General features: G+C 38.9%; 1 protein-coding gene across 3 annotated transcripts; it reads left to right on the top strand.

Annotated features, from left to right (window-relative positions):
• Positions 1-58856: 58856 nt before the first annotated feature.
• arhgef39 (Rho guanine nucleotide exchange factor (GEF) 39) lies at positions 58857-120652 on the top strand. Of its 3 annotated transcripts, none has more exons than XM_053508698.1 (13): positions 58857-58916; positions 59019-59106; positions 68091-68289; positions 68940-69034; positions 80767-80887; positions 85361-85479; positions 97902-97972; positions 106461-106589; positions 111558-111787; positions 115759-115847; positions 117963-118089; positions 118216-118325; positions 119619-120652. In XM_053508698.1, the coding sequence occupies exons 3-13, from the start codon at positions 68140-68142 to the stop codon at positions 119656-119658; spliced, it is 1281 nt and encodes a 426-aa protein (XP_053364673.1). In that variant the 5' UTR covers positions 58857-58916; positions 59019-59106; positions 68091-68139; the 3' UTR covers positions 119659-120652. The 3 variants fall into 3 exon arrangements, with proteins under 3 accessions (XP_053364673.1, XP_053364671.1, XP_053364672.1); XM_053508696.1 differs by having other exon boundaries at positions 117960-118089; XM_053508697.1 differs by lacking the exon at positions 59019-59106 and having other exon boundaries at positions 58876-58916; positions 117960-118089.
• Positions 120653-122847: the final 2195 nt, after the last annotated feature.

Raw genomic sequence — 122847 nt, 5'->3', positions numbered from 1 at the left:
TTCTTCATACCCTACTCTTTTGATGCACATGTGTATCCTACACACTTTCACTCCCCCTCCTCCATCGCATCTCACTCTGTTATTTGTGATTAGCCGTAAACGAGCAAATATTTTCCCAGTGTTCGCTAGGTTAGATCCCCATTTAATTAAACTGGCTCATTATGTCGCTCTCTGATTAGTGGAGGGGAATCAATTATTCAATTCACAAACATGGGCCACAGGAGCTGGAGGTGCACAACGAGCTGCTCATTTAATTCCAAGGACACTAATTAGCTACAAAGCAAAGCAGGAACTTTCTCTCTCTCCCACCCCACAAAGCTCCCCCATCTGGTTCTCTGAGCAAGCAGGACACTGGGTGCATGAAGAAGGAAGGAGGTCTGAGTCAGAGGAATAAAGGAAGAGGGGAGAGGATGAGGGGGAACCAGAAGAGGAGGAGGAGGAGGAGGAGTGAGAATAGATGTATTAGGCCAATCTTTGCCAAACTTAGCAAGATTCTTGTCATGATGGTACTGGGAGGCTTATTCGCTCATATGTAGATCAGGGATTAATTTAAAAATAATAATATATTAAACACCTTAGCAGGAAACAACCTCAGGGTGTCCTGCAGCTCGGAGCTGTGGGGCCGCTACTTTTTGTTCTTTGCAATCAAACAGCGAGCAATTATCCGAATTATTGACAGCAGATTTCTCATTTCAACTGCAAATTAAGGCTATCAATAGAGCTTTCTGATGCAAAAGTGACTAATTAACGAAAGAAGTGGAGCTCTAAAGCTGCCGTAGGAAAAAAAAAAAACACTCCAGTCGGCAGCACGTTGTGGAAACACAGGGGAACTAATTAGTTTAATTATCAAAACAGCTAATTAAAATTACACAGTTGCCTAATTAGTTTGGTGCTTCTTGCTGTCTCTCTCTCCCCATCTATTTTTTTCCCTCCTCACCTTCCTTGCCCTTTCACTCTTTAATTGACAGGTTGAAGTTAAATATAAAAAAGGAAGATAGAGAGAGAGAGAGGGAGGGAGGGAGGAAGAAAGGAGGGAAAACGTGTAAGGGAGGAGGAGGGGCACTAAATTTCTCTGTTGATGTTATCAGACCATATGGCACCTAGAACTCTGGAACTGGAACAGGAAAACAAATGACTTCCATCTAAGCAATATCGAAATTTCCTCCATTAACGTGTCCTTGGTGTGGCCGAACGCGGAGGTTTGTCCTCTCTTGTTCTTTTGGAGGCGAAAAAAAAAGTGATCATGACGAAGGACCAAAAAAAAAAAAAACAGTATGCAGGGTCATGTCATGCTTTGAAATTACCTTGTCATTCTTCGTTGAAAAACCTGCTTTTGAACAATCCACAACAAATGAGGTAGAAGGAAAGAAAGTGCTTTAAATGAAAGAGGAAAGAAAATGAAAGCCCAGAATCGGTATGGTATTAACCTGCCCTTTAAGAGCATCCCCGTGAAAACACCTAAGGACAATATGATGACCTGAATATTGCACAGTACAGATCCAATAAGCTGACATACAGGATGTGATTTAGATACTCTATAGAGAATAAAAACAAGGATGCCAACTCCAGTCCAGAAGAGCCAGAGACCGGCAGAGTTCCCATACATATATTAAACTTGTTTTAATCTGTTGTGGCAGGATGATGCAGAGGGTAGTAGTCCTGAGCATAGGTTACTGTTGGTGTAGAATTTCATATGTTCTCCTCGATTTTGCCTTTGGTTTCTATCAAAAAACATATCAGCAAGTAGATTGGCTTTGCTAAGTTGCCCTAGGTATGAATGAGGTTGTGATGGTGCCCTACAATGGACTTGCATCCTACTCAGGGTGAATTCCTGCCTCACACACTCCAGTGCTCCAGGGAGAGGCTTAAGATCCACCATGACCCTGACCAGGATAAAGTGGTTACTCAAGATAAATGAATGATGCTTAATCAGCTGTCTTCAAGCAGTGGAACTGATGGGATTTGGCCCTTCGTGACTGTACTAGGGTATGACTGTAACAGAATGTTTAGAAATAGCGTCAGACATGACATTACTTACTCACCGGTCAAATTCAAACCAAACATTAATACAAAGTGCTGAACATTATGCTTTACTATGATTCTGGAATAGTGCAGAATAGTTGTAGAAGGTAAGGTTGGGTGTGAGTGTAAACCCAATACGATGAAGTAAGGGATTAATATATGACTAAACCATGCAATAAAGAAGTGGAGTGAAAGAGTGTAGCCAAATGATGCATGAAAGTAAACTTCAGGATACAGTTAAGACTTTAAGCTTCAAGTTAAACATCGCAAGAGATTCTGCAAGGAGACAAAAGATAGTTAGTTCATTTCACCAACGATTTACCAAAGATGTTGAATGAAGTTGTAGGATGAGGGATCAGCATGCTCAAACTCATCTTTATACTGGTGTGTCATCTACATAGACCCTGACCTGTAGCATCACTGTGTAGTATGGTAACTATTCTATTTCAGAAAGGAAAGCCTTGGTGTAAAGGCTAAGTAGATCTCATACCTGAAATCCTTGTGGGGTACACCCTGGACAGGTGGCAATCTATCACAGAGCACACAATTTGGAAATGCTAAATAATCTAATATCTGCATATCTTTGGACTGTGGAAGGAAACCAGAGTACCCGGAGGAAACGGGAATCAAGCCTGGCCAGGAATCAAACCCGGACCCTGGAGGTGCAAGGCGACAGTGTTAACCACCACCTGCTGCACTACACCCGAGGTAAAAGCTGTTTGATGATAGAAGAGCAGTTGGTAGATTATTTAGTAAATACAAATCCGATAGACAATCAGAATGAGGAACATGTACAGTATATACGGTACAGTATGTGGAAACAATGACAAGAAACTGGCATATACTGTACAGTATTTCAATTCAATTCAATTTTATTTGTATAGCGCTTTTAGCAATTTTCATTGCCGCAAAGCAGCTTTACACAGTCAAAAAAAGTATTTAAGTTTGCATGAAATGTGAATTTGTATAAATCAAAATGGTCAGTTTGTCCCTGGTGAGCAAGCCGAGGGCGACAGTGGCAAGGAAAAACTCCCTGAGATGGTAATATGAAGAAACCTTGAGAGGAACCAGACTCAACAGGGAACCCATCCTCATTTGGGTGAAACAGAAAGCAGTAAATGATCTGCATTTATACAGTACCTCCTATCTATACTACACACAGTCACGTTGACTTGAGACTTGACTCACATTGACTCCTTTGAAATGAAAAATTAATTTTATATGCAATGCAGTGACAGAGCATCCCACCTCAACCACAAAGCTGACATTTTGTGTTGTTGCTCTGATTTGCACATGCACTTTATGTTGCCTTTCTGCTGTCTGTCTTCTGTATAGTTCTTAGATAGTTTTGCTAATTTATGGTGTTGATTTGCTTTGTCTTAGCTGGTCCGTTAATTACTATCCATCCTACAGGCTGTTCATACTCCTCCAATCTAGAGAAGATTACGCAGCCTGATCTAGCAGATTGATGAACAGCAACCTTCCACAGCCCAGGAGACTATTTAGCAGATCTGATTGATCGCTATTTCCTTTTATTTCCTACCAATTCTACTGTACCAACTACACTCAGACACAAACAAACAAATTAACAAAACACCAAGAATTTATGTCTTTACATTTTCATACCGCTAAACAGGATAAATAACATAATGTAGTAAATTAATTCTGCTATGCAGAAATTTGTTTCTGTATAATTTACGATTTTGCACCGTCAATCATTGTGTTATATTTCTGTCTGTCACTGTTTTGGCTACATTCATATTACCAGTCTGATCTTAACTCAATCCTTTTTTTTTTTTTTTTTTTTTTACCCTAATGTAGCACAGATCAGATTTTTTTTAGATTTGTGTCAGTGTGGGGATTTCACAGCATTGCTAGCAATAGCTGCTAAAACAGCTAAAGCAAGAGGTCTGTCTGGCTTTCTTCCCTTTTCTGGACCTCAACAAATACTGTACAGCCGACTTACTTCTTGCCGTCTTTCAAAGGAAAATTCCAAGCATATTATTTGCTGAATTTGCATCCACTGTGTGAAATGAATGAGTGCTGGCACAAACTCATGCCATGCTAATATTGTAGCACAGCAATTCTAGATAAATTTCATTTTGATCCTAAAAATGACTAACAATATAGAGTTAAATATTGTAATTCTAATATTAACTAATTTCCCATAGATTGAAAAATCTATAATATAAGGGTTCCTGTAAAAGTTACCTAGCATTATAAAACTAGCTAGCATTTTCCGCAGAACAATCTCTCCATTACGTATAACCTATTTAGACTAACCTATATACTTTGACTTCACCCATTGATGAAGCTTTGTTTCACACCTTACGTCATGGAAGAATCAAATTATAAAGTATCCGTTCACTGATTAATGTAGCTGTTACATTAACATCAGCATTAAAAGTGATTAGCAATTATATAGCAGTAAACTGGTGACAGAAGGATATGCATCTAAGCCTCCCCCATGCTCACAGGGACCAAAATGCCAGCCAGTGTTTTACAATCCCACGGAAAAGCCAATGCAGCACGAATCACTGAAAAAATTGAAAAGACCCAAGGCTGCCAACTTGGCCTCCAAACTCATCAGATCCCAATCCGATCGAGCACCCATGGGAAGCACCAGACAAACAAGTCCGATCCATGGAGGCTCCACCCTGCAATTCACAGCACGCAAAGGATCCAATGCCAAGCCCTAGTGCCAGACATCACAACACACCCCCAGAGGTCTTAAAAGGCTAGAGTGACCAGTGGCACAAGGGGGACCTACACAATCCTGGGCATAATGTTTGTGTTGTAATGTTATGGCTGATCTGTGTATATATCAAATGTGCTGTTTATTTTAGATATATTCTAAGGGTGCTATTTAAAGTTGAGTTAAGCAGATGTAGTAAGGATTTAATGCTGAAATATGCACACCAGTATTCAGAGTTAAATGTAACTCTGTCCTTGGATATTGCCTTCAGCAGGAAGCCGTATTAAATCCTTTCTCTAGCAGTTTAATGCAAATACACTGAAACTATGGTATGTCTTTTGAAGCCAATATTAAACACATACAATATTAAACACAATATATAGTATATGACACTAAAAAAAAAAATTCAATAGTATCAGCTGTGTTAAGTGTTTCCTGTCTCCTCTATAACAAGTATTCAAATATAGAAACTTTTTTTTTTTTTTTAAGATTCATGATGATAAAGCGATAATGAGTGCTTAGACAACTTGTGCTTCATCAAGATATCACCAACAGTGGCAGTATTTTATGAATTTGACAATTCAAAGTAGCGAATTAAAAGTGAATTAATAGCCGACATTATAATTTCATTACCTTGGTTTAATAGCTAGTGATTTCATTAATTTGTGCACACTACTAAAGGAAGGAAATTAGACAGGTTTAAATGCTGTATGGACAACATCCTTAGCAAACACCACCTCATGTCAATGGAAGAAGATTCAGACAGGTGGAAGTTTTTTTTGCTACATCCACAGTTTTATATTGCCAGTTGACAGAGACTTGATGAAACTACAGTATTGAGTTGTTAGGGAGACAGCGTGTTCTCTAAATCAACATAAACCGTTTCAACATGTGCATGCTTTAGACAGCAGTTCCACCACCTGCCTCATTTGGGCCAGACTGGTATTCTTAGCAGCACTAATCAGGGACCTTATTATTTCTCAGGTTTGCAGGAACTTTGAACTCCAGACTCCCTTTGCCTTAAAGATTCATGAAGGCCAGGGCATTGTGAGAGCTGCTTAAGATTGCAGCGGGGTCAGGGGTCGCCGTTATCCCTTCGGCAAGAGCAAAAAACAAATTGCATGTCTTAAGGGTATGCCTCTCGCATGTATGTCTGGTATCTACTGTATCTCTTAATTTTCTCTCGTCTTATTTCTACCAGAAAATCTCCTTTTTTAGACCAAGGACCAGTGTATGAGGCCTTCCAAAAGTATTTGAATAGTGAAGTTCATGCTTGCTGAGAAACTTATTTTAAAGTCAAAAGAACACTTTAAAGAACATTAGGAAATAAATAAATATTATTTTCTGCTTTGAAAATGGACGACTGATGTGGATATAACTAAATATGAACACTAGGTAGTTCAAAGTATTAAGTTTTATATGTTTGAGCACAAAAGCAGGATGAAAATACGTACTTTAATGGAAGCTCAGGAAATCCAACGTATAAACCTTCAGTAGAAGCATAAATAACAACAAAAATACAGCTGTCCTCTATCCACTCATAGGCCACTTCATTAGGTTCAACTGCTCGTTAACTCAAATACCTAATCAGTCGATCACACGGAAGCATCCCAATACATTTAGGCATGTAGACATGGTCTAGACGATCTACTGAAGTACAAGAGCATCAGAATGGGTAAGATAAAAGCTTTTGAACGTGACAGAGATGTTTGTGCCCAACAGGCTGGTCTGAATATTTCCGAAACAGCTAATCTACTGGGATTTTCACAACCATATGTAGGGTTTACAGAAAATGGTTTAAATAGGTCCAAAAATCCACTGAGTGGCAGTTCTCTGGGCAAAAATGTCTTGTTGATGCCAGAGGTCATAGCCAGAATAGACAGACTGGTTCGTGCTGATAGAAAGGAAACAGTAATTTAAATAAAATCTAGTTACAACCTGAGGTAGGCTGAAGAGCATCTCTGAACGCAGAACTTTGAGGCAGATGGGCTTCAGCAGCAGAAGAAGACACCAGGTGCCATTCTTGTTAAATACGTAAATGCACATGGACTAACCAAAACTGGACAGTAGAAGATTGTTGGAAAAAGATTGCCTGGACTGAACATAAGCATGAGCGACAAGTACTTTGTTGTTGACTGTGAACTTCCTTCCAAATTTGTAATTGTATTCTATAAATGTCAACTAGTTCATTTTATTGTGAACTTTTCTCTTGATAAACAATAGATCTTCTGAAGTTAAATACACACACTGTTTAGTGAACAGATAAAAGTAAAATCACAGGTGAGCAATCGAAAAAGTAGATTGAATTAAGTTTTGACTCCAGTGGGTTAAAATTCACTTATACCACTTTAGTGCTGCTATTTCAGTGGTGAAAATATGGACTTATCCTGGTAAAAATATTCAGTTGAGCTTTTCTCATTAATATCTATTGGTGCAGGTGTTTGTTTATGTTGATTGCAGCAGCTTGTAGGTGCATTACGGTCGTTTCTGCATACTCTGTGTATACACGGTTAACTATTGTGTTGATTGGCTCTGTTGAGTGACACGTATAGCCATGCCCACCTCAAGGGAAAAATGCTGAATGAGTAAAGAAAAGCAAGATGCTGTGACATACTGTAACTAAAAGTTTTATTTAATTCTGATCAGCCACTTTAGCGTGATGTTGTGACAAAATGGCCTGGACAGACATTCAGATATACAGACGTATAGACATACAGACAGACGCACTTCCTGAGACTGGTTTCGGGTCCTCCAATGTATGAAACGTAAAGATATCATTCAAAGAGTTCTGACTAAAGTACAGACAAAACCTTTCTTTTATTTATATAGATGTAGATGTGTATCAAAGCCACTGAGAGATCCTAAAGGGCAGCGAAATAAAGACAGACAACTTCAAATAAAAAACAGAATTTTTAGATTTAAGGATGTAATGAAAAAGAGGTAGCTTTAAATAAATCAGAATGTTCTTTTATAACATTAAATTCAGACTTTATTTGAAGATTTCAATTAGGTTTCATTATGGCACAGGGGTAAAGTGAATAAGGCTCAGTGAAGAAGTCAGACTAGCAGTTTTATTAGAGGTATCAACATGGTGGTGTACACACACACACACACACACACACGCACAAACCTAAATCTAACCCTAATTGTACCCTCATTAACCAAATGGAAATCTTTTCATTTTTTAAACAAAAGCTGCACTTTAGAAGACAGAAAGAAACGAGATGCCATTCCAATGGCGCGATGTCAAAACTATCAGACACACATGTAATTATCTGGGCTTACATTCAGTTTACTTATGTGAAGGCCCTACAGCATTTAGGTAAATAACGTCTCTGTGTAACTGATACTGCGAATCTCTCCTCATATCGAAAGGGCTTATTATTTCGAGGTTTTACAATTTTACAAACATTTAATGATCTAGCCATACTCTTAATCAAGAAAATGATGCTAATCTGACAGAAATCCATTTAAAATTCAATAAATCTTGCACAATACTACCGCAACAATGAAAATAGGTCAATGATATAACAGAAATCCTTTCCATATTATGACAGTTTTTTCAACTAGACAGAAGCAATTAATATTACAGTTATTTCATACAAGTGGAACGAGTTTGACAGATTAAATTAATAAGGAACTTGTTTGCTTGTCTCCAGCTCTGCTGATACTAAAATATAGAGTTTCCAACAAAGTAATGTATTACAAGCAGATATTTTGATTTATTGTAGTAATTACCAGTACGAATTTTGTAAATTTCCCACTTCGTTTGAATTACTGTGCATTGGGCTGATATTGTTTTTTTTTTTTCATTAAATTGCATTATTTATTAGAAATATAAATGGAAATAAGTCCCAGGGTAAAGACTACTAGTGTCCATGCCAGGAAGGCATTATATCATACTTTGTGTTCAACTAAGAAAAAATTTATATATTGGAACACAAAGGAAAACTATAAAATGGCATGTAAAACAGTACAGTGGTACCTCAGTGTACAAATTTAATCCATTCTGGAGGTGACTTCTTAAGGCGGAAATTCGTTTAGCGAAACGGATTTTCCATAGGAAATTATCTAAATGCAGATCATTTGTTGCAGCTACCTAAAAATATCACCAATATGACCAAATTCCAACACTATATTCATATTTCTGCATATCAAACAATCAAAACATTTATAAAAGACTTCATTGTAAATGAAGTAAAATATGAAGTAAGTAGCACTGTCGCCTCACACCTCCATGTTCCGGGTACGATTCCCACCTCAGGTCTGCGTGCATGAAGTTCGCGGGTTCTCCCTGTGCTTGGTGGGTTTCTACAGGTCCCCCCAAAAAATTGCCCTTAGTGTTTGAATGAGCATGTGTGTGTGTGTGTGTGTGTGTGTGTGTGTGTGTGTGTATGCCCTACAATGGATTGGCACCCTGTTCTCATGCCCTAAATCTCCTGGGATAGGCTCCAGCCCCCCTGTGACCCACTATACAGGATAAAGTATAGATGATGAGTGAGTGAGTGATGAAATAAATAGACAAATGTAAAAGAAATAGATAAATGTAAATCTCACTTAACCTTAATTTATGATTCCTCATGGCACTGGCTGCTTTAAAAAGAAACTGATAGTGACTCCCTTTTCCTCTTGCTATAGCCTTTATTAACATTTATAGGACCCATGATGCTATGTCTTCTCTAAAAAATAATTGCACTGAAGCCAAGTTTTGAATGCTTTACAGACCGTTCATATGCCGAGGTACCGCTGCATTTGATCACATATTTGTGATGACATGAGGAAAAACATATTTAAAAAAATAATAATTATAACGAAACAAAAAACAAAAGCAGGTTATGCAAAATGTTTTTTTAACTTACTTTAACATACCTTGACATCTCATTCCAGCGGTGCACTGCGGCCTCACACCTCCAGGGTCGAGCGTTCGAGTCCCGTCTTCAGGTCTGTGTGCGTAGAGTTTCCATATTCTCCCAGTACTTAGTGGGTTTCCTCCGGGTTTCCTTCTCCATAGTCCAAAGACATGCAGATTATGTCATTTATTCAAACAGATGGTTAATCCAATCCATGGTTAACTTTAGTTAGACTGATACGAGGGAGTAATTTCTGAATTCTTTACCCCATTGCCACTATGTTTCACAGAAGTGGTGGTGATTTTTTTTCCTTTTTTCCTTTTTTTTTTTTTAATTGTCTTCCCATGCTCTTTTCCTTCTTACCCATCTCTGTGTTCAGAACGATTTCCCTTCAATTTTGGCACATTTAGCCTCTTTCACAATCTTTGATAATAGAACATTTTCTGTCCTTAGAAAACTGTGTAGCTTTTGTAATTCTGCCAGTAAAGTCTCCTGCTGTTCTTCAAACCTTGAGGCTGCTGATTCTTAACTGCACAAACGTCTTATATCAAAATACCTAAAATTGTTGGTTTTGTTATGCCAACCTACAGTGCTGGTTTGACATCCTCTCTTTCAGCTTCAAAATCGCTCGCTTTTCTTTCACAGATAGCTCTCAAATCTATAGCACTCTGACAACCGGAGTGAAGTCAAGTTAAACTTTATAAAAGTGCAATAATACAAGAGCTGTCTGAATGATTTGGCATACTGTATATGGTTTGAGATATCAGGATGGTTAGGAGTTTGACATGCAGTATCTCTGTAGAAATGATGTGTTCTAAGGGCTATGAATTCTTATGAGCTATAATAGAAAACAGAATAAGAAAGAAAGGCAGTATGCTTTTTACTGCTAAGACTTATGTGTGTTCGTTTTTTTCGGGTGTTTTATTCTTCTTCATAAGAGTAGAAGAAAGTAGGCAAAAAAGTTAAAAAAAACAGTTGAATTATATAGTCGGCAGTGAGTCATAGTGAAGGCTGAACACGACTGCATGAAAATAATACAGAAATGTAAATGGACATACTCAGAACCGTGATGCATATAGTACAAATCCAGCATATACTTCAGTTCTGTTTGTGGTTTTTTTTTTTTCTTTAAAAGAAAAAGTTCTTGTCAGGTTTGGGGAAATTCAATCACAGTCAATATTCAGTTATCATGATATTAAAAATGAAAAGCTTTTAAAGATAATTTTGAGGACAGTGTGTCATAAAAAATGACCTAAAATACAGTCAGAGATGTGACTAATACAAAAACATCAAGAATCAAATATAATGTCTGTTTATATTTGAATTATGTGCAAAATGAAAATGAAAAATTCATTATTTTGGTTTAAGAAAAAAAAATCTGATTTAGCAGCTTAAAAGCACTGTCTACTAATTAAGCAAGATCACAGGAGACACAGAAGTGCTTTTGTATTCAATGTCAGCACGGCTGTGATGAGGTCATAGGCATGAGACGGCACCTGTGCTGATATTCATCATGACAGCACGACCTTGAGTTTGATATTTCTTTTATGCAACAGTTCCAGTAACATTATTTATTATGAACAGATTATGATTAGTTTGTTTCCATAATCACTTTTTTTGCCCCATCAAGACATATACTTCCATGATATGGAATCTAGATCCGTGATCCAGGGTCTAGGGTCCAAGATTTTAGTTTATATTTCCGGGTACTAGAGTTAAATCCCAAATAGTGTTAAATGAAAAGCTAGGGTGTATAATTATTTCCCCCCCCCCCCACACACACCATTAGTGCCCTTGATCATGGGTTAGAGAGAGAATTGGGATTCAACCTTGTGATAGAAGCCAATTAGCTTTGTAGCTTGCAATAGAGGTGAACAAAACAACACAGACAGTTCAGAGGCCATTCGGAATGACTTGCAAGCATTTATTAAGGACACAAAGTGCTGTTTACGATGACATAACGTTATCAGATGATTACCGGACTGCACCGAGCAACTTTTGTCCTTAGTGTAATTAATGGTTATTAGAATACCTGTGACGCGGAGCGATGCATATAGTTGAAGATCCCAGTGCTGTTACTGTCTATTATCACCACACATTGAATGGTGTTCATTCCTCTCTGCTCTGGAAATCCAGCAGTAGTCCCAATCCATACTGTGGTACAAGCACAAGACACAGCCTTAACACTGACCATTTTGCTTTGCAGTTATCAGTTTGATTTGTAAGGTGCTTTTGCATGTCTTCCTGACAAGTTGTGGTTGTTGCTACACTTGTAAGCCGTAAGATTGTGCAGGATTGTGATGGCCTTCCAAAATGTTGCATTGTTTACCAAATGCAATCTCACCTGTCCTGCTGGTGAGGGGACGCACACGGGGCAAATTGCCTGCAAAGCTGTAGTCCGATTTGAATTGTCAATGCGGCCCTTTTCTATCAGACTCATACAGGGAGCACTTTGGCGCTGATAGTGTGAAGACAGATTTCATCAGGTCCTTATCTGTTACAACCTGCATTGCAGGCAATTGGATTCAATACTGCCCAATAATGGCGTTATTTTTTAAACATTAGGTTCTCTGGGTTTTCTGCACTGGTCAGCAGTGGGGTATATGAGAATAAAAAAAGGCATATAAAAAGAGACTGGCTTCTGTCTATGTTTCGCCCCTCCTGCTGTCCATTGTCATGAATAGTGTATTATTCTGATCTTTTCCCTGTCTTCCGTGGGAAAAGTAATTTTATCTTGTAAAAGATGTATGTTTTCTTCACGCTGTCCTGTACTTATGTACGTGGTGTCCTCCCTGAAAGAAGAGAACTAAATTTCCCCACTGCGCTGATACATCATGAAAGCCATCTGCAAGTGCTGTCTAAAGTCTTGTCTAACATTTGCTAAACTTTTAACTAAAAACATGACTGGATTTTGACATCAGGGATTCATTTATGGTTTCGAAACAGACGATTTGAAGTAGTTACGTTTTGTTTGGTATGGTCATGTTACTAGGTTCGGTATCTCATAGACTCTAAACAGATGAGACACATCAGATTTAAATTTGACATGGGGAGAATGAACACATGCTCCTTTGTCCATTTGCTTTAAACGTTGTTTACATTGGCATTTTTAACATGAAAAAAATCTACGAAGGTCTGTCAAAACATTCCTTTTGGACCCAATGTCTTTTGTCCCGAAGCTAGTCTCCGGCCCAATTACCTGTCTTTGTTTAAATAATTTACATACATGCATGATTCAATATATCACAACTTAGGACCTGTAAAAAAAATCTACACTTTGTCGCCTTCAAGATGCAAAAGAAATTTTTACAGTACATGTATATCAATACTGTTATTTTTTCGCAAGTACTAAATCCACAATTTGACAACTCCTGGTTTAGAAGGTGTCTTCTGAAGAAGAGCAACAACATTTATATCATAACTGACTGCTACAGTTGGGTATAATCTACCTCTAAGCAGGAAACCTAATGTTGGATGTCCACTGTAATATAGTTGTAATGACATTTACAGCATTTGGCAGACATCCTTATCTAGAGAATGTTACATTTTTATCTCATTATACAACTGAGCAGTTGAGGGTTAAGGGCCATGCTCAAGGGCCCAACAGTGGCAACTTTGTGGTGGGGTTTGAACCCTCTGATTAGTGTGCTAATGCCTTAACCACCAAGCTACCTCTGCCTAATGATACTCAGATGGTGTCCACCATTGGGACAACGTCAGGATTATGTTGTTTTTAAAAGTTTAATTGGTCCCTTAAGATTTTAATTCCGATCGGAGATTGGGACGGGCACAGCAGGTTTCTGCACACAGCTCATGTATCTTATGTCAAGCATGTATAACTGTTATCTAGTGTTATCTATCTGTTTCACTTACTTTTGGAAATATTACTGTGAGGTGCATTTTAGCTTCCAAATTACTATAATATAATATGATTTCTTAAGCATTGTCGACTTGCACCTCCAGGACCTGGGTTTGATTCCCGCATTGGGTCTGTGTGCATGGAGTTTGCATGTAGTCTACATGCTTGGTGGGTTTCCTCTGGGTTCTCCAGTTTCTTTTAACTGTCTAAAGACATGCAGATTAGGGTAATTGGCATTATGTGTGTGTAAATGACTTAAATACGATGGTCACCTCCAATGCTCACAAATGGCCTCCACAGCCCCTGGTTGGACTACAGTGGTTCCTGGATGGATGGATGGATGGATGGATGGATGAATGAATTAAATATGATTTCTGGAGAGGACCCAATCTGCATCACATTCAGTATCATCTATATCAAACCATTTGGTTTTAATATTTTAGTGTTTTTTACCGTTTTTCGTTGTGTGGATCTGTATACAAATTTTAAAAGCGTGTTCTTCAGAAGTGCAGTGCTTATCATGCGGTTCTCCTGTTGCAGTGTCTTGTTGAGTTTAAAGGCCAAAGTTCCGCTCAGGCCTTTGGTTTGGTATTAACAGTCATTTGAACTCATTTTTGTAGTGTCTTGATGGGGCATTCGTTCAACATTATCCCATCGTTGTGTAGTCAGCATTATTCTAACTTATTTCATCAGTAATTCTAACTTGCAAAAGCAACCTGATACCAACATTGTTCCAACATTGTATAACATTGCCAAATGAACATCCCTACAATGTTTTGACAACCAAATATTTGTTTTGGGCTAAAGCCAATAATTACATCTTTTACATGCCAGCTTTCACTGAAACGCCAGTATCGCTGCAGTATCAGTGTTAGTCCAACAGTTCTGTCATTTCCCCACTGCATGGTAATTAGATTAGGCCTCATCTTGAGGGTAGTGGGAAAGCATTAACTTTAATTAAGATACCCTCATTTGCAATCTTATTAACAAGGATGAAATGAAGTGGTAGAGTTTTTTTTTTTTTTAATAAAAAAGGAAAAACAAGGCAACTGTTTGTGATTAACCACTGAAACTAATTTATTTGAAGAATTATTTATTAAAATAAGCTCCAACATGTGCACAAATTACACCATGGACTTCACCATGGATCCAGGAACCACCACAACGCCAAACCATACTCTAGTCTGGACATTACAACAGTCACAGTCCTCTGATTATTGAGCAGTTATTAGCTGTTACTTGTTTTAATGCCATTATTTCAGAGATCTTATAAGTTTCTTTTGGTTAACTTCCATAAGAACATTTCTTATTTGTCTCAGTTTTAGTTCTTATGGCTCAAATGGTTAAGCTGTTGGTTACTGATTGAAAGGTTGAGGGTCCAAGCACCACCAAGCTGGTTGTTTATTGAACTCTATCTGCTCCAGGAGTGCTGACCCTCTGCTCTTCCTAACTAAGATGAATAAAGAAAAAAAAAAGATCGTACTTTGCTGTAAGGTACATTTGACAAATAATTATATTTGTTAATTTAATTGTTTCTAAAGAACTGACCAAAATCCATCACACTGATTGTGATTATAACATATTGATTTTTTATATAATAAACTAAATAATAATAATAATAAACTCCCACTTCGTGACATTCCAAGATTTGTAAAACTCCTCGAAAATAGCCATTCCATTCCATGCAGCAACTTTTTTTTTTTTTTTTTAACTCTCCAATATTCGATTCTATGCTTCTTGTTTAGAGATAAAAGTCTGTTATGATTTGCAATCATATTAAACATAGCATTTAAGTCAATGTTTTCATCTTTTTGCCTAAACCGTGTTTCTTTTTCTTTTTCTTTTTTTCAAAGTCTGGTTCACGCTGGTATCAATTCGAACAATACGTGCATCTGCTCTGAGTTTGAGTTTGAATAAAAGCGAGTAAAACTCTGACTTTAAGAAACGGCTTTTGACTCTACTTCAGACGTTCGGGGCTTGGAATGGATCAGAGCCGTCGCAAAACTCTATCTTATTTACATTTTTCTTTTTCTCCTCCCCCACCACACACACACACACACACATACACGCATATGCTGTGTTGTTCCAGGAAAGTGAGGGGGAATAAAAACAGAGTGAAAATGAAGGAGTGTGTTTCAATGCCAAGGTGCCGGGGCCCTCTTTTAAGCAGTAAATGTTCTGACAGGGGAGAAGAGAAGGCGATAATGAGAGCTGAGCTTCTTTCCAAGATGGCTGTATTGTTTTAATTGTTCGAGCTGTGAAATGGAGGGAAGGGAAGAAAGAGAGAGAGAGAGAGAGAGAGAGAGAATAAAAAAAAGAATGAGAGAAAGTCTCAGAGCCAGTATTTAAAAAAAGAACAAACTTGGCTTTTTCCAGGCAATGTGTTGGAGCAATTATGTACAAACCCTGTAATTATGCATATCTTTTGGAAACATGTAAAGCTGTATGGAAATGAGACTGGGCCGCTTTCACTCCACACTGAGCACCCCCCACTGGCTGCACATTGTCTGAGATTTTAGGCACTTTTAGAAAAGTAATGGGGAGTTTAAGTTGGCATACAAGAATATGAGTGTGTGTTTGAGGTGTGCGTGTGTGTTTTTGAGCATTGGTAGGGGGCATTAGGTTGTTTACTATAGGCGATACTAAGAAACATCTAGCAGAACACTCTTGGCATGTACACTCCTGTCTTTACACCTCCCCCAACTTCTCTCCTCACTCTTCCTCTCTTCCTTTTCCCACCCCTGCCTCTCTCTCTCTCTCTCTCTCTCTCACTCTCTCTGCATGTACTAAGGCCCACCCTTAATTAAGTCTGTTGGGGTTTCAAAATGTTGAATCTTGTTTAAAGACCATCTCAGCACATTTGGAGGCCCACATGCACGCATGGTAATCAGGCCGTTTGGGCACAGGGTGCAAATCTTATTTTCGAAGCCGATTTTATTTTCATACAACCTCTCGTGCTTGTTGCTTATTGCTTTTTTCTCACGTACATATACAGTACAGTATGTGTGTATATGGGTTTGATAGGGTGTGTGTGTGTGTGTGTGTGTGTGTGTGTGCGTGCGAGATTGTTCCTTACCGTCGCAGAGTACGCCCACTCTTCTCTTTACTGCTTCTCTTCCTCACAATTACCTCTGCTTAATCTTATTAGAGTGAAATTCAATTACTTTTATCAAGGTTATTTCATACATGATAGATGCAACCAGTGCACGGCTTAATTAGGGCCCAGGAAAAGCAGGCGTTTTGCATCATCCCGCTGTTTCTACACATATAATTGAGCTCGGCTCTCTCTTCCAGGAGAATGGCTCAGCCAAAACGGTGACAATGCACCACGTAACAGCTCTATGAGAACAGAATAATGGGGAAATTATTACGGTTCAGCAGGAGCTAAGCACCTGTTACCGCACTTCATTTTGAAGTCCACGCTGACATTTAAATTTTTTTCATTTTCAACATTGATAGCAGGTTACCAGAGGGGACCACAAGGCAGGAACCAAATAAAGGCTATTTAAATGCTTGCAAAGTGGCAAGATTAAAATCGAATAAGTGCAGACTGCTCTCTCTCTCTCTCTCTTTCTCTCTCTCTCCTTTCTATCCCTCTCCTTTCCTGATTTTCTTCCTTCCCTCCCTTTTTCTGCTTCACTTATCAGGATTCGTTTCTCCAGACCATTTTGCGGGCAGGCTCTGGAATACGGGTGACCGCCCCTCCTGTCCTCACCAATTATCCCTGGATGGAAATTTTTTTTTTTTTGATTGAAGCAGGATAATTGTGTAATTATCTGGGTGAAATGGGAAGTCTAATGTGTTAAAGTGTGATTTTTTTTTTTAAAGCTGGAGTGGAAGCGCACTGTGGCTTGTCTCAACTGCCTGTTAGAATATGGCTTGACCAAATAAATAAATAAAAAAATAAGAAAAGGGACACACTACTATAAAGCGGTAAGAGTAGTGATGGGAATTGGGAACTCAATCTAAATGAATGTAAATATTTATTCCCTACTGGGAGTTAATGGAGGGTTTTGCACTTGACCTGCAAGGTCTTAAATGGCCTCTGAAGAAGACATCAGTCGTCCTCTTCCACATACATGAGCTCACGGATGCCAGTGATTGGTTGCCCAGAGACCCCAGATGGCATTAGCATTGTATGGATTTGAATATGTGACCATCTAAAGACTTGAATAAGGATGAATACTTTTATGTTGCAGCATAAGGTCTAATTTGTATCTGCCTGGTGGACAAACAGGTATTACAACCAGAAAAAGCTAAAAAATTAAATTAAATTCTAATCTCTGTTTTGGCAGGGAAAGGCGAATTATTTAGTGTTATTGATCTCTGAAGATGTCATGTCACCTTGTGGTTAATTATATTGAAAGAAAATAGCTATTTGCAGAGTATACAAATACAATGGCGGCACCATGGCTCTTTCCTTGGTTCAGGGTTCGAATACCGACCCTGTGCTCTCTGTGTCTACGTCATGAGTTTTCATGTGCTCACCAGGTCTAATGGGTTTCCTGCGAGATCCCTGTTTTTTTTTCCTACAATCCAAAGACATGCATATTACACTGATTTGGGTATCCAATGTAATTTAACATTTGGAGTGTGTGCTTGTGCCCCACAGTGAGTTAGCACCACATCCAGGGTGTACCCTGCCTTGGCCCCAAGTTTGTTGTAATCAGAACACACACACACAACCCTACACGGTATAGACAAAGGACAAATTTGATAAAGCTAAAACTTTTTTTTAGAAGTACATCATTATTCTGTACTTGTTTGCTTCTAGTTTTCTTGTACTAATGTTACCTATCTAGCTCACTATATGATATAACATTACATTCGCTATAATGTTTCACTCGGGTCAAGACATGGAACTAAACCATAGGTTTTCTAAATAGTGGTTTTGAAGCTATGGGAGCTAATGTTTAGTTATGTTGTATGTAGCACCTTGGTCCTGGAGAAACATTGTTTCGTTTCACTTTGTACTGAACTCTATATGTCTAAAAAAATGACATTAAAGGCCAACTTGACTTGACTATGGTTGTCGCCATCTTGTCAGGAGCTGGCGCCCCTAAACCCCGCTTTATATATAAATGAGCAAACAGGCTTAACAAACGCGTATACTTACCTCAGTTACCAAGAGCTAGCTAGCTTACCTTCAGGTTAGCTAAATTGTTGCGATGACTAACAATAGTTTGTATGATCATTTTGTCATCCGTACCCCTTTTTCAACTGGTACGTTTCCTGTGGTAAGTTAAACTGCAATCATTTCAGTAAGCTGGTTATCTTAAATGATGCATAGCAGACAGATGGTTGTTTAAAACCTGACCAGCAGCCGTCACTCAGACGCCCATACCCATAATTCTGCATACTTTTATGACTTAATATAATTTTAACTGATTACAAAATTCATCACCGTACAGTTGTCAGGAATGGAAGATCTAGCTTTAAATACGTTTATTTCTGTGGCAAAGTTGCGCATTTTAACATGGGAGTCGTTGGGATCGACTCAAGTTTTGAAGCCAGCTCCCAGTGGACATTCAAGGAACTGCATGCTTTGGCATTTCTGCTTTGGCTTCATTTTTCACAAGCCGAGGTTGCCCTTTGGACTACACAAGCGTTGGAGCTTTTACTTGCCCAATGGGACTTGATGCAGGTCTACTGTATGTTATTGTTCCTATGCGGGTGTGGACTTCATGCATCACTGCTGCTCCGAGAAGCCCCCAAAATACAACATATATGACTTTCCTTTTGAGAAAGTCTAGGCCACTTCAAAGTAATGCCATTCAAAGCTTTTCTGACGGAAATCTCTTTATGACAACAATGCTTTTTCTTTAATTGAAGTAAAAAAAAAAACAATCCTGGCCAGGTCTGTTCCTGTTGAAATCATACATTATTACACTGACCTTAATCCAAATCCCTTTACAAACTGAGCAATTTCTCTCTGCCAGTCTTAAGATCCTGGCAGAGAAAAAGAAAAAGGGAATAAACAGCAACTCATGAAATGGAAAGGGGAGAGACTAGCAAAATGAAAATTCGGGGGGAAAAGGAACATAAGATATGTTGTCTGCTTTCAGTGGTTGTTAGGAAATAAATTGCTTTTGAAAGTAGAAATGTTTACCTCAATTGAGAGCCATTTTATGCCCTTGACAGGAAATTATTTCACAGCCTCTCTTGCGGTTGCTCTTTCCATTGGTCATGTTTTCTTAACCTTACAAAAATAACTTGGCCTCCACATTCTCTTCGACTATAAACACTTATTCTGTGTTTTGAGGCATCTCTCGGTGGGTAGCTCAACTAATTTCTTTCTTCACTGGCGAGAGCGTTGAGGTAGAATGGTGAGGGAAAGAAGCATGGTGCCGTTCTGCCCCTTCACATATTTGCCCTTTGTGTCGGGTATGTACCGAGTACAAGAAAGAAAATCGAATGTAGAACTGTACTGATAATGAAAAAAAAAAGACATTATCGACTTAAAATTGCTGCTGCAGAACTAGTTTGGCAAACAAAACAGACATACAGTCATATTTAAAACTTGATTTTTAACACGCCTGCAAACTTTCAGAAGTGTACGAACAAGCTTTCTCCGCTGTTTAACACTTGCAAGTTTATTGAAATCTAGGGCTGGAGTTATAGATTGACAGATCAGTCATGAACTTAGCTTACATTCTCAGGATTGTGATGGATTTTACCTGTAACAATCCTGGTATGAGAGAATACAATAAATATCGGCAGAGGAAGAGCCTCAAGGCCATTTATCTAAAAATAAAGCAAGTGGATGTTAATATCTATGTGTGGTTTATTTTACCATCAACATTTTTGTGTTACTAACATGAGTATACTTGAATGAATGAATGTGTGTGTGTGTGTGTGGTGCTGAGTCCCAGGGGGCCTGCTGACATTGACACTGGGTTTCAGTCCCCCATCTTCAATCCTGTCTTATCAGAAGCTTGCTGATGGCCCTGAGGTCACTCCTATCCCCCCCTCACTAACACGCCTGGCCTCTAATTCAAATCCCACTTAACTGATAGCCGGTGTCCACTGTGTCCTCTGGAGCTCCTTACGGTGGAGACAGAGAGCTTGTGGATGGAGGGAATATACCAGGAAACCTGCTGGACAGACATGTAGTTGCCTTGAGAAATTCTGGGAATTTTTACATCATGCACTTAAAGAGGAAAAAAAAGAAACAGGCGTGTGTTGGCTAACTGTTTTCAGTATGAGCACTTCTACAGTAGTCGTGCTATTTAATCATGTTTCAGTACAAAACATCTTGTACAGAATCCAACATGAATTGCCCACTTATGCTGATTATGTATGCTCTAACTGTAGAAGTGTGTGACCTGCTTAATATCTGCCGCCGCAGACCTTTTACACATAGGATAGACCCAACAGCTACTACTACTGCTCGGTTTTAGACTCTGGTCTGGAGTTTGATTTGATTTGGGTTACTTTCTGTACAGAGTTTTGCTTTTGCCCTGTGTGGACTTTCTTCAGGGTCCTCTTTAGGCTTTCTTTTCACCTTTACGCTGTACTCACATTAGAAACCTGAGATTGTTTCTGAGAACACTTCACCCAAAAAGTCTGGTTCATTTTGATCGACGTGAACTAGTGATGGAAAGTTTGGATCATTTTAGTGACTCTGCTCTTCGAATCTCATTTATCAAAATCTTTCAAGTCATTTAGTTCATTTCGTTCTTTTGTTTAGAAAGAAAATAAAATTTTTAATAAAAAGAACCCCAACACGTCTACATACACACATTCTGGCTGTAGTTCCAGTAATGTAAATATTACAATGCAGCTAAGGACATATTATAATAAACAGAATAAGTAGCTCACCTCTTATATCTTATAGTCCGAATCGTTCGTTCTTTTGTCCCGTGACTCGCATAGATGCTATGCAGTGCATTACACAGAAAACAGAATTAAGCAGTTCTTCTCATGAGTCTTCTAGTCAAAGTCGTTTGGTCCTTTGAATCTATTGCACTGCATAGCAGCTATGGGAGTCACGTGACAAAAGAACGGATGATTCGGACTAGAAAACTCAAAAGTAACTCCTCATTTCTGTGCATGCGCGCCCAGTAGATAATGAACAAATCACTCTCTGAGACTACAAATTCTTCTGAGTCACTTTAAAGATCATTCATGAACGACCCATCACTTGTGTGAACACAAATAATCCAGACTCAGGAACTACACCCCGAGTCCCACTGAAAGGGTCTTGATCAAGGTACAGTGTACTCCAGTAAGCCAGTTGTCCCTAAACACGGAAGTGGATCACTGTTTAGAAAGCTGCATCATTGACGGCTCTCTCCTTCAAAATCTGTGTGTGTGTAGCATGACCCAATCCTATGACCTGCACAGCTAAAGCTGATAAAGTAGGACAGCATGTGAGAGCATTGCTAGTGACATTTCTTTTCCTAGGCATAGCATGAAGATTGACTTCCTTGTCCTTTTCTTCTCTTTGTGTTTAATTGAAGATCGCAATCTAACTGTGTGCATACTGCTACCTGCTGTATTGGAGAGTGAAAATACACAAGTGTATTCGAGAACAGGGAATGATAATAATGTGAATGTTTGTCGGAGAGGGAGTAGGGGAGAGCAATTGTTCCCAAGCATGGTACAAATTAATCGTGCCTAGTGTGAAAGATGTGATGTGAATAACCGTGTGCATGAAGTGTATGTGTGTCCACCTAAGTCCTGCATGTATTTACTGTAGGTGATACTTTTAACTTGCTGTTGTTGCTTTGGACTTTTTTTGTCTTTAGCTGGAAATCAGAACTTTTCAGTCATTACTTGAGAGTTAGATCTTGTCTGTCTTGAGTTGAGTCTCATTAGTTAAGACTTACAACTTGTGCCTTTAGTAAGGACAAGTGACTTGTCTGTTGTCTGTCTCAGCACATGTCTGTGTTTAGTCGGAACCCAGAATTGTCTCTGCTTGGGACTTAGGACTTTATTTGGAACGCTTTGCTTCATAGTGTATACTGACAATAATAATCTTCTTATTACCCCACCTGTACTGAATACGGTAAAAGCACAGCGTGTGTAGTTTGTGTTTCATTTGGTCCAGAACCTTTGAAGTTCAAGCACAAAATTGCAATGTTCTTCCAATTACACAGGGCAGCTGTAAATAGATAAATACAGGATTGCAGACAATATAAAATGTAAAAAAAAAAAAAAGAAGAAAAAAAAGAAGAAGAAGTGTTCCTACCAAATTAACATGGTTCAAAATTCATAACTGAGTCACACCTGGGAATGAGATCTCATAATATTTCACTTACAGGGGAGGCACTTGTTTGCAGCTCGCACTCTCGCACTATAATATGCAGCGCACTCTATTAACAAGTTCACGCTCAGGCACTCGAGTTTTCAGCAGAAGCTCTTGCGAGCACTGCAGAGGAGCGGGGTGTTGTGAGTGGCACTCAATCAAAAACACAGGAAAAACAAAAACACAATGGCACTCCATGTACAGAGTACATGGTAAGATGACCTTTGTCTAATTGGTTTAAACAAAAGTGTGCACAGCCAATTAAGCCAATCTGGCACCAAACGTGGATGATCCTCATTTCCAGAATGGCCTTCTAACCGCTATTCAAACTTCTACATGTTTATTTCAACTTCCTGACTCCGAAAGTCTGATATACTGTAGTGTTGCATAGCACAGAATCTGTAGGTGATCCTAACATGATTGCAAGCCTCTGATCTATTTGAAACAAGGAGCCAGACTTCAAAAAACTTCCAAATTTAGATTAATGCCTCCATGAGGCAAAAGTAACTTCTGCATGACAGCATCACCAATAATCCCGATTGAATAGTGATGATGAGTGTTGCGAAAGCTACGGTTGTCTGATCAAGTTACTGTGCTCAAACTAACGAAGGCAACAGAGGAAAAAAAGGAACTGACGATAGCTAATTAGTAAATCCATAATGTTTTTCCTCCTCTTAAGCATCTCCCTCGAGGGTGTTTTGAATCATTATGCAAATGATGTTGTCAAATGTCAATTAGCACAGGAAGACACTCTCATGATTTATTATTTTCAAGAGTGCTTCTGTAGTTGGAAACCTTCTCCCACTAGTCATCAAAGGAAATAGAAAATGAGGTTGTATGTGTGTCTGTCTGTGTGTGTGTCTGTCTGTCTGTCTGTGAATCCCTCTTGCATGGCAAGAAGAATTAAAACCTTTATTCGAAGGCAAAGGACAAGGGAATGGTTAAAGTGCCTGACTTGACATGGTGTATTAAATCAGTTTACTAGATGCCTGGGTTTGTTCAAACAAGCATGGGATAAAACACAAACACTCAGAATCCTTTCTTAACATGTTTTTTTTTATATACCCCAAGGGTTCATAACAAAATTTCTGGTCACAGGCAACAGTGACTTTTTTTTTAATACACTTGTAATTATAATTCATACCAAAAAAAAAAAACATCAACAAAACTGCTGTCCAAAAGATCAGGGACACTATTGGGGTTTTCATGCTGTTCTATGGGCATGACAAGGGCCTTGTTACCAAAAAGCACTATCTATTTTACAACCAGAGGTGAAGAGCCTTTATTAGTAGCAGTGCAATTACTGCAGGAAAGAAAATCAGACAATAAAAAAACAACAGTGGATGTCAATTAGGTTTTGTAATCGAATAATTACTGGACACAGTGCCATGGCAGAGTGATTACAGGAGCAGTTCTCTAAATGTCAGAAAGCAATTGAAATAAATTACACAACTCTGAAGTGACTGCTCTGATTAGACAGCAAAAGCCTTGCTTCATTTACCCTGTTTAGCAAACCTCCTTGCTTATTCCTTTCACTTCTGCTCTCAGTCAAGGCTCTGTGACTTTCTTTCTGCATCTTTTAATTAACCTGGATGAAATAATAAATCATCCCTGCAACTTGCTCTACCTCTCATGTCATTGTGATGGAGACTCGGTGGTTTACGACTTACCTGTATGATCCTGTTTTGCGTTAGCTTTATTTTGAACATTTTAAAAACTGAATGTAAGAAAGTGTGCATTTTGCTTTTAAAGTAGTAATCATTGAGTTAAAAAATGACCAGATTTAGGATTTTAGTAATCATACAAAACATTCTTAGCTATAACCATTTACAGCATTTGGCAGACATCCTCCTCTCTGAGAAGTTTAGGGGTTAAGGGTCTTGCTGAAGGGCCCAACAGTGGCAACTTGGTGGAAGTTAGGTTTGAACTACAATATGACCTTCTGATTAGGAGATCAATGCCTTAACCACTGATTTGCACCTTCACACCAAGCGGTGTACCAACAACCATTTCTATTCACAATTATAGCAATTGGCAGACACACCTATCCAGAGTGATATACAGATGTGCTTTAAAGTCTCTATTAGTAAATACATCCTGATACTGATGCACAAGGCCATTGATTAAGAATACCATAAGTTTAAAACTCCGTTCGGGAGGTTAATTAGTATGGAAAACACACAGACAATATCTTTTTCACGAAGATGTATGTCTTTGGTTTAAAGACACAGCTGTCCAGACATCTAGGGGAAGTTGATTCTAAAACCCTGGTGCCAAAACAGAAAAGCCTTGATGCTGCCTTCCTTGTACCCTGAGAGATGGTGGGACTAGTCAAGCAGTGCAAGAGGACGGAAAGGAGCGTCAGCCATTGTGGTGCGTGCTAAAAACTTTGAGGTAAGTGGGTGCTTGTCTTGTTTTGGGGTTTGTGTGCAAGCGTCAGTATTTTTAACCTGACAGCAGCTACAGAAAGGCATGGTAGGGAGTGTAGCAATGGGGTGGTGTGGGAGATCTTATAAAGGTTAAAAACAAGTCGTGCAGCTGCATACTGGATTAGCTGCAGAGGTCAAATGGTGGACAGAGGCTAGTGCTGCCTGGGGCAAGTTGTAGTAGTCCAGTCTTAAAATGACAAGAGATTGAACAAGCACCTGAGTGACCTGTGTGGAAGGAAATGGATGAATCCTTCTGCAATCAACAGGAGTGTTTCAGGTTAGCAAAGGTAGCAAAGTGTTTCAGGTTAGTGAAAGGAAAAGGACAGTTGCATGTCCATGGTTTCTTTAAGGCTGCCTGCAGTAACCACATGTGAGATTAGGGACTTGTATAGGGAGATCACAAGATCCTAACATAGGGTGAATCACCTGGGATGAGCAGCAGCTCAGTTTTTTTGTTGGGAATAATTTTCAGCTGATGAGCCATCCATGTTGAGATGGCAGGCAAATATGTGGAGATCTGAGCAGAATTATGATTGTCTGAGGGAGCGAAGTAGAGAATAGCAGTGGTATGAGAACCCATGTGAGGATGTGACCACATCTAAGAGATGGCGTATAGAGAGAAGAACAGAAGAGGACCAAGTACAGAGCCTTGTGGGACACAAGTGAAAAGGCTGTGTGGAACGAAAGGTGAATCCACTCCATCTCACCTCATATGAGTGACCTTTTCATGTTAATAAGACCTTTCAAATGACTTAGTTTTAACTTAGATTTTTTTTTACTTAATATTTTTTAAATGTACTAATTTTACAGTATCCATATTCTAATAAAAATGGTTTCATTACCTTGTTTAAAGCAATATTATGTTATAATCTTTAAAATGTAGACCCACCATAGATCTGAACTCAAGCTCCTGCATATATGTTTGACATTATGTAACTAACTTAGCCCCCCTAATTGAAGAACATTGCAGATTTATTTTAAAAGTGCTGGGCAAGTATTGGAATCTTCCTTTTCATAACCCAATTAAGGACCACATCAGAGTTGTTAGTTAAATGGTTTATTCATTATCCAGAGGTACATTTAATAGGGCAAACTCATTTAGAAGCTCATTATCAAACTTGGCAACAGATCATATTATCCAGCCGTTTTGATCTTTTCCAAAGTGAGCTATGTACTGAAAGAAAGTGGAACTCTGCAAAAAAAAAAAAAAAAAAAAAACCTTAACGACATGCCAGATCGGGCCTTTTGATTAAACATTGAGGCATTTCCCCTTACAAAGACAAGATGTATATTGCTGCCATGGACTCCCTGGAGTGCCTCCCCCATTAAGTGTCCACCATTTCACCTCAGCCCACTGGCCCATTGGTTGCTTCATCCCTTTGATGGTTTAAGGTCAAGTTCAAATTCAAGATGGCTGGCATACAAAACTCACTAATGCTTTAAAACTTTGTCACAGGGAAAAAAAGTAATGTGACAACATGGAAGGTCGGGTAAAGCTGTGAGATGTGGAGGGTGGGGGTGCACTTGACTGGCAGCATCAACTGTAATTTGAATATCAAGGATTTTATTAATAAGTTCATGTTGATTCATGTTTGTCATGGATCCACTGGGTCTGCAGGGATGGTGTCCCTAGGTAGATTGTGCCCCATTTTGAAGAGAAGTATAAGAACAGCATGAATAAAACAATGAGTGTTTTTTTTTTCTGTAACAAGGCACATGTTCATGTGTAATTTTATTTTTTTTCACCCTTTTTATAGGCTTGATATGCATAACAAGGCATAACAATGTCACTTTGATGAGATTACCCATATGGAGACAAAAACTGCAAAAAAAGTTTGACATAAAACACAAGATGCTTAAAAGTAGAATCCTGTCTTATTCTTTTATTTCTATTGAGGCCTCATAGTGAGTAGCAGAATACAAACTAGTGCGAGTGGACTTTTAAATTCTCAACACGCTCAAAGTAGATTTTCTAGATCTAATTATGGACAAGGAAATAGCAATACATGAATTATATAAAAAAGTGGAATTAGTTTTACACTTACAATATCCAGTGTGAATCCCAGCTCTTCCTTCTACATGTAAAAAAAAAAAAAAGTTTTTATTGTTCAAAAATATGAATCATTTCTCCAAATAAGACAAAAATTCTACTCTAAGATACCCAATTAGTCACAGCCCGGATCCTTAGGATAGTATATGCGGTTCTACTTATTCAAATATTTTAAAAGACAGGATTAAAGACAGACCCTGTCTGCTTTTTTTCTATCTGGTGTATGCCATTAGTGAGCTCTATCAAGTGGTATAAATCTTTAATTTTAGAGATCAGCATTAATGGTCGAAACAGCCTAAGATCTCTGCTCCATTCCCGCCTTTCATCCTCTCCTCTGGAAGAATTCCAGAGGGGGCCACACTCAATCGTTTGCTCCCTTAAGTACACAAAATTAGCTGCTTATCTGTTGATCTCCGTACATGATCCCTGTGAAATCCTTTCTGTGTGTCCACAGCTCCCGCCTTCACATGAGCCTAGCTGCAGGAGCCATTCCCTGGCCTCCATCTCTCTCTGAACCCCCCATCCTCCCCTCTCCCCAGATCCTTAGAGGGAATACCAGACCTAATTAAATTGTGTTTAAAGACAATAAGGACTAGGCTTCCACCTCTGCTTGCTTCCTGTCTAACTACCTGCAGCATCCTAACTGACACTTAAGCCCCAGGCTTTTACCTAACAACTGGGCGGGGTTTTCCAGAAGTGCATAAAATGTCATTCATTGCCTCAGCCTGGTATGATATAATCCAGAAAACAAGCTGAAGAGAATACAAAAAGAGCTGAATGATGCACAGACTCAAAACTCACACTGCAGTTTATATAAGAGTGATAGTATGAGAGATTCATAGTAGAGGATGCAGTGGTGAAAGCTAATTTTTAAGTTTGATTTTGTTTTAATATATGCTCCAGATTGTGTACTTAGGTTTCATCTCAAGCCTTACTACTGAAACACCATTTTTATTTTTGCTTCTTAGTATCCCTAGTCTAAGCATCTGACCGCTGCTTAATAGTGCAATCCTGCCATATTTGGCTGTGTTAATGAGCACAAGTTATGGAATTAGGCCTGACTGTTTCTGTTAATGCAGCCTGCTGAAGCCCAAGAGTGACTGCAGCCCTCGTTAGCCGTGCCTACTCACTATTGATTGTGGTGGGTCGCTGGAGGCTCCCTACCTGCAGTTGACTTTGTACTTCTGCTGGAGTTGTAAGGGTCTACGGAACAACAGGGACCATGCACATCTCAAACAAGGTCTATGAAAAGCCTATCAATTAGTCTTTGAAGGTCAAGCAAACTCTTTCTTTTCCCCTCTCACCCACTCTCTCTCTCTCTCTCTCTCTCTCTCTCTCTCAGTCTCCCCTGGACTCGCTCATCTTGAGCAGGCAGTATCTCCCATGCTCTCTCTTGCATCGCTCTTTCCAAAATACATCTGAAGACTCCATTCAATTAAATATCTCTCAGCTCCAGCTGCTCCCTAAGTGAAAGGTCAAGCAAGTCCAGGAGGCTAAAAGAGAAAGGCTTGGCTTCTTCAGAAAACCTTGCCCTCCCTTCTTTTCCCTCCATCACGCAACAAAGCCTCCCCCAAGCCTGGGCTCTCTCCTAATGATCCCCACTGGTCAATCCCTAACTAGCAATGACAGTTCCCCCTAGAAGCACCACTGTGGACGAGAGCCAATCGATCAGGTGTAGCGGGAAAAAACACACATATAATGATAACCCGCAGACATAATGTCAAGCCCTTGTGCCGTCCCAATTGGTTGACATTCAGGTAGATAGAGGGGAAGCCAACTGCCTGCACTTCAAAAGGGAGGTGCAAGCACTGAGTCCTGCTGCACCAAGTGAAAACTGTTAACCCCTCTCATGCATGAATAGTAATTACCCACACTGTGGCCTTGAGAAGACCACAAATACGGTGGCCATCTTATCTGCATGACCCACACTCAATAAACATCAATGCAAAAAGCACATCATTGAGTTTTATGACTGTAAGTGTAACCCAGTCCAGCTCCTCAGACAAGGCATGCTTTGACTTCAGAGTGTTTATGTGCATCAGTGTCGAACCCATCTGGGTAGCCACTTACACACACACTGAGATTATTTATTTTTAATTGCCCCAAAGTATGGTTTAAAATAATAATCGTTTTAACAACATGGGTTCAAGTATGGTTTTACCCTTGTAACAAAGTCTCGCTTTTAATAGCGTGGAAGACAAATGGCTCTAATGGGACCTGGGATCCGCATGGGTTCGTCTTACTTTGCAGTGCTTTGGCAATCTATTTCTCCTCTTTAATTGCAAGCAGACAAGTGGAACCATACGTCTGCTCCATGCTGCTTGACCCAGTACATAAGTGCCATTGATCAGATGAGCTTAATACGTGGTGCCACTTTCCAATCCCTCATAGCAAAGGCGTTATCAGACGAGTTGATATGATACACCAGATCCTGCCTGCCACCCCCACTCCAACTCAGATTAAATTCAGGGTGTCTCTTTTTGGACGGGAGGCGGACAGACGGCCTGACTCCAGTGCTAGATGAGAAAGTGCTGGGCTGGGCCATCCCCCTGTCCCAAAGTCCCATCAATAGCCTGAGGAATGGCAGCCAAGCGTCTGCAACAACAGGACACCTGATTAGAATGGAGCAGAGGGATAAAGAGAAGCAAGGGGACAGGAATGGTCTCTTAAACCCTAGCGTGTCTTATTTTCGTTCTGTTCTTCTTTTTCTTCACTAAACATTGTGGCAGACTGGATGATCATGTTCCATATTATCAATACGATCTCTTCCTTTGTCTCTTCCAGTCACCAGTTTTTTTTATAACCTTCTGTTATTCTACATGCACCATATAAGTGAATCTCCAATTACAGACTTATGAAGAAATGAGCAAACAAATTATTTACGCTAACATTTGCCAAATCTGCTTAATTTTTTTTAAATGTATCTAATCCAATCTAAGTTTATCTGTCCGAAGTAATTCATTAGAAAGGACTTTCATAAAATGTAGTTGGATGCACAAGACTTTATCTAAAAGTAAAACAGTAAATAGTAAAAAAAAATTAACATTTGTTTAATTGTGTATGTAAATGTATTAATTATATGTACCCTCTTATGGTGTAGTGGGTAACACTTATTGTCTGGTGATGTAAATAACAATAAAATTGCTTTTAAAATATTTTCTGACTGTTTGTATAGTTGCAAGTTACAGCCATTTTTTACACATTTTAAATTCTACACATAAATAAAATTCTATACAAAAACAAAAAAAAAAAAAACACAAATTTGTACCAGGTTCTGGCAGGGGTTGGAATGATAAAGTGCATAATGTTTTTGCCCTTTTTTAGTGATCATTTGAGGTTAATGCAATCTTCTTGTATTTAAGGCTATATGCTGGGCAAAACTTTGTTTTAGTATTGAAATTTATCAGAAGGTTGCATGCTCATACTGCATCATGCCAAGCTGGGTTCTTGAGCAAAACTCTAAACGTCTTGCCTTGTAGCAATCCTAGCCAAATAAGCAAATATACTGGATTGTGAGTGATTTTTATTGTAAGTAGGTTTTACAGCTTCCTAGTGAAAATGTCGGCAATTTTGCTACCATGAAAATTAGCATACATTTTACTGTAAATGTTTTAAAATGTAGTTAATCATTGATGTAAATTGTAAAATATTTTCTTTTTTGTTTCATTTACAAACCATGGTGGATACAAGCATTTTCAATTGAATGTACTTAAACTCAAAACTCAAAGTGTACAGGGAAAACAGTTCCAAAACAAGTTTGGGAAAGAAACCTTTCTTAAAATGCATAAAGTTTCCTCTAGCATGTCAGACACAAAATTTACTCAAATTTAATATCAATCAGAAGTTTCAACCAACATATTAAAGTTAAAACTATTGGACATGAGAGGAACATTTATTTCCTTATAAACATTTGATTTTACAAATTACAGAAAAATTATCCTGTTTAGCTCACATCAGTTACCTTAAGCTGAAAGAAGTGCTGTGTAAGTTATGACAAAAAGTTAGATGCTTCGATCAATCTTTTTGCCCCTTATTGATCCAGGGGTCATACTTTCCCTTGCGTCAAAAGGAAAACAAATGTTTCACTGGTCTATGATTTCTCATTATATCCATGTCTCCAATGGTCTCCATTGGTCTGTGGACACACCCACCAATCGATAGTTCTCAGTCTCTATGAATTGCCATTGTGATGATTAGAAATCGACCTGCCTCCTTATGGGAATGCTTTATATGACACAAAGACTGGTCACATATTCAAATACCACAGGAGCTTATAATTTCAGTAAATACCAAATCTATGAGCAGATTTGAATTTCCTGTATCCTTTGGGGAAAGCCTGGATATTTATAACAGCAGGCTGTGGGAGTGTATCAATTAACAGAGCAGGTCTTATATCGTTTCTTTCCAACTGCATGATTTTATGTCAGTGTTGTACAGTGTGTCACCAGAGAAGGCTCAAGCATCAAGCCTTCTATATAGAGAAAAACTTTAGTTGTACAGTTTCAACAGCTCAATCTGGTTTCGCCACAAAGTACACAACAATACTGTTACATGGAGGTACATCGAATTAGATTGAATTATATTATATTACATTATATTACATTATATTACATTATATTACATTAGATTAGATTAGATTAGATTATATTAGATTAGGGTTGCACATAATTTTCTTTAAATAACTAGTGTGTATATGTGTGTGAGTGTGTTGTATTGTTCTCCCTGATTAGTTTATTTCAGTTACTTTTTCAGTTAATCTAGTGATAATTTTCTGGTTGGGTGATTAATCATTTTACTAACTTGACAGTAAATAAGAACCATAACTTTGATGTTAATCTTTAAAAATGTGTCTTTTATAAAAAAAAAAAAATGTCTTTTATAAAGTCACTGTATTTGTACTCCACATTTGTAAAATACATTTTTTCATTACTTAAAAAGCATGCACACAGCTTTGCTTTAGCTTTGGATTGAAATAAAATAAGTAGATAAGATATTTTACTGTATAAATCTATAAATAATAATGCATAACTGCACTATTATCATGCATTTCTCACTTATTTGAACATAAAATCTATAATATATATATATATATATATTTTTAATTGCTATACGTTGCTTAGGTTTAAAAGTCTATACAGGTAAAAACAGACATAAACTGTTTACAACTCGCCAATGCACTGGAAAGTGGTTTAGCCAGACTAGCCGTTAGCATCCGCTGTAGAGACGCTCCCATTGAGTTCTCGCCTGAAACACAACTGAAAAGATTGCAGCGACTCTTAGACACTGATGCTCACCAACACTCAAACTAAACTCACTTAGGCTGCTGTCTCATTGTCTAGAGGTCAGAGAGAACTGGTGTGTTTTTTTTGAGATGGTCATGCTGCATGTGCATATTTATGTACTCGTTGTTATCGATAACGTTGAAGCGTTGGTGCAGCCTTAGATTAGATTAGAATGGATTACATAACATTACATTACATAAGACTCTGTTAGATTTGTTATTTGTATTCAGTACATGATGAGCCACAGTTGGTAGCATGGTGGCTTAGTAGTTAGCACTGTCGCCGTTCACCTCCAGGGTCCGGGGCTGATTCCCAGTCAGATTTGATTCCCACCTCTGTGTGCATGGAGTCCCTGTGCTTTTTGGGTTTCCCCTGGGGACTTTAGTTTCTTCCCACAGTCCTAAAATATACAGATTAGGCTAATTGGCCTTTCTCAATTAGAAACCAGAAATGTCTGTAGTGTGTGAATGAGTGTGTAAGTGTGTGACAGTTCTTGATTAGAGTTGTTAAGCATGCTATAACTATTTGGAGGAACAAACACCTATAACCTATGAACAATATCACCTACTGTATAAATGGTCTCAGTTTGGACCTGTTTTATAGGTAAACATTTCCAGAATAAAAACCCAGAATAAGAACCCATTGTTCACATTTGAATAATATGCCTACTATTTGAACAATCCATAAAATAAATATGAGCTAAGAGGCAGCAACGAATTTTATTGACGAGAAGAATTATTTGAAGCTAAACATAAATGTAGAACACAAAAGAAGAGACGGTTTGAAGATGGAGAGACTAATACAATGATATACTAACATACCGTATATTTAGCATATTGCTACAGGAATATTCCTGGTTGCAAAGATCACATTACTCACTGGATTCATTTACTAATATGGATTCCATACTTCCTTTATTATTTCACGGCAGAAGATGCTGCACTTACTTTAAGGCGTCATTCAGACTGTCACTGTTCTAAACGGTCCTCCTTTTTAAAGCCAATATTACACACAAAGTAAAATACTACAGTTTACTTAAACAATCCAGTGGAAGGATTAAAAAAAAAAAAGCACACACTTACAGAATTCATGAAGCGTAACACATTACTAGAAGTTGCCAGTTGTAGTCGTTTGTTCAAATAAGTGCAAATTTCACACAACAGGAACTATATTTCCGTAACTTTGTTTAATACATTGGAAGTACGAGCTCTTGTTAAGAATATTGTTGCTAGTTAAGTTAATCTCTTTTTACAGCTTCTTTGCCCAGTCATGCGGTCCCTGAGGGACGAAGACAAGTGGCTCCCGCACGACAGGTGCTGCACTCAAAGTCCCTCGCCTCTTTTGCCCGTCACTCTTCGCTTGATTTCTAAATGGTCCCCACTTGCTTCGCTTTGACTGAACTCAATGGGATTACAGCAGAGTTAATCGCTCCTGAGTTTGTCCACTTATTAGCATGTGAACTTCCCCTCGGCGGTCCATTGTTTTCCAACCTTCCATAAAGATTACCTTGGAATTGCTCTATTGTCTCCACCAACGCGTAGGAGCCTAATGAAAGCCTGCACAATGGAGATGGCAGCCGCAGTGGCGAGAGGTGCAGGCGTGTTCATTAACGAAGGCGTAGGGACTGTTTTTAAAAATAGAAATGCTGGCAGGTCTCAGATTGAGCTATTAGGGATGTGTGATTGTGTGCACCGCCTTCCCCTTTCCAAAACTCCCCTTCCACACTTTATACCAGCAGGAGACACAGAAAACTGTACCACAGGCCAAAAGCAACACAGCCCAGACTGCAATAACCAGGGCATTTTTTTTTAATTATTTTCCAGTCTGTTACAGTGCATATTTGATAAGTACCTAATGGTGTCTGCTATTTGCTCTGTAGAAGATGTAGTTAATAAAGGACCACAAATTCATGCTGTGTTGCTAGGTGTCTGTTTCTTATGGACATAATGTGCTTTAAGCATATCAGAAAACTTTAATACTGAAACATAAACAGTTATAAATGTATTATTATTATTTTTTTTAATGAAGCAAGAATTATTACAAACTAATTGAGAATATTTTGCGCCTTTTTTTCCCCCGGTGATAAGAGTGTGAAAAAGCACAAACATCAAAACATTATATCAAATTTCTTAAATTATTATATCAGTAAGGATTTTGTGTAATTTTGCAAAACACTATTCAATTAAATTTTATTTGTATAGCGCTTTTAACAGTTGTCATTGTCGCCAAGCAGCTTTACACAATCAAAAGAATTATTTAAGTTTGTATGGAATGTGAATCTATATAAATCAAAATGGTCAGATAGTCCCTGGTGAGCAAGCCGAGGGCCACAGTGGCAAGGAAAAACTCCCTGAGAAGGCAATATGTGCTTGTGGTAACTTAGGTATGCAATTAAGTATGAGGCACCACGGTGGTGTAGTGGTTAGAACTGTCTCCTTGCCCCTCCAGGGTCCGGGTTTGATTCCAGGCCAGGCTCGATTCCTGTCTCGTGAGTGTGTGTGTAGGTGTGTGCCCTGCGATGAATTGGCACCCTGTCCAGGGTGTACCCTGCCTCGTGCCCCAAGTCTCCTGGGATAGGCTCCAGGCCCCCTGCGACCCTGAATACAGGATAAAAAGGGTATAGATGATGAGTGAGTAAGTGAATTAAGTATTGTATTAGGGTTAATAGAGTTATAAGAGTACGAGAAGACTATTGGACTATGGTTCTGAAGGTCCCAGGTTCAAATCATCATGAGGAACGGTATAAACAATACAGAAACTTCAGTTTACGGCATCATCAATCACCTTCTAAACTGGTTTTATTTTCACGTGAGTAATTGACGACAGCTCCCTGTTAAAGTAAAGGTGTGCAACTAGTCGTAATCGTTTGTTCAAATTTCACACAACAGCAACTATATTTCCGTAACTTTGTTTAATACATTGGAAGTACGAGCTCTTGTTACGAATATTGTTGCTAGATTAAGTTGATCTCTTTTTACAGCTTCTTTGCCCAGTCAGTAAAGCGGCCATTCGTGCATCATTTGACTGCATAAATATCAGCGCTTTCATAAGGTAATTCTCACTTTCTCACAACTCATTATCTAGACAGCTTATCATGTACAGGGTCATGGGAGGCCCGGGACCTATCCCAGGGCATCCTGGCATGTGATGGGGTACACCCTGGATGGGGTGCCAATTCTTCGAGGGCACTACAACACACACAATCACACTCTTGCTCAAAGAAATACAAATTAGCCTGTGGAAGGGATAAATAATATGCTTCAAAGTATGACATTCATAAAAAGAGTTTTTTGCACATTGTAATGAATTTGTAAACATTAAACGTTTAATATTGTAATCATGGAATTTTATGCTTTTGTGCTTGAGACCCTACAAATAACTTATAGAAAATACATTAGTACATTATCATTTACAAGCATTACAACTGTGTAGTAGAACTAAAGGAATATTGATAGTAACGGGTCCACCATTTTGGCGGTTTTAATTAAGAGCGATTCATATGGTAATCCCAGGAACACTCATAGGAATGGTATGCTTGTGTGGCCTCCAAAAGCAAAGGAGGTCTCTCAGTCCAAAGCTTCAGTAATGAGACATTCCAACACGAAAGAACTGATACCCATTAACAGGAGAGCTTTTGTTGCATACCTCAGTCTGTAATGTAGTTGCAAATGGCCTTTTATCCCAGTGAAGGATTTGTTTACGATGGGTGCGTTTTCATTATCAGCATGAAAGGAGGCTTTTGAACAGTTAATCAAGAGCAAAGATTTTGCTTAAGAGTATTTTATGGTAAGAGCACAACTAATTCAAATTATAACTTTTTTTTTTCATAATGGTAGGAATTTTGTTATCTCATGGCCAGCTTACTAACATCTAATGAATCTCTCTTCATCTCCTTCCAGTTTGTTGATTCGAATCCAAATGATCCCTTTTGTGCAGGCTAATTAGCGAACCAGAAATAAAATCTCATCAAAACAGGCGACATAAATTTACAAAATTTAAACCTTTAAACCCTGTATAAGCTTCAAGCCTTTCTCGTGGCTCCAACATCTTTTATGCCTTAAGAGTGAGTCGAATCTGACGAGAAGGTCATGCCGTTGTTTTGCGTAATTAATCATCTAACGTCCTTTCAGCAACAACTGCCAGCTCTGATTCCGCGTTCAACTCAGCTACAGTGAGGGAAAACCAACAACCCAGGGATTTAAGCTTGCAGGCCTACCGAACATCACTTTACACATACGTGAGCTGCTAAGAAAAGGTCAGATGTTCCGCAGGCTAAAAGTTTCAGCTTCGGCCTTCTGTTTTGCCACCACGAAGGGCGCTCACTGAGGGACTGTCAAACCAGCGCAGTTCTGCATGAGGCTCTGTCAAGAGAAGGTGATCAACCTTTCGTGCCCAGGAATTAAGTTGCAGTGCTTGCTTTACCTTAACATCACCTTAAAGGCCATGTATGTTGCTTGCTTGCTTTACCCTTTAGTCTTTTCTCCTTGGGTTTACTGTTATCTGACTTGAATATCTATTATGGTTGGAACTCCGGTCTTCTCCAGGATAACAGATTCTCCAGATTGACCTTGATCATGAATCTTTCAAGAGTTACAGAAATCGAAGTTCAAAGTTTATTAAGAAATCACTGAGTGACACAAAAGTGCAAGAATGAGTATGTTTGGTACAGCCAAAGAGAGACACCTAGGCAGCCTGGAATAAATATAAGTCTAATATGTACAAAATGGGGTCTAAACAAGATAAATTGGAGTAATGAATGGTAATAAATCTTTGCAAGTTCGAGTCACAACACCTTAATATACGCTATAATAAACATCTTAATTATTACTATTTTATTAAATTTACATTTGGCAGACGCCCTCATCCAGAGCGACTTATTTTTTATCGCATTATACATCCAAGCAGTTGAGGGTTTAAGGGTCCTCGCTCAAGGGCCCAACTGGAACAACTTGGACGTGGGATTTGAACCCAGGACCTTCCGAACCGCCTTAACCACTGAGCTAGCCCTAACCCCCAGGTATTGAACTGCATTTGTGAATCTCAGAATTTTTCTCTTGTGTATGTACTTGCTTTACATTTAGACCTAGAACGGCGAGGTTTTCTTTGATTTGTCTTTCTGCATGAATCCTTCAAAGCTTCTCTAAATACATCAGATATTTCTTTTCTATTGGATGATTCGCAGTCACCTCCTGTAAGCTGCCGGAAATATCCTAAGAACCCTGGAGGACAACCCTTTTTTTAAGATTGAAAGTGAATTCTCTGCTCGGAGTAACCTTTAATTTTTGTGGGTCATCAAAATATTCTCAGACATAAAGCCCAAAATCCCCAAAATATTGTGCCAATTTTTGTGCCAACTGTAAAGCTTGGCCTGATTGAAGCTTCTTCATACAGAAACTTCCCCTTAAACAGATTGAGCAGGTAGCCTCACAAATTAGACACGTTTTACTTTTGATAGCCTTATGCTTGTGTATTTATAGTATATAACTTTGTTTAGATGAAGCTAACAACACATAGGCAGACAAACAACTGGTAAATATGAATAATTGGATAAGTGCTGTCACTTCACACCCCTGTCATGACATTTGCAGTCAACAGTGAGAAACTCGGCATCCGGTGGGGGGTTTTTATAATTAGTGAGTGTTTTGCATGATTTAATTGATCGTCAGAAACATAGGATATCCACAAGGTATTAATTACCGCCGTTCTCCATCTCCCAGTGCCACGTACCCACTTCTGTTTGAGAGGGACACATTTAAAGTGATAGTCTCTCCACTATGAAACATGAATGAGCATCCGGGGTGGCCTCAGCTTCTAACAATGCCCTGAGTCAATGCCTTCGGCGAAACGTTTCTTTGGCTTATTTCTGTACAACATCCCCCCAGCCATGAGCCGTTCTCTTTTCAAGTGTGCTACATAAAGTGGAAATGTTGAATAGAGAGAGGAAGGAGTAGTGCACACACACAGATATATGAATCAAAGGCATGTTGGCATCAGGGGAAGGGAATACACACACCTTAATCAAGACAAGTAAGCATCTTTTATTTATCAGTGATTTATTATTGAGTATATATCGGCCATTAAATATTTAGGAAGTATTGCCTACTTCTTTCTTCGCCCTAAGTTTGGTCTCGGTGCACACTACCTACAGGGTATTCTCACATTCCTTTTTCTCTCTTTTTTTTTTTTTTTGCAAGTATCACTGCTAACATTACCTCAAAACTTTCTTTAAGTACCCTGGGAGTTTATGTTTCATAATTCTAACAGAAGTCCAACAAGTATAAAAAGAAAAGTTTTTTTTTTTTGGAATCCTAAAGGTATACATTTGTTAAATAGACCTTGCACTGAGGTTTAGAACGTACAGTAGAATAACATTATGGTTGAGGCATGGAGGATTTCAGGTTAAAATTCTTCTTCTTCTTCAAGATTATTTTCTTTTTCGTTCCTTTTGCATGCGGTAAACTACCTCCTAATGCGACGTGAATCATCAAAACTATGAATCACGAGCTGCAGTCCAGCAAAATCCCAACATGTTAATTAGTGACTACTAAAAGACTGACAGATGGTTAGAGGTTTAACTGGATATAGCTGCATGCCAAAAATATCAGATCAAGGTATGATGGTCTGACGCAAATTATCCACGTTCATATTATGATTTTAATTCCTGTAATCTCAATCGAGTAAATCCGTAGGTTTCAGCCCGAGCACGATAGTGACAGCATGGAAATCGGAGAGAGAGGCCCTTGCAAATGAGAGCAAATGAACAAACAGCCCAGTTGGCCAGCCGCTCTGCCTGAGAGACGTTTTTAATTAAAACTGTGACATTGTATCATAAAAAGCAGGAATCTAATCACGATGGAATAAGTATAATGTAATTATCGTCCAGGTTATAAATAGCTTTAATTTCATGCTTTGCAGGGGAAAAAAAATGAAATGGAAATGGCATAGGGCTGTTTACAGAGATCAGCGCCACCCTCAGCCTGCGCCAAGGGACAGCAACCACGTCCAATTTCGCCTCCACCACATGTCAGTCCACTCATTTGCCCGTCAAATGGTTCCTCACCTATCCGTCATGGAAATCATTATAAGAACTGGGGTTTATTTGCAGATACAAAGACCAGCTACTGTTTCCTTTATAATGGAAAGAAAAACTTACAGTATTCACCTCTGTCTTAAAGCAGACAGAGAGGCAGATGGTTCAACATTCACACCTCCATGTTAGTCACATCAAGTGAGAACATTGGTGGAGCATAAGCGAATACCTATACAGAATAAACAAGTGCGCACGCTCGCTTGGCATGGAACCGCTCTGTGAATGACGCGAAGACAAAACGGAAGTTTTTTCTAAAGGTGTGAGGAGAGGACATATAAATAACTGGGGTGTAACGTACATGTAAGAGGGCGCAAGATATCCGAATTCTTAATGGTACTGCGCTAGAAGAAAGAACAGAATCTGTGTGTTTTGGTAATAATCAGAAGCAGTCCTTGAAGTGGAGTGGTCCTTGTGGAACACGGGAAAGGGGGGACATCAAACTGTGAATGCAGGACATGTCCAGATTGAGTGGTCTGAACTATTTTGCAAAGATAAAGAACATTCCAGGATAGAGCTGGTATGAAGGTTCTACAGAGCATAGGTAGCAGACACATCTCAATATTAACTGTTCAGAGGAGATTCCTTCATATTTTGGACGCCTTCAGCATCGACTATGGTATTGCCCAAACTTTTGATTGGTACAGTAGTATACAGCACACAAAAACACATATACATATACATATCGTTACCATCTTATTAGAAACTCTGACAAAGTCAAGCAGTTCCTGCCGAGACATTTTGTCCAGTCTGTTTCAACACCACTTTTGTAAATGGGATGGGAAAAGAAGTAGGATTAAGTGCAGCTCCTGAGCATCAATATCCGTGTTTAATGAAATTGATTACCATTAAATAGCGAGGACAACAGAATGACAAAAAGCTGCAGCATTGAGTTTTCTCACCTTCTGTCCTTACAATGGACTAATTAGAAAAAAAAGCCTTGATTGTGTCATTACAGAAAGCGGTAAATAAATGACCTGAGACTAGCCATGCACAAATCTGCATCACTTGCTGAGTTATGCACTAAGCAGTCAAGCGGAAATCCCAAATAGCCTTTATAAAGCTGTTTTAATACGAATTCTTCCTACAGCCATAATAATTATGCTGTCTCTGAAGAAGATACTGCTGCGTTTATGTTTATGGCACCACCAAACTGTAAGCCTCATTTATTTTCCTTCATTTTGTGTTACCACCAGCCCTTCGTTTGTTTGCTATCGATGCCGTCGCATTAATTTCGCCTGCAGTGACATTCTGATAGGAGCAGAACAGATGGAAATACAGGATTGTCCCGGCAAAATTCGTCATGAAAAATGCATCCGACACCTGTGTAATTTGCCTAATCATCTTTTCCTAATAAGCTCCCGCCATTAATTATGCACGACTTCCACAATGCAATCAAGATAAAAGTAAATCTGATGACTTAATACCCTTCAAAATAATTGGTTCGCCCCCACCAGCCTGCACCCCATCTCTGGGACAGCTTCTCTTTTGATTCTTTCTTTCCCTTGTTCCTCCTGGACTTTAATTGGGATTAGAGAATATAAAATGCATGCTATGGAGTGCACAGTGTGTCAGCGTACGCCTGACAGGGGTTAGGCCTGCTAGGCGACTGAGGATAGGAAGTTTCCCCATTGCTTTATCGTCGGGAGGGGATCCGAAAGTACAGGCCGACTTAAGGATATCTCTCTCTCTCTCTCTCTGTTTCTCTCTCCTTGCTTTTAAGTTCTGCCTGCTCTGCTCTTGCTGGCTGTCTCACTGCAGTTCACAGATGCAGGTGTGGATGGGCGCGCGTTCAGTGCGGCAGCTGCGAGTGTCAGTCGGAGAGGCTTTTGGAGACCTAATGAGAGTCAACCTTTGCGAGCACGCTGTCTTGCCGTGCGTCCCACCTGTCACTTCGTTACGGCTGGCGTGTGTCTTGAATTAACTGGGCTAAATGGACGGTGAAAGGGGGGCGGGGGACTGCCACCAGCTTGTGCTGAGGCTTAAAGCCGAATGTGGGGCAAAGCTGGCTTCTTTAAAACTGAGCACGGAGCTGCACAATGAGCCTTATATAGCCATGTCCTCCTTTTGTATAGTTTTGTTTAAATGTTTTCATGGGTTGATCGAATTTTCAGCAGGTTGACAAAAAGTCACAATAACATTCATGTTGATCAGCATCTTTATAGCACATCTAATTTACATGAAGTGATAACACTGAAAATGACAAAAAAAAAGATACTTAGTCAACTTAGCGATGTACTTTCGTTCAAATTTAGCCTTCAATTTGGATCAGTCTCCACCTCGTCCTTTCAATAAATTAGTTGGTTAGACTCCTTAATTTAGTATCTTCAAAATTCTTGATGCATTTCCAAGCCTTATTTTCCGTTCACTGACTATTGTCACTATTACTCTTAGTATATTTAGTACATACGAATGGTGCTATCTGCTTGTGCTATGACCACCAGGTCCACTACTAAAACAAAGCCAACAGCGTCCTACCCCACCTCATTTGCCCACACTTTCCATTATGCACTAAACATTCCAGTAATGCAGCTCAGCCAATGCAGTTCACTTTTTGCATCTCACTGACTAACATACAGTACAGGTCCCCATTTTGTCTATACCACTTTATCATGTATTCAGGGTAACAGGGGGCCTGGAGCCTATCCCAGGGGGCTTAGATGGGCAGAGGTGCGGTGTACCCTGGACAGGATGCCAATCCATTGCAGAGCACACACACATACACTGACTCACACACTCATTCACACACTATGGCCAATTTGGGAACGCCAATTAGGGAGGAAACCGAAGAACCCGGAGGAAACTCACCAAGCACAGGGAGAATATGCAAACTCCCTGCACAAGAGACGGGAATCGAGCCTGGCCGGGAATTAAACCTGGATTTCATTTTTTTTAATTTGTTTTGCCTTTTCTTGCTCCAAACTTGTTCCAAGTTTCACAATTCTCATGTGCACCTGAAATAAAAAAAAAAGCAATTTAAACATGTAAATGCAATCTGTAAAAAGATTTCACATACCTCATACCAGTTATACAATTTATAATAGTTATGCCAGTTCGACAATTCATTGTGGCCTGCTCTCACAGCTACAACAATACTCCAGCCCTTGGCTCTGAATCTTTCAAAATCTCTTTGCTTTGTAGCACGTTGCTAATCCTCAGCATAATTAAATCCCTGCTACTTTTCAGATTTCCTAACAAAGCCTGCAATTTCTGATTCCCCCAGCATTACACCTTTGATCAGCTGCCTCACTCCTGGCGAGAGGCTATAGTTAATAGGAGTTAATGTTTCTCTCGGCTGTGTTGCCTGCAGAGTCCTGCGCTAAACCCACATCAATGGTGATTACAAGAGCATGTGTGGAGGCGTGCTTTAAAACACTTCTGCTCTTTGCTTAGCACTGGCCAAAGGCCGAAGGCTTCTGTCTGCCCTCCTTCCCTGGAGTTTAAAAAGCATCGAACAATCCACAATTGCCCATGTAGCCAGGTGGTAATTAGGTTCTGACCATTCAAGGTGACATGGCCATTTCTTTTTCTGCAGCACAAATCTATTCAAGATCAATGGGTTAAAATAAAGGCAGGGAGCTGAAAACACCTGAAATGTTGTTGTGGCTTTGCTGAAGGGGTGCGATGCCAGCGAGATTGGCGATTAACCTCACTCCAAGGGACGAAGATAAGTTAATTGTAAATCTACGATTGAAAATGAAAATGTTTTCGAGCTGGAAGAAGCAGAACAGCCTAACATAATTGAAAGGTATCACACACACACACACACACACACACACACACACACAATCATAGATCAAGATCTACCTGTAAATTCCAATCTAAAATGAACCCCTGCATTTCCAGTATGAACGTTGCTGCTTTAAAAACCTGCACAGATGCACTGATGTGAACTGAGTAGCTGTTTATTGGAGCTTTTACTTCATTAATTTGGAGACCGCTGAAGTGTTAATCAATGTCGTTGCCGGGGCGACGGAACAAACAGCGAGGGTGCTGCTAATTGGGCTTTATTGTTTCAGACAGAACAGGAAGAGCAAAGAGGGCTTCGGGTTGATGTCTGCTCATAAAGACCGACGCTCCTGTTTTTTCGACAGCTGTCTCCCCAGCAGACTTACCCCGGTTGTTGTTTCCATTAACAGATGCGAACACCTTGTGACTGTTTTAATCAATTATTATGGTCAGACTCCTTCTCAGGGCTTACACAAAGCTCCCCAGCAACATTTATGCGCGTACCTTCGTGCTCCCGAGTACAGGCCATGTGGCTGCCATGAACTTCCCATCCTACTGTAGAATCGCTCGACACCAGCTTTAAATTACGGCATTTAACTCGAAAGCTTTGTTACTGTCTCCACTTGTCCTTCTGCGAAGCGTTTTCATCTGGCAGTATAATGAAACTAGCAAACCATCTATGAAAAAGTGCAAGTGTGAGGAAGGATGGAGAAATCAATAGGAAGTTTTAATAGCTTTTATGTGGGTAACGACAGAGGAGGTTTAGAGGCTAGGGCAGGGGTTAATGGTACTATCAAGACATAGACCAACTTAAGTGCAAAGGAAAGGTCTACCACCAGAGGTTAATTAACCTTTTTAAACCCCAAAGTGTCGGAACACACATACATATTGAATGGAAAGTGCCACAAAAAGCCTGTAGGTCACGCTTAATACATTCTGCGAGTTACAATTAAAACATCATCAGACCACTCTAGATCTCGATTTAAGAGCCATTTATGAGGTACAAACTCAGAAGGCAATTTATTACAGTCAAAAGCTATCTGAACAGAGGGCACGAGGGTTACCAGATATATAATTTGAGTCAATGGCAAAGTGGCTAAAGAGATAGTAAGGGCCAATGATGCAGACTTGAAGAAATCCATGACTTTTCTTTCTTTTCTGCATATTTCAGCCACCGCACTTGCCACACACTTGGTCCCTGAGGTCAGGGCAAAGAAGAAGAAATCAATTAACTACCATGTCTGCGTCATTCAAACACCTATACGATAGCTAAATTGCATGAGTCCTAGAACGAACTCAAATGATTGCGAATAAATATTTATTTATTGATTGATTGATTTAATTTACCTTTTACACCGAGAAAAAGATCCGAATTAATGTTCATCTTCCGAGTCAAAAGGGAGATCGGATGAATGGCACATTTCAATGACGTGTTTCTCACCGATGAGCCTCGATCTTAATTGCTTTTATGAGTTTGGATCGAATTGACGTCTTTAATTACAGTACGTACTTACACGGACCTTGACATACTTATTAAAAAGCTTTCATTTTGTGTTTGTTTAGCTTCAAGTGATATCAAATGAATAAATGATGTACTATAGGCTCCATGCTCAAACTACAGGTTTTTACAGGGAATGGTGTATTGCTAACTGACAGACGATCCACGAAAACAACAAGAAGAAAAAAACTCAGCTTAGTGAACTGAGCAAACCAATGATGGATAACTTTGAAAACATGTACACGAGGGGTCGTTCACAGACCACACACACACACACACACACAAAAACAGCGGAAAGGTGCTCAGAATGTTGATGAAATATGAAGCCAAATCTAAAATCTATCATTATTAGCACCCAGTACTTTGAAAAGCAGAAAACAAATGCATACAATGAACAGCACGTGCAATGAATGGCATTTAAAATTTTAATATGGTAGATCTGCTGTACAGTATGTGTACAGTAGGTCTGTGGGTTTTCTCCCACCTCTGATAAACATTCAAGGGGGGGGGGGGGATTGAGGGGTTAGTGGGGAATATTGGTGGGTCTAAATTCTCCCTCCATAAGGGTGACTGATGCTGGACTGGTGTCCCACCCAAGATGTACTTCCAGATCCACTACAACCCAGGTAGGTACTTTCCATGGGACAAAACATGTAAAACGAGGTCTAGAGCTATAGGTAACATTTACATCAAACCAAACATTTCAGTGACTTTTATTAGGTCCTGTTTATTGTATCAACCGGCTACTATTTCCAAAAAATTGCTGATAGGATCTTTACTCAAAAAACAAAAATCATCCACAACGTGCGTCAGGTCAACCAGTAAGTTCACTGGAACCAGGTAGTTAAAGACTGAAAAAAGACAATATGATCTCTTTTTAATCTTTAACTTTTTTTTTTTTTTTTTAAATCTTTAACTTTTTTTACAGTATGAGGGGCGTTCAATACAAACTGGGACTTTTGATTGTGTGGATGACAGAACACAGTTATGAGAGTAAAAACTACCCTTATTTCTCTATGTAATCCTAGGTTACACTACTGCACTTATTCCAGGGTTTTACTAATGCTTGGACACCATCAAGGCAGAAATTTGGCCTTCTAGGAACTCCTTTAATGGCCCAAACATAAATAGAAGTAATGGCGTTAAGCGAGGTCAGGACTGTCAGGGGGATGTGGAAGTAATACTAAGCTTTAAGTCTTCAGTCGGTTTTACGCCAGTCCCGGCTTGACTTGAACATGCCTTATATTATTGGCTGATTGCATCATCGCATGAATAAGCCAGTAAGAAGGTTTTCCAATAGAGTGGACAGGAAGTGTACGTATCCATTATACATGCAATAGTCAATATTTTACTAAATCAATATAAGTGAATAGAGATTATCGCAAATGAATATCACTTGCTTTTTTCGGGAAATTGATGCCCATAATAAAATCTTGACTGATAACCAGTACTGATACCCATATGATATTGTTTTTCTCTAAAACTTCTCATAAAATGTATTTCAACTGGTATTCTCTTTCAACTGTTCGACTTTTCTCCTATTCCCTGACTGCTAGCTTTGCTGTAAAGAGTTTCTCCCCAAGGCCAGACTTTTCCAAAGGAAAACTTCAGCACGAAAAAAAATGTTTCCCCTGTTTTTTATTGTATTTTATTTATTTTTTTATTTTAAAGCATCCATTGCATTGAACAACAGTCAAAGTGGGCTGGGGGGAGTCAAAGTATAAAATTTGATAAAAACTCATGAAGATGTGGTTCAAACCCTTTTCCCGTGTGTCCCGCAATCCCTTCTTTCCTGGTAAGTCCCAGAAGGCTGCACATCTACACCCAAAACCAAGGCAACAAAGAAATCCCCACTGGAAGCTTGCTGTCCTAAGCTGGAATGCTGCTTTCCATGCCCATGATGTAATGAACCTGCAAGGCTCCCCCCTAACAAAAAATATTCTCTTTCTTTTCCACCTTCGCTACACTTTTGGGGATGTGCCAGTTCCTTTTGACTCCAGGAAGAAAGTTTTTTTTTTTCTTCTCCTCTGCATACTGCAACGTGTCTTCCTCGTTCTCTCTCAGTGTAAGCTCAGAGATGGAGCCTGCTCGTGCCGGCTCGGCTCTCGCACCCACACTCCCGCAATGAGCACTATTCCCATGGTGCGCTCTTTCCAAGTAATTGCCCTGTTTTTTTTTTTTTCTTTTCCCCGAATGCACTGGAAACCCGGCGCCACACCGATGCTGTACTTTAATTTGTGGGTAAATAGGCTTTCTGCTGAGTTTAAAAGCGTAGAGCGCACTAGGGGGAATTAGCCGTGGAGAGGTATAGGGAGCCTGGGAGAAATCATTAGAAAGAGGAGGCACCTTGTTTCTGGCTGTGCATCGAAGAAAACAAGCGAGAAGCGTAATGTTGCAAACATGGCTCATGGCAATAAGTAGGCTGACCTGAACACGATGCTGTCATCACATTTCACCCAGTGAACGGCGCTGCCAATCAACAGCCTGGGGTTCAGCAAAACACCTCATGTACAGACAGTACTGCTTTTGCATAAAGTTATGCAGGATAGCATGGAACCTAATTCACAACCGGATTAGTGTAAACATATTAAGTATGCCGGTTCAAACTTTGAACCGACACAAATGCTGAAACGAATTTCGTGCACACACACACACACACCCAGAAAGTCCTAAAGGTATTGCATTAAATATAATCTCGATAAAGTTTAAGAATATCTACTGTATGGGTCTAAAAACCCTGCAGCAAACAAAATATTGTTAAAAATGCACAAATCGTTTTAATATTAAATGTACACGCACATTTATTGTCTCATAAAGAATTATTAAGACAAAGTGTCCCAGAGCGAACCGAAGGTTCAGCTACAACTCCAGGCTGTGTAAACTCTGGCACAGACAAAGTCTTTTGAAACGCGGTAACCATCTGTGACTCAGATCCCCAAGGACGGCCTTTTGAGAGTACTCAGTTAATTAACCAGACTGCAACCTACATGTTATCTTTCATACATACAGGAAACATTAGCGAGTGTGTGTGACCCAAAGTGCACAAATGAGTGCAGGGATAAGAGAGGCTATTTGTCCTAGGGAGAAGAAAAACAAGCTGCTAAAATGCATTTCGGTGAAATTTCTGCCACATTTTCTAGGACGTTTGTTTCACACACACACACACACCAAAAAAAAAAAAAAATGAAAGAAAAAAATTATATATATGTTTGCTATTTAACAGTCAGAAAGAGTCTTTTGTATTCTGTGGATCGTTTGTCTGTACTGTGTTTACGAGGTGAAGTCACATATGAAGTAGTCGAATCGTGATAATTAAAACAGACATATCAGGAACAGCAGAGTGCTAATAATATGTTTGAATGAAACAAGAGCACACCCAGGCCTTCTTTGCATAGAATCGCTTTGAAAAAGACGGAATATCAGGGGAGGATAAATGCATCGTAATGAGGTAAAGGAAAGCTAAAAATAAGGCTGCAGTGAAGTGAACCAACTGCTGCTAACTTCTGTTAATGCTGTTAGAATACTCCAGCCTTTTTTTTTTTTTTTAAACAATCAGCGAAACAGTTTTGGACACCTTTTGTCACTTCTAAATAACATAAATAATACCACTATGAAAAAAAAAATACACTAAATTGCTTTTAGAAATTTCCAGATTTGTCCAAGACCTTAAATGTTAATAATAAATGTTCACGTTTTATTATAAACAACGTCATTTCAATTCATGCAATTTATTTAATTTGAATGAACTATTAGACCACACTGCAAGTAAACATCTCCATATTTTGGTTGCCCAGAACAGAGTCACTGGGGTGGTAGTAAATGTAATGTTCTAATATATGACCAGCTAGTTAAGCAAAAATCATAATCCTTATCCTCCACATGCAGCTTTTTCACAAAGTAATTGGCAAAAGTTTGCACGACAAACAAAAGCCAAGAATGTGCAGTACTGTGCAAAGCACTGACTTTTACATTATTTTTCATTCGTCCTTATGAACTGCCTGGTCTGGATCGCCATGGTTTAAATTAAACTACTAGTTTGTTAATATTTTGAAAAAAAAAATCAAACCAACTAGAAATATTGCTGGCAGGCACGAAGAGAAATGCAGATGAGCAGGAATTAAAATAAAAAATCAATCCCATACACACTTTTAGTGAAAACTAATAACATTTATGACTTTTCTTGCTACAGAGATGAAAGCTGCTAATTATTATGTATTTTAAGAAGCAGAATTAAAACGGGACAATTAAAACTATTGATCGGCTACAGTTTGCAAGTTTTGTTAAAGTTTCATTTTAGTCCTCCTAATATAAATGTACATTTCTTATAAGAGTTTATAAGGAATTTAAGAGGCAAGAATCAATACTTTAAAAGACTTATGTTTATCATTTATTTTTAATATTGTATTATTTATACAACACATGTATACTGTACACCATTCAGCAATAATATTACAACACAAAATGTTACGCATAGTATCGTGTATCCTTGTGCCATCAGGATGGCTCTGACCTCTCAGGACATGCCTGCAAAAGACCTCTGAGGTGTTCGGTGGTGTCATGACGTTGATGGTGGATCCTTTGGGTGTTGTGGGTTGCACGGTGGGGCCTACTTGGATCAGACTTGATTGTCTGGTGCATCCCATGGAACCCCAATCAGACTGGGATCTGGGGAGTTTGGAGGCTGGACGGGTGTCCTTGGGCTCTTTACCTGCTGGGTCCAATGCGTGGCAGGCTGTGGTGCACTTGGTGTTCTAGTGCCTTTCTATCATGTCCAGCATTTTCTTTTTTTGATGATGATGATGATGATGATGATGATTTGTGCTGCATTGGCTTTTATGTAGGCGTGGACTGTATTGGTTGAGATTTGATCTCTTCAGGCATGAATAACCTTGGGTGTCTATGATCCTGTCACCAGTTCACTGGTATAGTTCATAATAAGTGTCGATGTGTTAATGTTATGGCTGATTGGTGTATAGGCCTAAAATTAAAGTATCAAGTATCTTGAAAACTGTAGCCAATCAATCGTTTTTTTACTGTCTTGTTTTAATGCAGCTTTCCTCCCTGAAGCAAATCAAGTCTTAAAAATTGCTGTCCAGTATATTCTTTGAATGGAGCATCTGTTCGTACTGTTCAGCAATAATCTTACAGCTGTAACCATTGATGGACTCCATTTGCCTTGATAAATTACTTTCTTATAGCTTCTATCGTGATGAAATTCCTCACCATACTCATCACTTACTCCTCTGCAGGTTGTTGGGAGAAAATCAGCCAAAAAAAGGCATAAAAATATAGTGAAAGTAGAAAGGTGTACAGTATACTGTATATGATTCTACTTATGTATTTAAGCCGTTTATCTACGCTACAATACTTTGAAACCTGTTGACGTGAACACTCAGGTGATCTCAGGCATTCCCATCAGGCTCGTTAATATTTGCACAGCAGCAACTAGAACATCCTGACAATTATAAGCATTATTTTCATTTTTTAGCAAACCACAGTTAGTGATTTAGAGTTGTTTCTGAAGAATTTTGGCTGTAAACTGGTGTTATGATGATCAGAGCTGGAATAAACAGAAACCTCCAGGAATTTCTACCTCTAGATACAGCGTTGAACTTCTTATCTGACGAACAAACGCGAATAAACAGCTAATAGCTCACGTGTGACGTCTGCTGTCTCAGGTGTCTGGGTTAATCATTTTACATCCATGCCGTCTATTATCATCATCTGTGGTTAGTGGGCAAACTAGTTTGTGTGGTCTTTAATAAAACTAGCTCTAAATTGTCATCATCTTTTATAATAGAAAGTGATTAGAGAATGTAAAAAACGTCTGCTCACACTGCGTACTGATAGGTGGCTACATTTGTTAGTTCTATTTTTTAAGTCTATCATTTTCTAATAGGTTGATGCCATACTCCAATTTTTTCTAGTTTCACCAAAACGCACTCTCTCTTACTCATCGACTATACACTTTAATTCTGTATATAGGGTTGCGGGGGTCTGGAGTCTATCCCAAGATACTTAGCGCATGAGGCAGGGTACACCCTGGACAGTGTGCCAATCCATCGCACGGCACACTGGACATCACCACATACACACACTCACACAGTACGAGCAATTGGGGAACACCAGCTAGCCTAACCTGCATGTCATTGGACCGTGGGAGGAAACTGGATCCCCTGGAGTAAACACACCAAGCACATGAGAACATGCAAACCCCATGCACACGCACGCGAGGCGGGAATCGAACCTGGACCCTGGAGATGCAAAGTGACAGTGCTTACTAGTAAGTCACCGTGCCATCTCCTTCAAACACTTTTGGTAAAAAGGAACAATCCGCCTAGTAAATGTTCATCACATCCTCAACTTTATTCCATATACATCTTCTCAAGAAAAATATTAGCTCAAAAAGGGATTAAATTAAAGAGGGCGTTACTGTACAGTAGCTGTAACACAAGTGTCTCTGTGTGCATGAATATACTGTACAGTCTTGGCTAGAAATATGTCAGCTCCAGCCTTGCTTCTCCATACATTTCTATGTTTCTTAAGCCATTTGCGGTGCAGCTGCATCTGGTGCGTGTTGCATTTTTTTTTTTTGTACATTCAAAATAGTCTTTATTAACAGCAGATGATGAGTCAGAATGAAATATTTGATTAATATCATTTTTTTACATTTGAAAGATACCCTTTAACCTGTTTGTCTTTGCATCCCCTTGTGACCACAATGCTATTCTCTCTCTCATGAGCTGGTCAGAGACACTCAAAGGTCTTCGGGTCATTCCACATTTACATTTGCCTCATTTAGCAGACGTCCTTATCCAAAGTACTTTCTGTGCATCGAAAAATATGCAGATGTTTCTGAAATGTCAACTTCAAGAAGCTTTTTCAGGCAAAGTGGATGACTGCGGTAAAGTTAAATGTCACAGTGTAACTATATCAAAGTCTATAACTGATAGAACCGAATGTATCCACCTACACAAGAAAGGCAAAAAAAAAGTAAATCTTTTCAAAAATGATTAAAAACATGGTGTCTCGCCGTGTCCGAAAGCGAGCAGACAGGCTCAGAAACCCATCATGACCATAGCATCATATGGCTCGATCTGGGTTAAGAATGAATGAGAGCTTAATAGTAAGGTCACAGCATGCAGCGATGCACCAAGCATAACTCTTAAACATTCGCACACATTCGCATGCATTCGCACTCTTCCTCCCACAGTTAACAAGCAGCACCAACACATAATGTCATTTTAAGAGTTTAACTTCAGATTTGTTTTCTAGCGAGAGCGTGACAGGCGGCCTCTCCCTGCATGGAGTGCAGCTTTTTTTTCTTTTTTTTTCTTCCCCAACAAAAAAAAGTTTCCTTTTTCTGATTTCCATTCCCAAAAGTGGCCGACTATGACAAATGCAACCGTGATGGACGTCACCATGTCATAAGCACAACACCGGCGATTCCCAAACGCCATGCACACCGCACACAAATTCAATATCCACTCATTCTAATGCTTGATGGCTGAATGACAGCTTTCAAGAGAGTTAGCGTCCCCCATCGTCAATTAGGAGCAAACCTCATTGACACGCATAAAACCAAGCCATCCTGCAGTTGTGGCAATTGCAGCCATGACAGTTTATCATTATCCATGAAAACCGCCGGGTTTTGCAAGCACTACACTTTTTCAATGGCCCTCCTCAAGTGAAGAGTCACTCAATTTTTGTGTGTCTATTAATTTGCACATGATTATTATTATTTTTTTTCTCAGGGCCAAACACTCATTTCATTTAACTGCCTCGAACCGAAGCATTAATTGTGCTTTTACATTTTTTCCCTCCCATCCTTTTAGTAGGCTTATTTTTTAACTAAACTGTAAAATATGAAATTAACGTTTTTTTTTTATATTTTAAAATGAATAAAATTTTTAAAAATACAGAAAAATCCACTCTTGGTAGATTGTTAAAACAAAACACCACTGTTATGGTTAGACTATTTTGGGGTCAGGCAGAAGAATCCCAAATCTTCAGCTATAGATTTCACCAAAATTGCTGCATTGCAACAACATTAAAGTGTAAAATTCAACCATATACTTCACATCAAATGTGAACACAGAAACGCTGAACCATTTTTCCATTTCCAATCCATTAAATTAATTTATGGCCAATAAAAAGTAAAAAAAAAAAATGTGTGTGTTTATTTTTATGGGCCATAGATTATTATAATGGAATAAAAATGAGAAAATCATAGAAATTCTAGAAATTGGAAACCCATAATTATATGGTGACAACGTCAAAAGGTTTGGAGACATTTTTTAAGTCTATAGTCTTTCCTGATTTGTATTTCTTTCTACAGTGTAAAACAATGCTGATGGCGTCCAAAATATGCAATAATCCCATTTGAACAGTTGATAGTGAGATGTATCTACTACTTACACTCTGTAAAGCCCTCATGATGGCTCTATAGGGTGCTGTTTGTTAATTGGTGATTGTTGAGGCTGGTGACTCCAAATAAACTTCTCCTCTGCAGCAGTGGTAGAGTTAGAGTAGAGTAGGGTAGAGTTTTGGTCTTGCTTTCCTGGGAAGGTCTTCATGAGAGACAGTTTCATCATGGTGCTTGAAGGATTTTGAAAATGCACTTGACACAATACTGTTCTTGCAAGAACTATTCCAGAGCATCTGACCTCCCTGTCTTAAAGTAACAACTTACTGTTGTTACTTAATTACCTAATGCCATATGTGTCGTTTCATACTGTAGCTTAATCCAGTATTGTTGTAGAATGTAGAAAATAAATTCCAACTCCAGTCCAAACTTTTGACTGGTACTGTATATACTGTATCTATCAGAGTGTTGATGAATTTTCAATGCATTATTCAGAGTAAAGCGATAATGTGTTGAATATCCAAATGATATAAATTCAAACTGGAGAAGCAGTGATCATTTTTATTGATTCATTTTTAGAAAGCTTGGCAGAAATGTGTGAAAAGTGTGCATCTTAGGATGCAAGGAAAAAAAATGCAGGAATGGAAGAGTTTTAATTACAAGCAGGTGTTTTGGAAAAAATAGACTAAAAATAAATTGTAAAAAAAAAAAAGTAGGCAAGAACAAACAAAAATAATAATGGGAATAAAGGGAAAAAAACACTGTAACATCTGTACTTCAAGGAACAAAACTTTAAGGTTATGGCCATAACCATATTTAGGTTTTAATCCAAATACAGAATTAAACATTTGAATAAAGATTTAATTAGAGTCCGTCTATAATATTCATGATATATTCCTATAATAGAAATTCTATAATAGTTTTTTCTTTTTTTTTTTTTTTTTTTCTTTTTTTTTGTTTGTTTTAGTTTATGTCTGTCTCACCCACACTTAATCAAAAAGACTGTGTTCATTCCAGGACTCTTATTCACAATATGCATATCCTCAACATCCTTAAAACACATATAGCACTCTTTTTTTTTTTTTACTATACACATAATATTAACAGCCCATTAACATTAACACATTAACATTGATTATCACTCATATACCAGTAAACTGGTGACAGGATCATGGGCACTCACAGCTCATTTATTGCTTTATGTGTGGATCAAAGGCCAGCCCTCCTGGCCCGATCCCCCAGAAATGCCAATGCAACACTAATCATTGAAAAAAGTCAATGCTGGCTAAGATAGATAGGCCCCAGAACCCAGTGCACCACAGGTCACCACACGTGGGAACCAGCAGGCAAAAAAGAGCCAAAGGCCGCCGACCCCGTCCCCAGATCCTAATTCGATCAAGCACACATGGACAAATAAATCTGATCCACGGAGGTGTCACCCCACAACCCACAGCACCCCCAGTCCTGGTGCCAGACACCACAGCCAAACCCCAGATGTCTTGTAAAGTCATGCTCTGAGGGCCCAGAGCTGCACACTGGGAACCTACAGAGTACTGGGCATAATATTATGGCTAATCATTGTGTATAGTCAAAGAAGTGTTTCATAAGGCATAATTGTTTTAATTATTATTTATACTAAGGAAAAAAAACATCAGTTTCGATGTAATTAAGATAGGTTCACCCTGTAGCTTGGAGCATACTAGATAAGAATATTTCTCTGATGGATAGATTTAATTTAATTACAAACTGTAGATGGTTAGATTTCATTTGGCCAAAGACATTTATATAATGAAGGCTTGAATAATGTACTTGAAAATGATACTTGGGTAAAAGTCTGACTAAAGTGGGAAGTTGTAACCTTAGCAGCAGAGCCTTTAGCAGGTGCTTCCGTGATGGTATCAGCCATTGTTGGTTCTACTGTGACAAAATGGGCCTTCTGCGCTTAATAGTGGGCAAAATACATGCAAGATCTCACCAACTCGAACTGGTGCAGTAACGAGGACTGAAGATGCTTAGGAGAAATGTATTGGAGAAAACGTATACATTATATTTAGGAAATGTAGTGGAGTACAAGTGAAAGTTGCTAGAAATATAAATAATTAAGTAAATTACAGTCATTCATTTATTCATTTATCTAGACCACTTACTCAGTACAAGCACGCACGCACATAAAAAAAAACTTACTTAAATATTTCAGATGTCAATGATATCTGATATTATAGTATCATTTTTTGGCATAGTGGTTAGCACTGTGGCCTCGCACATCCAAGGTCAAGGATTTGATATACGTAGAAATTGCATGTTCTCTCCCCGTGCATGCTGGGTTTCCTCCGGGTGCTCCGGTTTCCTCCCACAGTCCCAAAACTTTATTAGATTGAAGATTAGATTAACACGCGCTCCCAAATTGCATGTAGTGTATAAGTATCATGTGTGCTTGTGCCCTAAGTTCCCAGAGATAGGTTCAGGCCCCTTATGACCCTAATAGAGAATGAGTAAGAGAGTGAATAATAATAATAATAATAATAATAAAAATAATAATAATAACTGGAGTTTTCCCACTTCATTTCATTCATTCATGCAGGTAGGTTTATGAAGCCTATACTCCTTTCCTATATAAAGTTCACAGTTTGTGTGTGTGTGTGTGCGTGTGTGTCTGCAGGTTACTTTACTTTGTTATTTTGGATACGTGTCTGCCAGAACAGTGAGACATACAGTATAGAGAGTTACTTTGCGAATGGCTCTAATCAGGGTCACTAAATATACTCATTGGACCACTCTCGCAAATTGCTTTTGAAATCCTTCGACTACCATTCCATTCCTTTTTCATTATAAGCCTCCTACTAAAAGCCGCATTTTGCTATTATTACATTAGCTCGATAAAATTCTTAACACCCACGGTCCTACAGCGGCTCTGACACGGCAAGGCTAGAAGTGAAATGGTGAATAAAAGCTTGGATTTGTTTTTGGTTGCGAGTAATTAAATGTGTTTTTCGGAGCTGCAGCATTGCTGCTCATGACATCTTCAAGCGCAGGGTTACCTTCACTTATTCTTCTGAATGATTCATAAGCTGAAATTCAATATTATTGGACTGGAGTGAGAGGACTCAAAAAAGTTGCACTACAAAACACTGCATTCTTTCATCTCGTGAAGTTTTTGCGTGGAGCAAGGGTCAATTAAGAGTCCTCTGGCAATGGTGAGGATGAATAATGCACCACGGGTCTGAAAAACCTTAGAGAGTTGCTTTACTTGTGTAGATTATCGACTCCAGTAGCAGTTTTTTTCCCCCCCCTCCTCTCCTCTCTCCTCAGGTGAAAAAGGACCCTTTGTCTGTGGTGTGTCTCTCACTGTGTATGCCTCAGTAGCCTGCAGGCAAAATGGGCCTAATTTGCACAGGTCTGTTCTGGGGCCAATTATTATAATACCAAATGTTCTGGAAACATGATTAAATAAATACATAAACAAACAACACAAATAAATAAATAAATAGGGATCTTAACAAGATCATCACATGCTCAAAAAAAGCATGATTTTTTTATTGTCTGCCTGGAAAGTTTAGCTCTTTAGTATCTTAACAGTGGCAAAAAAATCAAATATGACTTTGCTTAAAGGGAAGTAACAGGTCATCGGATTTTGTAAATACTTTTATTTATTACTCAAAAAAAAAACACACAACTGTTTTGTACGTGTTACATCATCATCAGAAGTACAGACTTTAGATTTTAGTCACAATCAAAAAAAATTAATTGTTCCTCACACTGACATTTTAGATATGATTTGGTTTGCACTTAATAAAGACCCTAGAAAGACTGGTCCTCCAGGACATGGCCCATCATTAGATCCTGCATGGGATTTTACAGACAGAACTTGCAGACAGATTATGGGTGATAATCACTGCCAAGGTTATGCATCTTAATCCTCACTCTAATGCACAAATTCAAGAGGAGTATCATTTAAAATGTTTAAAAAAATGACATTATTATTCCGAAATATGGTGTGTCGCCTGGTTACCTTCATACAGACAACACTAGATGTCAGTGTTCCTGCTAATGTGGGTTACTGGGGTTTGTTTGCTGATTTGTGGATTTTTTAGGTGTCTGGGTCAGAAATATGATCATGTGAAAGGATAAACGTTTAATGTTAAAAAGGGGAGGCTGACACACACACACACACACACACACACACACACATCATTGAATGCTGATAAGGCTGAGAGAGCAGGACGGACTAAAGGACTAAAGCACTGCTGCATCGTTCTCCTAATGTAGAGATGAAGCTAAATCCTGATTCCTTACTCAGCATGTTTTCATGCAGAAACTTAATAAAACATCAAGTTAAAATGACCATAATGAAATAAGTTCAAAGAAGAAAAAAGGCAACACTGCATGCCATTATATAATAATTGAAGACATCATGTTAATATTTGGATATTCAGGGTGGATTACTCACTCTCTCACTCACTCACTTAATCCTGTATAAAGGGTCGCAGGGGGCCTGGAGCCTATCCCAGGTAACCTAGGGCACGAGGCGGGGTACACCCTGGATAAAATGCCAATCTATCGCAAGGCACACACACACACACACACACACACACACACACACACACACACCAAGGCTTATCTAGACTTTCCACTCTCATGTAACTTCCTTGATCCATTCTACAGTCCAACACAGTGAATTATTTTTCTCAAAACAAAACAAAAAAGCTACTTATTTAAAACTTAACTTCGTGCAAGAAGGGGGGTCTTCGTGCAAAGGGGGGGGGGGGGGGGTCGGGGTTAAGAAAAACCCTTTGCGAACATATTAACTATTATTATACATTATATACAGTAGGTGGCAGGGTGGCATAGAGGTCAGCACGGTGGCTTTACACCGCCAGGGTCAGGGTTTCAATTTCCTTCTTGGGTGTACAGTATGTGCATGGAGTTTGCATGTTCTCTCCATGCTTGGTGGGTTTTATCTGTTTCCCTCCACTGTCCGAAAACATGCCGATGAGATCGGCATTCCCAAATGCATTCCTTGTATGTGTGTGTGTGTGTGTGTGTGTGTGTGCCCAGCAATGGATTTGCACCCTTTTTAGGGTGTACCCTGCCTCGTGCCCTAGGTCTCCTGCCCCCCCTGACCCTGTACAGGATAAAGTGGTATAGAAGATGAAGTTATACAGTATATAGCTACAAAGCTGACTTAAAGATCAACAATAATAAGAAAAAACAATAATTGCTGGTAAGCATAAAAAACTTAAACTAAATAGACCCTACAAATTACCATTTTCTGTCTTGTATGTCTTTTTTTCTCTCCTCATGGCTGCTATTGGAATGTGTACAGCAGACTACTGTACTGTGGATTAAGATTAAATGCTTCTTATTGTTCATTTTAAATCTATATATTCTTTCTGGTGCAGATTTTAGATCATATGCAAGGTCTGAAGTATAATAATAATAACAATATTATTATTATTATTATTATTATTATTAGTAGTAGTAGTATATATATATATATATATATATATATATATATATATATATATATATAACTATTTATTGTTAAATATATATATAATTAAATTAATATTAATGTATTAAAATAAATAATAATAATAATAATAATAATAATAGTAATAATAATAATAATAATTATTATTATTATTATCCAAGTGGGACAGCTCGATACGCTCCCGCGACGCTGCTCCTGACGTCAAGACGTCGTCACAAGGCAGCCAATAGAAATCGACGCAAACCCGGAAATTCCTGGAGCAGCGAAAAGAGCGCCCTGGTTCAATTTGAACAGAAGACATTCTGTCAGGTCAGTCCGTGTTTATTATATTTACTAGTGAAGTTACTAACGAAAAGGTTTATAGTGCTTTACGTATATTAAAATACTTTGTTTTCTGCTTGGACACTGTAGCATTTTCACGTTATATCGTTAACTCGTGGTTGGAAAGAACCAGGAAGAAGAAGAAACACAGGGCCGGTTTAAAGCAGTCACTTATTATGTAAGTAAAACATCATGGAGATCATTATATCTTTAGGAAAGAGGACAAGATACAAGATTAACTTGTCTGGATATTGTGCCTGTTCAAAGTAAATGCAACAACATTTCTCAAAAATAACTAAAAAGAACATCTACACAGTGTCTTGGCCTGGACTGTACAAGTCTCTGAAACTGATGTAGTTATAAACATTCAGTAAAAGCAAACAGAATCAGGGGAAATCATTTAATACCTTAAATACATTTAAACCATGTTCAGGTGGTGCCATTCCTCAGGGTCAGTTACATATCCAAAGGTATTACAATTCTATACAATGCAATTCAACAAGGTTGATACTAGTAGTAAATAAAAAGGTCATGGTTTGTTTCTGTTAGAAAGATGATGCTGTGGTCTTGGCAGCCTGTTTATTCGTATGTGGTGTACAGTATAAGTAAGTGTAAATGTAAGTCAGGACGTGGGCATAAAAGAAATGCTTACAAACAATTACAATAACTAGCTTTAAAATGCAATTAAGACAAATACAGTAATGGTGATCAGTGACTGGTTGTTGGTAACAAGGGTGTTTAGTAACTGGGTGTTGAGAACAGTGGTGATTGGATGGTGAAACCAATGGGGAACACGATTGCCTTTTGAACACTGTCGATTGAGGACTGGTTGTTGGGAAAAGGGTGGGAACAGCGTGGTGATTGGTGGGAACAGCAGTGTCTGGTGATCTGTGATTATGGGTTATCAGTTGTTGGGATTATTGGTGATTGTTGGGAACACTAGTGATTGTGTAGTGCTGTATGGAGACTGGTTATTGGGAATAATGTCGATCGGTCCTTGTTTTTGGGAACAGTGATGATTGGTTACTGGAACATACAGTGTCTCATAATATATAATTTTTGTTCTTGTTAAAGCCAGTCAGGTTTTAAAGTGGTATAAAAAGTTTTTCATCATAGTCAGAAGATCTTTGACAGCAAAATGCACTTCTTTAAAAAAATCATCACCCGTCTCTTTGCGTGAGGAGTTTTTACGACTTCATTAAGCCTCTGATCCCATTAAGACATTGCTGGCTTACGAAACATGATGTACTGTTGTTTGGAAGTCTTACAGTACATATGGAATATATATTTAAGAAAAGAAAGTGATGCTGTTATCGTTTTAAATTTTATTTGTCACATACAGTGAACAGTATGATATGCAGTAAAATGCTTAAACGACTGCCTGTGACCTTAAAAATAAAAGATTTTTGATAGGAAATAAATATGAATAAAAATAAATAAAATACAGAAAATAAATTTAGCTAAGATAAAAAAAACAAATCTATAGAAGATAAGATAAAATATAAGAAAAACATAAGAAAACCTCGCTGTACAAATATGGAGAAGAGATGATTTCTGTACGAATATAGAAAAATAGAAACTTAAGTAGGGAGATGAAGTGGGATTTAAATAGAAATGTCTTGGGTGGGGGGGGGGGGTGCAAATATGCATGTAAATGTCTTATGTGCAACGAGCAAAGAAATAAAATAGAAATGTGTAAGTGTTCATGAGTGTGCAGTGTCCAAAAGTGTCCACGAATGTCCAGAATGAGTGCAAAAAACAAATTTGATTGACATGTATCAATCTGAGAAGAGTATTCCTGTCTGGTGTTCTGTGTGCCTGAGACTGGCCCAGGATCCACCTCAGCCCTGGCCAGCTTTAAGCACTAACTGGAGATAAATTAATTAATAAATAATAAATTGTGTCTGATAGACTCGGCTGTAACTAATTATGGCACACGGACTCTGTTCCTCATCACTGCCTCAGGAAACATTGCATTGTGTATTAAGTATTTGTTTGCAGTTTTTAATTAATCTCCTTTACAGAAGTAAGCTAAATGAATATAACTGGTGGGAGCACGGGGATGGTTTTCCTGCTTGGTCCATCTGCTCATTATTAAATTGCGAGATTTGTTTACATAAATGAACAGAGGGCTTTGTGGTTTCTGGGTAGCACAAGAAGTTGCTTTATTTGCCTTATTAATTTCACAAGAATGAAAAAAAAAAAACAAGGCTGGTGATGGAGAGCCCGTTTTCAAGCTTTTATAATTTAAGTAATAACAGAGACTACTGTATGTTCCACTGAATTAGATGGATAAAAAGTAGGAATTGACATCACCAGTCATTACCCAATACCATATTATCATGATATTTTCTGACATATTACCTTTTTGTTTTCTAGATTTATTTATTTATTACAATTTTAGAACTTTTTTTTTTAGACCTTAGTTTTATTCAACAGCTTCACAACTGAATTGAACATAAGTAATTAAATGTAGCCCATTATTTATAACAATAGTTTTCTTACTTAAAAACCAAGCGCAACATTTGAACAGTACAAACGACTTGACTAACTTAAAATTGAATTAATGCCCACAAAGCCACGAGTGCATGTTGATCGGGTGGCTCCTGACGCCCATGTTTCGAGCACAATTACCACGATTCATCTCTAATAAAAATTGTCATCTTTTAATCAATATATAAACCTGTGCCTAATCAATGGAAGGTACGGTTGTACAAGAGGAATAAAACACTGTGATGCGCTGTTGTAATCCACATCAGGGCATTCCTGATATCCTATTACATCGTCCAGCTTTAATTAGTGTATTTTGCTTACTTAAATCTTATATCAAATTTTATATATAAAAAGAAGCAAAATTACCTACCAAGAGAATATGGATTCAAACATAAAATAAGGAATACAGTCATGGTTTCAGCGTGTAATTTGAGAGGCCAAGCCCTAACAGAAAGCTTATAAGTCCTAATTACAGCATCAGAAAGTCATCATTGGGAACTTGAGCCAGTTGCATATACGCCTGTTTACCCTTTGAATGCTATTAATTTGCTTACTACGCACCCTTACATCCCCCCACCCCCCAGCCCTCGTCAGTGGGCCCTTAATTGGCTTCACTTGGCCAAAAATGCTGCTGTATCCCCTTCAAAATTGGACGATTGTGCAAGAGAAGTGATGCAATTTAGAGTAAAACATCTCGGCTTTACTTATTGTAGATATAACCAGGGCTACATGGTGTACTTATCACTTCTGACTTTTTAACTCGCTTATTTGTGCTGTTTGGCTGCCGGACAAATGCTGAGCCGAGGCCAGGTGACTGACACTGCTTATGCAAGCACGGCCGCACAAAAGTGGACAAACAGCACATTGTTATGGCACCTTTATAATCCACCTTTGCTAGCAGTCAAGCTACTGGTCCGAGGTGTTAATGAGTGCTCTTCTGGCAGCTATCGAGCGCAGCTCTTAGGAGAAGAGAGAGAGAGCGAGAGAGAGAGAGCTTTCTCCTGCTTTGGTTAGCGCTCATGGAGGTGGCTTGTTTACCATGTTAGAGAGCGGCTGACGCCAGCTTCCCCGGGGACAGCACAAGGGTTAATTGCTGTTAAAGTGGTGGTGTTGTCCCTCTCTCCTGCCCTGATGCTCCATTAGAGCTGACACTAATGAGGCAGTGCAAGGAGGACACCCTAGAGCTGGGGGACTAAGAGAGAGCGAGCCAGTCATGGCGAGAGAGAGAGGGAGAGAGAAACTGTATTTAGCAGAGAACGGGCTAGGTCATAGATCAAGAATGTGCCGTAGTGATGGGGAGTGTGTGTCGGACGTGTGTAACTGCTTTCCTGTAATTGGAGGTTCAGACAGGGCTGATGGCCTACATATGGTTTATCATGAGTTCAATCAGGCCATCTAGTTAGTAATACTTTTAACCTTCACAGGATTAATGGTCGGGCGATCCGTCAGAAGCATCACGGTACAATTCGTAATAAGCTTTCTATAACACTTTGCGTATAACTATTATACAGCCCCCACCAAAAGTACTGGAATGGCAGAGGCAATTCTTTATTTTTTTACTATACACTAAAACATTTGTGTTATGATAAAAATATGAATTTGAGTTTTGACAGTTCATTGCGTGATATTACACATCAACAACTTGGAACATGGAGGCTTTTTAGGTCGGGCTCATTATAGGGACTGATGAGCTTTAAAGTAAATTACACATAATATTTGGTTGCATATAACTTTCTTGCAATAGCTGCTTCAAGCTGTTGACATTACCAACTTCTTTTGTGATGTTTTTCCAGGATTGTACTTCAGTTTCTTTCATTTGTTTTTGTTTGTTTTAGGGCATGATGAATGTTCACTTTTATTCAGGTCTTGCAAGTAACTTAGCCAAAAAAAAAAAAAAAATCTTTTCCACTTTAGCCCCTCCTGTTGAAGTTATTTGTTGTGTTGTCAGGATTATTGTCTCGCTTCGTGATGAAGTTCCTCCAAAATAGATTGGATTAATTTCTCCGTAAATTGGCAGACAGGATGTTTTTGTCGAGTCGAACCATTCTACTGCTGCCACCATCATGAGTTATGTCATGAGTAAAGATAAGTGAACCTGTTCCAGAGGCAGCCATGCAAGCCCGAGCCGTGACACTACCTCTATCGTGCATGACCGATGAGCTTGGATGTTTTCTTTCTCCACACTTTGAAGTTTCCTTCACTTTGGTATAGGTTCATTTTGGTTCCTGAACTTTTGCCTCATTTCTGTTTTTCTTTGTGATTTCCAATCTAGCTGTCTGATACTTACTGCTGTTGAGTGGTGTGCATCTTTTGGTATGGCCTTTATGCTCCTGCTCTTAAACTCTCTTTTAAGTGGTGATGTGTAACCCTGTCCTCTGTGTTGATGTCACTGATTATTTATTTTATATTTTTCTTTTTACTTTCAGAATATCTCCATCTTTTCCTTGACCTACATGTTTGGTTTCTGCTTGTTACCTAAACAGTGATTCCTATCTTTTTCCGAAAGTTCAACATCATTGTGTTGGTTATGCCCAATGCTTGTTAAATGAATGATTCATTTGATTTTTCTATTTTTTAATTTTTTGCTCAGCTTCAAAATGGCTTGCTTGTCTTACAAATGCAGCTCTATGGTATTTAAAAGGTTTTCAGAACAGGAGGTTTAGACTTCACAGACAAAATCTAGCTCACAATCCAAGAATAGATGTTTAGAGATCATCTTCTTTGTCTTTCAGCTGTTCCCTGTCATGGGTCGCCACAGCGATCATCTGCCTCCATCTAACCCTATCCTCTGCATCTTCTTCTCTCACACCAACTAACTTCATGTCCACTCACACTGCATTCACAAATCTTCTCTTTGGTCTTCCTTTAGACCTCGTGCCTGGCAGTTCCAACCTCAGCATTCTTCTACCAATATTTTTACAATCTCTTCTCTGAACATGTCCAAACCACCTCAATCTGGCCTCTTTTACTTGGTCTCCAAAACATCACACATTTATACAAACAAAATTTATAATGTTCAAAGTTGTTCAACACCTCTAGATGTAAATATCAGGAGCTAAAAGCTGAAATTCAGCTTAAACCAAAATGTCTTTATTTGTCCAGCAAAAACAAAAACCTAGTCTTGTTGTTTATAATGCCGTATTAATGAAATACTATGCATTAATGTACTATAGCAATCTACTACAACAAGAATTAAGTATAGTAATGTACTTTTTTTTCACAGCTAGGTTATAACTCCACTGAATTTGACAAAGCAGTATCACATAGGAGGAAGTGCATATTGTATTGAATGTCAGCACAGCTGTGATACGGTTGTAGAGACAAGGCACAATGCTGTTGTGCAGCAAGTCCTAGAGTTATGAACATTTGTAGATGCGGACAAATCACGAAAGTAGTTCATGTGTATTGCTGCGTCACCAGGATACCCCACGTGAATTATAGGCGCAGAACCCGAACACATCAAACCTGTGTTTGTGTATTGTATATTTGCATTAAAGGTGTAAATTTACGTTGTCGGACTTGCGAACATGTCTTACTTACTAACATGCTCCCGCAACGGAACTTTGTAATGTTTGTAAGTACTGTAAGTTACTTTTTGTACCCTATATCTGCAATATGAAATAATTTACAGTCATAAAACAGTCTCTCTTGGAAATGTAAAACATTCATAATATTTTAACCAAACTTTGATTCATAGTTACTTCTTATGTCAAATTGAACGAAAAAAAAAACAAAAAAAAAAACAATATTGTGGCACTGTGCAAAATTTTGGGCACCCAGAGTTCCAGAGTCTCAGATTATATTTACAAGGTTTCAGACCTTAATTAGCTCATTAGATCTGATGCATGGGAACAGCTGTCATTACTAAATGCCAATTTAAAAACTTTACAAATCCTTTCACTCTTCAAACCTTGTGCACACAAATGCGGACACTCAACAACCATGGGTTCCTCTAAGCAGCTGTCTAAGACTCTGAAAATGAAACCCACAATGCAGGAGAAGGCTACAAGAAGATATCAAAGTGTTGTCAGCTTGCAGTTTCCACAGTGAGAAATGTAATTAAGAGATGACAGTTCAGGGCAACTGTGGAGGTCAAGATGAGATCTATAATAATCATAATAATTATATTATTATCTATTACCTATAATAAAATATAAGTAATTATATATTATAAAAAAGATAAATCAAAAACCACATTTGACTGCAAAAAACCTGCAGGAAGATTTAGCAGACTCAGGAGTGGAGGTGCACCGTTCCACAAGATCTTCATGAAAGAGACAGCAGAAGAAAATCTTACCTGCGTCCTCATCATAAAATCCAACGTCAGAAGTATGCAACAGAACATCTATAGAAGCCTCATGTGTTTTAGAGACAAGTGCTGTGGACTGATTAAGTTAAAATAGAACTCTGGCCACAATCAGTAAAGGCATGGCTGTGTGTGTGTGTGTGTGTGTGTGTGTATATATATATATATATATATATATATATATATATATATATATATATAAATCGATTTTCCAATCTATATTGTAACAAAAATATTATATCTATCTATATTTATATCTATTTGTATTTATATAAAAAATATAAAATATTTTATTTTATACATAACATGATTATTATAATAATAATTATTATTATTATTGTTTTAATATAGATAGCCTTGAAATTATTCAACCCCCATTAGAAAATGTTTGGCCAAAATTACTTACTTGTTTGTAGTAAATCAGTGGAACACGAGTGATTTAAATAGCTCAACACAACTAATATAACAAGTGGTTTTTCCAAATTAAAGGCAAATGGCCCCTTTTACTAATTACTGCAGTTTCAGAATTATTCAACCCTCTAAAAAATCCCTCGTTAGACCACAAATTTGTCTTAGGTGTTGTCACGAGCATGGATTAGGTGCCTCAGGTGTAGGATTTTCTAGAGATTTGTTGATGGAGATGTCAGAAATTCAAGCAAAGTCGAGAGTTAGGAGATGAGATTGTTGCCTTGCACAAACAAGGATGTACAAAAAATAGTAAAGGTACTACATGTTCCTAGAAATACAGCAGGAAGTCTATTTCACAAGTTCAAAGGTAAAGGAACAGTGGCTACACTACCTGGATGTGGCAGAAAGGGGAAGCTATCACCTGCTGCTACCAGATTCCTGAGGAGGCGAGTGTTGAAAAACCCTCGATTGACTGCAAAGCACCAACAAAGATTTGTGGGCAGCAGGCGCTGACGTTTGACTCTGCACTTCGCGATGCACGCTGAACACTGAAGGTCAACCCAAGACAAACTCCGCTTTTGACCCTAAAACACATGCAAAGTCTCCTCTATGGACTGATGAAACAAAACTTTAACTTTTTGGGCTTATGAGTCAGCGGTGTGTTTGGAAGAGAAAGAATGAAGCATATGTATAAAAAGTGCACCCTGGCTACAGTGAAGCATGGCAGTGGCTCTGTGATGCTCTGGGGCTACTTTGCTTCCTCTGGCACTGGAAACCGGCCAGATAGATTCAATCAAATATCCTTGAAGAAAACGTCATGCTATCTGTGAGAAAGCTGAAACCTCTGACATTGGACTTTCCAACAGGACAGTGATCCCAAGCATACTTTAGAGTCTACCAAGGCTTGATTTCAGATAAAGTTCTGAGATTGTTCTAGAGTGAATAGCACTGTCGCCTGACTTGAATTCAATGTAAAAAATTGAAGAGAGCAGTTGAAGCGCGCAAACCCAGGAATCTTACTAAACCAGGAGGCTTAGAGCTTTCAGAAACATTGTCAGAAGCTGGCATCTGGCTATACATAACGTTTCCAGTAAGTCATAATAGCTAAAGTCATTGGTTTTTCGGCTGCTCCCGGCAAGGGGTCGCCACAGCGGAATATCCAGTCCGCACAATAACTTGGCACATGTTTTATACCGGATGCCCTTCCTGACGCAACCCTCCAATTTTATCTGGGCTTGGGACTAACACTGCATCCAGTGGCTGAGGGGTTTGATCACTACCTGGGAATTGAATCCGGGCTTTTCGCATGGCAGGTGAAACGCCTACCACTGAGCCACCAATGCCCTCATAATGGCTAAAGTGGGCTTTACTAAGTACTGAAGATGATATTTCTCATCAAGAGGTTGAATAATTAGTCATTAACAGTAGCATTTTGTGTTAACCCTGGAGAAACCACTTGTTATATTAGTTGTGTTGAGCTGTTGAGTTAGAAATAAAATTTTCAATAGGGGTTGAATCACACTGTTTTCATTTGAAACTGGTGCACATGTATGCATTTATAGAAATGTGACGCTTATAAATATAGAAGTATGTAAGTGTGGCCAATCAAGATACTTACTTAAAAAGTCCATAGAAGTCTTTATGTGGGTTGCTGCTATAGAAATGTAAACTTGGTGATTTTTTTTTGGTAAATTAAATTATAGCTACTATCACTGTCAGAGCTGCTCTTATAGAAAAAAAAATTAACCCCAATCAGAACTCTGTGGTATGACAAAATAATAGGAATGGCAAACATATTTAAACAATGAAGTTTTGAGAGTAATTAGACATAACTCAGGACACCTGAACAACCACAAGAAGTCATCTATGTTCTGATGATGTTGTCTTATTTGACTCTTCCTTCTCACTTTACATTAGTGTTTTGTCATTGTGACGAATTTTAAGTGTTATTTCAGAGTAAAAGAAGCCCCCCGGTCTGGAGACGCCACCCTCAGCTGGACAGTCATGAGTTTTTGTCCGAGCCCCTGCGTTCCTGCGGGTGTGAGGAGCGTCCAAGAGCAGCGGGAACGTTGGGACAGGAAGAGGAAACGGACAGGACGAGAACTGGTCCAGAGCGAACAGAGATACTGCGAGAAGGTGGACCTCATCACCACAGTGAGACTTGAGCGCTTCTGTACTTCATTTTAGCAATCGCCTAAAAATTCTTAGAACCTAAAATTGGCTTTTTAAGAATTTACTGATTGTGTGATAAAATATACAAGTTAAACTGACACCTGAAAGTAGTACTCTTAAAGTTTTCTATTTTACTCTTGAGTGAATCTCCACACTATCACACACACTTTTCATTTCGCAGGTTCTAACTCACCAAAGGCCTTGAGCGCATTCAATTTGCACAACTCATTTTATTCCTAAACGACCTGAGAGCACTTGAGCCGTTTCTGTATTTGTCATTGTTTCTGCATGCGTCCTAACGATTAATATTTGAACCTGGAGAGTGAACACGTTGTACCGCATTATACATTATTATTTTGCAGCGTGTTTTGTTAGGTAAGTGGCTGATTATTAAACCCCACGCACATTTTTATGAGAATCCTTATTTTCTCCTTCAGGTTTTCCCCTGCCCTTGGGTCATGTTGAATTAGTTATGCGCCTAACCTTTTAAAAATAATTGAGGTGCCGTTGATGCGAAATGCTTTCCTCTGTGTCTCAAGGGTGTGCTGGGTGTAAGGTGACACTCACAAGATGAAGAGTTATGAACGAGTGGCGTCGGAAACGATTTAATTTTCTCTTCGTCTCTTCTCTAGTACTTTGTGGAGATTCTGAAGGCCAAAGGAACCCTGAGGCAGGACATTAGAGAGAGCATCTTCAGTTCAATTAAATCAATTCATTTAGTAAACCAGTAAGTATCCTTTCAATAATTAACTGCATATTGCTGCTGTGTGTGTGTGTGTGTGTGTGTGTGTGTGTGTGTGTGTGTGTGTGTGTGTGTGTGTGTGTGTGTGTGTGTGTGTGTAAGTAGAGAGAAAGAGAAACAGAAAAATGGAGGGAGGGAGAGACAGATGTAGTGAAAGACAGATCAAGAAAGAAAGACGAATCGAGAGACAAAGAAGGCTAAAATATGAGACACTGAGAGTGAGACAGAAAGCGAGCGTTTAGGAGAAATAGAGCATGAGTGAGAGAATGATGGATGGAGTGAGACAACAGACAAGGTGAGAGAATAATGGAGAAAGAAAGATGGTTTAAGGGAGCAAGGGGTGTAGATAGAGAAACAGACAAATGAAGAGGGAGAAAAAGATAAATGGGGTGAGAGACAAAGAGACAGATGGATAGAGAAAGAGATGGGGAGACACAAGAAGAAGGATGGAGAGACACATTGAAGGAATAAGACAACAAAAAAGGTGATGGAGAGAGAAAGAAAGGAAGAGGGAAAGAGGGAACACACAACACTGAGAGTGAGACAGAGACCGAGAGAGCAGGAGACATAAAGCATTCAACAGGCGCATGGGGGAGACTGATGGAGCAGAGAGACAGTCAAGATATTCTCTCTCTGGAGGACAGGAAGAGAATTAGGGCTGCATGATTTATTATGCCCAGTCACATTTTATTAGATTATTTTAACATGTATTGCGATATAAACTTAATATGCTTAATGATATTGAACTGAAGTGTACCAGTCAAACGCTCGGCTAACTACAAATAAGCACAAATGATTTCATTAAGAGGATGCTTGCCAATATTTATCAACTTAAAAGTATTAAATACCTATTGACAAACTCTACATAAATTTCTGAGCATGCGTATATTATCTAAAGTAAGTCGCAGCCATCTTCAAATAATCGAATAAATAATCACACAGGTCTGTATCATGATTTAGATTTTTATGCAATTAATTGTGCAGAAGGCAGATTAATGGAGAAGAAATAGAGACTGTGCTTAAGAGGGGAAAAAGGGAGTTTGAGATGGCGAAGAGGGCGAGAGCAAGAGACGGGCCAAGAGAAATGGAGCATGCAACTGAGTGACAGACAGGCAGAGAGAGAGAGAGAGAGACGGATACAGACACAGGGAGAGCATAAGAGAGAGAGGGAGGACAGACAGCGTGAGATAGCGCTTAAAGAGAATGAGAAGGTTGTGAGTATTAATTGAGGTCTGGTCTTATCTCTGCGTTGTGGAACGTGGTCTCGGGAATCAATGACGCTCCTGCGTTTAGGCTTACAGCTGCACTTTCTCCTAACTGCACTCCTACTTTAAAACTCTCACTATCACTCCCATTCTTTCTAATAACGACTGCCGCTTATGTCCTCCAAGCAGCACGCATTGATTACAGCATGTTTTAATAAATGCTGATGTTCGAATAGAAGCACATGCATTTTTCAGGGACGTTCCAGCTCTTTTTACCAGCCTTTTTTTTTTTCTTCTTTTTTTTTTTTCTTCACCCTCCTGTAGCAGCTTGAGCTTCAGAAAGCAGCTTGTTTGCTACAAGGCCTGCTGTTTTTAATGGGGGCCGGAGCTCTCAGTACTCATTTATGAAGTCTAGTTGTGACTCGTGCGCGGGCCTTTTTCGGATTCTCCGCTTGAGGGAACCTCGCTTCATGACAGCCGGCCCAAATGAAAAGCCGGGCCTGGGAGAAATGAAAGGACGAAGATGAAATAACACAACGGGAGGAAGAAAAAAAGCTAGCTTGAAGTCCAGCCCGAGCATTGATCTTCCAGGGTGGGTAGAACAAACTACCAAATTAACTAAACAAGTGTCAAGAAGTCGCTCTCGTGAACGCTGAAGTACTCTGTATGGACTAAGGAGCTCTTGTGAAGAACTGCGTTTTGTTTTTGATGTGGTGCAGGTTTAGTATACATGAAAGCAACACAAAAGCAGCTTGTTTAATGTCCGATAATAACCTCCAGCTTGTTTTTTTTTTTTCTTTCTTTCTTTTTCTTGGTATCTGTGCTACACACACACACAATAAACTTACTCCTACGTGAAGCTGAACTGGCGTTTGCCATATTTGATGACACAATCAGTCCAGATGTATGTCTGAGATGATCTTCTGAGTTTGAACATGATTGAACAGAGTTGGACTTCACACCTCCCGTGCCCACACTTACCCTTTCAGACAACCAGCAAGACAAAAACAGTGACAGCAGTAAAGGGGACTCATCCTCTGCTGTGTTGATTGAGAATCATATTTGCGGTGTGAATAATGAATCACTACGAGTCCCCGAGGTTCCCATCATTGCCAGACTGACGGGCTGCGGCGGCTGAATGAAGATGGAGGGCTGAGTTACAGAGGCTGATGTATTGGATAAATTGGTGCTCAGTTACCATAGATCATCATTAGGATCTGTTATTGAATGTCTGCGTGAGCCGTAATGCCAGCCTCTCAATTTACATCCCTTTAGCCGACAGAAGGAGCTGACTAATCTGCACTCATTGGGTCACGTTTTTTAGGTAGGGAAAACCATGCCTTTTCATAAGCTAAAAGGCTTTAACATGATTTTATACTGAAGTCTCACCACACAGGCATGACACTGATTTTTATCTCTATAAATACCAGGAAAGTGATATTCATTTCAACCACCCACGATTCAAGAATCGTCAAGTTAAACACTGGAGGCTTGCAAATAATATAGCGAGTTAGATTAAGTCTGCTGGGGTTTGATTAAACTCGGTCTTGGAACAGATGGCGAGTCTTGAAGAAAGAAATTAAGTCAACGCATGGAGTCTATTTTACCATAATGGCTTGTTATTAGCAGTAATCATGTCTACATGTCATTCTCGACTCTGACCTGTCACTTTAATGGACATCTTGTTGTAACAAATGTTAACCGTCCATACTCTATAAAAGAAGAATAAACTCTCTCTTTCAGTAGATTAGTGTAAAAGTTTCAGCATCTATGTTTGCATAGACAGTACTTCTTCAATCCGATTGAAATCATTCCGAGTACAGGTTCCATCTTAAGGTTTTTACGGTTCACGCAATCTGATGAGGCGTGTTTACGTGATCTTAACATTTAACAAGAATGTATATATTTTTGACATGTCATGTGCACACTGGTTCGACCTGTTGCAAAGAATAAGAAGGTTTTCTGTCTTTTCTGGTAGGGGGGTAAATCCGTTCAGTAGGTAAATATCAGTCATGTAAACACTTGATATGAGCGTTTCTCTTTGGTTAGACTAAATACTTTCTTTCTGCGCATGTTCGATCTACATGGTGATGAGTTTCCATGGAGGTCATTTGCAGAAATGATCGCAAACTCATTTTAATGTTCCTTAACAACCGTCTGATGACATGAAGTGACCTTCAGATACAGGGGTAAACTGAAACATGAAGTGCACAGTGAGAACGATTTGAAACAGGACCCTAGAGTCATGCAAAGCAAAAAAATCCCTTCATTAATGAGACTACAGGAATTGGACTGTAGAAAACTGAAGTAAAGTCTTCATCTCGGAGTTACATTGTTTAGCTTTGGCCAAGACCTGGTCATCTTATGGTTAGAGCTATGTTTTTAAAAAAAAAAAAAAAGAATTCAGTCTCGTCTATGATTAGTTGGATGCTTTACTACATGTGAACATAAACACAGGTGGGACAGAATTGTTCTTAGGAATCTAAGCAAAATTTACCTCAATGGAAACGCATCTTATCACCTAATGTTACGTCCATGTAGAGCGAACATGCTCAGGAAGAAAGTATTTTGTCTAACCAAAGAGAAACGTTTCCAAGCGTTTACCTGGCTGATATTTACCTACTGAACGGATTATTAAAGGTTTACACCCCCTCTCATTCCGATTTAAAAAATAATCCTGATCAGGGTCAGACTGTTCCGATCGAGGTATTTACATGATGCATGCAAGATCATCACATTGTGCTCATGTCTTACCAAATGGTTATGTTTTGTGCACTCGTCTGGACAGAAGTTTTAGAAAATTCGGGCTGTAATCTGATTGGCTTCCTGCAGTGCTCTTTACCCATTTGCAGGAAAAAAAATCTTTTAGACAACAAGTAACAGAGCTGCCAACATCTATGCTTCAGACACAGCATTTATGAACCCTGTTTAGAGCCCGTGCAACATAGCAATGAAGAATCAAAACACTTTGCTTTTATAGCTAACGTAGTGCACAGACCCATCCTCCCGTATACACTAGTGGTTTTGTGGTAAGATGTTCTTAGCAATATGGGAGAATCACAGCATCTCATTTTTAAAGGTTAGTATTATCCCTGCATGTATGTGAATGGTCTCTGGGGGAAAAAGTCTGTGGTAGGTCATCTGTCAGTCAAAACCCCTTCCTGTGTAAGTAGGCAGGTATACACCATGTCCAGTAGCAAAAAAACTAGTTCTTGCAGTTCCGCATTGATTCCAATCAGCCCCTCATGTGGCAGCAGCGCAATGCATAAAATCATACAGATGCAGATACAGCTTCAGTTAAGGTTAATAAATAACCAAAAAAATAACCAAAAAAATTAAGAAATGGCATTAAAGGGGTCATACGGTCCTACATGCACTTTTTCAGGAGAGTGTGTACACAACCACTCTACGATGATAAAGAGCCGCCCAGTGATTTTCTTTTCATTTATTAAAATAAGATGCCCCTTCTGAAATCAGGCCAATCTCAAATGCCTGTCGATGTGATGCCACACCGACAGAGGCCGCTCCTACTATAGTTGATTGACACTGGTGTTTTAGCAAAGACCCGCCCCGAGTGAGAAGAAAGCTGTCGGCCATTGTTTCGACGCTGGAGGAAAATGTCGCCTAAGCGAGTGTGGTGTACAGTTGTTGGGTGTAATAGCGAACACAGCAGTCGTCATTCACTACCGACATCTGAGCCGTTGAGGACGCAGTGGCTGAACTTTGTTTTTGAAGCTAACGTCCCCGCCGATCTACCTAAATGCGTTCATGTTTGCACTAATCATTTTTCACCAGACTGCTTTATAAACGCAGGTCAATATAAAGCAGGTTTTGCTAGGAAGGTGCTCCTGAAAAATGGATCTGTACCAATGCTTTGTGTTCCTGCTTCATCTTCACCAGGCTCGGTGAGTGTAATTTCTTTTTCTATGAATCTTTGCAGATCGCCTTTTTTAAACATCACGATGAATGGGAGTGTAAGTTAACTTACACTCTCATAGGACATGGTTATGTCGTCTTCTCTATGTACATCCGTCTCTATATAATTCCTAATCGCACGTTTATAATAAACAATGCATTAAGGTGATTGTCTAGTTGCAAACTGTGTACGTAGTCGGAAAACTATATTATGCTTACCTTTGTAACGCTAGATGGTTTATAACGGTGTCTGTCAATGATTAAGAAGTCATGTAAAATTATTTTAAATCGTTTTGGCTGAACCGCAGATGTACTTTCAATGTTTTGTTAGTAATTCATATTTAAACAATAATTATTTAATAACATACATTACAACAAATTCTTAGGTGTCCTTCTACCCCTGCTAGACACGTTATTCTTGCCGTGACCTACGGTCAATATTACTGTTTAAGTAGCACTGCATAGTTAACACGCATAACTCACAAGCCAACATTTATTAAGAAAAAAAAAAAGTTGTTCATGACCATTAACTGTAACATAGAGACATAACTGTCAATCAACTATACCTCAGTAAACACATTGCGTTCATATCTCTCTCAGTACGCTACTTACCCTGCTATTATATACAAAGATAAATCAAAGTGACATTAAGTAAACTAACCATTCAGATACGTCCTGTCCAAGCCGCAATTGCCGAACTTCTTCAGGGGCGTCATCTTGTTCCTGGGCCGACTCAGGTTCAAAATCATATGGTTGCACAGATGTGTCTTCAAAGCCTCCCGCTGTCATACTTTCATCAAACGATACCCTTAACTGTTGTCAAAGCTATACCCTACGTGTGTTGTGAAGACACGCCCCACAGAACTGGGGGGCGGGCTCAGCAGAGGTCAAGGCATTTAAAGGAGCATGTACTGAAATAGGTTGCTGAGAACAGAGCTACTTTTTACCAGGTAAAAGTAGTGTTTTTTTACACAACCATTGAGAATTTTTAATTGAAGTATATTACAAACTTTTTATTAGGACCCTAAAGAATCATATTAACTTTTGAAAAATTGGGACTGGATGACCCCTTTAAGGTTCAAGCTTTCCATAAAGAATGGATGTAACGGGTAAACTTTATGAATAAAATGGAAACCTACTATATCTTATCATAATTCATAGAATCATAGTTCCTCAAATAAGCAAAAAAAAAATTTTTCCTGAAATTTAGCAACCATTCTGTTCCACTGAATGTTCAGTCTGCTTCATGAGTTACTGATTAGGTGATCACCTGAATCAAATCTTATTTAAAGAAAAAAAGCTTTAAAAGCACTGCTGTGATCATTACTTTCCTCTTGCTGTGTGATTAGTTGGACTTTAAAAAACCTTGCCTGAAAGATAATTAGAATAAAAAAAATAACCATTGACCATGCAAAAAGAGTTGAAAAGAAAGTTACAGCGAACATCAGTTTGCTTCAATCCTTCAAGTTTCAAAGACAGCAGTACATAAGAACAAGGTCAAGCAGGAGACACTAGGGACAACAAAGCTGCAGACTGGCAGAGGGTGAAAATTAATCGCTACTGACAGGGATGATCGCAAACTCATTCTAATTTCCCTTAACAACCGTAGAATGACATGAAGTGACCTTCAAAAAAAGGGGTAAACTGAAACTGGGGTGAAGTGCACAGTGTGAACAGTTCGAAACAGGATTCTAGAGGTGGCAAAGTCAGAAAAATCCCTTTATTAGTGAGACTACAGGAATTGGAACTGAAGAGAACCTTTGTAAGGACATCTTCTCTGATGAGTTACATTTTCAGCTTTGGTCAAGACCTGGTCGTTTCATGATTAGATGAAGACTTGGTGAGGCCTACAAGCCTCAGGGTCTCACCCTGTGGTTCAGAATCGGTAATGATTTGTTTTTGTGAAGGACAAATTATTCAAACCAGTTAAAAGTTTAAAATGTTGTGTGGAATTGTGTATTTAGTGTTATTTCAAGACATGAAGGTCAGCCTTCTGGAATAATTCAATTTCAATTCAATTTTATTTGTATAGCGCTTTTAGCAATTTTCATTGCCGCAAAGCAGCTTTACACAGTCAAAATAATTATTTAAGTTTGTATGAAATGTGAATTTGTATGAATCAAAATGGTCAGTTTGTCCCTGGTGAGCAAGCCGAGGGCGACAGTGGCAAGGAAAAACTCCCTGAGATGGTAATAGGAAGAAACCTTGAGAGGAACCAGACTCAACAGGGAACCCATCCTCATTTGGGTGAAACAGAAAGCAGTAAATGATCTGCATTTATACAGTGTGTAGGGTGGGAGGCAGTTCAGCTATAATAGCTGATGTTAATTGATGTTAATATGGGGTCCAGGTAGTTATTGAAGACCCAGGTAGACTTGTAAGAAGTTCCAGTCCTGAACTATAGAACTGTCAAGTCCCCAGAGAAACAGTTGCCAACACCAGTCAAGGCCAGAACCATTTTCTAGGTAGAGAGAACCGTCCCCAGACACCAGACGCATCCCAGAGAGACACACGGGGCATCCATGTGACGAGATCTTCAGCCAAAAGCGGGGCACCAGGATGGTTCAGACAGGTCCGGAGGGCAGAGGGAGTCTGGATCACTGGCAGCTCAGGAACGACATGTGTAGCTCGACAGAGAGAGAAAGAGTGAAAGGGGGAGACAGGAGGAGAGAGGAAAGAGAAAGAGGGGGGGAAAGAGAAGAAGAGGAGAGATGGCAGTTAGGTATGGTCACAGTCACACAATGTATAATGTGAATGTATATTAACTGTAGAGTGCAAGCAGAGACTCCGGCAGGACTAACTATGACAGCATAACTAAAAGGGAGAGCCAGAAGGAAGCACAAACATGAGGGCTTCCTGAGATGTAAAGCAAACAATCACCTCACCGTCAGCAAACCTGAGTGATCAATGAATAGATCTTACAAGAACAGTATTGTGTCAAGTGCATTTGCAACGCAATAAAATCACCATGATGAAATCTCTCATAAAGACCACCAGGAAAGCAAGACCAAAACCTACCTCTGCTGCAAAGGAGAAGTTCATTTAGAGTTGACAGTCTCAGGAATCACCTATTAACAAACAGCACCTTAGATTAGAGGCGCTATGAAGGCTTTACAGAGCATAAGTAGCAGATACATTTCAATATTAACTGTTTAAATAAGATTACTGCATATTTTGGATGCCTTAGAATTAGACCACAGAATTAGATGTGTCCAAACTTTTGACTGGTAGTGGACAGAGGACAGTACTCCCCCTCAAGGAAAATCTCTAGATCTGAGACCCAATGAAAATCTGTGAAATATGATCAGGAGAAAGTTGCATGGTCCCAAGCCATCAAACAAATTTGAACTGCTTAAATCTTTACACCAAGAGTGGCATAAAGTTGATGAACAATATTGTGAAAGACTGGTGGAGAGCATGCCAAGACACATTAAGGGGGGGTCTTGGCACGTCTACGCTTTCTTTATAAGGAAGCATAGATGTGTACAAGCTATTTTATTTTCTAATAACAAATTTTTCTCTGAACAGTCAGGAACACCTTTTCCTTGGAAGATTTGTCTCTATTTAAAAAAAAAATTGTACCATATTATTTAAAATAAATATGAACTTTTCTTTTCTTTTGCATTATTTACGATCTGCATGCTTTTAACAATTGACCTAAATAAGTTTTATGAGAGAAATATTTTAAGTAGTTCATTTAATAAAACCAAGCTGAACTGTTCATTTTACCAAAACGCACACCTAATACAAAGTAAAACCTGAGAACCTAAAGAATCTGTTTGCAAAGCTGTACATAAAACAGAGTTTTACATAAAACAGAGAAAACATGTTTTTTTTTTTTTGTTTTGTTTGTTTTTTTGCACGAATATCTTTTAATAGCTCTTATACAAGACCCTGCTTGTGCTGTACTAGAAAGGAAATGTTCTTCAGGTTGAGTGATGCACTTTATTTGGATCATCGTTCTAAATTGTGTTGGTTTAATTTCTTTTTTTTAACGATGATAATTAATATTCAACTGTCCCAGTTCTCCACAAATGAAGCAATTGTTTAGTCAAGTCTGTGCCCACCCCAGATGTCACAACTGCTAGGAATTAATGTGGATTAAGGCGACGCAGAAGGAATGCTAATGTTATCTTTGACGTCTTCCTGGTGGCCAAAAAATTAATTGCCCTGGAAAAAAAAAAGGACATTAAAATATAATTCGTAATATCATATTTACTACAATAGCCTCTGGCTGTGAGAGGAGGGAAATGGGAAGCACAGCTTTTTCCCGGCCTTTGCCCTCGTTACAACTCTCTCAGCTGCTCCAGCATCTACTGATTACGAACAGCGGCTACCTTTGGCTTGCAACTTCATTAAAATCTATTTAAATCAACTTCAACTGTAAAAAAAAGTGTTCCTTCTTCCTGTATGTAAGGATGTTAAGTCTCAGGGAACATCATTAGAAAGAGAGAGAGGAAGTGTGTGTGTGGGGGTGTGTGTGTGTGAGCGAGTGTGTGTGTGTTGTGTGAGCTACCTTTCTGTAAGTTTGGATAATAAGCTCCCTCACAAGCGTCAGCACCCTCTTCCTCACATCCTTGAATTCCGTCTGCGTCGCTGTAATGTGTGTGGCAGCCGAGGCGTCTGTGTGCGTGCTCCACTCGGGTGTGTTTTGTTCCTGGGTTTGTGCTGTTGAAAATGCCACAGTGATGCCCTTAGGCCGTAACCCTCCTGCATTGGTCTTGAACCACTGTCACAGCCAACTGTCAGGCCTTAGTCGATGCCACACAAACACTTTAATTTGCTCACAGCTCTACCTGTGAACTTTGCGTAACCCCCCTCGTTATTTTTCCACTTACAAATGCCTTAATTTTCAAAATAGTGCTACGTTCAGGTTTTTTTTTTTCCCCTTCACCCCGACTGTGCCTGCAGACGCTTAAATGGAAGCTCTAGCTCAGGAGAATCTGCCAGGTGAGGCTGTATTTATTTACCAACAGCGTCGATGCACCCATGTGTTAAATGGTGCAAATATCTCTCGCACGTCTAGCATATGTTTTCAGAGTTAATTAGTGATCTGTTGATGTGCACATCCTTTAGTTGCTTAAAACGGAAGTTAATCAAGTCAGCAAAATGATTTTTATACTGACATGTTTTTCCACGTCCTCCCACGTCACTCCAAACACCGATGTTTTATCTACAAAGCCGAAGACAAACCCAGTACCTGTCTGACAAATCAAAACGCTGTGTACCGCGTTCCCTCGATTGCTCATCCCTCAGGACACAAGGAAGACGTGCGTCAAGAAATTTCTCTGTACTGATCTGTCTCTTGATGTATGAGAAGCTCAGTCACTGTCTGTTTAAATAAAGATCCGCCTCTTTTCTATACTCTGTACATGAGCTAAGACCTAAATCTACTCAGAATATACACCCTTGACCTGTATCTTGTTATTTTAATCTTTTAAACAATTGTCTTTTAACAACTTCTCTTTAACTTTAACGGCAATAGACTTTGACTTAGATCTGCAGGTTTGGGGAAAACACTGGAAGTTGCTCTGACTGATTTCTGGTAAACATCCAAAAATGACAATTCAGGTTTTGGCCAAAAATCTTTTTCTTTTTTTTTCCCCTCTTCTTCCCCTGCCTATAACATGCTTTGACATCTCTGCTTTAAGAAACCATAAATATATTTTACTGACATGACATTTACTTGTTTTTATTTCCTTGTTATTTACATATGTTGCCAAGGCTGTCTTCCTGCAGAGATCATGTTTCTGTAAGGACCCAGTTTAACAAACATGATGGTTAAAAACCGTCATTCTGCCTAAAGATGTCTACAACCTTGCTGCTTAAGTATGATTTTCTCACGCAGTGAATGTCATGCTTTGATCACGTTGCCGGATAGCTGCAGTGCATGCTGAAGTGAAACGGACAGTCTGTAATCAGATCCTGCCTGTCAAAATGTCTGCTGTACTCGGAATCGAAACTTTAAATGCAATTTTTCACTCGTACATGCTGGACTGTACGATTTGCAAAAATGTTAAAGAGGAATAGAATATTAAAGACTAAGGTGATGCAGAAGGAATCGTAATGTTGTCTTCTTGGTGGCCACAAATTAATTGCCCTAAAAACATTAAAATATAATTCGTAATATTATATTTACTACAATAGCCTGTGGCGAGCACGGCTTTTTCCCCGGCCTTCTGCTCCGACGTCTACTGATGAGAAACATTAGATTTTTTTTTTTTTTTGGAGCTTCATGGAGAAATGGAAAATATGTTTTAGTCTGTAGAACTCTCAGGACGTGTTTTAATGAGTGACTTTAAAGCTGTTCACCCTGGATAAGGACTTGATGACGACGATGAGGCAGTGGTAGCTCAATCGATTAAGGTTCTGGGTTGTTGATCGGAAGGTTGGGGGGTTCAAGCATCGTCAAGGTGCCACTGACCAAGGGCATTAACCCTATCTGCTCCAGGGGCACTGTCTCCTGGCTGATCTTTGCTTTGACCCCAGCTTCCTAACTAGGATATGCAAAAAAAAAAAAAGTATTTCAATGTGCTAATTCAAGGTACATGTGACAAATATTTGAATCTTTTTTAATGTTTTTTGTGCTTGAACCAGGACTTTGCTTGGCCATCTGGAGAACGGCAACATCGGGGACGGATTCAATCAGTTCTGCCCTCACCTGCATTTCTACACCGCCTACGTCGACAACTTCCAAACAGCTAAAAAGATCCTAGCAGTAAGTTCAGCCGGACCTATTGTTCTTTTTAGCCGTAATGCATTGCATGCAATTTACAAAGCTTCCATTGTAGTTACAACATCAGTGTCTTTTGAAAGGAGGTCATCTGTTATATTACACATTTATAAATATGTATATGTTATAGATCTGTGGCAATATGTGAGATTGACAGTATATCATTCTTCAGCTCTAATTAGTCTGAACTTATTAAATCTTTGGATCGTAGCTCATCAATGACAAATTCTTTTTTTTTTCCCTTCCATTGTGCAAAAGAGAAAAGAAATCACTATTGGGTCAGTAATTCAAAGATCGCCATTCAAAATGATTGACATTTGGAGCGATTAAAAAAAAAATAACGTCACCACCTACCTGATTAAGGCTGGTGGATGACACCCAGTGCAAACAGATCTCTCTCAGGCAAAGCCCAATGGTACCATTAAGTCCAACACTCCCATCTCATTAGGCTTGACTTAAGTGGGCAGCCTCCGTCAGTCCCCCACATCCCCCCACCCTTCCCAAAAAAGTGCAGTAAGGAATATCTCTCTCTCTCTCTCTCTCTCTCTCTCTCTCTCTCTCTCTCTCTCTCTCTCTCTGCTAATTAGCTCCTCCTTCAGTGTGGCACCTGTACCCCCGTGTACGGATGAGTGATTCCTTGTTAAGCCAAATCAGGTAGCAGTTAAAGAATTATCACCACACTATGCTAATGCTAGCAATAACTACCAGACAGGCGCCTTCTCCAAACTGGACAGAATCAAATTAAAGTGCGATTCTCAAACATGTCTTAGGAAGAGAAATGTTCCAAATGTTTTCCTCACCTATCAGCCCGGAGCTCAGGCATCACTAACATCTGCTCTTATTTATCCATGGGAAGCCTGGAGCCTCGCAGATATTAATGTCTTAATTAAGAGGAGGGATATGTCTGCGCCAAATTGACTGATTCCCATCGATTCAGGACAGAGCCATGTGAGTTAGCATCGATTTCCCCCACCAGGCCTACATGGCAGTAATTGCAGGAACACAGAGCAGCATGTTTGCCCTGACGCGTGACTCACACACCGGCAATCTGTCCCTCCAGATCACCACTGTGTCATTGACGTGGGGTTGAGCTAATAAAGGATCTCTGACAGATACAAGGGGCAGAATTTATTTGTGCTTAATGCAGGGGCTTGTCCTGAGCTTATTGGATCCTGGTGTGTGTTTGTTTAGTTGTTAGTTTGTTTAAATCACATGATCAGTTTTCTTTCTTTTTATTATTTTTTTTTATTTAGCAAATTTTTACTGATGAGAAATAAAGATTAAAATCAATTTCCCACACCACACAGAAGGGTCGAGTGTAGTATATAGTGAAATTACGCATTGACTGAACCAGCTGACTTTGGTCAAAGTCCTGTTTATTATTATGATATAAAATTTATTTAATATTAAACTTTTAAAATTTCACTTTAAGAATTCCTGAATTTTCAGGCATGGTGGCATAAGGATAATGGTTTTGTGTGCACATACTAAAATGTTTATTTAAAAGTAATTTATTTGTCGTGAAACACAGGTGTTATTAAAAATATAAAAAATACAATTAACAATCAAAACCGCCAATTACTTTAATTCAATTTAATTCAATTTTAGTTGAATAGCGCTTTTAACAAATGGCATTGTCCCAAAGCAGCTTTACACAATCAAAAGAATTATTTACGTTTGTATGGAATTTGAATGTGTATGAATCAAAATGGTCAGATAGTCCCTGGTGAGCAAGCCGAGGACGACAGTGGCAAGAAAACACCCTGAGATGGTAGTAGGAAGAGAACCTTAAGAGGAACCAGACTCAACAGGGAACCCCTCCTTATTTGGGTGAAACAGAGAGCAGGAATTGATTTTCATTCATACTGTGTGTTAGTTGGCAGGCAGTTCAGCATAACAGTTGATGTTAATTGATGTTAATATAGAGTCCAGTTAGTTATTGAAAACTCAGGTAGACTTGTATAAAGTTCCAGTCCTAAACTATCGAACAGTCAAGTCCTCAGAGAAACAGCTGCCAACACCAGTCGAGGCCAGAACCGTCTTCTAGGTAGAGAGAACCATCCCCAGACACGAGACGCATCCCCTTACAGTTGGAGTTTCAATTTTTAAATAAAATGTATATATTATATTATATTATATTATATTATATCATATTATATTATATTATATTATATTATATTATATTATAGTATATTATATTATATTATATTATATTTTCTTTGTGTCATTCAACTCATGAGGTTGCTTTTATATTTTATTAAAACTTTTACCCAAGTAAACAGGAAGTCTTAAGATCTACAATCCAGAACAGCAGCTAGATCGCTAGTTCAAATAATGGTAGCTATCCAATGCTAATGAACAAATGACACTGTTAAACATCCTATTAACATGTCTTACACCCCCCATGGGTGATAGACACACGTAGTGAACAAACTGCCATTATTTTTACTGCCTTTATAGACAGGAGTATATTCTACTGTACTCATTGTTAATTGAAGTATGTTTTGGAATATGTATGTTTTTTGACAACTAAGTCACGGTACTGGACGAAAGTGAACTGGAATGATGGGGAGAGAGAGATAAAGAGGTTAAATGTAAAGTGGATTTAAAATAAAGTAAGCATTCAATATTTTTTTTAATGATATGCTTTTTAAATGTAAACAATTTTGTAATTTTGACCATGTTTATCATGTATGAAAATTTTGATTTCATCATGCCCCTTCATCTTTTATGAAAGCATGACACGCTGATGAATTTGATCTAAAATGGACCATAATCTTTAACAGAAGCTTTTTCTTTTTTTTAGCTCAAGTGCACATTATTAAACTAAAAACAAATAGGACCAAATACTAAGAAATTTTAAAGATTACATGGTGCCAGTTATACAATCTGAACTGAGTATTGTAGTATCACGTTAGATAAAAATGCTTTTTGCATTACAAACATTTGCCATGACTTGCACACTGTATATTCTCCACCGTGTAAAGTAGTAAAAGTCCAAATCTGGTCATGTAAAAGGACCCCTTACATATGAACATAAAGGCTACAGTAATGGGTAGAAGTGATCCCATAATGGTAAGAATTCAGTGTTAGTCCTCATTCTTGAGTATTCCATCCACTTTGTGCGAGGCATCAGTTCCATTGGCAGCAAAACAGCCCCAGCGTATGATGCTACCACCACCATGCTTAACAGCTGGTACAGTGATCTTGGGCTTAAATTCCTCAACATTTCTCCTCAAACATACCTCTGTTTAAAACTTTCCTCTAGAAGCCTTTTTCCTTGTCCATGTGGTCAACTGCACACTTGACTAAAGTGTAAAATTGTTGATTTTTGAGCAGTGGCTTCTTTCTTGAAGAGCAGCTTTTCAGTCTATAGTGATTTTGGTGTTCCAGCAGGTTCCAGTTCATGGCAGGCCTGTGCCTTGGTGGATCCCAAGTTGTCCCTGACTATCCAAATTAATTTCCAGTGACACATTTCCAGTTCTTGTCAAAATGGCTTCACCTCCCAATAACTTGTACTTGTGTACAATTGTTTGATCCGATCTTGGAATGTTGGAAGTTATTTAGAAATAACTGCAAGAGTCATTTCTACATGTGTACGTCTACTATACTCTCAAATCTGCATGGAGTTCCTTGTACTTTACTATGTCATTAAGAGGTCATTGAGACAACATTTAAGATAAGAATCAGTTCAACCAAGCCATTAGAAGCCTAATATAAACCTTTGATGCACAAATGTCCATAAATCTATATGAAAACAAAAAATAAAACAACTTTTATCTTTCTTCATGGCCATCCACCAGCCTGTGATTTAGTGTCTCCCTGCTTCACAGAAGAAGACCCCAGCTGCCTCAGCCATAAAATCCAGTCAAGTCCAATCCGCTCAACTCAGTGCTCATTACACCACACTAGACACGTGCCACTAAGAATGAAGACTGATTCAGTAGGCTTTGTTTATTTTACTGTGGTGGAGAAATAAAAGTCCGGTTTAAATCAAGCTCCGATAAGAAACACAGGTTTTAATTTTGGTGTATGGCTGGAGGTCTTTGCTGCTGACTGCGACCTTTGTTTCAATTGAAATGATCTTTCTAAAAAATGTTACATAAACAAATATTACTTGCCAGGAAAAAAATTGTTTACTTCAAGTGTCCATTATGGATGGAACCTGCATCGGACCTGGTGTTATAGGAATAAATCAACACCTTCTGACCAGTGACAATAGAGAAGAATAACAGTCCTTGGTGTATGATGCATTTAAGCTACATCTAGGCATTCGACAGACGTCCTTATCCAGAGCGACCTACAATTTTATCTTATAATACATCTGAGCAGTTGAGGGTTAAGGGCTTTGTTCAAGAGCCCAACAGTGGCAACTTAGTGGTTGGTAGGGTTTGAACCTGGGACCTTACAAAGCGTAGTCCAATGCCTTATTTTTTTCCTATTTTTGATTTCTATTAGGTGCAGCTGAAGAAAAACAAAGCGTTCAGACGATTTAAGAAGCTTCAGGAGGCCAGACCCGAGTTCCACAAGCTGAAACTTGAAGACTTGCTTCCTCTTCCACTAGAGCGCATTCAGCAGTAAGTGCTTACTGAAGATAGGGGGAGATTACATATTGCATTTCTGGAAATTTGTAAACAACACATGGCATTGTTCTCCTGGGCAGTTTTTTAAAAAGGTTTGAGAGATATACTTAAGCGGCTGTAAATATACCTGGGTGGCCCACTAAAGTATACTCTGTGTGTCGGGAAACACTGCTGGTGATTCATATCTCTACTGCTGATCAGCCTTAACATGTAAACCACTGATTAACGACTTAATAACATTGATTATCGCAATAAAGTGGCACATGACATGATTTGGGGTATATTCCACAGCAAGTGAAAAGTCAGTTCTGGATTTTGATGCGTTCGAAGCAGGAAAAATGGTCAAGTGTTTGGATCGAGAGTCTTTGACAAGGACAAGATTGTGGTTTCTAGATTACTTGATCACAGAGCAACTCCAAAACGACAGGTCTTGTGGGATGTTCCTGGTTGGTGCCTACAAAAAATGGTCCAAGCATGGATAACCAGTAAAACAGTTACAGAATCATGGATACCCCAGGCTAATTGGTGCACGTGGGCAGTGATGGCTAGCCTGTCTGATCTAATGCCACAGAAAAGCTACTGTAGCACAAATAACTGAAAAAGTAGATGCTATGATGAAGAGGTGCTAGAATGCATAGTGCGTCACAATTTGCTGTATATGGGGCTGAAAAGCTGCAAACCGGTCAGCGTGCCCATGCTGGACCTGGTACACAGCTAAATGCTCCTACAGGATCCATGCAGCCATTAGAACTGGATCAGGAACAATAGAAGAACGTTTTTCTTTTATTTATGTTTGTTCTTGTTTTACATCATGGATAGCCAGGTGAATGTTCTTTACATGCCTGGAGAAGAGATGGCACCAGGATGAACTTTGGGACAAAGGCATGCTCTCAGAGGCAGTGTAATGCTCTGGGCAATTATCTGCTGGGAAACCTTGAGTCGTGGCATCCTTGTGGATACTATTTTGACATACATCAACAAAACATTGTTGTAGACCAAGTACACCCCTTTATTGCAACCATATCCCCAATGGCAGTGGCCTCCTTCAGCTGGATAATGAGCCCTGCTATACTGGAAGAAAAACATTCAAGAATAGTTTTAAGGAACGTGATAAAGTGTCCAGTGTGTTGATTTGGCCTTTAAATTCTTTAGATCTCGATCTGGTTTAGCGTCTGTGGGATGTACTGGACAAACAAGTCTAATCCCGCAGGATTAATCCCAATTTGTACATGCATGCGATCTCGTACTGAATGATGGTGATCCACTTGCATCTATTTGCCAGCATTCGGATCACGCTGCATTCACATGTGCATTTATTAGCTTGACAGCAATTCCAGATGCTATACAGTAGTGTTCAAAATAATAGCAGTCCAATATCAGTAAACGGATCAATAATTGTTTTTGGGAGAAATTATATTTCTTCATGGTAAATATTTTACAACAGACCCAACCGTCATGATTTGCATACACCTGATTCTGTGTAATTGAATAATTAATTGAAAAGGGGCATGGCTCAGTTGTGATCACATGACGCATACGTACTATTGTACATCAAGACTTCGCTTGTTTATTTAGTTATTTAAAAAAAAAATTTTTTTGTAATGTTGCTCGTCTTACAAGAACGCTTGCAAAGTTACTCCCAATCCAATGTTCCACTGTATGTTAGTTTATATTAATATTTTTATTTGAGTAAGGTAAATGTCTCTCATATACGCACACATGCACGCACATACAAACTTAAAAATTAAAAAAATACATATTACTGTTCAAGTAGGGACATACTCATAAAATTCTACCGGTGTTGATTAAACCTTGCGCTTTGATTCTAGCTGTTATACAGCTCTGACAGCAGATTGAATACTTACTTACATATGACATCAATAAGTTAAATATTGGAAACTTAATTGCAGACTACCTGACAAATTATACCTGATAAACTATGTCAGACAGACTACCTGACATTTATGTTATCATTGATATAAATATTAATGATATTAACTAACCCAAGCAATCAAGTACTGTAGTTGTCAGAGTGGCCAAAAAGCATAGTTGCTATTTGTCATTTTTATTTAATATTTTTCTCTTTTAGGGCCTCAAAATAAGAAAAATGTTTTTAAAAATGAAAATCCTGTTGAGTACAATACATGTTTACATGTTTACAAAAAAAATGAGAATCATGTGAAAGAATGATGTCTCCATGATCTCGGTTCCCATGGAGAAAAAAAAAAACCTTGGTTGACATTTTAGCAAGATTCAGCACACTTTTAGCACTTTCACAATATTTAGCAGGTGGTTTTAATGTTATGGCTCATCAGTGAGTATGTTTATGTCTGTGTGTTCCTTCTGGTTACAAATGCTTTGGTTTTGTGGAACATACTTTTTATTCCAAGCTCTTAAAGTATTGACTAAGATTGGCTCAGAAAGTTTTGACTCATCAGATGTCAGAGTAACTCAGGCATTGAATTCCATATTACGTGCAAATGAAATGAATTGTTCGCCAGCACAGTGCATTTTAAACCATCTGCTTTTGCGGAGAGATTACGGCCGTTCGACAGCTCGTACAAGATGGCAACATGGATATGTAGTCATTTTCTGAAGTGAACGTAATGCATTTTGGTTATGCATCAGTGTCTTCTGACACTGGCCAGTCTGCTTCCTTTGATGTGACAAAAGTCTTCTCGTTGGCTGTCAAATCACTCAACACTCTCTTTCCTACATCTGACTGCGTCCGTACGGGATAGGGGAAGCAAAAAAAATAAAAAGATTGTAGGGGAAATTTGTTGGGACTCACTTGTAGCCGTGCAGAAAAGCTGTCACCACCAGGTTACGCTTTCCATGCTTGAGTCTTCCCTTTTTTCTGTTCGGTTACTTTGGCGAAGTCACCGTAAAAATGCGCACCTCCGTATACAGAGGAAAGGTTTAAGATAACGTACATAATTATTGTTTGATGTCGCACTCACACCAGTCTCTCGACTGTCCAAGAACTGTCAAATTCGCCTTTGTTAAGCAGACGATTTTGTTGGATGTAATTTCATGCGGTCGTGGTCTCAGCTGTTAATTAGTGTAACAGGGTGCGAAATGGGCTGAAACATGCTTAAGAGCCAGTGAAAATGATGTGACATTGCTTTATCAAGCTGCTTAAGTCGATCTTAATTAGGCTTTCATGTCAGTCCGGCTTTGTAAATATAGTTTCGAAACGTGAAGGAAGCAGACACGATGTCAGCGTTGCAATGGAGATAATTATACCTTTAAATTTCTTCCACTTGTGTAACTATGTGTCTTTTCTGCCTTATATAATGCTATATGAGCACTTTTTCTATTTTGACACTTCCATCTGCTGTGGTGAAGCACGCCTGTATAGAAAAATACAATTTCTTTCCTCAAAGCTTGGAATATCGATGCGGTATTTCATTAAACGGCAGCACAATTGCGCTATGTTGTATTTTATAGTGGACGCAATCTCTTGCTAGCGAAAGATCTTCTTCTAAGTTCCTGCCAAACTCTGGCATTCTGCTTGATATCAGTCCCTGAATAGTGTTTTTGATGACACATGACACAAAATTCAGCAAATGAATCCTTAGCGTCTACTCAAGACTAGCAAAAGGCGAAACCATTCCTCTCTTTCCCATCCTGTTTCTATTCACAGCCTGATCTCTATTTTTCCAACCTCTCTTCATCTGCTTTTTTTCTGTCATGTGACCATGACCCATACCACATGCAAGATCTTCGGCAAGTGTTTGAAATAAAAAGGCCTGTAAAAAGATGATTTGTGAAATTGTTAACCTTTCCTCCTCTTATTTGGGAGCACCAAGCAGGTCAGACTGTCTAAGCGACATTACATTACTTTTATATCAACAGATTGGTGGAAAAAAAAATAGTAGGTGGCACTATTTGCTAATAGAATTCAACACCATTATGTCTTATGTCGCATCCTAGATAGACACCCCTTAACGCTCCTTCCAGCCTGTGTGAAATATAAAAATAATGCTTGCAGGTCACAAGGTTTTTAGCGAGTTTTCCAATTAAAGTTGAAAGAAAGCGTGATTGAATTCCTTTTTAAGGTGAAAGTAATTGTTCATGTTTTAACCCTGGGTTATGTTGTACATCTGTGTTTTTCTATCGAGACACCACTTTGCTTTAACAGTCTATACACGCATGCATACACAAAAAAAACAAATTGAAATCAAATGTGTACTCTATGTTGGTTTTATGTGAATCAGTTGCATTGCATTATCACAGTTTGTTTTTGTTCAGCCAGCATGATTTCATTAAAATTCTGGAGTATAATGGAGCTTTGTGCTCTCACCTGAGCTCAGGATCAAACCCAGGACTCTGGAATAATGAGACGGCGGCGTTACCCACTGCACCATCTTGCTGCAAAGGATTTTATAACGTCTTTTAATACCAGTTATTACTACATAAGTATATCATACTCGCGCTATGTAATCCAAACTAGTAGACTAGATACCCATTGACATTGTTTTGTATAGCCTTGTGAAATCACATTTTAAAGTGAAATTGCTTTACAACTATACATTTTATACACACACTTTTTATTTAGTTATTTGTTTGTTTGTTTTTAACACAATATTCTGCAAATTCTCTTTTTTTTTTTTCCCTTGGAGATCAATAAGGACACCATTTTGCCATAAATGACTGACTATTGATTAATATTCAATTTTTTTTCTTTCCCATACTACAGTGTTGGTTTAGCTTACAATTTACAGTCCAGTCAGCTGTAATACAAATAACCGATTTTAATAAATTTTCCTATTGTAAATATTTATTATTTAAGCAGCAACAGCTACTTCATTGGAGTTTTATGGCAGAAAAAAATCTTAGACAAGTGATTTAAAAAAAAAAAAAACAATGTGTCCAATTCTACAGAATTGAATTGTCCACTCATAAGTGTGATTTTAAAAAATGCACAACTCCATCGGTTGAATTTTGTAATAAACTTGACGGTTACAGATTTTTTAAAATTTAGATTCACATGGATTTATTACATGCAAATTGATATATTTCAGGCCCTTTGTTTTAAATTTGATGATTGCAGCATACAGCTCATGAAAATCAAAAAACCAGTAACTCAAATGTTCGAATATTTAGTTTCAAGTTTGAGCAAATTATCCTGTTTACACAGGATAAATACTGTGGCTTGCGGGATACTGCTGATTTGTTTTGACCGTTGTTCAGATGACCATTGATACCCTCCACTTTATTGAAGCATATTCACTAAATGGTTCCTGAAAAGGACAATATGATAGGAAAATGTGCTCAAGCAACAGGAATGACTACAGGCTCAACTACACTGTCAAGCAAATCGATTCAAGAACTTGTGAGAGCTTCACAATATGAAGTGAGCCTGGAGTAAGCACGTCAAGAGCCAGCGCATAAAGACATCTTCATGAAACTGTTGCATTCCTAGTATCAATCCACTCCTGAACCAGAGACAACGTCAGGCTCGGGAACGAAAAACTGGAACGTTGCTCAATGGTCAATAGTCCACTTTTTTAGATGAAAAGTTAATTTTACATTTGCAAAATGAAGCACAGGATCCAAGTTGTTTGAAGTCCAGTGTGAAGTTGCCACAGTCCACAGTGATGATTTAAGGTCTTATTCCATCTACTAGTGCCGGTCCAACGTTTTCTCTCAAGTCCATAGTCAATGCAGCCATCTACCAAGAGCCCTTTCTGCTTCTGTCTGCTGACAAGCTTCCTGGAGATGCCGATGGAGGACTCGGTCCCTACCTACAGGCCAAAACTACCACTAACTGGTTTGCTAACCATTATATTACTGTTTGATTGATTGATTGATTGATTGATTGATTAACTGATTTACTTATTGTTAGATGCTTGATTGGCCAGACAACTCATCTGACATCTATCAAAGCAACCTGGTTTTCAGTAACTCCTCAGCAGTGCCACAGGCTGATGATCCTTGTTCCGTGCCACAGTGTTGCAGTAACTTGTGCTGAATTTGTGCATAAATTAACATAGTTTTTGAGAAGTTGGACATTTTTGAAAATTGAAATTGAAATTTAATTGATTGTAGAAAATATTCTAATACCATTTCAAGGTATTTAATTAGGCTTAAAGTAGTTAATTTGATGTGTAATGAATACAGAATATAAAAGCGCTTTACTTTTTAAATGAGACAAAAACAGGTTTTTACACAATATAAATTTTTTTAGATACACTGTATATATAAAAATGAAAGGTACAGCTATATTTTTAAACAGAAAATTGTAAATTGTAAAAACTTCTTTACAACCAGAACAATAACTCTTGTAACTCTAATAGCACCATACCAAATTGTTCCTTATGATTTTCCTGTTGGAGCGTGCCCCATCATGTTTTATTTCCTGCATACACTGATTATCTGACCAAACCTTAGCCGTTCTTATTTTTTTTTCATGTCTACACACACAAAGAAGTTTAAAGATCTTCTTAAGCAGCAGTTCTATACTCATTAAAGAGCTTTATATTTCATGCATTTACTCTCGCCACCACTATTGATCCTGTAAATATAACATTACATTCAACTTATCGACTTTTGTATGTTGACCTCTGCTTTTGAATGCTTTTGATAACTGGTTCTTGGAAGCAGTTAAGGGGGAAAAAATTCTTGGAAGCACTGAAGCATTCAAATTTGTTAATTTCTGGATTTTTTTTTTTTCTGGTATGAAATTAAGATTAAAGAGGTATTACTTATCTCATTATGCTTGGATGGATTAAATACTTTATTGATCCCTGGGGGAAATTGTTTACATGTTGTAAAACAATTGTGTGAAATTGTTATTAATGGGCACTTCATGCTTAATATTTGGGTAATTGGGTAATTATTATCTAGTTACCTTCAGTATTTGTTTCTTTTTTTTCTTTTTTTAATTTTGCTTTTCTTCTCCTTCTTTTTGTTCATTCTATCATATGTCTTTCTTTCTTTATCTTCACTCCAAGCTAACTAAGCCTTTACATCCCAAAGTATTTAAAACTTTTGATTTTCACTTGGACAATGCTCACTCTGTTTTCTTTCCCGATTACCATTTAATTGCTGAGTTTTGGCAAGTGTAGTCGCGAGGCTCGCACAGTCTTTTGCCACCTCAAAGCGTCTTGCTCATACTAGCAAGCTATTAAAACGACGTAATTATGCAAACGCCTGTGCAGTGCTCAATAACCCATGTAGAAGCCTGACAGTTTCTGTTGTCTCTTAATTAGGAATTTTAATCCTTAATGCATGTATTTAAAGGAAAATAATTAGACAGATATTTTCTCTCTTCTTCTGCGCTGACATGTGTGTAAGTATGGAATGACCCATGTCTGTTCAGGGAGGTGGTGATGAGGGGGGGTGGGGGGTCTAAAAACATGAAGATTATTTCATCTACATACTACAAAGGCATTAGCGCAGCGGGGTGTGCGCGGTGATAACTAGGCCAGCCGTGCTTTCTAACATGCCGTGCCTCTTCATTAGAATATCTGAACTGTTATAAATATGGCTCAGATTATGTTATTGTCTCGTTATCTTTTCTTTGCTTTGGTGTTAATGAGTGGGACAGGGTGGATAAATGAGCAAGTTTCTCCGACATTATTTGGAATGTGCTTTAATAATGCTCATTAGGCCATTCCCTTTTTTTTTTTTAAAGCTGCTTCTTTAATTAGATTTCCGTTGCTCCTCGCGCATGCACACACACACACACACACACACACACACACGCACACGCACACACCCTTCAGTCCTAATAAGGGCGTTCGTGGCTGATAATGCCTGTAATGTGTTTATTACTACAACATGATACACAGAGAGGAACAAAGTTATTGCTACAATAAGAAGTCAAAATCTTAGAATCTGATGAGCTTAATATTTAAATAGTTGTAATATATTAATTGAAAATGTACACGGCATAAGAGGAGTACCCTGTACAATTTAAGGGTTTCTGTATTCTACCATAAGAAGTATCAGGAAAGCTAAGAAAAGGGAACGATGATGACGATAGTCATTTTCCTCGAACTCGTGCATAGCAGACCGCATTAGTCTCTCCATCCCATGTGTACTGCCATGATTGTCCCTTTAAAAGCCACTTTGGCACCCGTTTGTCTGGCCCAGCCATCGGTAGACTGCAAATGGAAGAGGACTGCTCCTGTCTCGATCTGATGGAGGGCGAGAAGGAGAAGAAAAAGAGGCCGAGAGAAGCACTCAGAGCAGAAATCAATGTCAGTTGTCAATGCACTTCAAGGTCACAGCGCCCCCCTGAACGGATAGATTAAGAGAGTGATCGCTTAGCAAAACTACTTTTTCCGATCTTCACTTCACGAGTGACCTCCAGTCCTCTTCTTTAGTATAGCTCGCTGTCGTGTTGCATCATATTGCAGAGAGATCCCGTATTGACTTTCCAGCAATATGACACAAGCGGAGTCGACTTGGGCCATAAATTCTTATAGGTCAGAGAAGGTAGTATGACCAAATATGTGAGGTGAGAACGTGGTTTGTGTCACCATATATAGTTCTTTTTTAACAAGTTGCTTGTGATACAATAATGTTAAAAAAAATAAATTTAAAAAAGAAAAATTGCAAAATTATAAAATGGATAAATATTAGAAGTAGTCTGGGTTAATGTCCTGAAGCAAAAGCATGGCATACAGTACTAACCATAATACAAATTCCTACTGTATTTACTTCCATTTTATTTGTACAGCACTTTGAACATTAGTCATTATCGTAAAGAAGATTTACAGAATTTTCAAAAAATGGAATATATAAATTAGAAAAAATATAAGTCTAAATTATAATCATCAGTTTGTCCTTGAGAAGCAAGCCAGGGGCGACAGTGGGTAGAAATAACTCCCCAAGATGATAAGAGGAAGGAACCTTGAGAGGAACCAGACTCAACGGGGAACCTATCGTCATTTAGTTGAAGCTGCGTCCATACATCAGTCCCTGCTATATCCATGTTATATAAAGCTAAAAGTTTAATGTAAAAGAGAAGGTGTTTAATTAAATATAAGTATAATTTTTTTATAATATAAGATCATATCAGGATATTTGAACATGTTTTCTTTTTTATTAATTTATTGTTTATTTAAACTAAGTTTCTGTGTATATTAGTGGAACTTACAAAATGTCCTAAAAAAAAAAACACATAAATGGGCAAATGTTAAATCTAACAAGTTTATCAAGAAATCTTCAAATATCAGAGAATCCCGAGTTAATTGTATTAAGAAGTTGTACTACGTAATATCAGGATTTCCAGAACAATCAATATTTTATCATATCTTTTATTTTGCAATGGTTATAAAAGTTACATTAACGTTTCCTAGAACTATATTTCTGGGAATATCTTTAGATTTACCAAAACGTACGGTTTAGTCACAGATTTACAAACTTAACAATGAAATTAGTCAAATACTGTATAAAATCGTACCATGTTAAATATTTAGTATGAAATTTTAAAGGTAATTTTAAATGAAATGGATGATGTCCCACTTTAATCCCAGCAAAGGATATTTATGGTATTTTACCAGAATATTGATATCACATCATGTTATTTCCTAACTCTCATTTCACTGCTTTCCAGCGTGTTTTGTTCAGACTGGAACCCGAAACCTGGATTCCTCACGCTCCACTGTCCACACTTTTTGTCAGTTTTTGGTGACTGTTCAAATCACCATAAGAACCAGAACGTGTAGTGATGTAGATGCGGAGATTTCTCCGTAAGTAGTCGCTCTGGTTCATCTGAGTTGTGAGATGTTTTTCTGCTTCTCAGCAGATGCCGCTTGCATCTGTTTTTCTTCCTTTCCTTTTTTTAATAAGTAGACCTGTTTTTTTCAGTTTTGAAGCAAGATGCTTGATTATTCCGACGATATGCACCAAATTTCCTGATAAAACTGTCTGGGATGTAGAGAGTACATAATCAGGACTTAATTCTTTTGTAAACAAGTGTGCACATACTGGGATTTTACTCCACTTTTATTTTTTGAGTAGGAAGCATTTTACTGTTGTAAATAAATACCCATCATTCCTGCATTATTTATCAGGAAGTTGTATGCGCACTATGGTGACTCAGCTCCTTGTTTGAAAAAAGGAAGAGTGCAAATTTGAAGGGCTTATTGTAGCAGTCCTCTCGCTAAGGCCTTGAAATGTCAACCTCCTAAAACTGTTCTTAAGAAGTGAAGTTTAAAAAATCCTGCGTGCATGCTGACTGCTGGCACGCCGTCAAAGCAACTGCTGGTATTAGTTTTTGTTATTTTAACATGGCCACGGGGGCAGAAGTTTTTAAGACGTCTTTTCCTATCGCATCAATTTCCTCCAGTTAAAAACAGAGCGTTGTGCAAATCTTAAGAATTAAATCTTCACTTTTCAGCTCAAAAGATTTAGAAATGTGTTAACTGTTTGCCACCTTTTTCGGTTCAACTGAATTAAGCACTTTTGTTATCAGGTCATTTAACAATGCTGTGCGTCCCTAAGTGGTACAATGGAGGCTTGTTTGCTGCATAATCCAGAGATTGTGAATTCAAGTTTGATCCTCTATCAGGCGGGATTGCATACCCTCAATCTCACATCAATGGTGACCCGAGCCATTCATGGGCATCTTTGAGCAAAAGGGGCAGCTAGTTGCTTTCCTCAGAGTGTGTTACGCAGTCACGAACATTGCGGAAGCAGCAGTTTAAAAAAAAATAATAATAAAATGTACTTGTAGTAGCGGGTATAATATTTCTCTGAAGTTGCATGTGAAAGTCCTGGTTAGTAGTTGGCACCTTGATGGGAGAGTGCTTTAACAGAGACACAGGTTAGAGTTGGTTACGATTAAATTAGTTAGAAAATCATAGAAAAATCGACAAGAAAAATGAAAAAAAAAAATCCAATGGTCTAAGCTTGGATAAAAGCTTGGATAAGGGCATGCTTCATATTTATTCCACTCCACGGTCTAACAAGGCTGAGCATGTCAGAATGATGCACCGTACATATAATCATGCAGGTACTGGTCAAGCGCTTAATTCTCACATCAAACATCAAAATGTGGGAAAAAATTTGATCTCAGTGATTTTACCCATGGTGTGTTTGTTTGTGCCAGATGGATTTGCAGAAACTGCTGATCTCCTTGGATTTTTGCGCACACAACTCTCTTGATTTTTAGGAGAGGATTTAACACAGAGAGAAGTCAGAGCAGAAAAAGTCTTAGAATGCACAACATGTCAAGCATTAGGGGAATTGGACCACAATGGCAGAGGACTCTGGTGACGTTTTCTGGTTTTGAACTGTCCATCTTGTACCCGTTGTAGCTTCAGAGTCCTGTTTCTGGCAGGAGCGAAGCCTGACGTGAACTTTTGCCATCAAAATTCTATGCCTTCAAAGATGCTTTTCTGCTCAACATGGTTCTAAAGAGTGGTTTTTAAAAAATACTTAAATCTGCCACCAACAACCCAGCACTGTCAAATTCTCTGAGATTTTTATTTTTTTTTTATATTGTTTGATGTGAACGTTAACCGAAGCACTTGACTTGCACTGCACTGCAATGATTGGCTGAAGAGTAAGTAAGTGAGTGTATATAATCAAAGAGAGATGCCCAGGAAGTGAGACTGCATTTATCAGGATACGTTTAAGTACTGCTCTGATTTTATTAACATATTATAGCTGCAATCACTTAAGTATTAAGGCTTAAATGCAAAGCATGATTCAGACTATACGCAGAATATCAAATTCACCTCAAAATCTCTCGAAAGATCTCTAGTAAGTGGAAAAACCCACTGAGGATCGAACAGTCCGTTGCTTTTGAGTGCTGTCTGAATTGCGAGAGGTCTTTGATGTCAGTAGGCGCCGGACTCTATTTAAGTGAGCTGTAATCTCCGGTATTATGGCTCACTCTGTCTTTATCTCAGCCCCTGAAATGGTGAAATGAATTACCCCCAAATTTCTCTCCCGCTCTCAATTCGCTTTCACCTTGCGATAGGGGTCATTTCCTTAATAGGGCCCTTCATTTGGTCGGCCATTAATAACCTTTATCTTTGGACAGGCTGACGATAGCACAATAATCAATATTTAATTTCTCCTTAATGTGTGGAGCTTAACCCTGTCAAATTCATTCACTTGTTTATGTGTAGAGTATGACAGGAGATATATTCACTTCCTATTGCTTTTTCTCTTTTCCTGTCCCCTCATTTCTCACTGTGAGTAGACGTATACTGTATGTTTGGACTCAATGGGATGAGCAAGACTCAATCGCTCTTTATTCTTCACCAAAAACACTCGTTTAAGTGACCTGATATTTTCTTGGAGAGGTTAGACGGGCCACATCACAACATGAGATGATTCCCACCATCTGCGCATTTCTTTTTTTCTCCCTCCTCTTTAAAAATGTACTTTTATTTCTCTTCCATAAAGCCTGTTGTTTCACTGCGCTTATTTGTGGATTTTCTCTGCAGGTACAACAATTTCTTGAGGGACTTGACAGAGAACACTAGTCCAGACAGCGCAGAGTTCCAGCAGCTTTCAAGTAAGAGTTTTTTTCACTTTTCTGTCTCACAACCGTCAACAAACACACACTCGTCCTTGTGACAAAAATGTTGATGGGTTCATCCAGCCTGGATTGTTTATATTATCCATCTATTGAAGAGATCTGTTCCTCAAATCCTGAATTGGAGTCACCCAAAGCCCACGCTTATTACGTGTTTGCCTTCCATTCTAGTTTGTCACTTTCATAGAAACCTCTAAAGATCATTCAGCGCTCGTGTGATCTCGCTTTGCTTTTGCTCCGTTAAGCAATGATACCTTGGGTCTATTGGAGGGGTGGGGGGAAAAAAGGTGCAGAAAGTGCCGCATATGGTGGCAAAACAAATCCGCCTGTGAAGTTTGGAGCTGGCAGCGGAAAAGAGCCTCTCTTGTCTTTGTTAGGGTGACAAACAGAGTAACTTTGGGCTTTCCTTTCATCGTTCATTTGTTATTATTGTCACAGCCGCTGCTGCCGCGGCGCTTGCAGAGGATGAAAGTACGGCGAAGCTTAACGTGAGTCTAAATTCCCCGTGTGGGTTTTGACAAAATTAATTGGGACCAGATCAGAGGATATCAACCATGTAAAATATAAATAAATAAAATCTCCGCAGTCAACAGAAGCTCCGATAATGACTCATTTCTATCGTCAAATAAACAGCAAATCAGACTTAAGCGGCAGTGTACACACAGAATTATTTATGTGTATCAATTAAAATCTCATTGGTTCCGTGCTGCTTTTGCTTACAAATTAAAACAGCGCCCGATTCTAAGATGAAGGTACGTATCCAAATTTGCCCCTCATGCCGCCTCTTCCTCTTCTCATTAAAGCCACTTTTTTTTTTTCCTGCTCGCCTGCTTTTTATTAGGAAGGTGGCATGGGTTTGCACACCCAGCCCAAGCACATTGTAAAGGGAATTATTTAAAAACAACCGCAGACAAATCACGTTGCATCTGATTAAGCAAACCAGCACTGAGAATTCCAGCAGGCTCTGTTGTTTTCCAGTTCCCCCTCGTTGTAACTGAAGTGTTTTCCTCTCGTTCCTCCCCTCCTTGATGTTTCATGTGGAATGGCACAGCTTTAATTGTGGTAATTGCTGCACTTCACACTCCTCGTCAATCATAAATTAAAGCACCTTTTCAGCACGTACTTTCGCATGCCTGTCAGCCAGCCAGCATGACAGCCACCCACTGACCAATCCAGCTCTGTCAAAGGTTAATTAAAAAAGTTAACACTCAAGAGTTTCCATTTAAACACTCTCGATGGATAATGTGAGGTGGGGAAAAAAAAACGAGATGGCAGGAAATTGTCTGTGGAATGTATAATGAGAGAGTTTAGATTATTAATGCAGGAGCCAAGGCTCTTTTGATACACACTTTTCTTATATGCAAGGAGTGATCCGATCTGATCTGAGTACTTTACTATAGCTAGCTTAATGATCACTACTGTTACTAACCAGTTTGCATTCAAGACTCCATCATTAAACAGTTAATAACTACAATTTTTAGTTAAAGTATAATGTTGCTTACACTTGAGATTCAGTTAACCTAGTTAGCACTTTTTTTTTTTTTTTTTAGTTTGTATTATATAATTATAGACTGTCCGGCCAAAAAAGGCAACCACTCTGACCATCTTAAGGTTTGGTAACAGTCTGGTGGCCAATGAGATCCAGGAATATTTCTGTGGCATCAGGGAATAAAAATTCCATAAATGTGATGCCCTAGTCATTCACTACAATCAGTTCATCGGCTGAAAACATTTTATTGCCACACAACGTAGCTGAGCCTAGACCTGACCAACTGGCCAGATCATACCACTGCCTCCAGAGGCTTGTACAGCATGCCTCCCTTCTTATCCTGACACCTTCATCACTATGGAAGAGGTATGTGTGTGTGTGTGTGTGTGTGTGTATGTATGTGTGTGTGTGTGTGTGTGTGTGTGTATGTGTATATATATATATATATATATATATATATATATATATATATATATATATATATATATATATATAATATTTGCAGCCTTTTGCCATGTCTGTAAGGTTTTATTACCATGCCGCAGTCATCTTTGGCTTGCTCATTAGGGATAAATTTAAACTTTTATTTCCAGAAATGCTCAGCCTATCCATAAAGCTGCTTTGTCCTCATTGTCTTTGTTAAAAGTGATCTATAAAAAATGCTTTGCTCATGAGGGGCACACCGGTAAAGTGCTCACCATTATCATCCGAAGAGTTCATGTACTGCGTGATGCTACAGCCATCCATAGCCGAAAGCATAGATCGTGAGGGATCATTGGCAAATTGCTGTGGTAGAAGAAAAGAGCACAACAGGGCATGAAATAATAATCAACTTCCGAGTTGTGAACTTCCTAGTTTCCTGTCACACGCAATAGTTTACTTACTTTGCTAATATATCAGGTTCTGACTTTTGCTAAGCTAATGTTATACTTGTCTTTTCCACCATTAACTACAAAAGTTTTCAGTTTACTCACTCACTTACACAACCTCTCTCTCACTCGCTTTTCCTCTCTGTCAACCCTATACCTTACACTCTGTGCCACACGAAGCCTGGAGTCTACTCGAGGGGACTTGGTGGCAATAGGTAGGTAACACCCTGGAGGGAAGCCAGTCCACAATGGGATTTTTGGAAACGCCAAATGGCTGCATCAGCATGTCTTTTTGACTGTGGAAGAAAACCCACCCAGCACAGGGAGGGCATGCAAGCGCACACACAGACCTGAAGCAGGACCCTAACCTTCGACCCTTGAGATATAAGGCTACAGTGCTAACCGCTATGCCACCGTGTCGCCATGTTTAATTCTTTAAATTACATTTAAAATGATAACAGCAGGGCCATTTTGAGACAGGAATAAAATGCATCAAATATATAATAGACATCTTTTTACTGTTTAAAAAAATATATACATGGAATAAACATGTGAAGGCCTGGGTTCGATTCCCAGCCAGTGCCCAAACCTCAGCCACACTGGTGCGGTGCCGGTCCCAAGCCCAGGTAAAACGGGAGGAGTTCTAGCAGGATGGGCATCTGGCGTAAAATCTGTGCCAGCTTGTGTGCGGCAAGCCCTTGCCGGGAGCAGCTGAAAGACCAACATGGAATAAACATGTAATGCAAAAAAAGTTTAACATGAATGCTGCCTTGCTTTTCCCTTTCGTCATCCAGAAACAAAGCCTTTTTTATAAAGGAAAAAACTTTTGTTATGGATTTGTACAACAAATCATTAACAGATGAATCAAGAATGCCTTATTGTGCTAAACAGAACTTTTTCTCCTAATAATAAATACAACAGCTTCGACTTTGCAACACATTCCTGTCTTTGATTTCTGCTGTAATTTATAGGATTGGATAGTGGATAAGTGTCCCAATTAGATCGTTATTATTTCATCACGAAGAAACTTCTGTGCTGCCTCGTTCACAAGACCAAAGAGTAGAATGTAAAATTAGTATCCATCTGCTGCATGTTGCTTTCAACTGCACTAATGTCTGTGCAGACAAAAACGCTCAGCACACAATAATTGGCCGAACCGTTTATTCACAGCTTCTGTGTTGCGTAACTGAAAATGCCATTATGTGAAACACGGCAAACTTTGCCTCTGCGTGCTGTTCAGTTACACAACAGTTTGGCAAATCTTTTCAGCAATGTTAACTCGGTTTGGTGAACAAAAGATGTTCCATGATGTTTATGAAAAGAGCCTAGATGCAAACTTGTGGAATTTACTGGGGTGCTCCATAACAAACAAAGTTGCCGTGATGTTGTACGATTTCATTAACTGCTCCTCCGAAATCGGATCCTTCCCTAACAAGCTCTTGTGCTTTTACCAGCAGAATAGCGGACTGTTAGCAGGCCTGTGTACTGTGGCTAATTAAAGGAACCACAAGCGCGTACACACACTGCACAGCAGCATATCCAAGTCAATCAGTGCAGCCTGAATGTGCTAATCCACTCGCTGTGGGTCATCTGTCTCCAGGGGGTTGATGTCAAAAATCAAACGCACACGACACGTTCTGTTTATATGTACACAGTCCGTACAGTACATGTAGATGTAAAGTGGTGTGGGCTTGATAACTGTGTCAGATAATATATCCAGGGCAAACAAACAATAAGTTGAGTAAAAGCGTCACTCGGTGGACAAATTCAAGCTGAATCAGCAAAAACACACTGGCTACATTCGTCATTAGAAGTCGGTATACACAAAGTGAGTATGGTGTGTTGACTGGCTTTGAGTAAAACATTAACATTGAGTTTATATTAACTGCCATGATAAATTTATGCAAGTGCATAACATTACGTTTACATTTAGGCATTTGGCAGACGCTCTTATCTGGAGCGAGTTACATTTTTATCTCATTACACATCTGAGCAGTTGAGGGTTAAGGGCCTTGCTCAAGGGCCCAACAGTGGCAACTTGGTGGTTGTGGGAACCTGGGATCTTCCGAACCGTAGTCCAATGCCTTAACCACTGAGCTACCCCTGGCATAACAAACTCAATACATTTTATTTAGCAAAGATGTATTACTTACATCAAGGCATGGGCTTTAGATAATTTCTGATGGTGTGCTATGGTATCTAGTAACGAGATGTTAGCAGCTGATACTTTAAGTAGTTAAGTAAGGATTAGTTAAGAGTTGGGGCCTCAGATCAGACACACAATTTGAGCTTTCTCAAAGTCACTCAGATCCCGACACCCTCGTTGTAGATGTACCAGTCAAGGGGGAGGATATATTAGGTGGCAGGTGAAATGAACAGTAAGTTTCCAAAGTTGATTTGTCAGCAGCAGGAAAAATGGGCGAGCATAAGGTTCTGGGAGAGTCTGGTGGACAAGGGCCAAATTTTGATGTTAAAGCATCTCCAAAACAACGGGTCATATGCAGTGCTCAGGATCTACCAAAAGTAGTCAGAGAAGGGAGAGACATTAAACCAGTGGAAGTCATGGTTCACTGAGGCACCTGAGAAGCAAAGACTACGAAAAGAAACTTTAAAAAAAAAAAGTGAGATCCCCAGGTGATGCTTTAGCCTCTCGCAGCCGAGTGCCCAGAGAGAGAAAATTGCGGGGTGGGATGTGAGGCAATTAGTGCTCTCACATTAATTACGGCTCTACAGCCAATCAATGGCGTCCGTGAGCTCACACAAGTGGAACGAGCAGATAGCGTTGTCCTCCGAGTGTGTTACTCCGCCCCCAACGGCTCATGAGCGAGCAGTTCGAAAGGATGCGGTCGGTGATGTCATGTGGTTCGGAGGGAACACGAGATGCAGGTAGTCTGCGGCCCTCCCGACTGAGTGGTAGTAGTAGCCTTAATGTGGAGCCCCCTAGTGACGGGGAGGAATTGGACATGACTAAATTAGGGAGAAAATCTGAGAAAAAATCCTAGAAAGATATAAATAAAGAAAAAAATGGAGAGATACTATAGGACAGGTTGCTGAAAATGTGAATGTTGCCTGTGATAGAAAGTTGTCAGAACACAAACGTATCATCACTCATTGTCACATAGTCACTCTATCACTCCTATTTGATAGAGTCACTAAAATGGGTACATGAGCATCAGAGCTGAACCATGGTTCAATGGAAGTAAGTAGCCTGCTCAGGTGCAGCATTTACACGAGGATGATAAGACACAAGGACTCAAGTTTGATGTGTTGTCTTGGACTGCAAATTTCAATCTGATTAAGCACCTGTGGGAATTGTTGGACAACACAGTCCAATCCATGGAGCTTTTATCTTGTAACTTTTGACGATCTGCTGCTAATGTCGTGGTGTAGAATACCACAGCACACCGTCTGAGGTCTTGTGAAGTCCATGCATTGATGGTTGCTGCAGTTTTGGCAGGACAAATGGACAAGTTGCATAATATTAGGCAGGTGGTTTGGATATTGTGGCTGATCATTGTTTCTTTTCTTCCCTAACCTATTGCTGGCTTTTTTCAATGCTGCTGTCTGAGTCACAGTTTGTTGTGGTGGAAAGCAGTACACTGCACATTGTTTTATTCCTTTCTTTTGCCCCCCTAATAAGTTTCATTTATATATAGTACCAGGCAAAAGTATAGACAAGTTTGGATTTATTTTTTTTTTCTGCAGTTGGAGATTTCCAAATTATGAAATAACACATGGCATTAGATAATTAAGTAACAGCAACAGTCGGGTGTTATTTTAAGTCTGGAAGGTCAGCTGTTCTGAAATAGTTCTTGCAAGAACAGTATTGTGTCAAATGCATTTGCAAAATCCATCAAGCACCATGATGAAACTGTCTCTCATAAAGACCATACCTGGAAAGCAAGACCAAAACTTATCCCTGCCGCAGAGAAGTTCGTCATTTAGAGTCACCAGACTCAAAAATAACCAATTAACCAACAGCATCTTGGATTAGAGCTGTTATAAAGGCTTTACAGAAAATAAAGTAGCAGATACATCTCAATATCAACTCTTCAAATGAGATTATTGTATATTTTGGATGGATTTAAAATAGTTTTACAATGTAGAAAGAAAAATCAGGTAAGATCATGGAGTTTGTCCAAACTTTTTACTTATAGTCTGTAGCACACGGTCACTTCCTAATTATTTTGGGGAAAAAAGACACAATAAATAGGACCAGAATGATTGGTTAAGTCCTTTAGTGACTCTGATAATGATTGGATTTTAATTTAAATCTTAACCTATGGTTATGAGCTTGTGTCAGATCCGGATATGCTTTTGGGATACGGTACTGAAAGAGAATGGACGAACACTAATTTAGCTTACACAGATAAGCGTGCAATGTGTTTGCTCACTCTTCCGTGCTCTTGATGCAAACTTCTGCTACAGGAACATGTCCATCCTCATTAATGGTCATTTCAAGATGATTCTGCCCCTATTTGCAGGACACTAAATAGGTTCAGTATGAAATGACCTATTGTCACTTCCTGTTAGGACGCTTTATACCCTTGTTTTTGTGCGAGTGTGTTTACTAGAGTTTGTAAATGGTAGAAAACCAACATTTTGAAATGATCAATACTTTTATTATACAAATAATAATTTTATCTGGCTAATAGGAATCTCTTTCTGACAGTGGTTATATTGTGTCTGTGTGTATCTGTGTGTGTCTGTATGTGTCTGTGTCTGTGCGTCCATCTGTCTCTGTGTGTGCATCTGTGTGTGTCTCTCTGTGACATAACAGGAAACGTCTCTGAACCAGTTTAAAATATGAACCGTAGCAAGTGTGAAGTGAGTCAAGCGACAGTGGCACCAAACTCAAACTACTGTTCCGTTTAGTTCAGAGACTTGAAGTGATGGCAGCGGTTGTCTTTGACAAAGACTCGCTTGAAGTGAATTATTGAGATATTTGGCCTATAAAATGGAGAATGCAAGGCCCTGAAACTAGCAGCACTGCTGTTCAAGCACTGATTTAAAGTGTGTAGTGTAAAGAAAGGCAATACATCAAACCTGGTCAAACATCCTGAACTTATCAACAGGTGATAGTTGACTGGTTCATTTAATAGAAGATATATTGGGTGATCTACTGTGTGCAACTTTATAGTAATATTGTGGAGTTTGTACAGACAGTTTTGGCCATTGTCTTTGTTTCATACAAACCATACATACAGTATGGATAAGGACAGTACAGTATGACATGTCCTTAGTCATCATTTTATAAGGGTCAAATTGTTGAGCTGCATCAAGCAATGAAAACAACTAAGGAGAGTTGGCATTACAAGCCAGTTCCAGAGGCGTGTACAGTGGCCACGATGCATAGTAGGGGCATCACTTCAGCAACTTCACTTCTTAACCTGACGCATAGGAAAAGGGTCCAAGTCCCTAGCAAATTTGAAACCTTTTTTCTGATTAGTCTCACTAACAAATGGTTTTCTTATGACCGTAATCCCAATCCTATGAGTTTTTATCCCATTGTGTGCATATGGAAAGGCTCTTGCTTTCATTATTAAACATAGCTATGGGTTATTTTTTAGTTGTTGTTGTGTTTGTTTGTTTGTTTGTTTGTTTGTTTGTTTTCCCCCAACTTCACCAACTGCTCAAGCGATTTCCATTCATAATTTTTTCCCTGACCACATTTCTTCCACAAAGTTTAGCACTATCCTTCCAGGTTTTAATAACGTGTTAAAGGCTTCTTAACCTACAGTAGTTCCAGTAATTTCTGACCTCCTTAGTTGCTTTCTTTGCTTGATTCACCCCCATAATTTTACCCTTGATCATTTATTTTTTTGGCCAGGCATTGTATAATAATGGTTGTAATTCCTGCATATCTGCTGTAAATGGCCATTCTTCTATTTCAAACTCGATGCCTTAGGGTACAGAGTCAAACCAACAAAAAATGTGCCATTGTCTGGATCCTTATAGACTGCACTATATCGACTTGATGAAACTCGCAGATGTTATTAAGAAACAATTCACGTTTCCTTATGTATCTGTAAGATCCATGTGTTTGCAGGGCATTCTGGGTATGTGTTTCATCTGCACTGTGTTTGTGTGTGTGTTTGTGGTCCTGCAGGGGCGGTGAGCGCCGTCTCCGAGGTGGCCCAGCGCATCCAGGACAATGCCCGCAGCCATGAGAACCACCTGCAGCTGCAGAGGGTCCAAAAACTGCTCAAGGGCCGAAAGACCAGGCTGCTGGCTCCAGGTTAGAGTCTGTGATCTGCTATTCCTTTCATCTAACTTGCTCTCCTCGCATCTCTCTCTCTCTCTCCTTGTTTGTACCTTGGAAAGAGAACGAGAGGGAATAAAATAACTTGGAACTCGATGCCGTTTCAGACACGGTCATCGACGCAAGACGAGTTTGTCTCTGCGCTTAGTAATCTTACATTCGGACACAAAGATTAATTGACAGCATCTGCAAACTTTCCTGTGCTAATTGGAAAGGTGGAGCATGTCCTTCATCAGGGCTATCTCCCTCTTTTCTACTCTTTTGCTACATGTGAAGTGGAGGTCTTTTTTTTTTTCTCCCCCCCCCCCTCTCCCCATGTTGTTTGTCCCTGAGGAAAATATCCATGTGTAACAAAAGAGAGACAGCTAGTGATGGAGGGAGTGAGAGAGAGGGAGCGAGAGAAAGACTGAGAGGGCCTTGTCGTCAATGCCTTGGCCTGCCAATCTCCCCCAGGACCAATTAGCGCTTCTCCTCATCTCGTGGACCGGCAGATAAAAAGCAAGCCGGGGAGAAAGAGCGCGTGTGTGTGAGAGAGTGTGTACGTGCGCGTGCACAAAGGTGGTTCGAGGCTGGCGATGAATACCCAACGAGCAGCGATCTCCTTTCACGCAGAGCCGGATGTGGGAAGTGTTAAAATCCCTCTCACTTTTCCTCTCGGGCAGGATTTTCAGGCCTCTAGATTTCTCCCAAGCTCCTCACTTTTGTCCATTAAAGCTTTTTTTTTTTTTTTTTTTTTTTTACCTCTTGCTGACTCTTTATAGAAAGCAAACTCAACAGGCTTACACTTTATCCATGATTAAGTGCCTGAAAGATGCTGATGCAAGTGGCATCTATGATATTAAAGGAAAAAAATCCACCCTGAACAACTTACATATTAATCTTTATAACTAACGTGATATCTCCAACTCTCTTCAATTTGGCTTATGGTTTTCTACATTGCCCATAAGATTTTAGTCTTTTACAGAAAGAATGATCCTTGCTTAGTCTCAAATTAAAGAGAGTGATAAAGCAGCGCCTTTATTAATTTAATCTGTCTAGCTGTCTCACGTCCTCATCTGTACGTTCTTCTCAAACAGATCGGATTCCAAAAACTTTTTCTTCCATTAAAGCCTATTGTAACTACACTTGCACTGTCCTCCTGTGATAAGAGACAACCACAAACTTCTCACAGCAAAATCTAATTTGCACCAGAGTCACTAAGCGCATCATGAATATTTCAGTATAAACACATTTAATGTTGTCAGGCGGACTTTGCCTTTAAGTGATGAGCATGGAGATAAGGGTGCAAATGATTCTCAGAAGCAAAGTCCGAATCAATGGGACATCGATACGGCAGACAGTTTGTCTGTTTCCTGAGAGCCATGAGCGGGCGCACTGCCGCCACTACTGCTACTTCTGTCCACAAGCTCTCCGGCTCATCTCTCCACTTTTTACACGCTAAAGGACAAAAAGGCAGCCTGAGACGAAGAAAAACAACAAACCATTGATTAACACCACAACCTTGCTTCTCTTGTTGGAGCGATACTTCAGGATACCTGACGACTGCCTTTCTTCGCTTCTTTCTTTACAAGACCAATGTAGGACATAACTTTGAGCACACGTGTGTATGTGTGTGTGTATATATATTTCAGCAGGAAGAACAGAACTTGTGTCTCAAGAGTCAAGAGTGGCTTCGCAGGCTTTGAAAAGCTTTTCCGCCGAAGCCTTTGTAGATTCCTGACATGAAAGTATAACCTATCAAACCAAGTCCGGCTTCAAATTAACAATGATCACGCTCGGTGTCATCCCGCACCCATCATACGCACGGCGGGCTTTCATGTGTCTCCCAGTCTTTGGCCCGGTCACATCAGGAGGACACGGCAGCCTTTGTAGTGCAACCTTTAGCACCCAGAAATTCATCGGGCCTTTGTAGCTGGGCAGAGGTGCTCTTTGACAGGGGGAGTTAAAAGCGAACGACATGGAGAGGGGCGCTCCAAGTTCCTGCTCTTTGAACTGCACGCTCTTGATGGAGCAGACCGAGTTTTTCGTAGACGTGTCAGTCTAAAACATAGACAAAGGAACTGACAGAATGACAGTGCTTGAATAAAAGGAAATATGATTTAATATATTTGCTACTTGAGCGCTGATTTCAAGCTTATGTATGTTAATTGTTTGACCAGCTAGGACTTTTTTTTTTTTTTTTAATAGACACTCCAGTCTGATGCACATTATACACTGAATATATCTGAAAAATATACTTGGACTGAAAACTAAAAACTTTCCTAACTGTGTTTGACTGATGGCACTTAGTTAGTAACCTATTAACCCAGTGTAAGCATCTACGGAAACTTCAAAGCGCTTTTTGTAAGTCGCTCTGGATTCATTACAAAAACTAATTGCTAGTGCGGTTACAACAGTAACATGTTTATCAGTCTCACAATCTTCACACAGATCATAAATAAAATAAAGTCCGGTCACTGTTACTGTACATCATGGGGGAACGGAGACATTCAACATCATGTCGGTGCAATCCAGCTATGTACAGGAACAGTGATTAGGGTCGCCTGGTTAGTGTATGCAAATGCACATTGACTTTGATGACGGTATTACCATGGAAATCAAAGCTCTGCAACCCGACCTTCTCAAACACATTGTACAGATGAGAGAGCTAGACAGATTAGAAGGACTAAACCATTGTTGTATCACCACCTAAGGAATAATTATGGGTAATTTACAGTAGAAAAACCAAAGCCAATGTGAAAATAGACTACAATGAGTTCACTTCTGTTCAACAGAATATTGTCTTGTTTTTGATGATCATAAGGATGCTCTTGGAATAGGTTGATACAGGCAGTTTTTCTGCGATGGTTTGTTACTGTGGTCACTCAATAGTTCAGGACTGAAATTCTGCCGTACAGATTCGTTCATTAAAGATAAATTAGTTAATTTAGTTAGTCTATATTTTTTCTATATTTAGTCTATATTTGATTTCCATACCTTTTATAATTTTGTAAAGCTGCTTTGAGACTGTGACTAATGTTAAAGGTGGTATACAAATAAAATTGAATTGAATTCTCTAGTTTGCATCTCTAGAGTGGTGTATAATCATATTCTGAAACCTTCACACAGATTTGATAGTATTAGAACAAAGCTTAATGAAGTTGCAAAATATATTTATTTAATGTTTTTAATAATAGATGTTGTCGCAAAGCAGTTTTAGATATGAAAATAAGTTAGCACTGTCAGCTTGCACCTCCAGGGTCCGGGCCAGACTTGATTGACTTCTCTGTGTGCATGGAGTTTGTATGTTCTCCACGTGATTGGTGGGTTTCCTCCGGTTAAGCCGGTTTCCTCGCACAGTCCAAAGACATGCAGATTAGGCTAATTGGTGTTCCCAAATTGCTCATGGTGTGTGAGTGTATGTGTGTGTGCCATACGAGTGGATTGGCACCCTGTCCAGGGTGTACCCCGCCTCGTGCCCTAAGCCTCCTGGGATAGGCTTCCGGTCCCCGCGACGCTGAGAACAGGATAAAGAGGTATAGACAGTGAGTGAGTGTATGTCCCTGATGAGCAAGCCAACGGTGATGACAAGAAATAATTTGACGATAGGAAGAAACCATGAGAGGATCCCGACTCAACAGGGAACCCATGCTGATTTGGGTGATATCAGATAGATATAGCAGTGACTTATTCGCCATCATACTGTGTAGTAAGAGCCTGAAAGTTCATTATAATGAGGAAAGGTGTTTAGGCTGATATAAAGTCCACTTTTGTTTTGTTTTTTTGGATGAGACTCTAAAAACTTAAAAGTCTAAAAACTTTTTGTGGGAATTTCAGTCCTATCAAATATAAAATTAAAGACTACAGAGTTATACTGCAGAGGGCAAGCACGGATTCACGCTGTAGCAGTAGGTTTTGGTTCGAAAATAAGTTTCCTTTAATGTCTATTATAACCTTCAGGGTTGTTTTTTGCTTTTCAGAAATGCTGTTTTAAAAATATCTACTGTATATAAATGTGGGTGGGGCAAAAGTCTTGATGCCAGTTTCATTACTGACTTCATCCGGTTCGTGACACCCTGCAGAGGATTCTTTTCAGCTTGGTTTCTAGATGGCAGGAAAATAAATCTTCATTTTTAAAAACCCTGACACACGAATACGATCTCTAGCTTGGCTCCCTTCACACTTCTCATGACATAAAGATGTTCAGACAGATGGGAAATGTACTGTAGTTTGATATTGCACACACCTCATAGTGAGAATAGTTCCGTAATTGATAATGACTATCATAAGCGACTGTAATCTATCTCCTATTACCGCAGGATGAGTTTCCCTTGGAACATGGGACAATATTGTCTCTGGATGTTGTTAGCATCGAGTGCTTTCGCTCAGGGACAGCCTCCTGATTTAGACCTCGCCATTTGTTGTGCAACAAGCAGACTTTGCCCAGTTAAATGAATTTAACCGATTTACAGGAGCCATCAAATCTAATGTTCACACTCCACCCGTGAGTCGCACGCGCCATGTCCTTATTGTGGTCACATATTAAAACCCGTGGCATTTTAAAAGCAATTTGACCCCTGCTCGGCCCGCCTGCTAATCATAGAAAGCTCTTCTTTTGCTCAGAGTATCCATTTTGAACTCTCCGCTATGGCTGCAATCTCAAGGTGTTCCAGGGCAAATAAGGAATCGTTGGCGAGAGTGAAATTTAATCTTATCTTGCAAAATGTCAGCATCCAATTTAGTAGCCATCATACACCTGCCAGTCAGTCGGCGTAGAGAGCCGACTCTACAAAGCCATAAAGGGTAACATCCCAGTCGCAGCCATTGTAACCTGCTGTACACGTTGAATGTTTGTAAGTTGAATGTAAATTAATAAGCCAACATATTAATGAGTCTAAGGGCTCTATCTCGATGTGAGCTTATTCTCCTCTCATCTCCTTTCATCTCCTCTCCTCTGTCTGTCAGATCGCTGGTATATCCGTGAAGGTTGGCTGAAAATGGTACCTCGTAAAGGCAAGGAGACCAAACCCAAGATGTTTTTTCTCTTCTCGGACATCTTGATTCAAGCCACACGGTGTAGTCCAATGCACCCGACAAATGGAGACAAGCTGGTCTGTCAGAGAGTCTTCCCGCTTAAGGAGTGCACCGTGGACAAAGTGTTCGGCCACACCAAAAGCCAGGGAGGCCTCATCAGTGTGAGTTTATCCACCACATACAGTACACTACTGCTCCACACACTTCGGTACGACGGGTTAGGTACAGTAATGCTCTAGCTGGATGAGGGATAAAGCCAAAATATTATGTCATATTAAAAAAAAATTACACTACTACTATGATGCATAATATAATGGACTCTCGCTATATAGATTGATTTTGTAACATGAAATTTTGTATAGCAAACTGCATTTTTCCATAAAAAAAACAACGTAAATGCAGATAATTCATTCCAGCCACCCAAAAATATTGGGAAAAATTCCACATTTCCAACACTGTAATCAGTTTTTGCATATGAAAACAGTCAAAGCATTTACAAAAGACATTAATAAAGTAAACTGCGAAATAAACAGATATTAAATCTCACTTAATTTTTTGATTATGTTTTTTTTTTTTTGACATATAGAAACAGTTCCATTAAACCAATGAAAATTCCAGGCAATCAGAACACAATTTTTATTTCTTTTATAATTCCCACAATGCAGTATAATTAAGACCTTAATACTGTCAGTAATCCTCACATCTTAGCCATTTTATATCTGGCATTTCAGCATAATTTTAGTTACTTACCATCTAGTTACCAAACTGTACTCAGGATATGACAAAACATACTCAGGAAACTTTTCTCCACTACATCTGAATCATTTTCTAGATTTGTCACCATTCTTGCCAAATCTCCTCCATCAAGTGTAACATTTCGGCACACGCGAGGTTAAAAGATTAATTGATTTCAGACAGATTGGATCCCCAAGTTAGCAAAAATGCTCGATGCATCATTCTTCTCTCTCTAATTGCTCTGGTTCCTCATAACGGTTCAAGTTTTAATGTGGCTCCTCGCTGCTTGATCTCTTTCCAGGCCTGTGTTGCTGTCGGGTGACAAATTACATCTAAATGATCTGTGTGCTGTCGTGAAACATTCAGCTGAGTGTAGTGCACTCTCAACCGCTGCAGTCCCAAGCAAACAGTTTGAGCATTATCAATATTCATACAGGAACGAGGGCTTTCATATTGTCAGGCTTCTGCTCTCAGCTCAATTATGCCGTTTTGCAAACTTGAAAAAGAAATGGCGAAATATTTTATTCAACATCTTGATTAAATGAGGATTCTTTCCTTAATTTCTAGCTTTCGAATTAAACAATATGAATGTATTTGTTTTTCATACATGTCATATATACAGTAGAGGTGGCAGAACTTAAAGCTCAATTATATTTGTAATTTTGCTTGCTTCACAGAAAGTAAAAATCATTTGAATGCCATTTCAGATCAAAGATACACTGAGATCATGTAAGAGGCCTAGTGATGTCCTGTATGGTTTAGGCATCATTTAGTGCTCGCTGATGGACTGCTTAAACGCTTGTCCTGATGGGATAAGAGAACCCTCTTGCACCACTCCATCAGATTAGAGCCGAGAGCCATCTCATCCTCTGTACCAGCAAATACATCTTGCTCAAGCACTGTTATTGCTCTTCTCTTTTCCAGCCCCACTCCAGCCTGCCTCTTTGCGGCAGCTGCGGCTGCTGCTGCACGTTATCTAATGGCAAGAAATGGCATTTCATTAGCTTGTTATCCGACCCAGGGCTCAAATGCATACTCAATAGCATTAGGCGTAATTTCTCATAAGGACACATTATCGATCCCTGGTGCACCCCACCTCCTACCTGGACCAGAGGGGAAAGAGACTGTCAGCACTCTTAGGCCCCTCCTCGTCCATGCCATGAAGAATTAAAGCCAAATTAAATTTGACAGCTGGAAATGCCATGGCAATCTATATGCAAAGTTTGTAAGAAGAAAAAGAAGTAAAAGGAAAAGGGGGTTCTTTAAGGAGAAGAAAAAAAAAAACTCCGCCGAATATTTCCTTTCTACATGTTTGTATTTTGCAGAATTTCGTTGTTTCTTTTTTTTTTTTCTATCTTTCAGTTCTGTCCTTGTCTCCTGTTGAACATTATTCCGCGTTCATGACAGAATCTCTTTGATGTATAAATAATCAAGCGGAATTATGTGCGCCATGAATATAGCGTTCGTGCTCCGTTGTTCACATTATACATAGTCATTCCTACCTAAGAGGGTCAGATTATGTGACAAATCCCTAATTACCCCGTCGCAGAAGAAGCGGGATCTATGTGTGCATAAATCAAGCCTTCCGCCCCCCATGTGGTGGCCGCCTGATGTAAATGGCACTTCATACCAGCTTGCGCCTTGCTCACTGAACTCTGTAATTAGATAAGACTTTCGATAGTACATTTGAAATCTTAATCTATTTAATAAATAATAAGATATCTCCTTTTCCCAGATTTAACAATGGAGCTGCTTTTTTTTTTTTTTTTTTTTTAAACGAACTATCCTTTGCCTTCATGTCTTCTCATTGTTAGGATTCTGTCCTGGCTGTAATAAAGATTAAAACTGATTATTGATATGCCGGCGGTAACCGCCGCTGTTTCCTCTGTTCCGATGGCCCCAGGTAAATGTGAAAGGTCATTTAATATTTTCCCGGACCCCAATTATAATCCACTCTAATGGGTTCCGGTTTGTAATTATTCAAGGATAAAGCGTGTGCCTTTTGTTTGGTCTTGGACAGCACCCATTGTGTTGTTTGACATGCCTAATCTCTCGCTAAAGTCTCCTCGGCATGGATGAGTGATGATAATTACTGTTGACTCGGACGATGAGCCGACTGATACCAGAAGGAAAAGAGAGATGCCGAACTAACTTCTCGAGTGCAGGGGGCCGCCAAATTAGCATCGAGTGTGCATCTTTGGTCGACAGGTGTCTCTCTCGGTTTTCCTCCAGCTGTTTTATTCCCCAGTTGATGGCCTGTTTTGAGATTTGACTTCCTGGCATGTAGATGAACAATCACCGTGGTCGAAAGGTGGATTCATGAGGTTAGTCTTGGTTCTTGCAGGAGGTGTGCAATGCACAGAAGGCCACAGATGTTGTCTCGCCCTTGCTATTACTTTCGATAATTAATGTCCCTTCATTTCGGTGAAGACCATGGCTAATAACGGTAGTGTAAACAGTCTTCATTTTCTGCTGGGTCCTGCTGGAAAATTCTCTGCGTTAGTGGTTCGGGGCTGCCCTCTAGTGAGCACAAAGAGTTATTTGCTTCCTGTTGCTTCTAGAATAAAAGAATTATTGCGAAACATTTTTGCGACGAAAGATCCTTTACTGTTCTTCCTCTCGGAGCAGTGGTGCCACAGTGGTTCTGGTTATGGGCTACCAATCAGAAGTTTGTGAACAACACCCAAATGCTAGGCCCTTAACCCCGCTCTGCCCCAGGGGTAAAGTATCATGTTTGACCCTGCACTCTGACCCAAGCTTCCTCACAAACTGAGACATCTGAGGAATAGGACTTCCCTGTTCTGTTCTATACTCGTATATTTAAGGAATAAAACATGGCGGGCTGTTATGGTAAAGAACGTAATCCTCCATATTGTGGCGTGATGCCGCCTTGCACAAAGCAGAGTTATTACCCAGATATTGGTTAGTTTCCAGGGGGTATTTCGTTCTTCTTGTACCAATAATTACTGTTTAAAATTGATTAATGAGCTACATGTCATGCTTTTTTTTTTTTTTTTTTTTTTTTTTTTTTACATTTTAAGTGAGTGTTAATGTTGCATAACTCCTAAGAAACAAGTTATTTCAAGTTATTGCTTCTGTTAAGACAGACATGAACAGTCATTCCCTCATCAACCTTTCTTTATTCTTTCGCTTATAATAATAATAATGATAATAATAATAATAAGATAATTAAGAAAAATAGCAATTATATAAACAGGGTTGCCAAGAGGCCTTTGGTAGAAAACATTTTATATTCATAATTCAGCTTGTAGAATTGTTTACCACATGATTGAAATTTAAATAATCAACACCAATCAGGATAAAGCTGAACAATTAACAGCATTCATCCTCTTCCTTTTGTGTTCTTTTTTTTTTTTCTTTCCCTTCTCTCTTGCAGTTGACCTTCTCCAGTGCAAAACTGCTCCTCATGTCCAGCGATCAGGAAGACATAAACGATTGGTACCGCAGTCTTTGCTTGGCCATCGGGTAGGCCCTAGCTCTATACATATCATTACACTGTTGTAGGACTGAGTTAATTGTGAACCTCAGAGCTCTGTTCTCTCTCTCTCTCTCTGTCCCCTCCTCCAGAGCTCCAACCTATAGTAAAGGCAAGTCACGGCTAGTTTAGCATCAACCTTGTCTTCTTTCAAAGGACGTGGGTGCACAAGGAGGTTAGCATCAGGTCGAGCTCCTCACAGGGGAAAAGACCCGACTCTCATGGCTAGGCTAATTAGTTTATAGGCCTGTCAGAGTGATGGCAGTGCACAGAGGCCTCACAGTGAGGAGCCTTCTCGCCGCTGGCCCTCTGCCCAAATCGCAAGCTCAAGGGAGTGTAATTAGCCACTGAGCTGGACAGGTTGTGGTGGCCGAGGTCAGAGGCGAGCGGCAGGAGGAGGAAAAGGTGTGTTTGTTTGTGAGAAATGGAGAGATAAAGCAAATGACCTGTTGAGATCTAGTCAAGCGAGTGTGTTTTGATTTCTCTGCTGCTTGAAAAAGAAAGAACAAATAGTTTTTTTACATTTAACCTGTAATTAAAGCCACTCAAAACTTTTTTTTTTCCTGCATTAAATTATAAATTGAGGGACGTGTCCAGTGTGTCAACAGACAGCAGAAACACAAAGCCTGTTCCTTGTGACAACAGCGCAATAACAAATGACCAATACTCACATAAAATAATAGCGCCCTATATTTAATGACTCAATAATAATGACACTGTAAAGTTTTACATGGCAGTAGGTCCGTCAATATCCCCAAAGTCTTTATGACAAAAAGTGCTCATAAGTGCGCTCTGTGGTTGGGGTTATACCTGACATATCCAGACAGCAAATCTGCATGCAAGCTACTGTATATACTGCACCTTCTGCCGGACTAAAGGCGACGTTTATTAGATGAAACTTACAGAGCCGAAACATCTCAGTCAGGCTCGTGTTCCTGTTGGACACTACAGTATTAAAACTATTTTGGGACTTTGCGCAACAGGAACAAATGTGTCCTGTTAGATTTTCTTTAAAATTGTAAAATAAGCTGCATCTTTAGTCACAGTGCATGACCCTATATATTAAAGCATTTGATTCTGACAGCAGGGTGTTCAGTACCCTGCCTCATGCCCCCAGTCTCCTGGGATAGGTTCCAGGCCCCCCGTGACCCTGTATACAGGATGAAGCAGTTTAGATGATGAGAGAGTGAGTGAGATTTATTTGATGTTCATATTGGGCAGGTTTTATAGAGAACATAGCGCACAAAAGAGGAGTTAAGGGGGAACATCTGGGACAGGGCTGAACTGCTTCTCCTTAAGGTTTATATCTTTACAGTTTCTTAAGACAACAAATGCAGCATTTTTTTTACCCTTCTTTTATTTATATATATATATATATATATATATATATATATATATATATATATATATATATATATATATATATAATATCGTGTGGCTTTAAGCCACCAGAGGATTTGGTCATTCGTACCCAATTGTATCTTATTCGTAATTGTAAAACTGAATCAGTATATCCGCTAATGATTCTTCTTTTGTCCTCTAGCTGCATACTGGCTTTTAGAATCCAGATCCCTATGATTTATCATTGATGCAAATGCAATGTTTTGCTTCTGTGGGCAACTATCAGATTCCTGCTTTTAGTTTCAGGATCATATTTATTTTTAATGCTTGTCATGGGGAAATTTGAGCATCAGAAATTAGAAGATATTAATCTTTGAAACCAATGACATTCAATTTTACCTAGCAATTGGAAGAGGTTTTCGCACATTTAAGCACAAGACAATTCCAAATAAAGTTAATCCGAATACAGGTAGATGTAAATTTAATAAAGTCTAATATAATTTTTTTTCTCTCTCTCTCTCTCTCTCTGTATGTTTACATATATATACACACATATACACACACACTTGTTTATTGTGGTGACAAGCAGAAGAGAAAGCTGAATAAATCTCGCAGAACACCCTCGAGTCAATTAGTGCCACAGTTTTTCACCACACTAGCATGTACACACACATGCACAAATCCTGTATGTGTCCACTGACCGAGTGCACTGCCTTAAATTGTATGCACTCTAATGCATGTCTGTCTGTGTCTCCTGGCAGAAGGCTGAAAACGAAGAGCACAGTAGTGCACAGGAGAGAAGAGCTTCTCCGACCACCGCTCCGTGCAGCCACACATAGCCAGCAGAGTGCACCAGCCCCGTCCCAAATACACAGCAGGAAGAGGGTTATGGTCAGAGACTCGCACCATCACACACACACACTTCACTGCAAAGAAAAATGAACCGAAGGGGTGAATTATTCAGCCGATCCTCTGTTACCCTCCATAGAGACATTGAGAGTGTGTGTTTTTGTGCAGGCGAGTGAACAGGGGACTGAAAGCAGCACGAGCAACTACAGACCTCCAGCTGGAGAGAGTGCAGGCAGCGCATCCAAGAAGATAAAACTCTCCGAGGCTCCTTCTGGAAGGTACAGTCGCTTCCAAGAAGGATAATGCTAGCCCTTAGATTTAGGTTTTTTTTTTTTTTTTCTTTTTTTCAACTACACACCCTTGCAAAAATAAAAAACGGGGGGAAAAAATACACAATAAGACCGAGAGATAGCATGTATCTGATATCTGATACCCAGAATACCAGCAAAAATATAGTAGACTAAAAAATCTATGTGAATGTGGTCTAACAAAAGGAGAAGGTTATAACTGAATTTGGAAAAGATTTATATATTTTTTTGAACTAGAAATGTTTTATATGAAATATCTGTTGTAATGAATGATTTAGTTTTAATGATGTTTTTTTAACACATCAGCTTTAAAAAATTGCAAAACGCAAGTAAATATCAATATTGGTTGATATTTAAGGTTGCAATATCTGTATCAGGATTTATATATAATAAAGGTATTTATAGATATTTCTATATAAAACATTATAAAAAAAATAAATAATTAATTTAAAAAATAAATAAATAAATAAAATTTTTAAACCTAATAAAATAAATGTAATTAGCCAAAAATGAATCTGTGGATAGGAGGAAAAATTTTATAATGTTCTAAAATATAATAAATTTTAACATAAAATGTGATAATTGTAATAATAATAATATTAATAATATTAAAATACATTTCATCTCAGTTTAAATATCAATAATACGACAATGGTTGTATTTTCCAAATAAAATATATTATTTCTATTTTGAAATACATTTGGGGCAAATATTGTAGGTACCATATATTGTATGCATTAAAAGCACATTTTACAGACATACAGTACATATACACACACGGCGTGTACACAACGCACACAAACACACACAAATAAATATATCTTCATTTGATTACTTTTGACACAATATAAGCAGTTACAAGCAACATGTCTTAAATAGCATTGAGGGGAAAAAATGGTTATTAAATCTGTTAACGTATACCTCTAATTATAATCCATACCAACCCAATACTGAGTATGGGATTAACCCAGGATTATCATCAAATGCTGAACTGCTATCAGCTCACACTGGTGAATCATCTTTATGCAAACTCAAGCAGCTTCTTTAAGATCATAATTTTTCATGCTGCGCTCGTGATTAGCTGAAATGAAGAAATGTCAAAAGGCCATGACTCAGAGCTCTGTTATTACTATGATGTTAAAAAATGAAGGATTGGAACATGCCTAAATCCTTGTTTTTTTTTTTTCTTCCCCTTCCAATACTGTGTTTGCTCTTACGAAGATTCTGGAAGTGTATAATAAGGTGTACATATTTCACCAACAGATCCGAGGAATCGTCTGGCTCGAGCTGCGTCATTCTGTAAGGCGATGCCGAGTGTTCTTGATGCCGTCTGAGAGAACTGGTTGTACCGCTTGGAGACTATAAGATCGGAGTGATCCGCATACTGTGTTAGCTTGGTTTTTAATTGAAGGAACATACAGTTCATACAGTTCTGCATTTTAAGAGTGATTTTCTCTAAAATGTTTTTATTTTTGTCCTTGTAACTGCTAAATGCCAAAGAACTAACATGGACAGTGTTCCTGAGTTACAAAGCTGTTTTATTTCTATGTTGTGTGGTCTGTCGACTGAATAGGCTAGATGTGCACATCTTTCAATTCTGAGCAAATTGAGCAGTTTTGCTTTTAGAATATATGTATTATATATATTTTACTCTGTATGATATAGCTACTAATAATCCATATAGCTACTCCTGCAGTTATTTCTAACACTGTAACATCATGAGTTCTAATTCTTTGGGAAATTTAGTGAAGTGCAATATAAAGGGTATACATGAAGGGATTTTACTACTGATTGTGTGTGTACCATGGTGGTGATATAGTGTGTTATGTAATCATCAGTAATCCACAAGCAACCAAAGTGTGTGTGTTATGTGATATTGTTTATAATGTGTCTCTTTATCATATTCCCTTATTACTATTTGTATTAATGTTACTGAAAGCTGTTACACTGGACAATAGTGCAAAAAGCTTTTCTGCTTTAATCAGTCAAATCCCTGAGACTGTTTATGCAATTACAATTTATACTTTTGTCATTTAGATTCTGTTTTATTTTATAAAGTAGGTTTGATTAGATAATCAGACCCCTGTCCAACACTGAACAGATTAGTCACTGGTAAAATTCTATGCATATACGTATACTTTTAATAGTTACCTTTATGCTTTCATTAAATTGTGTATATTATAGCTTTATTAGAACTACAAATCTGAGCATGTTGGCAATTTGAATTTGAATAGCTGCCTTGTGATTCATTGCATATCCAATAGCGCCCTCTTGTGCTCAATATAATCATCCAAACTTATAAATTTGTAACTACAAGAAATCCTTGTTTTGAAAATTCATCTTATATTATATATCCTTTATCAAAAGTTTATCAGTATACAATAAACCATACTTGTGGAGGCAAAGAAGGTGTGATGTTCTTTGCTTTATTTTTCCTGTCATGGTGGGTCCGGAGAAAACAGTGTAAAATTTGTTACACCATAATTAATATGTGCACAGACATTCACCCACCTATTTACAACTAAGGGCAGGTTAGAGTTGCTAGTGCAATCACCGTACATTCATGTTTTCTGGAGATGAGAATGAAAATACTTGGAATTATACAGTACATGGAACATAACTGCAGTTTCAGGGAAAGATGCTGTGAGGTGGCAGTGCTACCCATAAGTAAGTCAATTTTATAATCAGATATGTATTGTTCAATACTTGCATTTTTTTATTTGGATTTTGTGATAGATTACAGTATTAAAATGCAGAATAAGTGATTTAGGTGAGACACAAGTATACGATGAGATTAACCTCAATCTAGCTGTACAGTGCTATAGCACACAGCTGGCACGTGTGTCATTTATCATAATCATCTTCATTTTACAGATGGAGATTGCTGACAAAGGGAGTCCATAAAGGAGCTGTTGGTACTGTAGTACATGACATACTGTACTGTCCTGTAGTAAGTGTTCTATGTGGATTTTCATTTGTTTTCAGAATGTGTTTTTTTTTTTCCTATTTTATGCACAGAACTGCATAGAATTTGTACAAAGCCACAGAGACTTAAAAAAAAAAATAAGTCAATATTATCAAAGATTTAAATATTCTGATCATGAGTAAAGTTTCTTGCGATGTATTAACTGTACATTTTTCAGCTATAATGTATTTAAATCAGTAAGAAAGAGAAATTCATTAACTTGACCTTTAACATTAACAGACCATGTTGGCTACGAATACCAAGTATGGAAATCATTCTTGTTTAGAAAGCACATCTTTGTCAGGGTCTTCGGGGATCTGGAGCCGATCCTGGGACCACTGGGGACAAGTCAGCACAAGTAATCTGTAGTCGATTCTCAAAAAAACACTAGATGGTGCTGGAATTTGTATGTTTTCCCCATGCTTCCTGCAAATTCGGCTAATTGACGTTCTTGTAATATGTGTGTGTGTGTGTGTGTGTGTGTGTGTGTGTGTGTGTGTGTGTGCACCCTGCCATGGATTGGCACCCTGTCCAGGGTGTACTCCGCCTCATACCCCAAGTGTCAGGGTATAGGCTCCAGGCCCGACCACATGACCATGTATGCAGGATAAAGTGGTATAGACAGTGAGTGAGTGAGTGAATATTTAGGAAGTACTGTACAGCACAGACATTTCTTCCCATAATATACAGTATTTAACTTTTAACAAAGTTATGTGCTTCAAGGCAGCATGGTGGCTTAGTGGTTAGCACTGTCCCCTTGCACCTCCAGAATCAGGGTTTGATTTCCTCCTTGGGTCTGTGTGCATGGTGTTTGCATGTTCTCTCCGTGCTCGTTAGGTTTCCTCAAGTTTTCTCCCACAGTCCAAAGACCTGCAGATTAGGGTAATTGTCGTCCCCAAATTCCTTTATTTTCCCACTATCAGGAACCATCTGTTGGCATCTCTGTTGGTGCATGTGGCGTTCAATATTTTCGAAATGGAGAAAACCCCTCCATTTCTGACTTTAATGACATAATATTGCTTAGTGATGTTGGAATAAGCCACAGAGTGGCAGTATAGCTTTGTTGGTAGAGTAGTGCTTGTGTTTCTGTTTGATGTAATATATGAATGCAGACTCTATATCAGTATTTACACTATAGGTGAATTTGTTTAGTCATTTTTATAATCAGGTTAACTCCTACCCATACCACATTTTTTTAAATCAGATGTATAAAATGAGAGTGTATCTCACATCTAAACATAGAATGTTTCTCTGCATTATCTGGAGTTCATAAATCATTTATTCATGATAGAGGTCACCATGCTTGGTTTGCTCTTTAGCTCTTTTGGTGTACAGGTAGTCCCTGTCTTTAATGTATAACCCAAGCAAAATAAAGCAAATCACATCTTAATTTGATTAATCTTTGTGTGTTGTTGAAGTTTTGTGCTCTATAAAACTTCTCCTTTTTCTCTATACATGTGCTAACTCTGGTTACAAATATTCATAAGGTATTACCATCCACTCTATGTATGATACCAACAACCCACG

This window comes from Clarias gariepinus, chromosome 12 (assembly GCF_024256425.1).
Source record: "Clarias gariepinus isolate MV-2021 ecotype Netherlands chromosome 12, CGAR_prim_01v2, whole genome shotgun sequence".
Classification (NCBI taxonomy): Eukaryota; Metazoa; Chordata; class Actinopteri; order Siluriformes; family Clariidae; genus Clarias; species Clarias gariepinus.
Note: the sequence above shows the minus strand (reverse complement) of the source record. Positions and strands in the feature narration are given on the sequence as shown.

Excerpts from the sequence above, each read along its gene's own strand:
- arhgef39 (XM_053508696.1), top strand. The coding sequence starts at position 68,140 with ATGAGTTTTTGTCCGAGCCCCTGCGTTCCTGCGGGTGTGAGGAGCGTC. Across the intron at positions 69,035-80,766 it reads TCAATTCATTTAGTAAACCA|GACTTTGCTTGGCCATCTGG; the intron begins GTAAGTATCCTT and ends TGCTTGAACCAG. Across the intron at positions 118,090-118,215 it reads ACAGCAGGAAGAGGGTTATG|GCGAGTGAACAGGGGACTGA; the intron begins GTCAGAGACTCG and ends GTTTTTGTGCAG.